Below are 122,803 nucleotides of genomic sequence, written 5' to 3'. Positions count from 1 at the left end.
CACCTTTTATAGTGCCATCTAGATGGCCTGTATCCGTACTCGATGGAGGAGCATTGTTTACCGAAAGATGACTCGCCAAGGTGGTACCGATTGTCAGTCATGAGGGACCGACAGAGAAATTCAATTAAAGGACCTAAAGGCATAACGAACACTCTGTCTCTTGAGTTTATTTTGACCTTAAAATTGTTTGAAAGAAAATGCTCCTTTAGGTACATTTTATAAAAAATATAAAAAGGTACTTTCATTTAAAAATTCACATGATGATCCTTTATTTAAAGCTGGAGCATTCCTAAATATTTAATTAAAAATTAACACAGATTATTTTGAGATTAATGTTCGACTGACAACGCGCAACTCAGAATATAGCAGTTTAGATTATATTTCGCACGTTAACAATGAAAATTCAAAATTCAAATGGCTACAATTTCTTGTTGTTAATTTTATGCAAAATCAATGGGTGTTTTCGTTAAATATAAAATAACAAGGATTATTAATATTAATAATTAATACATTTAATTAGGAATAGAAGAATTATTGCAATAAAATCATTTTTGTATATTTTTGATTTATGATAGTTTTGTTGTTGTTGTTGACGCAGTAAATGTATGCCCACTGGTGTCAACAGAATCTTCGAGAAAATCGAACTTGTATTAAAATAAAGTAATCTTTAGTACTATTCCCGTAAAGTTCATTTTAGTTTGTGACTTTGAGTAAAATTATTTTTTCATATTTTAATGAAAATATAATAAAATACGTCTTAATGATGGTACGAAACACCATAATTTGATAAATGTTTGTGGCGGCTATCATTTTGGTATTCCAAAACGGCACAATACAGCATTTTTGTAATCGTTTTTAATTATTTTCAATTACCGAATTTGACAACCGCAGGACGTAACGTATCAGTCAACGAAACAAGACTGCTAGTACATGCGCGGATAGGCTTGCGAAGCTCCGCACACCCGGGTGTAAGCGGGCCACGCCCCTATGCTACTTCTATTGCTAAAAGCGTTAGCTTTTAGCGATCTCTGTTCTGTGATTTTAACCGACGAACACGATTACTATTTACTACTATGAAACATCGTTTCTTTAGACAGATGTTTTAATCGCATTATATCTTCGATTATCCTCTCCACTGTGTCTTCGGATTTCTAAGTGCAGCCAACTGTGGAGCCATCTTTAAAAGTCGAGCGTTCCAAGGTCACGCGTGTTTAAAACGCCCGATTACATTAAAATGTACTATAGGAGCTATTTAAATATATTTTTTTGTTGGAATTGTTATTAAACAAGCTAATTTTAATTAATAAATGTAATAATGCAGTAAAAACAAGTAATTTTCAATAAAATTTTGAAATCCGAACGCGCGATAGTTGCCCGACTGTCGCACAAAACCCGCTATAATTTAAATTTTTACCTTTATTTCTAGATTGTCTTTGGTTTTTTACTTTTTCTATACATTATTTTACTCTACCAAAGAATAAAACACTCCTAATGTACAAAGATTAAAAAAAAATATGATTTTGAAATCCTCGTCTGTAGACCGCGCTCCTAGAGCGCGGTTTTAAAAACTGTCAGTACTAATCACAGACGTGTTTTGTACAGGTTATGAGTGATTATATGCCATCCTTGTTCTTTTTACTACATGTGAAATAAGTTAGAGTGTGACAAGAATAGGTTAAAACAACAAAAAAAAGGTCAAAATGATATGAGTATGAAATCAATCTTTAGAAGCTTGATCCACACACAGGGCTTTTCAAAATCAATCTTCTCAAGCGTGATACACACACGAGATAGGTACTTTGACAGAAAAGTAACGTCTAGCGATTTAATTAGTCTGAGACATACGCTAATTAAAATATTTTTAGCAGACTCAGAAGTGGATTACAAAAATAAGAAAACCAATGGCGAACAAAGGTTATGATTCACAACATTTGTCAGGACTACTTATTTAACAAATCAAACTAACCAAAATAGGACCCTAGAATACACAATTTTTGGATTTACCTCCCAAAAATCGTTCGTACTCGACTAAAATACTAAAGTATTCTGTACGGCCTTTAAATGATAAATGTTCGTCACTACTCCAGTAATAGATTTAGTTATGAGTCTGTGGTTGTACAGTATCAATAATCTGTGCATGATACTTGTCAATGTCAGTTAAGTGTCAGTTAGTGTCACTGTCAAGCATGGAGTGACTGACAACAGATTTATTCTTGTTTACACCGGGAAAATTATAAATTAGGAATTTAGGAACTTCTAAAGATGTTTTTGAATACAAACACATTACTTTGCATATTGAGTGTATTTGCACTAGTTCAATCTGGTGAAAAAGAATCCATGTGCTCAAGTTCCATAGGGGATAAATGTACAGAAAATCATAATAAATATAGCAAAGGTAGGCAAGTTTTGCTTTTACTACTGTTAATCTGTAAAAACTCAACTGAGAGAAATATCTGTATCCAAACTTTTCTACTTGCATATTTTAGAAGCTAATGATTGGCATTCAAGAATCAAAAATCAAATTCAGCAAGCCTTAGATGAGTACAAACCTTGTATGGCAAAGAACTGTAGTTGTCATAAAGATGTCCTGGAAAAGGATTTGCTACCATTTAAAGGTGGAATCACAAAGGAAATGTTTACACTGGCTCAGTCCAAAGGCACAAAGTACCAGGTAATGTAACATAGTCTATTGTTAGGTGGCTAGGTGGTAACTTGAACCAAGACTTCCTCATTTTGCACAAATATTAATAACATAATATTCTTATGAACAAATTATAATTAATTAGAGGAGCCAATTTTTCTTGCAATGGGCAGTAAATGATTCAGTGCATAAGTGCATGTCAAAGATTCACTCTTCCTAGTGATAAATCCATAAACACAATAAGAGAAAGTTCTTATAAATGCAGGCTCTACAATTTCACTTGTTCTGAGGGACAATATCTTGAAAGGAAAACTGAATACTGACGTGAATTACAAGATTGGTTAATAAAAAGTTAATAATCACAGTAATCAAAATTTCTGTTACAAATTTGACACTATTTTCAGATAATTGATGGCAAATTGTACCGTCAGAAAGATTGTCACTTCCCTGCAAGGTGTGCTGGCATTGAACATTACATCAAATCCTTATCCCCCAAACTACCTAACATGGAGCTAGCTATCAATACAAGAGACTGGCCACAACTTAACAGAGAATGGGGCCATAAGCCAGCACCTGTTTTTTCATTCAGTAAGGTAAATAAATCAATATTTGATTTGTAAAATTTAGTTAGTTTATAATTTTTCATCAAATCAGTAATCTCAATCATACAAAAAATATGACAAATAATGTGTGTTCTGCAAACTAAAAACTTTTTGTGTTTAAGGATACACACCTATAAATTTAGAAGTAAACCATGAAAAAAGGCAATGTTTTGTTAATAATTAAATCCATAGACTGATTTAGTTAAGACAAATAATATTTGGAACAATGAGGTTCTACTGTATGTGCAAAAATGTGTCTAATTTTAGACTAAGGAGTATTATGATATTATGTATCCTGCATGGAGTTTCTGGGAAGGTGGCCCAGCTATAGCACTCTACCCTACAGGCATCGGTCGATGGGATCAACACAGATTATCAATTTCTTCAGCAGGGGACAAGTAAGTGATAGAAAAATTATAATCGTTAGGGATTATGTTATAATAGTAGGGATTATAAGAGTAATAGGACAAGTTCACTTGCGCATGGGTTGCATGCTAAAGCATGTTTATTTTTTTTGGTATTATTGAATAATCTTCGTCAGAGATTTTAAACCACTAATATGCCCTTTAGAATGTGAATTTTCTTTTTATTTCCTGATTATCACCATCCATAATAGATTTTCTTTAACATTATAAGGTGGCCCTGGGACAAAAAGGAAGACAAAGGATTTTTCAGAGGATCAAGGACTAATGAAGAGAGAGATGCTTTAATTTTACTGTCCAGATCAAATCCTGATGTTGTAGATGCAAAATATACAAAGAATCAAGCTTGGAAGTCTGATGCAGTAAGTATAATAAATAAATTTTCATTCAACTGTCATTGTCATGTACATTTAACCAAGTCTTGGTTTTCTTCTATATTTTTTGAAATCATAAAATATTTAAAATGGCTATTTTATGTTATTTTCAGGACACCCTCTTTGCAGATCCAGCTAAAGAAGTATCTTTTGAAGATCATTGTAAATACAAATACTTATTCAACTATAGAGGAGTTGCAGCGAGTTTTCGGTTAAAGCATTTATTTCTATGCAAGTCCTTAGTGTTCCATGTTGGTGAAGACTGGTTAGAATTCTTTTACCCATCACTAAAACCTTGGATACATTATGTTCCGTTGAGCCCAAAGGCAAGTCAAGAAGAAATTATGAAATACATTATGTACTTTAAAGAACATGATTCATTAGCTAAAGAAATAGCTGAGCGTGGGTTTCAGCACATATGGGATCACCTCACAGATAAAGATGTAGAATGCTATTGGAGGCAATTGTTGAAGAAATATTCTAAACTTGTGAAATATGACATTGTCAAAGATTACAATCTTGAAAAAATTTAAATAATTGAGGTCCTAGGTGTGTTGTTAAATAAAAAAACAGTTTGGCTATAAACTAATAACTTTACTTAGCACATATAAAGGAAAATAATTTGTTTACAATTAACACATTAACTACAACTTGTTGGTCTTACAAAGATGCACCATTAAAGCTTTTGGTTCAATTCGGTTAGATCACGAAACAAAAACTGGCACAATTAATAAAGTTTACAATCATTAAAAAACATCTCCTATAACAGAAAGAGGACAGAGATAATTGAGAAAGAATTAGACAATATTGTACAGAAAGAATAATTGCATTTATTAGTTATTTATTGAGATGATTAAATAAATACATGTATTGAATTCCCTTTTAATTAAGTTAAGTGCAAGTGAAGAATTAACAGTATTTAATTGTGTGCTTGATGTATAAGAAGAAAATGACCAGTTTCTATGTGACATATAATTTGATTTCCATTGTTAAGAGCATTTAAGAACCAAACAAGATTGCATATAAACATTAAAGCTTAACAATATAATTGCGACGCGAGATTATTTTTAAAAATTCAAAACATTTATTAAGTAAAATGCAATTTTAAAGATTTTGGATGATGAGATCCATAAACACGAATAATGAAAACTACGCACAGACTACGTGAATCTCAAGTGTTAAAGATGGAACTGAATGTTAAGCCTGAATTATATTTATCTAACATGTTGTGTTGTGACCCATCAGAATGTAATAAATTTCTTACATTTGGTATGGGAGCATTCACATATTTTTTTGCTCCTCAGACTAATTACATAAGAACCAGTATTGCACCCAAATTCACGAACAAAATTGTAATTTTTTGAGGAAATCGAGGTATTATACTAAACTAGAAGTTGTTGACTGTCTTTAACACCATTCAACTATACAAAAAGGTATTTTTCTTAACCAACGACCACGATTACAACTATGAAACATCGATTCTATTGTCAGTTTTTAATCGCATTAGATCATTGATCATGTACTTTAACAGAAAGTACCGTCTAGCGATACTGGATCCTTGTGTAATTAGTCTGAGTCTAGCCACACGTGTCGACGGGACACGCTTACACGACAGATAAATATAATTCCACCATTATGTTCTTAACTGAAGTCGCGGTCGGGGAAGACTGCGGGCGCGACCAGGGTCCACACGTAGAGGCCCACGCAGAGCCACGACGATGTGATCTTGATCCACATGGACGCCACATTCTCCTTCGACAGCTGAGAACTCGGGCTGTTTAACACAAAATATGTCATTAAATACTATTAAATAGATATTTTTTTTTTGTAATTAAAAGTGTTTCATTGTTTTTAGTATAGTTACAGAAAGAGCAAATTCATATTGACAAGATCAGCATAATAGTTCATACAGATTAAATGTTTAATAGTCTGGAATTAGCAAATTGACTAATTAAGTCGAAAGTCATACTCGTAAAAGGAGCCCTAGCACAAACACTTTACAGAACATTCAAGGTACACTTATCCCTCTGCTAAATCAATCTGAGTCATAGGTGTTATACCTCGTGTGCCTGTTATTTTATCAGCAACTATAATAATTATTCTTTAGATTGAACACAACTGCTGTTTGGAAAGTTAAGCATGGCAGTAATACTTCACCGGACGAGCTCAAACACAGAGCTCTACTGGACAGTATAAGTAGCAGATTTTTATATAGGTGTTTTAGCCTCATTAGAAGGCATAATCACTCTGCGGGCGATGGAGAGAGCCTTGTTTGGAGTTTCTCTGCATGATCAAATTAGAAATGAGGATATCCACAGAAGAACTAAAGTCGCCGACATAGCTCAGCGAGTCGCGAAGTTGATGATGTTTGAATATTGATTTGATTTGATGTGGCAATGGGCAGAGCACATAGCTGAAAGAACTGATAGACGTAGGGGGCTCCGAGGTGCTGGAATGGAAACCCTTCACCAGAAAGCGCAGTGTACATCGACCCGCTTGATAGACCGAAGACATCCAGCGGGTTGAAGGGAGCCGCTGGATGCTGGCGGCTTGAGACCGAGGTGTTTGGAAGTCTACACCATACATGTCTAACAGTGGACGTCAATCAGCTGACGTTGATGATGATGACAAAAATGCTTTAGGCTTTTAACAGAATAGTAGATACTTATAATGTTAGGGCGCTTGTAGACTAACTTTGCTGTTTTTTACCGGATTCGCGGTGGTGTATAGTTTATAATGAATGTGTGTACCTACATCCACCGAACATCGTTCCGGTCATATAAACCATACACCACTGTGAATCCGGTCCGATTTCTGGTGAAAAAAAACGGTCTACAAGAGCCCTTTTAGGCTCTATCCCACTATAATATGGCGAACAGAATCGTAAACACTTACTTGTACCAATTGGTGAGTGTCATCATGATATACAGCGTGGCGAGCGCGAACACGACATGGAAGAAGGTCCAGGAGTAAGCCACGTCATCGCCCTCGTTGTCGAACACCTTGGTCTCCTCGCGGCCGGCCTCGCCTCCGTCGCCCTCTATGGAACCATAACCTGCGCTCAGTGAGCGGTACCGACATGCAACCGTTACTTTACATTGCAAGCATGACTGTCACATGGCAACTCAACACATTCTCATATATAGCTTGGCAACTTCGTTCGTAACACTCCCGATGTTGCGCGCGGGGCGGGGGGCGTGTAGCGATGTATGAAAAACCCACGACTGATGCACGTCACTTCCCCGCACGCATGATTTCACACCCGCGCAGTCTTCGCCCGTCGCCCGCATATCATGGGAGTGTTATCAACGAACCCGCGGCTGAAACCTAACTAAAATTGACAGCGCCTTCGAGACACCCACAGTATGTGAATGTGTTGAGGTGCCTTAGGTTTCAAGTAAGCTAACACATAACGCTAAATTTTGTCTTTTTATATGACAGAACAAGTTATTTGTCAGATTTCTATTCTATTATAATACAATAGATTTTGAATGTGTCAATTGCGTAATAAACTAAGAGCCCGTGAACCCCAGACCTTCATCATTTTATAAAAGCTGAAAGTTTGTCAGCTCTTGATCCTACTTGACTTCATGGTAACCCTTTTTGAAGGGTTGCCACGAAGCCAAGTGTCTGGCAAATGGGAATATAATTTCTCATATTATGCCGATAAAAATCTAAAAAAATTATAGATACTTTATACTTAGACAAAGTAAGTTGAAGGTCTGGATCCTTAAAACCTGCTACCTCACAAAACCACCACCGTCCAAACTCCATAATTGGTTACCGTATTTACTTTTGGTAGGAGCATAAGTTTAAGCATAAGCAAACTTACAGCTTTTATGAAATGACGAAGGTCTGGGGTTTACGAGTTCATAGTCTATATGATATGAAGATAAGTGGCATTACCTCAATTTGCTTAGTAGATTAGGCACGTCAACATATTTATAGTGGGTAGTGTATACAGATAAGCTGTTGTTTGTTTTTAGTGTGACGTAATATTTTGCGTTTCATAAACAACACTGTTTGCGAATATTTTATTAAATATCTTTATAACTTTATCAATAAACGTTTAATACAGCGATTGACGCATCCAAAAAGGTAAGACCATAAAATAGGACCATACAATTTAAGCTACTGAAAGTGAAGACGTCGAGCTACTATGACACTATACTATATCATACAGATCAGTAGGCCTAACATGCATCAACAATACAATATCTAGTTATGAGAAGTATTGTCGACTAATGATGGCGAAAAAGACAAAGAAACCCAATTCGAGACACCTCATTTAAATCTTTCACAGGAGGTATGTATATATTTTTGTAAAAGCCAAGACTAAGGTTAACAGTCTTTACGAGTACTGGGAAATTACATTAATTTACAAGATTGAATAATATGTAACCTTATCGGACTCATCAACGAGGGGTGCTGGTTCGATTCCCGCCCCGTTGGTATATTGTCGTACCCACTCCTGATTACAGTCTTTCCCGACTAGTTGGAGGGGAATGGAAATATTGGTCACATTTAGTAAAAAACTGTCTTAATTCCACCTGGTGTGTTCAGCAAGATTCAACAGACAAAATCAAGCCCAAATCCTAAAGCGGTAAGAAGCTAACGATAATGGAATCTAAATGGATCCTAGTCAATAAAGCTTTGACAAAGTGCCTTTGAGTTAATTATAGTTATATTCTATTTCAGGAAGACTTGGCTTTGTTGTACAAACAGGAAAACGCGACTGTTTGAAACTGAAGGAGCGTCAGCAAAGCAAAGATACATGTCCGTAAATATCATATCTATGAGCGGTTGCTAAAGAACTGTTTTAAGCTATTGCATAGCTTTTATCGCGGGCTTTGAGCGCGACGATCGAATCAAAAAATTCCGTAACGAAAATAAACCGAACACCCCCCACTTCGACCGGCACAGCGGTGCGGCGTTGAAAGTCGTGCATCGTCTAATGTCGTTTCAGTTTGGCAGACTTGCACGGTGTTTTGTGTGTGAGTGACTAGACGTATGCGTGTAAACTAGCAGCTAACTGTTCATAACTGATTATATCTCTTTTAGACACAATGCTATACTACAGCCTTTCTTAATGAGTACTGTTTACCAACAAAGAAATTAGAAATGAAGGTAGAAAACGCATGTCATTTCATAACTTTTTTATTTTAAATTTATGTATGGTTTGTTTATAAAATGTTGTATAAATTATATTCACCATATCTACTTGTTCTAAGCTTATTAATAAAATTTATTTTCATTAATTTAAGAAGTTATTTACATTTATAATTAGGTGTGAAATGACTAGTGATTTATACCCTAATTTTTAATTTATTTGTTGGTAAACAGTACTTAGCAAGAAAGGCTGTAGTAAAGGTAGGACAGCGTTCGAGTTCGAACCCGCGACTATAGTTAAACCTTAACGTGTTCAATACATAACTTGATAAAAAATGCTATGCACTAGCTTTACCGCGGCAGTCCCCGAGTGCCACACGTATTTTTTGTAAACGGGTTTCGATGTCACTCGCACGTATCACAAATTTAACAATGCGTGTGAACCGATTTTTGCATGTTACTCGCAAATATCACTGGAAATAACTTAAGGCCAGTATGCTGTGCTGACGTTTCTTTAGTTTCACATAAACATTTGGTACTGTCACCTTGCTAATACGTCCATACCAATTCATCCAAACCCAAAACCATCTACCTGAATTAGAATATAATACAGCAAATCACCGAAAACTATTTTTAATGGAATTGTTTCTAGCAGTTATTTTTACATGAAACGCTTTATTTATACCTGCAAAAATGGAATTTCTAAAAAAAAAAAACGCTTTCGCTTGTCAAAAGTTCGATCTTACAAATGACTCAAAAAAACTATTTTTAAGCCACTAACCAATGTATAACCAGCCTAAACTAATGGGAGACACATAATATAGTACATTCCGCATCCCTCGTGAACATGAACTTGTACCAGTGGTTCTTAACCTTTTTCAATTCTGTCACTATGACTTAGGTTATCTAAATCTTTTATGGGATTTCTATGAACAAGTGTAAAAAATAATTTCGTCTCTACGTCACATATTCAATACTATACAAGTAGTGTCTAAATATTTTGACATACTAGATTAAAATAATCTTGATTTATACAGTATATTTCACTACAAAGAATTTTAATTTCGTCTAGTACATAGAGAACGTTCTTAGTCACTTTTCTATAAATTAGTTATTCACAGAACTTTCTGTAGCTATCAGAAAGTTCTGTGAATACTTAGTAAATACTTGTTTAGAGGTCGGTATCTTAAGTAAGTCAATAGGCACTATTCCAGATGTGCACTTTGATATATCTGGAGACGAGAGAAACCCAAATGTCGACCAATAGCGACAAAATAGAAAATATGGCTATCTCTATGGTTCTGTTGGGAGAAAAGAGGACAACATTTCAACTTAGCCGCTATTCGTCGACAATGTCTTTCTCTTCATGCGATATGTCGTTGACGCATACTAGGCATACAGGCAAGCTTCTTTCAGTATAGGCTGTGGCATTCAAAGCTCTATCATAAAAAATGGTTTATTACCCCTGCAAAACAGCAGTTACAGGGGAAATTACGTCTTAAAGGTTAAAAACCACTGTCATTCACTGTTCTAATGTAGGCATCGTTTACTTTACCTTCGTTAGCAATGAGCCCTCCTTGACCTGCGCCGCGTCGCACCGCACGATACGTTACCGGGGAGTTTATTATGAGTTAGTATTACATATAAATATTTATGTATATTATTTATTTCTTAAATAAATGTGCAAGTAAGTAATTAATCTTACGTAACATATAAGTACATTAACTACTCAGTTATTATAAAACCATAATAATTAATGAAAAAAATACTAAAATGACATAATATTATAATCACGTGAATAGTCGTATCTAATGCAAATCAGATAGAATGTGGCCTCTTTTTCTATGGTTAAAAATATTGAATGTTAAAATTCGTGATTTGTAATTTTTGTCCAGGCTTATGCAGGGGCCAAATACAAGAAAATTATTTTGAAGTAAAAAATGGAAACCTTGAGAGATTTTAAGAATAATAATTTTTTGACATCTCTTTTAATATACTGTGATAAAATCGAATATGCATAATAGGTACGAGTATATATTTACCTCTCTCTTAGTATACTGTGATACAATTTCATATGCATAATAGGTATATATTTACCTCCGCTGCCCTCCTTAGCAAGAATGTGTTCAGACATAGTGATCTTCGACGAAGAGGACGCTGTGCGAATGCTCGAGTACAGGACGCTGAGCACCCAAATCACGAGCCCAATGATAGACTGCTTATCGAATGATGACTGCGGAAAACCATAAAAAAAACAATAAATAAGTATACTCAGAGGCACAATTATCCGCCCACTTTGAAATACGCGTCATGTAAAAGTGGGCGGATAATTGTGCCTCTGAGTATATTAAAATAGACGTGATATAACGTCGGAGTATGCAAGATTAGATCGAACCCATACGGGTTTTGGATCGTGCCGCGTTGCAAGACCTAGCTCATGACTAAGGTCATGAGCTAGGTCTTGCAACTTCAATAAAATATGGGTTCGAAATTAATCCAGCATACTCCGATGTTTTGTCACGTGGGTTTTAGCTGTGTTCCATAACACATTAATAATATGAATAACACTCACGATAGTTTAAATTCTAAAATATTTAAATAGATTTGAGGTAAAAGGTAAAAGCAAAAAACACATATATGTTTTACAACAATTACTAAAACAAAGGGCTATTATTTTATTTATTGTGGTGTTGATTATATAAATGATTTTATTATCTTAAATAACAATTTCACGATATTTGTTTTACCATGAATAGAACTATTTATTTGATAAATTAATAACCCCTTGTAAATAAACTGAGAATTTTTATATATTTTTTTTAATTAAAAAAATGGAAATACACAAACACATAAGGAGATAATATAAAATACTAAAAACGTATACATATCTAGAAAATACAAACATAATCAATTATAAAACTTTAATGATTAAAAAAAGGAGTCAGGACATGATAATATTGATAAAGTGACCATAAAAAGTATATTAATGTGCCTTGTGAAAATAATGTGACGAATACTACCTATAAGGTTCAGTAAACTAATAATAGTCCAGTCAATATTGAAGTAGCCAAAAGAAGGAGGCTAAGTTATTGTAATAATACTTTAAATTGGCATTCTTAATTTCTCTATTTATTTACATAATATCAGATTTGCTTTGATTATACTGTAAATATTCTCAAGTAGATTATAATAATATTCCTAATGAGCTAACTTATCCTAATAACTGTACAAATCATGCCCACGTGGAATGGTGGCAAGTATAAAGAATGTAATTCTCAAGTTGTATTGTGTAAAATTACGTTGAACATATAAAAAAATACAATTTATGGGACAACATTTTACAATAACCATCTTATTCAATCTTATTCCAATGCCAAAATGACTGGACTATAAAGGCACACACAGAAAGCTTTCAGGCGTCAATAAATCGTAAAATAAAATGGTAGTATTATTAAAATCGCGATACAATATACATACCCAATAGAGATCTTCTTTAGACTCCTGGCATAGCAGAGTTAAATATAATATAATAGATATTCTAGTAAAATAATAATGTCACATCATAATAATAAACATATTATAAATTAGAAATAATAAAAGATTAAAAATGAAGGTTCTTTCATACAAATTTTCAGCCCCTATTTCACCCTTATCTTATTTTTGCGACAAAAAGTAGCGTATGTTCAACTCCAATTTACCTCTATAAAAAAGTCATCAAAATTGGTTCAGCTATTTAGTCGTGAAAAAGAAACCTTAACTTTATACACTGACCAATTTTTTTCATCTAATTAATTTTTTTTTCGCTAGCGTGTGAATTTGCTTGAACTCATTTTTAATATAACCAAGCGCTTCCTTATATTGGACACATACATGTCGCGGTGGCTTATAGACGCGGCTACGGGCAAGGTGTATTAGTGTGGATTTGTAGTTTTTATTGTCATAAAGTTACATTTAACTTGATATATACCTGTTTGTCACCAACGAAGCTGGCGTTACATTCTGCAGCGGAGTTGGAGAGTGCTGACCAGGTCAGGTACATCACGTAGAGGGACACTACAGCAGACTGCAGGAGACCTGAGCGAGGCTGGTGCTCTTGCACCGAGGGCAGGATCGAGATGGCACTCGCGATCACCACCAAGATAAGATTGAACGAGATAATGAATTTTGACAAATCACATCCGTCCGACTGAAAATAATGAAACTGAGTTATTTATGTTACCTTATTATTGATAGCCCCTACTAGAATTTTACCTAACATAGATATTTTACATAATATTAAGACTGAATACTATTAGTCTGACATGTCGTGTCTTGACGTATCAGAACAGAATCGGTATCATACATTTTGTATGGCAACATTTACACTTCAGGCGGATTTACATTTGTCTGACGTGACTTGACTTTACGCATCAAAAGAGAATCGGTATCATACATTTTGTATGGCGACATTTACACTTATGTGTTGTGAGATGTCGTGATGGCTTCTGATGCGTCGCGGGCTGTCACTAGTCTTCATATTACATTTATATTTATACATATTTAATTAAATTCCTAGACTTACTGTTAACCTGAGATAAAATTTTTTATGCAGCATTTATATTAATTCATATAAATGAAATTTACTACATTTAAATATTAGGCGACTCTTTAAATTGTAAGAAGGACTGGAAACAAAACAATGTTACCTTAGTATAATAGATGTAGAGCAATACAATGCCAGTGAGTGTAAGCGCATAGCACGACAACATAGCCAACAACAGCGCCGAGTACCAGCCCTTGGACTGTGTCTCTTCATAGTTTGCTGGAAATACAAATTATTTTTGTTACCTTTGAAGCTATCGATGTATTAAGGGTACATCTAATTTTCGTCCGAAATTTCTGTGTCTGAAGACAAAAGTCTTTAAACAGTGTGTTGCCAGTGATGACCTATGGTTCCGAGACTTGGTCGCTTACTATGGGCCTCATGAGAATGCTCAGAGTCACACAGCGGGCGGTGGAACGAGCTATGCCGCGTGTCCCTGCGTGATCGAATCAGAAATGAGGAGATAAACAGAAGAACAAAAGTCACCAACATAGCTCAACAAGTCGCGAAGCTGAAGTGGCAATGGGCGATGGACGTTGGGGTTCCAAGGTGCTAGAATGACGACCCCCCACCAGGTGGACTGACGACATAAAGCGAGTCGCAGGGCATTCACTGGATCAAGATCGTAACGTTTGGAAGTCCCTATAAAAGGCCTATGTCCTGCATTGGACATCCATCCATCCATGGCCTGATATAATGATTTATTTCATAAAAAGTTATCTAAGATTGCTTTATTTGTTGCAATTGTAACTCAGCAATTACTTATAATAATTTAGGGATTAATGTTTTATTGGTCTTGTGTAGACCAACAAAGCACAAATCATACATGCAATGTGACAATGACTGGTGTCAGAGAAATATATTTGGTCAGTTGGTTTTCCATTTGTTGTCCCATTTTGAGGTCATATCTTATGTAAAAATTAAAAGTTACTTACAAACCCATCTTTCCGCCCATGAATGGGCAAAATCAATAATTAATATCAGTTGTATGACAATGAAGCAAAAGCCGCCAATCATTCCAAACACCATCCAAGTTGAAGCAAAAGACCCCTCCGGAATAAAGAAGGCTCCTATGATGCCACCAATCACTATTAGGTACTTTATACCCCAGAACCTAAAACAAAAATAATGACTGAACTAAGAACTTCTCTCTCATTAGATTTGATTTGAAGTTCCAATTACATTTTTGAAGTTGGTCAACTATTACTCTTCAAATATTAATTGGTAGTTAGCTTGTAAATTACAATGAACTATATAGTTTTCCTTGTAATTTAGTTATATACTATCGTGAATTTTTTCACGTATTCACAGGGTGCGGACATAGAAAAATTTGTAGGTCTCTACTGACAGAAAAAAAAAACATACCCATTTTGTATACCAGCTCTGGGGTCCTTTGATGATTTCACACCAATCATAATTAATGCCATTAAGCAGAAGAAGAGGCATGTTGCAAAACAGATTCTGAAAAAAAAATGTTTTAATAAAATTATATTAGTTTCCTGTCTAAAGTCATCTATATCATAAGATTGGGGAAATCCTATTGTACAATTTAATAATTTATAATAAACTAGCTGATATGACAGAGGTCCTTTCTGAACATTTAATTTGAAAAATATTGCGGTGTTAGCATTAGCGTGCTTAAGGTTTATAACTTCATATGTAGGCATTATAAACAAAATATACAAATTGTGGAGAATGCTTCTTAAATAGCTTGTACCTACTTCCCCAGGGTAGGCAGTGTATATTTGCATGTATGATGTGCACCCCACTGGTGTAAGTTACTATGATGTCTAATAAATGTAAAAAATTATAGAAAATAAAATTATGTCAAACTAGTACCCTTAATAAATACATTTATAATAATTATACAAATAAATTGCCCTTTCAAATTCCAATATGGTTGAAAAGAGAAAATAGATTTGAGCCCCTCAGCAAAATTTCTAATGTATATCAAGTTAAATTTGATATACCTACATGTAATATATTTGTAAAAATGGATACTATAATATTGGTGACTGACCTATAAACTGCTAGATAGCCAACAGCTTGATCACAATCAACTTGGAAGCTGCCTGGCATTAGTCCTGTTGAGTTTGCACAAAATGGTACCTAAAATGTAAAAATTAAGTATAATTTACAGTAAGTACACTCAAAGGAGTTTAATAAGAAACATCATTTACATGTTTTTGAATGTTCCATCATGTATAGTATGGTTTTTGCAGTGCTACAGCTAAACCTATTTTATGATATTAAACGTTTTTATCAGTTTTAAAAAATTAGTGTAAAAGAATAACATACCTTCTTCATTTGATCATGTAATCCTGGTGCAAGAGTGATGCAGGCCACCACCATGACCAGAAGCAGCATGACAGTGTACATGATGCGTGTGGAGGTGGAGTTGGCACACGAGGGGCATGCTGAGCAGCACAGCGAGCATGCAGCACTGCCGCAGCAGCATGCCAGCTGGAATATTATTACAATTATAAATAACTAGCTGACGCGGCGCGATTTTACCCAAGTGGTTCCCGTTCATATATACCTCCTAGCCCTCCTCGACAAACGGGCTACCTAGCACTGAAACTTTTCAAATTGGATCAGTAGTTCCTGAGATTAGAGAATGAACACAAACAGCTCTTCAGCTTTATAATATTAGTGTAGATGTTTTTCTACTCCCATTTCATAATGTACTCAATATAAAACCTCAAAGATAATATATCAAAGCTATTCATTCATATATGAGGTTTTGATAATGTTCATTACCACGTGGTTAAACTGTGCTACATGATTTTTTTTTAAATTGTTAAATAGTTCCAAGGCATTGGCTAAAAAATAAAAATACAATATCAAATCAAGAAAGCCATGCTCAACACTAAATTATAAGCCAAATTAGGCATGAGCCTGGATCTACAAGGCAAAACAAAAAATAATTTTATTTTTGTTTTTAATATTTAGATATTAAGTAAAGAAAATATGCCATTATTAATGTATCTACAAGTAGTATTAGTTAAAATTTATTATTTACTTAATATTTTTTTTACTAAATAATTAATTTATTATTTAGTTTATATAATATAAACTCTATATGGATTATGATTATGATGTTTGGATGTCCCTACAAGAGGCCTTTATGCTGCAGTGGACATCCATCTGCTGACATGATGATGATGATAAACTCTAAAAACACTGCTGAGGTTGCTTGGGATGCTGTACTGTTAGAAAACCACGTTATTTGTGAGTATCAAGTTATATTTTGTCCCCATATAATCAAGGGGTCGAAAACAACATGGTGTGAAACCATGGGGAGGCAGCATATCATTGAACTATAACTCTCTTTATTTAACAATAAATAATGTTTGTTTACTTAAATGCAGAGGACATAATATTATGTAGACAATAAATGTCAGCACTCAACTCTGCAGGTATTTTTACAATACTTTGTCTTTCAGATAAAATTAAGGTCATGTTGGATCTTTGTAGGAACAATAATAAAAAACAATAAAGACACTGTATATGCCTTTTGTACATTAGTGACCAAGAAATATTGAAGATTTTTCGCCTACAGGAGATTTGGGTTAAATTATAGTAGGTATACATTAATGTACTGTGGAGACTGGAGACAAAGGTTTATTGATTTGGCTTACCTGAGCTGCGGAACATAGTCCCAGTACAGCACCCATGCCAACTGAGTTTTTAAATGAACACTTTAACTAAAACAAGATTCAAAACTATGCAATATAACCAATACGCATTAGAAGAAACTTCGTAATCAAATTATAATTTTTCAAGATGACTAATTTTATCGACCAAGAAGAAAACAAATTGCACAATTTATAAAAAAAGTTATTACAAATTGACAATGACATGACAGTATAGTGACACTGACAATGACAACTACTGCCAGTGTCAGTGTGCCTAGTTCGGACTACTTTAGTATTTTGGTCGAGTACGAACATTTTTGGGTGGTAAATCCAAAAAATTGTTCGTACACGACTAAAATACTAAAGTAGTCTGTTTTTCCATTTAATCACAGATACAACATAAAAGTGTAGCTTCTAGTCTTTTTAGCGTAATCTTGTTGGAGGGTAGGTAAAAGAAATTATTAATGCAAATAAACGGGGAATTTGAACTTGAACGTTCACTCATCGAATCCAAAGTTCGCAAAATGCTCACGGCGCGAGCTCTAGCGTCGCACGGACAATTTCCGTGCTCCCTGTCGTGATAAAAACATTCACCAGGTTATCACTATAACACCGATTTTAAAGTAAATTATATCGTCATGTAGGTTATAGTTTAGGGACTAAATTTATCTATAAATACATACCGCAAACGGTGTTTAACACTTACAGTTACAGGTATAAGTTAATCACTCCATTAAAATATCACAGATGACGAATGATAACGAACGGGCGACTCACGTTGCGCAGCGTGTGCAAAAGCGTCCGATCCGAGCGGCGACACTCGCCTGTTTAAGTCACCCCTAGGATAACGAGACCATGTACCTGTACGTTTGCGCTAAAACACGGAGTGCGCCAGGGCTGGTTTAGCCTTATAGTGAGTGGGTAGTAAAGGTCCAAGTAACGCTCAAGTCGATAGGAGAACCATCAAACAGTTTCGATTGATAAAAGACTGTATTCTTTATAAGGGTTTTTCATATTAAAGTGATGTGCTATGATAGTGGGTGGGTTTTATAAAAAAGTGTATGATTACTAAACTTGTCGCCGCGCCGGTGCAAATGAGTGCTCTGTGCGGATATTCGTATAGATGAAGTTGATGAGATATGAGATGATGAGAGATGAGAGATGAGTAGTACCTCATTCGCATACTTTATAAGATTTGGCAAGGTCGGGTCTTCTCCGACCCGTGTGACACGGGGCGGGGGTACGGGCCTCGAGGCATTGCCTCATTGCCCGGGCGTGTCGCGGGGGATCTTTCTCCCTCGGTGTTTTCTTTCAACCCCTCCCGGGGTTGAGGCCAATGGGCCTACAGGTTTATTGCTTCATCAGCACCGATGGCCCCGCGCGGATTGCGATTTCTCGCTATCCTGCGTCGGGGCAGCAGCGGGTTTAATTGGAAACGTGTCGAAGTAGAGCAGCCATCCCTGCTTGGATGGCCGTTACTGGTCCTTGGCCTTGTAAGTATGTTGAAACCCTGCCATGAGCGCTTCCACGATCACCCGGACGACGGCTGTCAAGTCCATGGTGGCCGCGGCTTCCTCCTGTTTGGGGGGGGGGGGGAGGCTGATGATGGGGTCTGCGATGAGGTCGTTATGGGCGATGTTGCTGTAGGCTGGCTTCGTTCCTCCTCTCTCTTGGCCGGGGCAGGGGGCTCTAGTGTTCAGGCGCGGCGGTAGATGCCGCTTGTGGCTCAACATGACGATGAAGAGTAAGAACAACCGTCTTTGTTTAAAAAAGTGTGTTATGGAGGGCGCTACTGGTGGCTTGATTAGATCACCTCTATTTTATCCGCTAAGGGATTTTTACCTCTATATTAAAGGATGATGACAGTTTTTTTGTTATGTGTGCGTTTATATTTAAACGAGTAAGCTAAAAATACGTGCGTTTAATAGAAAGAAGCTAAAAATGTATACATTTTCATCTAATTACGATAAAAGATTATTATCTTTATCTTATTTACATAGCAAACTTCCAGGTAATCTTGGTTTTTCGCGTATTAATTATTAATTATTGCCTTCAATTATCCGAATGTCTCCTGTATATAAATATAATTATTATACCCTAAACCTAGTCATCATCTACATTACAAGTTCGGATTCAGTCATTCTGATCGGATTTTGAAATAGGTACCTACCCCTGGATGGAGTTAATTATATTATCTAATATAATATGACTATAGTACTTAAATTATTGTTTAAAAGTGGACATGTTAAAATCTCCATTTTATCCTTTTCCATTGTAAAGTAGGTTGGTAGATATAGGTATTTCAAGAAAAGTCATTTTTTAAATCTAAAGTTTATATTTGTAAATATATATCAATTAATAACATGATAAAATAAATATAAGGTCAAGAATTGTTCCATAATACGATATTGATACATTGGCAAAACTAAATAAAGTTAATTTACATTTTTTTTCGAAACACATTTTATTATATGTTCACAGATTTCCATATAAATTAAGGCTCTAAAATATTAGGTATATAAAGACGGACATTTCTACTTGGTGGAGCGCAAAGTAATTCCATAGGAATCTCATTATTCGTATATTTTTCAAGACATAAATTCATTTTAAAATTAATTGAGGTAAAATTAATTAGGCTATTTGAAGCAATATTATTATGACATTCGTATTTTACTAGGGACTTAGTTAAATCATCGTGTAATGCATATATAATATGAGATTATGAACAGGTAATACCTATTCGTATGCTTCACAATCGAATTATTTAATTAAAATAAATAAAATAGAACAATACCGCACGTTAACAAAGACATTATACATAGAGAGCTTTTCTGTTGTACCACTAACTTCTATAAAATTTGTAGATGTATGTAAGTACTTGAAACATTTACGTACATTAACGTAGGTAGGTATGTGAATTTGAAGATGTTTTACCCCTGTTATTGTTTATTTAATTACAAAAATTATAAGAAACTCTAAACAAATAAATAACTGTACGTTTATGACCTATAATTATATGTGGGTAATTTCGACACGTGTATTTATTTATATTTGGTACGTATTTTTATAAATCTTGTTCATATTTCAACAAATTTGAAAATTTATGGTAATCGGGGGTAAAAGCTAAAAACTATAATTATATAACTTTGAAACACTCCGATCAATAAATCAATAATAATTTGGAACACTTTCTGGACCTTCACATTAGGTACAGTATAAAATAACATCGCCTAAATCTAATACGATTTCTGTAAATATAACACACACTCACATATCAACATTAAATTATAAATAATAATCTAGAAAGATTAATAAATAGAATTATTAATATCACAGTAGATCTCCTGCCAGCTAATTTTTACCACTGAATAGTTTCGTGTTGTATTGGTGGCTTATTTGGTTAAATATTTTTTTTTCGTATAAAACTACGGATTCTTTATCTGAGTGAAAAATAAAAACCTCTAAGTCACTGAGCTGACAGTGTCGGTAAAAACTGCTGTGATATTGACAACTTAGAAGTATATCTAAGTATAGACCTATCTGATCAAAGTAAGTATAAAATAACATCTCAAACAATACCCTTTGATTCATAATATTTTTTACAGTACTTACTTAAAACTAATGGTAACCATGAAACCGATGCGTTCGACGATATGCCATTAATTATTGAGAAAACACGAATATTGCAATGTCAGACATAGGCAGGTACCTACACTTATAATAATAAATATATTAATAGCAATAATAAATCCTGAGCTAATCTGTAATATAAAAATAACCTGCATTGTCGAAATGGGCTGATATTTAAATAAGTCGTGTTTATGTAAAATCAAAACCTAAAGTTGGAATTCGAATACGATTGTTATTTCTCTGAATTTTGGAAAAAAACAATAATGCTCAGTAAAGCCTTGCTAATTCTGTATGGATATTTCCTCCCCATTTTTTATTCTCTACAAGTTAGCCCTTGACTACAATCTCACCTGATGGTAAATGACGATACAATCTAAGATGGAAGCGGGCTAACTTGTTAGGGGTAGGATGAAAATCTACACCCCTTGCGGTTTCTACACGACATTAAACCGGAATGCTAAATCGCTTGGCGGTTTAGTGTTCCGGTACGATGTACGTTCCGTTCCGGTTTAAATATTTGTTCATACAAACAAGCTGATATATTTTTTAAAGACGAATTCTCACTTTGCTTTATAAAATTAAACATCCATACAGAAAAGCCCTAAAGATCAGTATTTGTCTTAAGAATACGTAGATAGATGTACATTTCTGTGTCAAAACTAATGCTTATGGTCCTCACGCCCAATCTATTAACCGTTTACATAATATGTACCTACTCATACCTACTTAAGAATAGGAGACATATTTTCATAAGACTGCCCACATAAAATGTAATTGAATTTTAACATTAATTAAAGGAAAATTTAAATATGCAACTATTCACACGTCTTAGGGAAGCTACACACATAACTGAGGGCCTAGTGGCAGTTTGATACTGTGACTATCGCGTTAACGTAAACACGAATTTCAAAGAAATTGATACAGCGCCATCTAGTAACATTACTGCACAACTGTTTCAATTACATATAAATTCACGTTTACGTTAACGCGATAGTAACAGTATTAAAATATTGAAAACTCCCACTATGCACACTGGGTGGGAATAAGATGCGGCAATGTTGTTTAACGATTGAATCCGCTTAAGTAATTGATATATTCACTCTTTAGAACTAATTATTCATTCAATTGGACCAAATGATTATGTAGATTTGGGTGGGTATTATCCACCTGTGCCGAGTTATGCGTGTAACATCTTTAGTCAGAACCATATTAAAGGGTAAATACAATATACAATTTCATATTTTACAGCAAAATATAAGGAATAATATTTCCATAACTCTATGAGACGTAGGTAGGTATTGTCACGAGCTAAGGCTCTGTTAATGGAAATATATTATAATTAATGGATTCATGTACCCATTTACAATTTAATTTAGATCAGGTTAAAGAATAGGTAAGTAAAACTATACCTAACAGACAATCGGAAGAAAATAATTTTTCTTCCGTATCCGTATACCGTCACCATTCGTTACGGAGAGGGACAAAGAGAGAAAAGGTAGAGACTATCTCTATTTGTCCCCAGTTAGGTATAGTAACTGACAGACAGAACCTCAAGTTGTGGCAACACCAGTTGATATATGCGACCTAGCGAGTAACAGGTAAGTAAGATTTAAAAAAACAATACATGATGTCTAATGTCTATTATTACTTTTTACATGTTATCTAAATACATTAGGTCTCTCGAATTTGAAATATTATCGCCAGCTAGTGGATGTTTTTTTTACATATTTACATGATTTATAATGCATTTAAACGAAATAATATAAACTACTTATATCGGAAACGGAAAATATGACGGTTGGTCGAGTTGTGGTCAAAGGCTGTCGATGATCTTTCAATAAAAAAGTAGGTACATTAAATAAAATCTTTGTTATGTCAATACTATTCTTAAGAACCTCAGTAGAATGATCTTTCACTGTTATCTTACTGATAAATAATAATTAGAATTTTACTAAAAAATAAATTTAGAGATAAACAAAAGTATTCGTTTCTCAATATAATAAGATTTCCATTAACTAAGTACTATGACGTATTATATTCTTTTTTAATACTAGGTAAAATAATTATCTACTTACAATTTAAAATAACGAAACAATATGTTTAATGTGGACTGACGTCATATATTTTTCATCACATAAACATTATAAATCTTACAAATAAATAAACACACTCTTTACCATAAAAAAGAAACCATTAACACGTGATTCAAATGAAACAGATAAAGTTATGAAAAAGACTTAGACGGGACTAGGGCTCGTCTCGGATCTCTCCAACACAAATTCTATAAAAGCCTCAATAGCTCAACGGTAAAAGGTCCGGACTCATCACTGAGAGGTCGAGGTGGTTCGATCCCCACCCATTGGGTATTGTCGTACCCACTCCTAACAGTGTTTTCCGACTAGTTGGAGAGGAAAAGGAATATTGGTCATATTAAAAAAAATATAATATGGCAAATATTCTTTATATAAAACAACGTAATACGTATTGGAGATTCCTGAACGTTCCTGTTGTGGAAATTATTTGTAAAAATTTAAAATATTTGAAATATAATGATGTAGTGAAATGTCACTACCCCTAGAGTTCTGAAGTTCATAAAGATATTAAAAATAAATACCTTGTAATGAATTCAAAGACTTGAAAATAAAAAAAAAACTTAAAATAACAGGTAATCTTACTTGTGTAAAATTATCGATAGAGTTACGTCTGTTTCTCCATATCAGTTTGTATGGGCAGTTACATCAGGACTTTAAGAACGTTTGGGGTAGAAACATATCACTTGTAAGCATTACACATATTCGTTGTTTTCTATAGAGGCAGATTACTTAACATCGAGCTTGAAGCGATCATATTTTGTATGAACGCAAGTATTGGTTTATTATGACAATTTCTGTTTACATATTTTATAAAAATAATCACTTGTAAAGTTATGTTGTATGGGTGTAGAAATAAATTTTCTTAATGCATTGTTTTGTGTTATTTGAAGTCGCGTTTATCAACGCACATCAAAAAATAAATCTATAATTTTGTTGATGTGAGAAAAAATTCTTCTAAATTATGCTTTTTGTACTGATTTGGTAAAGTATCTATTATTTTTTATTATTATGACTTTGGTGTTGAGTGTATACAATATTGAGCAAAATTTTGGCTAAATAAATTAATTAATAGTAAGTATAGTATATAAACAATATACAAATTACTTACATAAAATAAAATTGTCTTTATCTAAAACAGCTAAAAATAAAATTCTTATCTACTTAGAAAAAAGGTAGGTCTAGTGTCTCGACACTAGGTATATAATATACATAAATCTAATAGCTTCAACATAAATTGAGATCTGCACATTGTATGTTTAACCGAGCGAAGTAGCACCAATAGGTGTTGGAAATTATAATTTTACTTTTGGACTTTTCTTCCGAGGAGTTCGGGAAATAGTTTCTCTTGCGCAATGTGAATTTGAAGAGAGACACTACATATAAAAGTTCCGAGAAGATTTGCAGTGTCAAATATTACAGTTTTTAAGGTACTGTACGGTACAGGAAAAATACTTTGAATGCCTCTAGATTCCTTGAATATTAAGAAAAATAAAATTACCTATGCAAAGGTTGGTACCTACAGGCTTTATGATTTCATTGTACTTAGAATTATTAAATACTACAACATGACTTCAACTTAAAATATCACTAATAGCTATGATTTATATCAAATTACATCTAGATCCTTACAATATGGCAGTTGTCAAATTGCTAGCTGAGTTGTTCACTTACGCTAAAAGTGATCATTTGGTTTGATGAGCGCGGAGTTTCATTGCTTCAAATAAAAGTTCTTCATTACGAACAACCATATCATGATGTATCACAACCATTATTGCAATTAATATGTAGGTATTTGGTAATGTTTCCAGGTACACCTTGTTCAATAAAAGATATGTTGTAACATAACGAGAGCTAACACATAGGTGTTTTTATGTAGATATCTACTAACTTGATATAATGTTGAAGATTTGGCAAGAAAATAGTTGCATTCGTTGAAAATTAAAATAAACAAAATTATATTTGTTACGCCATTTTGTATATGCTAAGAATACTCAATAATGTGGTGATATTACGGCAGGAGATGTTTCTGCTTCGGCAGACTTGGCAGTATGAGATCGCATCATATGCGTCATATTATCGTAGCCTAATAATGATATAACCCTTTTGAATTGTAGAATGCTGCAGAGGTTGTAAATACCTCGTCGCTGGCATTTCTACAGCTAGACATACAACACATTTTTAAAATTCATGCACCAGCTTCTACAAAAGAAACACACATCTCTTTGTGTATATTGATTTGGCAGTGAATCATATCTTAATCTCTTGAATTCCAAAGGAGACGACGGAATATGGTAATTAATGGTGTTTGTACTACGTGCATTGCCATGCTGGTTTTGTGAAATTAAAACTCTAAATTCCTTGTTGTAATGTATAGGTAAAACAAATAAATAAATGTGAATTTAAAAAGAGAAATCTATTTTTATGAATGTTTAGCTGTGATACTTTGTTTAAATATAAATTGAATTCATAATTTAAAATTGGCACAGACGAATTATGATTTCTGGAAAACTGCAAGAAAAGAGGTTTTTATAAAATATATAATATTGTGTACCTACTTTAGCTTTACATATTACGTATCGAAGATAATTGCTATTGGACTTCGAAATACCGCGCTGTTTGTATTAAAAAGTATATTAAAACATTCTATTTCACAGTAACATTGTGATATCGTACAAATAATAAATAGAAATCCGTTTAACGATCACATTAAGTAACAGTTACTAAAGCGATATAATTTTATTTTATGTACATATCCAAACATTGCTTTGATTCATTAAAGAGTAGGTAATATATTACTTAATTAAATATAATTTTCAATATAATTATCTATTTACAAAATATAGTTTATATATAATACTTAACAAATAATATTGCAGCTCGCAATCGCCTTTGCTCGTTTAGCTTGTCTTGTTTCCTTCTTTATCACATTTTTCGTCTTCAAGATGGAGATATTTGAGTTGACTGGAATCATACAGTTATTTTAGATATTTTTGTGATGTCGCTCTCATAACATGTGTAGCATAATACTCCTTGGTTATTTTATCTTCTAATGATCCAGGTTCATAACGTCGCCTTCATCAATTCTTTCATTCAATTTTCAGATTCAGATATTCAGAGCTCGTAGCGGGTTCAGCCAAATGATGAGGGTAGTGTGATGTTACTGACACTATTTGTTCCCTTGTGTAGTCATAGCCTTGGCTGGTCAACACTCGTGCATCGGCCATAAGCAATCATCAGTAATTTCCTCACTCACAGGTCGGCACCTCCGGCTTGAGTATTGTCTCCTTGTTCGGATAGATCCAACAATGTATACAATACAGATATGTTCATAAAAATTTAAGTCTAAATTTGTGTAGTCTTTTTGTCGAATCTGAGATAACTTACGGTACTAAGTCATATATTACTACATGTTTTTTATTCATTATTACCTAATAATTCAGTCAAAACATATATAATTAGTGATTAATATCACTGAAGTTTATTGCGACCGGATTGCTTTACCGGGTCGACTTTGTTTTGGCGCGTCGTATGCACCGCAGGCGGATGCGACGTGGAAATATTGTCAGGCGGCTGTAAGTACATACTGTAGTACTAAAGAACTGTTGAAGACGTGGACGGAATTCACTGACTTCATACTGATACATTTTACGAACATCAACAAAGCCCCATATAAATGTATAATCAAATATAATCAAATCATTACCGAAAGTTCGACAGGGACCATTACAGACATTACCTACAGGTAAGCATATGGTACAAAACTAAAATTAAAAAAAAACATATAGCACCCATGAATAATAATTTAGATGAGTAAAAAGGTATCGATGATAATATAGCAAATGAGTGAATTTTACAAAAAAATTGAGCAAACAAAGATATGGGATTGGAATACATCATAAGCAATACTAAATATTTAAATTTTTATCTAGTAGATAAGTCGGCCATTTATTCGTCCTTTAAAAATAACATGTCAAAAATCTTGCTTCAGTATAATTATTGCTCAATATTTACGAGTATCTATAGCTAACAAGAATCGGTAGAAAATAGTGAAAATCTTATAGTCAACGACTAAAATTGTACGAGGGTGCGTATTGCGCACATTGGAACTTAACAATAGTTTCCACGTCACATCGCATTGTCAGTCTAACCTTAAATCTAGTTCCTAAAACTATTATTCACAGTCTCCGACCGAGGCGACACTGTCGTCGTGCGCACGTCGCGTCAGTAAAGGCAAATCTACCGCGCTACAAAAATACGTGGGCAATGTCCATTTCGCAGTCAAAATACGAGCCACATTCAGAGCAAAAAAATATGTCTCCCTTTAACTTTAACCTATATGTATATACTCCGTAAATAAAACCTCATTTATATATTCTCGTCTTAACCTAGTTAATCACGTCCCGCACACGGAATAGTTTTCTAGTCTCGGCCGAGGAATACTTTTGTATCTGGTCTGAGACTTTCAGTCCGAGAGAGGAAAGCTTCACTTTCGGTGGCGAAGCCGTTCACTTAAGAGTTCATCAGAGCACGCGTGGCAGCGAGCGACCGTCGTGTGCGCTAGTCGCCGAAACGCGTGCACGCTTTCTTCCACTTGCATTGTGTACACCAGAGGTCGCGTTGGTCCATCCCGTACACCTTGCGGCACTTCTTGTTGTCTGAGCGGGGGCGGCGGCCCGGGCTGCCGGGCGAGCTGTTGGCTCCGGTGAACTTTATGTGCTTCTGTAATATAAAAACAACAGTTTAGTATTGCTACTCTGCTGCTGTTACTCTCTGTTACTAAGTTACCTATCATATTCCCCTAATTTTATGCAAGGGTTGTTCTGTTTTAATCTGTCCGTTATTCTAGCTAAAATGGTTCGAAAGATTTCATTAAATATTTGGAGGTTGAGAAGATCATTAGTTATTCACGGTAATAGTTATTATTTTCACTTTAATAAATATTTCGATAGTGAACACGCACCGGTGAATGTGAGGTTGACCAGGAATGCGTTATGGGAATGCTGATGGGCCGCGCTGATCCATTTTGCATAGTTGACAACAGCCCTTGTCTGGAATTAAAGAAACATGTTTAGTTAGTTATTATATCCTTATTTTTATCAACGACATTTTACGCCATGAAACCTGAATGCTATTAAATATTTGGTTTCCTTGGTAAGAGATGAAATACACTATTACAGCTACGTCTCTGCGTTATTCTGAGCGAATAGTATTTGCGTATTAGCTCATACTATGTCTCATACCTTGCTGTGCCTAATTGCATCTGTGATTTACTGAATATACATTATACACCAACAATCTACCCTTCAAACCAAACTTCAGAAGGTATTAAGTTTGGCGTGAGAAAAGGCAAAAGAATTTTTATGAAAGGGAGATCTCCACATAGACTTTTAGCTTCTTTGCGAGTATACAATATACATGGAATTTTGGCGTTGTCTCGCAGGAAGCGCTTAGCTGCAATCACGCCTGATGATAAGCGATGATGCAGCCTATGGTGGAACGCGTTTGCCTAGAAGATGCCTATTCACTCTTGATTTGGAGATACCTATATTGTAGGTGGTGGGGAAAACCGATTCTGGAAGATGCACATCTTTGCAGTGCGTACAAGGAAAGAGGAACTAAGCCGATTAATATAAGCCGATTAATATTAGCCGAGGAATATCAACGAAGAAGCGGTGCAGATCTCTGCGATGCATAGCAGTCCTGTGTTGGAGCGGCGAAGGTGGATTAACAACTCGTACCTGTAGGATCCTACTAGCTGCCGCTGGTAGTCAGGGTCCTCGTGCGGCGGGCGGCACATGTCTCGGTGGGACAGGGTGGGCGCCGGCGCCGCCGCAGTTACCTCGCTCTCCGTGTAGTAGAACTCTTCTTCGTGGTCACTCTCGCCTTCTTTCTTTGGCCTAAAACAATAGACAATAGATTATTATATTTTTGAAGTCTTGCTCACGATCACGTATCATGGTATGTGTAGATGTGGTCTTAGATGTACATAACGTGCTTATATCTATAATATAAAAATGAATCGCAAAATGCCGGTAAGCGCATAACTCAACAACGCCTGGACCAATTTGGCCAAATCTTTTTTTAAAATGTTCGTTGAAGTTCAAGGATGGTTTTTACGGCGAGAAAAATTAGAATTATTGCTGGAAAAACCCTAAAAATAGCCCTTTTCTTTTTCCCATACAAATGATTTGTAACTAAAACGTAGTCAATTTGAGCTTTATTGTTATTGTATAAAGTTCATATTAATAATAATTAGAAAACGGGGTAGTGGTAGGGTAGGGGTAGGGTAGGGGTAGGGTAGGGTAGGATAGGGGTAGGGTAGGGGTAGGGTAGGGGTAGGGTAGGGGTAGAGTAGGGGTAGGGTAGGGGTAGTTGAAAGTTTACATCGAGTTTTACGCGGACGAAGTCGCGGGCATCCGCTAGTACATAATATAATAAAATATATTAACGTCTATTTGTTATTTATCTTTGCGCCATCATTTTTATCTAGGCACCATATCACAAAAGGCAAATCTGTTAGAAAACCTAAATCTTTATAATATTCTTACATGGCATTACTACATCTCCGGCTTAGCATCGCCTTAGAAGAATGTCGCCCATAAAAATAGTTTGGTACCTACAAATTCTTCGTCTGAAGTGTACTGAAACTGAATTCAATTTCAGTTCACATAATATAGTTTAAACTTTACACACGCATACCTAATATAAAGTCGATTTGAACTTGAATATAAGTATTTTTTTTTAGAATTAGAGAATTAAAGCCTCTTTACTTTGCAAATATATGTAGTTATATAAATATATTCGTATATGCCAAGGCTGCATATACTCGTAATATACATCCTCAAAATGACGTCACGAGTATGCGTAGCAAGGCCGTCCCAAAATATACTTATCAACATATTATGGGTCCAATCAGTTCGCTGTCGTTGAGTAATGACCATGGTCAACAATTAATTATTATTAAACTAGCGGACGCTCGCGACTTCGTCCGCGTGGAACCCTTTTGTATAGCTCCTGAGTATCCCACAATGCATTATTTTATTATGTATCAAAGGGATTAGGCAGCGTTTTTGGTCAAAACTCCCAGGTGGCTTGATTTTTTCCTTTACACATCTAACTACTATCGTCATACATCAATTTTTTATTTAAACACAAAAGCTTAAATAATTAAATTCTTTCCCTCATGGATTTATTGGTAAAAACTGCTCTGTTTGCGGATTAAAAAGGTTGAGATAATATTTTTATAAATATAAAATTAATTAAAAAAAAATTAAGTTTAGTGCTCTACCGGCTTTATATACCAGGGTTAATACCAATACCCGGACAGTGTTACGTAATAAGCGGACACGACCTTGCGCTTAATGTGCCTGATCAGGGTGTATAGTAGTTGTACCGGACAGCCTTGCCGCGGAGGCTCGTGGCTTCCGGGACTGTAGTGCCTTATACTTTCAACAAATCTTATTGTAATTCAATTAAATCAATTATAACGGCTTTCATTAGATATAGTGATTTTATGATACTGTTTTTGGTTTTATGATGCCCTAAATAATCGATCACTTGAGACGGCGCGTATTGTGAGGAGGTTCCTCACTCTTGAGCCCTGATCACCGGTTACTTGGGCACTCAACTCAAATGTCCCGCAGCGGGAGGGTTGATTTTTTTTTTATAAATTTTTAATAGTGTTTTGTTTTTTTTATTTATATTGACATTGTTAAAAATTAAAAAAAAAAGAATTAATAAATAAATGAGAGATAAAATCGATCACAATTACTAACTACAGTTTGATTATAACATAGCAACCAAACGTAATATATTGCGATATATGTTACCCTGTTATTTTAAGAACTTCAATGTCGTCAGATGTTATATAATTGCACGGGTTACGTGTGGAAAAACAGAATGCATATTAGGGTATGTTGCCCTGATGTCGACCATCGAAACATGGTATCTTGGCAACTTTAAGACGGAACATTTATGATTAAAAAACTATAATTACAATTTATTGCTGTTTTACTTAATTAAAGCGGCTAATAATTTCATCTATACATGTAGTATATTTTTTATGGTAACCCTTGACTGTGATATTAATCTAATGGTAAGTGAGGATGTAGCATACCTAATAATTATGGTAGTAGTATGTAATTCTAGGTATTCATACCTCTAATTGGTTCGTACCGTTTTCTCGTTCGTAGGATCATAGGTACCGGAATGCTAAATTGCTTGACAGTATATCTTACACAGGTAGGAAGTAAGTATTAGCTACGGTTGAAGCCTGCCGCAAGATATTCAATATCCTAAAGTGATATATGTAAGAAATGGGACCCAGAACCGGTAATAAAAAAGGGCATTCCAAACGGTGCCGCTCGTCGGACTCGTGAAAGATAATTAAATATTATTTCCAATTGATGAATTCAAGTGTGTGGTCGGTTATAGGATAAACGACCCTACCTAGATCTTGCATTATCGTTAACATGTATAATAATATCTTGTTGGCAACCGCCAGCGTATGCATCGACTCTGTCCATACGGAGCTCGAAGAAGATTAAAGTTCAAGGTTATCTTACGACGTCGCTGTACTAGTATGGATTCTAACATTAAACAAAATGTTGTTTTTCTAAAATCTATTATCGAAAACATAATTATTTAAATATCAATGAAGAAACTCTAATTTTATAGTTTTTACCAAAACATGAGACATCTTATGTAACTAGTAAAATTATGATAGCAATAAATAATAATTAAATACCCTAAGTGTGTTTGTCTGATGTGTGCCTCGATAGAAGAACAGGACCCCGTGATGTAACCACATCCTCTCCAGGTGCATTCGAATACAATGTTAATCTGTAACAAACATAAAACAATTTTAATATAACATTCCAAGGTTTTAGTTAGCATGTGTCACGTAGAAATAGAAAAGTGATCGATAATGAGTTAGTGAAAAAGTAGAACCTTGAGACGTAGCTGTCAACAATTATTGCATAGCTTTAAGCAAAGGACATTCCTTATCGTGTTTAATATAGAACGAGGCCGTTCCATTTCATTTGTGATATGTTTCACAAGAAGATTTAGTATCGTTGGAGTCACAACGTTAAATTGAGCGAAGTATCGTACGGAAACGACTCTAGGTCGCGGCCTTGCCGATGTCGCAACGCCTCACTCCCTCGTGTGCATTGCTGTTAGTTGCCACACCCGCCGCCTGACGCCATCGCTCGAACGGCCGACCATGCATGTCTTGAACGACTCTTCAAACATCCATTATTTAAATGACAAACAATTTGGAAACCTTTCAGTTTAACAACATTTAAGTAGCCAATTTTATAATCCCAACTGCCGTTAGCGCTCGATAAAAATCTTTAACCTTCTATTAGACATTGGCATTAAAATACGTTGACATTATAAGCAATGTCAACGTAAAGTAGCAAAGTTACTATTACGAAGCGGAAATGTTCAGTTCCCAACATGTGTATGTGTAATGTATATACACACGTGTGCACGAGGCGAGTAATAAAGATAATGGGATGCAATAACTAGAATGATTTCATTTATCGACACGAGGTGAGAGCGAGAAGAGACCGGCACTCTCGGCCAAATTCTCGAGCGACCTTCAGCTCAATGCCACATTACGACGAGCGATCGAATTAATCTTGTTGCATCGCAAACGCTTCATTTATTAATTTAGGAGATGCATTTTGTAATATTTACCAAAAAAGATTATAATGGTGCTATATCGGGCAATGTACCCTATAGATTCACTTTGATTGTAGTTGGCAAAGTTGCACCCCGTTTTACTGATTATATTTTCATGGTGGTCTCGCTAGTTATACTTATTATTATCGGATTTTATGCATTATTTGATTTTAGTTATCTACTTAGTACTTTTAACAGTTGCATTGCAAATAGATTACAGATGTAGTACCGTTCCAAAGATAAATAGGTTGCACGAGTTATGTCAGGGACGGCGCTCGGGGTGCGCGGGCGGAATGGCACCGATGCTACCGCGCGCCGGGGACTGAAGCTATATCAAGTGCATTTAGATCTGGGTCAGGTCAGGGGAGCGGGGGAGGGGCACATCTAGGTCACAGCACCACGGCCAAGGGTGGTGTATGAAGGTTGCTCCGCTCCTTTGTCTCTGTTTCGCTAAAACTTTATTACCCAGCGGGTATTTGCTTTAATTTTTACTGACAGTTACTATGCTGTTGGCAGCACGACATTACACCTTTAACGCAAATTTGTGTTTCAAGCTTTATTAAGATTCAGATGCATAATTACATATACAATTCAAATTTTTTACTGATTGCTTAATGGAACCTCAGAAGACTTGTATGATGGAGCCCGACGACAGAAACAGAAGAGATGGATGCACCAACTCTCTGATGGCGTCTCCTCTGAGACTCGGACTTCTGCTTAGAGTACCGTTCTGGAAGGTATGTGTGTATCTGTCCGGGTACCTATGTCAGCTAATCACAAAGCTAATAGTCAGCAATGAGGATTTACCTAATACAGCAATTGAGGTCAAATTGAACTCTTTCTGTAACAATTTAAAATCAATCACGAGTCATATAGCTGGCAGCCCGTGGCAACAATCACACAATGACGACAGCTCGTGAATCACGGCAGCCACGGGTAGTACGAGAACCGGCATACAAAACATACATCCTCATCTGTTATTTATAAGGGATAAAAAATAAATGATGAAAAATATCCGCATCGACACATTGCTAATAGGATTTCTAGTAAAATTGCAGCCGGATAATATAAATGATCAAAATTTTAATTAAATTTGTTTAATCTGTTTTCCGTTTTGGATCATTTAGAACAATTATAACACAACTATAGTTATTAGGATAAGGTAGCTTAGGTTACTTAAGTTCCCGTTTTCTTTCTCAATAACACACTAGTTAAAAGAATATGTACCCAACATAATTGAAAATGTAAAGGTTGTCTGCATTCACCACTGTTTGTTTGCCAGATATAAACAGGGGAGCAAATGTTATTTACGAGTATATACCCTCATCAGTTATTTAGTCGTCGTATGAAAGCTTATTTTATGCTTAATTTACCTGTAATAAGTTTGATCTTGTTCATGGTTTTTTACATTTTTTATGTAAAATGGATCTGCTAGGCTATTCTGTAACGATATTTTTATAACTCGCAAGTGCGAGTTTCGCATTCACCACTATATCTCTCTGTTTAACACGATACTATAGAATGAGAAAGATAACGGTGAATTCGAAACTCGCACTTGCGAGTTATACAAAACTTCGTTAGAGAATAGCCGTGCTGGTCGCAATTTAATTAGGCAACCTATTTGCAACTGTGAAAATTATGTATCATTTATTTGTTTTCACTAATAAATAACAGATGAGGATATATATTTATAATGCCGGATCTTAGACCATAGTACGAAGATATAGCCCCGCTTACAATGTACGTATATTAGTCGTAATCATGGAGGTATTACACACGCATACTCCAAGCAATGAATGCTCATGCTAATACGCAGAGGTACTATTTGTATCCTTGTAGAAGGTCTTTATATAAAACAAAAATATTATGCGCGGTAATGAATTCTTTACGTTTTATACTTCCCGTCCTCATTCGTTGGATTGTGTTTAATCGATGGATATTTTGCCAAAAACAACAATATATTAACGATTTTTACAAAAAAAATAAAGCATTAGGAATTAAGTCATTTTAAAATACCGATTTCATGTATTTTGAAGACGCAAAGCTATACGAATAGTAGAGATACACATATTTTGTATGTTTACGAGTAAGCATGAGTATTTATAAATTGCAAGTATATCGGAATTAAATTGGACATCTGAGGTCGTATCATAATAATTTTGTGGTTATTTCTGGTTTATATTTCTTAAACATCGTTATTACCCAAGCCTTTTAAATGTAAATGTCAAAGGAAATGCAGTTTACCTTTTCTGAAAGGTTCAGGTAAGACCTTCAGGCTATACTAAAACTTTAACACTTTAAGTAAAGTATAGGTAGACACAAAAATAAAAAGCGTAGGTATAAAATAAATGTTACCTTAAATACATATGAAAATTAGTTTAAATATTTCCATAAACATTTTAGGCAGGCGTTACTTTGCAGAAGCGGGGAAGTAAGGAAAATTAATTAATTTTGCTATTATGCACGATAAAGCAATGAACCCAAGCGAAAACATCACCCGGGCCCATCCCAGCTAGGCTATTCTGTAACGATATTTCTATAACTCGCAACTGCGAGTTGCGAATTCACCTTTATCTCTCTCTGTTTAACACGATACTATAGAATGAGGAAGATAGCGTTGAATTCAAAGCTCGCACTTGCGAGTTATACAAAAGAATAATATTTGCCGTTTGTATCTTTTAAAATAAGACCAATATTTCTAATCCCCTATAATTAGTCGGAAAAGCTAATAGGAATAAGCCAAGCGGGCGGGTTAGGCAACTGAATACTGTCTCAATACTTCAGTTTCATAGTAAAATGAACATACAGGATATTTTCTCTAGTCCGAAAGACATTTTCGCTTGGATTTGTCGGTTTTTCGCGGAGAATATCAAAATAAATGGATTATTAAGCGTATTTTTGCTTATAAACACCAAATCCACTGCTTATTCAACATACATAAGCGGCCTAATACTTTATGTGAATTATTCGCTTTCCCCTCGCAACAGAGGGTGGGAGTGAGGGGCCTTCCCTCGCTGCACTACTGACCTAGTTTAGGCCCTCGATATTAAAGCTAACACAAACTGGGTTCCACCGCTTGGGTTTATGAAACGTTACTAGCCATGCTCATAATCGTTTTCAGAGTATTTTATATTTTTTTCAGGAGCTATGAAAAGTGGAATATTAAACGATATAACGAAACGATTACGATTAATCGATTAATCATAAAAATTCACGATTAATTGTAATCGGCGATTATTATAATAGTGATTTTGCATCGATTAATTATTATTTATTTATGAATTATTTTAATAAAATGGAAATGTTAAAAAGCGTTATTACTTGACTATTGTTTCAATTATAAGTAAAGAATTTATTGTTTTCCATTGTTTGATTGGCTCTACAATGTTTAATTACGAAGAGACTTTGTAGTCACTGCAAAGTCGACATCTCCAAAGATGCTCCGGTTCCATTGGTTTGAGGAAAAACTTACAGGATTTTTTGTCTGGCCTGAATGATATTGTCGCGTGAATCGTTGGTTTTTCGTGGAGAATAGCAAAGTAAATTTATTATTCACTTATAATATATCATAGTTCCGCAAAATGACGCTGGTTTCTGTTAAGCCTGTAAGTAATCAGTTTAGAGATGTGTTTACAGCACAATTATTCGTAGCACTATTTTCCTAGAATCCAGACCACAGAACATGAACGCTAAAGCTATAAGCTTGGCAACTTCGTTCGTAACACTCCTGATGGTTGATGCGGGCCGGGGGGCGTGTAGTGATGAATGAAAAACCCACAACTGATACACCTCACTTCCCCGCTCGCACGATTTCACACCCACGCAAAGACTGCGTCCTCCCGTCGCCCGCATATCATGGGAGTGTCATCAACGGACTTGCCAGACTATAACGATTTAATTCCGTGATCCACACCGTTGGTAAGTCAGATATCACGTCAAAGCACATTTGATCACACATCCATAGACACAGTTTCGTAAAAATATCCGACTACCTTTTACAAGTAGATATATCCAATGCACTGATATGAGTTCTTATACTTTAACAGATAGGTAATCCAATCTACGTTGTTTTTTTTTTCATAAAATCTCCTAATTAAAACTATTTGTTTTAAAACTGTCGGAAACTTTTTTGTTTCATAATTCAAGTTACATAAGCGTGTGATAAAATTAACTCCGTCGCAACATTTGAATTTGTCTCTAGTCTTTCTGCAAGTTGCAGTCATGCACTTATAAATACTTTTATCTCATAATGGCCGTCCCTGGCCGGTGGCATAGTGTGCTGTAGCGACAGCTTACACGTGCCGCCGTATCTATGTGTGCACTGTGCAGTTTAGTGCAGTTGGATGTAGTACAGATACGGGTGGAAGCTACTCGTATAATGTTTGCTAGTGACGTTTCGCTCGTGGCAGTTAGCCGAAGAACAAACACGAGGCAAAGACTGGCCCACACTATGGCTATCTAGTAATTAAAAGCTGTTTAGATCAGTGGTTCCGAACTATTTCAATTCTGTCACGCCTATGAATTAAGGAAATTGATTTTCACCCACCTAGTGTTAAATATAAGTACTAAAGAACTGTTGACTATACTAAATAGTATAGTCAACACTAAAAGTGCATACTTACAGTTTTAACCTACTTAAAAATTAATCGGAACCTAATAGTATTAAGTTGTTATTGTTTGATTTTTAGTTTAGAGGGTACGTTTTTAGGTTTTGAAGTTGGTTGTTTTTTGTACTTATTTACAAAAAGGGATTTATTAAATCTATAATATATTGGTCTAATCGATCCTTTTGTTCAATTGCGTTATCCCTAGATTAGGATCCATGGTTTTAAACGACTACAACTCCCGATTTTGAAGAATAAATTGCCGTAATTTTGTCCTACATGAAAATAATCGCGAAAGTTTATATTAGTTTCGTTGCTAATTTATTTGAATTATGTATTTACGACAAGACATCTATGGTTAAATATTTGAGTAAGTCAACCCTAACAAGCGTTGCTAAGCAGAAAGTTGCGGAATAGGCTAGGCACGTGTAATGCTCAGGGGGGGGGGGACTGAAACGTCAAAAGGTCGTGGCGACGGGGTGGTTGGCAACGGGTTCTTCGTGTGTTCGTTGTGTATAGGTATTAGTATAGGCTGCATTTTGTACGAAACTTCAACGTTCTCTTTTTAACAAACTTCTGAATATGAGGAGTTTTTCTATTCAATTTGTGCATGTATTAACTAACCAATTTCGATGTTTTTTTATAATGGCTAGCTATAGGATGGTTTTTTACTAAATAAATTAATAATGATAAGTTTTCAGTAATTATTCGAAAAGGTAGATCTTTAACAAGGATCTTTAACTGAGAAGTCTCAAGTAATTATATTAGGTAATTCCAGACAACTTTCCAAGATTAATTTTTCGACTTTACCACCAGTTATTTTTGATGGATCAGTATTGCCTTATAGTGAAACAGTAAAGAATCTTGGTATTATCATGGACAACAATCTTTCCTGGAGACCACAAGTTGCACAAATTAGTAAAAAGATTTTTCAAGCTGTTGGATCCTTAAGAAGATGGAAAAATTTCTTACCTGTTAAGACTAAAACTTTATTGGCCAATGCTCTCCTCCTTCCTATCATAGATTACGCCGATGTTTGTTATCTGGATTTGACTGAGGACCTTCTAAATAAACTCGAACGCTTGCAAAACTTGGCAATAAGATACATATTTGGTCTCAGGAAATTTGATCATATTACAGAATACCGTAGGAAGCTCAAGTGGTTACCTATAAGGCTTCGGCGTAATCTACATATTCTTTCTCTTCTTTACGCTATCCTTTTTCATTACTGGACACCATCCTACTTAAAAGAGCGTTTTAACTTCCTGGGCCCTCGCACTTCTAGGAACACACTACGATCTTGTAGGCAAAACGTTTTAGGTAAGATTAGGTGTAACACTCGAACATATTCAGAGTCTTTTACTATAAAAGCAGCTACACTTTGGAATGCACTCCCAGATCATATTAGACGGTCAAAATCCCTGACTATTTTTAAAAATCGTGTAAGGAAACACTATCTATCATTGTAATATATATGTGTTTATTATATGTATGTAGGTATGTATGTATGTATGTATGTATGTATGTATGTATGTATGTATGTATGTATATATGTATGTATGTATGTATGTTTGTATGTATGTATATTGTATGTATGTATGTATGTATCTATGTAGATGTAGGTGTATGTTATGTATATTTCATGTTTTGCTGTTTTTATCATTATTGTGTACAATTGTACAAAGTATATATTTTTATAATATGGAAATATTTAGTTATAGTGTTTTTATTTATTTATTATATTAGTTATTATTATTTAGTGAATATTACTTATAATTTATTGTATTGCCATTTCCCATATGACAGGATGTTTAGATTATTTATGATTAGGTTGCCTGGAAGAGATCACTATTAGTGATAAGGTCGCCTTTTGCCCAAAAATGTATGTGTTCTATTGTTATTTTCTGTTTTGTGCAATAAAGTTGTTATAAAATATAAATAAAAAAAAGGATCTTTTGTATTAAGATCTATGCATTCTAGATGTTAGGTTAGTTAGATGTAAAGTTATCACTGATTAATATATATTTTTTAAATCATCAAAGTTGATGAGTTAATTTTTTGTGTAAATTCAATAATTATTATATAGCTTAAATTAGTTTGACATTATTTTATTTAAAAATTACTTAATGTTATATGTAAACTTATATTAACTGAGAATGAATATAATCTAAGGTGTATTTGTTTCTATGACCGAGATAAAAAAATATAACGGCATCTTCCATCGGCGTAGTTACTGAGTTCTGTATAGATAAACAACTCGGTGTTATTGTAAATTGTATTATATTGTGTGGTATGAAGGTTTATATTAGGTTTTCAAGCTTGCATGTAACGCAACCCGGCATTTAATGCCGGTTTGTTATTGCGCCGTCTCTTTCTTCGGCGAAACGAGATGATTATTGATTTGTTTTCATTGCATCTCTGTTTCTCGCGTTGATGCGCATAAGTCTGTTTCGCCCATGTGACCTTCTCCATATTTACTTCAATGCAAGTCGGCTAGATAAGTTGTTTTGGTGGCATCGCGCTCTAACTTTACAGGGAACCAGGAAAACGCCATCGTTTCAAAAGCAATGAACGTGGCGATATACTAAGAATAAGAATATAATAATATAAAATAAACTATATAGGTACATAAACCTACGGATGTTGGTTATGCAAAATGCTTGATGTAAACAAATGGAATATCTGTCTTCAACATTGTCGCAGCTACATTTACGAGATAAGACATTGTTACAAATAAAAATAGTCAATGTAGTCATTACGCGTAGTAACATTGTCAAATTGTCCATCTTGAGCTTTTAGAGTGTGACTCCACATTATTCGAAGGTAACAAAATATAAGGCTGACTTTACCAAGTCCAGTGCGACGCAGGGTTACAAACGTAAGCGCACTTTTTGATCCTATTACTTATACTACTAAACTTTCAGGACTTTTTAACCGTTTGTTGACGTGACATCGTCTTATAATTCGATGACTGCACATTCGAAAAAAGGTGACGTCATGCGTCGTTCCGTCGCTCTAGGGTTGCCAACTTTATTTACAAGAAATTAAGTATATTCTGGTCTATGAAGCTTACTAAACAGTATTTTAGGAAAACGAAAATTTTTTTTGAAAAATGCAACCATTCCATCAGTATTTTCTTATGACGTTGTCACGTTCAACTATCGTCAGTAAGCCGACTTTACAGACAAACGTTTTTTTTAATATAAAAAATATCCTTACTCCATAGCACACACAGGAATGAAGCTGTTATAATTTTGTACAACTAAGTCACACGCCCACATAATAATGAGGTAGATAGGACGGTATAACACAAAAGGGGTGTATGATAAATAGGAGCAAAGCAATGCAAGTTCGGTCTCACGTGGCAGCGCGCGCCCATACTTAAACAAAACAAGCTTTGTCAACGAAACTGTACCTAAGTTTACAAACAAATCCTTTTATGCTCCGATTTGTTTAATATAGGAAGAATCAATAGAGACGTTTCCGTAATAAACAAATGACTTGCATGGTTTTAACAATCCCGCATTTCCTTTTGAGATTTCCATCTTAGATAGGCAATAATTTATACTACGATAAACAAGGCAAGTACCTAATCAGTTCTTAAGGAAACAAAGAAAACTTGACAATAATAATACCGGCATAATAAATGTACGTATTGTTAGATACCGGTTATAAATACAAAGTTAAAGCAAGAGCTAAACTAACCATTGCATTGTAGAAATGTGTATTAATTTCCTGCAAAGTTTTTTAAACAAGGTAACAAATTCTCTTCATAAGTTCATTTCTGAGAACGAGATGAGGCAAATGAACCGGGTCTCTTGCACGCTATGCTGTATTCTTCATGTGTATATTGCTTGTAACGTCAGAGGTAGAAAAAACGAGAGCCGAGGGTTCACCCTCCGTCCCCGCGGGGCGAGGGGGGTGTTTGGTCCACAGCACCTGTAGGACTCGGTGAATATGCTCTTTGTTATTTATTTTTATGACTATGCAGGTCTCATGATAGGAATAACATCTGTGGCGAAGAATTCTCACTCAACACTGTTTAAATTATAGTTACGAATAGTTTTAATCAATTCATAGAGACACTAAGGGTCGTTTTCACCATTTCCGGTTATGTGTCTAATAGCTTATTCACAAGTTTTGTATATTATATTAGTTGTCATATTACTAAATTGAGATTCTATGTAACAAATGTTATCCGGTGCCTACTGACAACCCTTCGTGGATATCATACAGTGTGTAGGTACATTTCTTAATTAATTTGATGTTAATTTTAGTAGGTTGTCAATAAAGAGCAAATTAGTAAATAGGCCAGCTGGCCCAAGTATTTATACTATCTTTATTTAACAGCTCTCAGTCTATAAATATATTTAAAGTAGTAATGAACCAAAACATTCGCGTGTTTGGCAAAAATAGATAGTAACCAACAAGCCAACTATTTACGATAATAAAAATATCTACTAGGAAATATTTAAATACATATAAAGTACCTATTAAAAGTACATCATAAATATACGAGTATACACATTAGATATTTAATGACCGACCTCAGAAATATTGTCCATGTAAATATAAATTAGTAGAGTTTCCCTTTCACCATATTAAATGACACATAAGTATCAAAAATTAAAAAGCCTTCATTGTCTTTTTAAATATGTAGGTAGTTGGTAAAGTTCAGTCAACAAAGCTGTGTCATGGCGTCATGGGGTAGGCTACGTAGAGGCTCGGTTCAGTGACCTGCGCCCGGATCCCCTAGTTACGGACTACGGGGTGCAAGGAGTATTCGATGTGCATTGCTTTCTTTGGTTTATAACTGCATTCCATTTTTATTGCATATCACATTGGCCGATTACTGAAATCTAATCTGTTATCCTTTGTGAAAGCCTTTACAGTCATTATCAAGTTTAATATACTAAAAGGTAGGTAATTAATGCTATATTTTGTTATCTTACTTATTTATACTAATGTTATAAAGAGGTATTTGTGATGTTGTTGTTGAAGGTAATTTTTGGATCTACTGAACTGATTTTGAAAATTCCTTTACCAACAGAAAGCCATGTTATTTGTGAATGTCACAGGCTATACTTTATCCCCATATTCCCAGGGAAATGGGAATTACGCAGGTGAAACCGCGTCTGCTATTTGTACTTATTTAAAAATACGGTAGATTAGTATTAAATTGGTGGTTTTCTTTAAGCACATTAAGTTGTTGATAGTAGTATAATTATCATAACAATTGACATGCCTAAGCCACTAAGCATAATAATGATTGGTAGGTATAAATTTTGATTTTACATTTTTATGTGCTTGAGTTCCGCACCCCTGTCTTCTAAAGTATCTACAGAGTCCTTTCATGTTAGTGAAACCTCCAGAGTCTTCTCATGTTAAATTGTATAATATACTAGTAAATGCTGATGATGATGTTTATGTTTTGTTCATTATCTAAAATTGGTACTTATTTATGGTATCGAGTAGAGGAATTAAATTTAAAAAAAAATATAGATTTACAAATAAGATAGGTTCTACAGATATTAATTTGATAATAAAATGTATATTGTAAAAGAAAAATAAAATAAAATAACTTATGGTGTTTAGCTACCAATAATTTCGTTGGACATCGTGACAATAGTCTTCATTATGAGTCAGGGACTCAGGCATTTGGTTTATTGAGGTGGTGTCCGTGAGGACTCCGTAATGATGAATCAGCCTAGCGGGGCAGCCGCCAATCGCAGTAGAGACGCCTCGCTGGTCACCGACCTCGACTGGTTCTGACTTGTTACAGTTTCACTTTTTCTTGGACCGACGCACGCAGAACTGCCTCCGATATCCCCGCGATACTGAACCGTAATTAGGTACGTACCTATCTCAGACGAATTATATAGGGACCTGCCTCGCAAGAAGTTACCCTTCTGAGAAAGTATAAGATGAACGATCTAACGCGAAAACTGTTTCTAGAGGATCGATGTTTCATTGCTTTAATCGTTTTCGTAGTGTTAAGAGCTCCCTAAAATGCCGGTTTATGTAATTGAGTGAAATACAAAACTACAATAATTTCTAGGTTACCTAATTATGTATTTATTATACACAATTATATATTATATACACAATTATATTTTGGTGTGAAATATTTTCAATGTGTGAATATACCTCATCCCCCTTAATAAAAGACAGACAAAGTACAAGTCCATGTGTATTTGGTGTGAGGTACCTACCCATATAGAATTAAATTAACCATCGTTAAACTTAAAATAACCGCAATCTGGTTCAATGTGAAATGATTAGCCCAACAACTCTCGCGACGATATTTGGCCGCACTTCAAGACATAAAACTACGCAATTTATTGGTGACTTGTATCCGTGGAATCCGATGTTACAGATCTGGTGTCGCATAAAATTTATTTGACTTGTAAAATGGAAAGTTCGTTGAACCCGTAGGACCACTCATTATCGCGTCTGATGAACCCGAGGCATTGTTCCCGCCTGTAATATTCGCCGCCGCATATACTTACCTATGTAGGTAGCCACTTAATATTGTTTTTGAATAAATTAATAACTAAATCTATTCAGAACTTTATCGAATTCATTAGCTATACGAGTATATTTCATCGCGCCTGGTTCTTATCGCCGATGTGTTTATTATTTTGTCCGCGCACCGCGCTATAAATCTTGAGAAGAAAATTTCGCAGTTTGAAAACCTGGTTTACCCAGAAGATGTACACGTAACTGCTTAAATTTTGATCAAATCTTGTTGCACAAACCTAGTTTCTTACGTTACAAAACCTGCACTTCTAAGACGGATGGAAAGAAAATAAACATTTTTAGACGATCTAAATAACACAACATAGGATGCTTAGTTATAAATAGAAATCACTGTAATCGTTAAAATAGGTAGCAACTAACAACGGCCTTTTATCTACGACTCAAAGGAATCTTAATTGACTAGAGAAAAATAGAGTTCAAATGATGTCACGGTAACCGTAACCCGTAATTGTTGCGCCCCACCGTAGCCGTAGGCGCGAAGTATTAAAGTTCTCGATTCGGAATCAGTTGAAGTGAGTAGCGAGTGATCCTTCGAGATGTAAAGTGTAAACATTTGAACTGTCAAGAACGGGCAGTGCCCCGGCGCCGGTGTCAATGCCCCGTCGATGCCGGTTAAAAAACGCATTGGCTCCACCTATCCGCCGGCTGTTCCATGAGACGTGCGTTTATGTTGAGAAAAATAGAGCTGCCGATCTATCTGCAGTGTCCGCGCTTTGTTGCACATCGCATCGCTCCTTAGCTGAATGCCGTTTTATTAACAAGATTCTTTGTATGTAAATCGACACAACTAATCAATCCTGCTTTTACTATTTCCTATATAAGTAGCTGCATCGCATTCTTTCTAAATGTTTTGACTGTAAATAGATACACGTGTTACAAAGTTTATCTTTATTGTCCATACTTAGTTATATTAAGGTTACGTTATATCGCTAAAGGATTATCAAAGTCAACAATGAGTAGGTATATTAATTATTTAATTACACCCAATGCCGTGTCGCACGCGAGCTGAACACTTCCTCTGCTCTTATTAATTGTGCAAACCGACATTAATAATTTTGCCTTGCGCGATCAATGTCGACGAAGTCAATGTTGCCGAAACAAGATTCTCTTTTCATCGAACTCTGGTCATTGGCTGTGGCAACGGTGTTCAGTGACCGCCACAAGGTCGTCGGGACAGGGTGCGTGAACTCACCACCCACACGCACGCCATGTGCTCAAATTCACAAACCTAATCAAACCATCGGACCTTACGCTTGGTGGAATATGCACATCGGAGGTTCGTTTACCACGAAAACGATAATGTACCGACTACCTACGTATAAGCCGATATGCACAGGGTTATTAGAACGAGGGAGTCGTGTGGTGTGTCGGGCGATGACCTGAAGAGCGAGACAGAGCGACAACAAAACTGAAGTTCGCGCGTTCCAACTGTGACACTATCTTTCGATTGACGCCATAAACAACAAAAAATGTGTTTTCCCTGAATTTTCACATTCACATTCATAACAGTCGTTTTACGGTTGATAAATTTGCAATTAGTTAGCATTTTATCTATGGAATTTATTTGTGTTCGGTAATTATTTATAAAAGCTTCTTTGTCATTTATAATTTGCTCGAATAATGCCCACATTTATTTCAATATGTAAAATATAAAACTTATATGTTTGTTGCCTTTATTAGAATTAAAGTAGGTTAGTTGTTGGGCATCTACCTACATAGGTATATCAGTGCGCGTCGCTCCAACACAAAGGACTTGGTTAGGCTAATGCAATCGCCGTATCTAGGTCGTTCGTATGGATGTAACCTATTTTCGTCATTGCATAACACGATCCCACAGTACTTGAATAAGCTATTACAGCTGCCGTTCCAGTTACTCATTCGATCAATAATTATCCGAACAAGTCGATTTCTGTCACTAGGCACGGATTTCATAGTGCAACGTCTATTAACAATGACATCATAATTACACTTTATGATGCAAGTAATTGGACTCGCATTGACGCAAATTGCGCGTTACGTATTTTTATGTATTGTTTTATAGCAATAATTGACTGCATAAGCCAGTGACCAATCCGATGCTCCGAGTAATTGGCAAACCATCTTCCATAAACAGTGCAACACTTTGCAATGCATTAAGCAGGGTGGTAGTAGAAGATACTTCATTGAACAAGCTCAATTATAGAATCCTAATATAGTAGAGCTCAGACCAATTATCTTCTATAGGACCTGCCTCGCTAGAGGTTACCTCTCTGTCAAAACTATTTGATCATAATCAAACGTCAAACAAACTGCGTCTTTTTATTCGATGTTTTATTGTGTTTAAATTACACGTGTGTGTATAACGATTTAAAATTTATAGTTGCTGTAATGTAGGGATACATGATATATTTATTGAAAATATTTGTTGCTGTTAAATATTTTCGATGTGTGAGTTTACCTCGTCCCTCTAAAAACCGACAGACAATTTTGTTGGTGTATTTGAGTACGATACAAGTCCAGTAGAAAGTAATTATGAGTAGTAGGTAGAGTCACAAGCACAGTCAGTAAAGTTTTGGCAACGGTGAAATATGTTGCCACTGTACGAAATTATAATGATTTGTTGATATAATTATTAGAATAAATAAAAATATAGGTACTTGTGATAGTAATATTTGTCTTATTACTAGTAAATATTAAAAACTACTGAAAATCAGTGCTGCATACTTTTTTTATTGAAAGTATGCGGCAAAATGCTGAGTTGGGGCCTTTTTCTAGGTTATGCCACATATTACAGGACATTCTTTAGTGCTCCACTGTTTGAATGGACAGTTAAGCCATAATATGTTATAATTTAGATTTAATGTGATATGTGGCATTACTCAAAAATAAATATCTTTTCTTCCTTTCTTTCTTTCTTTCTTAAAAAGATGGAGAGTATCTTATGCTACACTCATAAGGAAGACAATAATACACGCTTGTTAGGTATAATTTGATATGTAATACTACAAGATATATTACCTACTACTGTTGTCAAAGGTTAAAAAACGCGATGACCCGAACATGAAATGTTAAGGAAAATCCTTTTGTTTACCCAACCCAGTAGATAAAATTATTGATTAATATTATTCCAGTTTTTGTATGCAGAGGCGCATCAAGTGCGGCCTACAATGGCGACCTACATTGATATAATATCGTTCACTTTTCGCGTCCTGTTTTATTGGGTTATAGTTTGAACTGAATATTATAGATTCAGTAGGTACAAAGGTTAGTGTTGCCAGACGTCATCTGCAACTACGTTTTATTGTGCAATAATCATACTGATAAATTATGATGACCCATTTTAATTAGCTTTCGAATGTATACTAATATTATAAAGAGGTAAAGTTTGTGGTGTTGTAGAGGTGATATAAAGACAAAGCAGCTATTGCACTATCCATAATAGTTGTAATACCATTTTAGACGTACTTACCTGATACTACTATTTAGGTCAGTTTGTTTTGCTTTGTTTCATGTAGGTAAGGAAGGAAACCTACAAAGACTGACCCTGGATTTTGATTTAGTCATTCATTCCAAGTTCCAACTTAGGTAGTTGTTTTACGTAATGGCTTTTGAATACGTCTAATACTTCATCTTTTGCACTATTTTCCAAAATAAGTGTAATACCGTTATGGACGTAACTGATACTTTAGCTCTGTTTTGCTTTGTTTCACCTACGGAAGGAAACTACAAAGACCTGGTTTTCAATTCCATTCAGTCATCCGTTTCTATAACACCTACCTATTTGTTTTACGATAGGACGTAACTGATGTAAACAACTATTACTGCCTATAAACAAAACAATACAAACAATGCGTAATAGGTACTGCGCGTACAAATACTTTGAGGAAGTCGTTATCGTCCAACAAGCCAGAACCAGTGCGAGTACCTGTTACAAAAAAAAAATTGTATGCCCAGAAGTGTAGTTGCTATACGAGGTTTAAATGTTTACAATTGACGTAGCCCGTTACAATACGGCGGTCAACACTACCAATGGAGGTCAAAGTATAATAAAAAATGTTGTAACCAGGCAGCGGGTGCTCAGGCAGGCAAAACGTGGAGGGCGTTCCATAGGTGAGTCCGTCCGCGCGACCAGTTCCGCGCTTGCCATTTACACTACCAGGTCTAAGAGCCAGCATTCGAAACATATACCCTCATCTGTTATTTATTAGGGGAAATAAATGATATAAAATATTCACAATGACACTTTATATATTCGTCAATTCTGTTATTTAGTCGTATAATATATATGTTAAATGAAAGTTAATTTTATGCTTAGGTTATTTAACTGTATTAAGTTGCCTTTGATCTAGTTCATGGAGTCCTAAAATGTTTAAATATTCCTAGAAACACCTTGTCTCGTCAAGTTTTAAGAAGAGCCAATTGTGACCATAGTTTCATAATGGATATCCGAAAAATGTAATTTTCTCTCTAAGAATTTCCTAGGTTAGTCCTAGAAAGTAAGATATCTGGAAAACGTCAAGAAGTCAAAGAAGAAAGTGGATATATGATGTCAAAGAGTAGACCAAGTTAACCTATAGGTAGTTACAGAGGTCAAAAATTTTGCACAAGACCGGAAGAGTTTTCTACACATGACCGCCAAACTTCAGCCGGAAAAAGGTATGATAAGGTATATGTGATGATTGTGGGTTCCTAGATTTTATATGTAAAATGTTCTGACCACAATTTAACTTAGCAATGTGCAATGTGTGACTGTGTATTTCTCATCACTAATAAATAATAGATGAGGGTATATATTTCTAATGCCGGATCTTAGACCATTGCCATTTACACTCCTAACTGTTTGAACGGGGAGTGATCTGTGCGCTTCTAGTACCGCAATGTCTTCCGCGTTTTAAATATAGACCGCGAAGGCCGCGGTTCTGATCGTTCGTGTTGAAATACGCTAGCAACACAACGCAATACTGTATGAACCTTGAAACTAAGCTGAGAGACAAAAACACATTTTTTTCTGTGCGATTGTAATGTAACGGAGTTTTTGGGTGGTGACGAAACCGTTTCTGGTAAAAACTATCGCTTAAGATTAGATGCGCCTCACGACTGGCCGATTGACTTTGGGCACCTATTGGAACAATGGCTACAGTTATAAAATCTTGACCTTGTAAATAGCAAAATTAGAATAGGAAATGTAGGTACAAACGACAAGCTAAATAACATTTTATGACAAATATATACTGTATTTGTATTTAAGATTTGTAGTGTAAGCTTGGGTTTATAGTTATCTAGAAGTTGATATAAAATAAAAAAGATATTTATTTCGCTAAGCATACTTCTACTACTTCTGTTGATAGACAATAGGGACAACATAAAATAGAACAAATACTAATTCATACTAATATTATAAATCTTATGTGTTCGCCTAAGCTTCTGAACTGATGATCAATAGTGATGAAATAGTGGCTGATTTACAAGCAGTCTAAGTATGCTGAAGCCTAAGGCAAGGCAAATTTGGGCCAAAAATTTTCGTCTTATAGAAATAAAAAAAAAACAAATGCATAGAGAATACAATGTTTTCGTGACACTCTAACGTCTGTATTGTTACTAAACAGCATCTGTTCGTATGTGAGAAATTACTAAACCCTTTGTACAATAAACATTACAAGGTACTCTGTACCTACTTATAGCCTGCTGGCGTCAAATTTGTAAATCCGCCACTGCTCGTAAGCATAGTAAATATTAGCTAGATTCACGGAAGGCTACATATTTGTGGTGTTTTGAATAGTCACGAGTGGCTGGCGTGCATACAGCATCAGCTCACGTGAGCGGAGCTAGCGAGCGCCCTTGCCTGCCACCGACGTTATCATTTGTTTATCTACTTAGATAAATAATTGTAGATAGAACACGTCGTTATCCGTAACGTATAAATTATAGACTATTTCTACACTATTTCATTGTCTAATTTAAAACTGGGGAAATTTTGTTTTTCATATTTTAAATTTTCATCATCACCACATGCTCCCGATCGAATTTTTTTTTCGACCATGGCGACCAATCTCATGTTGAGATTAACCATATACACAGGAGATAATATAGTGCACAAGTGTGTGCGTAAGCGCAGCGTATTCTTATCTCTCTATTCTTACTGTCATAGTCCGTTGTGACGGCAGACGGACACGAGCTATAATAGTTATTCTAGAATCACTACAGAGCCAGAAACTTCTTCAGGAGACCCATCTCGTAGCTCCAAGGCGGGTTAACTGAGTTAATACTACTGGAAAACTACTGCAGCTTAATGTAATATATGTTGCTATACGGTATTGTAGCCACAGATTTACATGTAGCTAAGTATCGAAAGTTCATCCATAGAAGACGAGTTACAAGAAATTACTTGCTCCAATCGATTAATCGATTTTATTACGATATCGTAAAATCTAAACGTGGCGATTATAATGATTTTGTTTACTTGCGGATATCATATTATGTAACTCTCGTGTTGTTATGATGATGTAGCAAAAAAAAATATGTCGTCTAGATAAGTAAATCCGTAAATACTCATTACATTCCACCAGCTAGCATTGAAGTAGCGTGATGGGGATGGTAACTTCAAATCTATTTTTCTTATTCTATAGTATAGACTATAGGCTGATAGATAAATCCAAAGATAGGTAAATCCCACGGTTTACTGATGATAATAATCAGCTTTTTGGCGCTACGCATTTTTGGTGCGTTATTTAAGGTACCTAGGCGCGTTGAGTGAGGATGGCTGCCGAGGAGAATTTCTTAGGTAGGTAGTTAATTTTTAAGTCCTCTCTTTAACCTATAAATTAGGGTTAGCATGTTTCTCCTTCATGATTCCTTTTAATAATAATTAAACATTTTCCTTTGTGTTTGTGAGATTTTTTGTGTTTATTTTAAGTGAGTTATTTCGCAGAAGCGGTGCCGTGCTAATTTGCCGTATTAATTTTTATCTACGTTCGGCCCTGAGTGGACGCGGAAGTCATTCGCAGTCTCTCCCGATAACAATTGGCTTATATTATCAACTCACGGCGATAACACGGCCTTCGACGTAACACGCACATACGCGTCAACAACTCATCATCCTAATATTAACGAGTGTGTTGTTTGTAATAAGATCTTCTTGATTTGAAATGACCGGGCATTTTTTAAAACATATTCTTCAACTGAACTTTAGCCACAACTCTCTTAAGCGCCTTGTAAACATTCAAATATTTTGTCTAATCAAACGTTTTGGTTAAACAATTTGATAAGTTATTGTTTATCAAACATAACTTGAAGAATATTTCAAGTTTGACAAACAAGTTTGTCAACCACGTTTTATTGTTTCTTTAATGTTGCAAGTATGTGCACAATCACTTGCTTAGTAAAATTCTCTACTGTTAAATCAAATAAATAATAATAATTTAATTAAATCAATCAATCAATTCAATGTTTGCAATTCTTCAATCGTAAGTTAATCCACACTATAGAGTATGTAGAGACACTCAAATACAAATACATACCTACCAACAACAGACAAAACACCAATAACTTATTTGGTTCAACACCAAGTCCTTATTATCAACAAGTTAATTACTCGATCAATAAAACAGTTTTGCAACAAAATATTTACACCAGTAATTAGCATTGCTTACATTTCTACTTATTTTTTGTAATTGTCAATTATTGAAGTAATGTAATCAATTAACAATACTACCATTACTTTGATTGTACGTTTATATTTTCTTTAAGTTAATTTAGTAAATCAATGGAGTATTTATTTATTAAAACTAAGTTATATTATGATTTGAATTCTATGGTATAGGGAAGGTTTCATAAACATGCATTTAATACGCGCTTTCTGTTTCTATGTATCATTCGAAATTAAGTAGTTTTTTATCACGAGGCATTGTCGTTAGTAGTATTATTACGTAGAAATTAACTTCCCGTTTAGTTTGAGAGTTAGGTAATTATTATTTTTAAAAACCTACCTTGTTATGTGTTATCCTGACGTTAAGTGATTTTCCAGAGATATAGGATGACAGCACAATATCTAAGAAAGAATATGGTGCTTTCAATCTATACCTTTGTTTGTGTTTCTATAACGTAATGCTTGCTACGTACTTATATTTTTGTCTGTAGGATGCTTAGATTCTTATTAATGGTCTAAGGCAGGATGGTACCTAGCATGAACGAAGACCTCACTGCAGTCACAAGTTATAACAACAGTTGAAAATCATTCTAAATCCAACCAAGAAAATAGATCCCTATTGTCTTATTTGACCGCTATTCTAATTAAATGTCATTTAAATGTTAACCATTTGTCTTTTGTTTTATTTTAGAACACTAACGTGTATGTTCTTTGTTCCTGTTTGCTGTTATTATTAACTATGAGAGCCTGAAAACCAGTTCCAGTGAGTGAGACATTATTCATGCTGGAGAATTAGATGTCATAATTAGGTTTCACAAAAAGCGGTAACAACTTCAGGGCATAAAAGACAAACGTGAAATACTTAACAATAAATACTTAAAAAACATTATTTTCTAAAGAGAAACGTATATTGTTTGACTGTGTATTGTTATGAATACTTTTTATTTTGCAATAAACGACTTCTGTGACTCGAAACTTACACAAAAGAAACGTCAAACGGTTACCATTTTTAGACCCACGTAGCAGCGTACATCGTCAAGAGTAAGCTTAGGTAGGTGACACAAAATTGACTTCGGTCCTTAAAACTCTGACTCATTTATATACTAGCACGCAGTCACGGGCGTTAGGTAGTTTAACAATGAAAATGCAGTTGGTGACGACCTCGCTCTGTAGTTTCCGCGTGCAAATCAGCGATTACGTTAGACTGTATAATCGCATTATAGCGATTACTACGTTCATTTATTTGCCTAGGCAACTGAACCAGTAGGTAATTTTATTATGTACTTAAGATGTTACACTTCAGTACATAATAAAAGTATTAATCAATTCACTCTTGACTAGAAGATGTAGTTTAAGTATTCATGATTTTTCAGTGCGAATTACATACATGGAATTAAACGTATTATCCTTTGTGCAATGGAAATTAACTGTGGCGACGATGTCTTTTTGTACCTACTACAGGGAAGGAATGCATCAAATTACTTTCTAACTTTTCTATCTCCTAAAGCATTTCAAGCCTTTATACGTACGCACGTATTCCATGGAATATGGATAGGGTGCGGGTGCCGGGTCCTTCGAGTTGCAGAGAAAAACTTCGAGCAGAGTCCATGACTAGTGTAGGGTTAAGGAGCTCCTTCATAATATTAGTGTTAAATTATAAGTATTATATTAGTATTATTGCGATAATATAACAAAGAAGTAACTAATGATATATATAGGTAATTTAATGTAATAATAATGTAAATCTATACTAAAGCTGAAGAGTTTGTTTTCTTTATTTGATTGAACGCGCTAATCTCAGGAACTACTGGTCCGATTGATCCGTCCGATGAAAAATTCTTTCAGTGTTAGATAGCCCATTTTTCGAGGAAGGATATAGGCTATATATTATCTCCGTTTTCCTACGGGATCGGAGACCACGAGTAAAACCGCGCGGCGTCAGCTAGTATTAATAATAAAAACACATCAATTCAACAACTTCAACGTTTTGTTCGTGTTACGTGTTCTTTACACGTGCCGCGTAGTTAGTGCTTTCTTTACACTCGTAGTTGCAGGCGTCACTCCGCCTCGTGGTTTTCCTTATCGCCAATTCGCAGATAGGTACGATATTTCCGTGTAAACACACGTCTACGCAAGGTAAGCCTCTTAATGAGCGTAATACCCACATTAAAAGTAAAGGCCGTTTTCTTAGTTACGGAATTGCATCGAATTCATGCAAGTTTGTAAATAAAATCTTTTATTAAAAGGTTTTCATTATGTTAAGCACATCTATACTAATATTATAAAGCTGAAGAGTTTGTTCGCTTGTTTGCTTGAACGCGCTAGTCTCAGGAACTATTGGTCTGATTTGAAAAATTCTTTCAATGTTAGGTAGCCCATTTATTATATTATTTTATATATTATCCACGTATTCCTACAACAACGGTAACCATACGGGTAAAACATCAGTCAGTCAAGGTCAGCTAGTGACATGTAAAATGCTAAAGCTAACGCTTGTGAAGCACTCGAAAAGATTGGTATTCATTTGCGTGTTTTTTTGCAATTTTTAATAGTATAATAAATACCAGGGAGAAGATAGCTGTGTACAAGGAACTTTGTTAGTATTTTGATCACATCAGTATTTTCCGATTACAAAAAATAATTTCTTCTATAACTAGCGCATTATCAACTAAGTCGTGAGGTCATGATTTATTTGTCCTAACCCGTTCGCTAGTCCGCTGTGGAGCAGAGTGGTGGGTCTATAAGGTGCAAATGCCTTGTCCTTTAAATAGGGAGGCCTGACCTTGTAATTTGTAGTATGCCATATAAATTGGCCATTTTATCAGACGACTTAATTGATAACGCGCTTACTATAAACACAAATTAAGTTAATGAAGAAATGTGTCGAATACATCCTCTTCAATCCAAAGTCAATATGGTAACTATAGATTAAAGAGATTCTAGAGATTTAAACCATGCGAATCGAACAATCCCTGCCTAAATCGCAAAAAAACCAGAAGGGGTTACCTTCTCAAACAAATATATCGTAACTCTAGTAGCTACAGTTATTTTTAACTGTCAGTCTTTTCTTTGTTAATCTATTGCGATTTTTTAAAACCGGTCCACAAATAACGGAATTATAATACCATACATAAAAAAACAGCGGAATATAGAACCTCCTCCTTTTTGGAAGTTGGAAAACAGCCGAATATAGAACCTCCTCCTTTTTGGAAGTCGATTAAAAAGGATAAATGAAGGCAGTCCATGATTATGCAACACTGCGAGCAGGCCACGCGTGCGCTGATGCAACGTGCCTGGCTATTGTTATGATAGACGTCAACACGCGGGGGGCGGTGCTACCGGCATCTTTGTTATCGCTATCACCATAGCATGCGGCTCTGATAACAAGTGTACACGCAAAAAATAGGCCGTTTCGTGTTGTGTAAACTATTTTTTTTAGATTAAGGGCTAAGGCCAGTTAATTTTGATAAAACATTAGTTTTTATGCGCACAAAGAAATATTTCAAAGGAGACCGGCCATTATGTCCGTCTAGCATGTTATGGAAATAAATGTGGAAAAATCCTTTGTATAATAATTAATCAAATTTACCAAAAATAATTTGGATTCACAGTTGTTAATAATATAATATAATATAATTAAAAAAATATTTTTTTAATTGTGTGTATAATTCACTTGCTTGCTCATATATTGATTAAGCAAATGTAAATCAAACTGAAATTAAGCCAATGTAAAACTGATATTATTATATATTATTTAACACTAATTTGGACATTGTAATGGTTGATTCACCCAATCAGGGATCAGTGATGTATGATTAAATTGTCGGTATCCTTTGGATGAAGATATTTGAAACATTGATTCAGTATCCAAAAAACGCTTAAGAAAATAGTCATATATAAGAAAATAGTTACTTAAAGCCTTAGCAATTTTCGATTTTACACGATACAAAATATCTAAATACCTAGTTACATGCCTGTTATCTGGTTACGATACGTATAATATTATTCCTTATGGTTTAATAATTCCTTCGCACTCTAGAACTTGTTGCAACTGGCCTTGATAAAATGCAATTGGCTGGCTCGTGTAAATAAAAGTGCAGTTTCATTATGTCCGATGTAGTTTATAGGAACCACTAATGCAAGTATAATGACAGTGAGTAATAACTGGCATGAGATTTTGCCGGCAATTCATTCTCGGAACGGAAAATAAAGCGACGAGGGAGGCTCACGTCACGACTATTTCGGAAACAAAGGCCTCAGGTAATTTCTAAGTTGCCCAATAAACGCATTTGCTGCTTCACTGTAAATATTAAGGTGGTTGCCCGTGGTAACTGAAAGGGGGTTTTATATACCCTAGAGGAGCCACAGAAAGAAAGTTATGCCTTAGTCACCCCTAGGGGAAATTACAAAGAGTTCCAGTGGCATTTTGCGAAAAATTATAACTAAGGTGGAGTTTTATGCGCTTTGTATTGTAACGAGATTGCGAGATTTAGAATGACCAATGTCGTTCTTTTAGATTGAGACGAGTATGTTGACTATTAAGGATAGTTTTCAATAACTAGTCTATCTCTGATTTATGTCATTACAACGCTCAACAAGACTATGTACTGTACATGGGCGTAGCTACTGCCGTGTCAATTATACAGGGCCTCGGACTGCAGGGGCCCCTTACTTGTGAAAGCTAAAATTAGTAAAATGTAATCCACAATCTGCTTTGTTTAGAAGCAACTTGATGAATCCCGTATATGTTTCTTCAAACATCTTCCTGTTTTAAGAATCTTCATATGGGCCCCCCAACTAATTCTGATAGAGGGCCCCTCCAAGGCAGGCTAAGCCACTGGTACTGTAGAACTCTAAAATGGTATTACTGACATATCTCAAGGTTGCAACCGACAGAAGCTAGATAGACAATTGAAAATTTAAAAAAAAATATTTTTATGCAAAACTAAGATAAATGCACATGTCTAGATCGCATGCAGAAAGCTTACAAGGCCTTGCTTGGCTATAATAGCTGCGTCCTTACCCAAGGTCTGCCAGCTGGCGTCACTCCTACACACGTTAACAAAAGATTTTGCATCTATTCATATAGATGCGTACTTGTTAAGACAAATGTCGAAGGTAATTCTTAATATATGCTAAGGTGACCGCGGATATGTAAATAAATTACGGTAGGTAGGTGTGTACATAATACCTAGGCGGGTAAGTGCTTCGGATTTGCAAGTTATGTAACGATTACGGAATTTTCCTGAGTTTGAAATAATTCAATTTATGTTGAGTTTAGTTGTGTCGTGACATTTCATTGTATCTTCAGATACAGTGTTTTGTGGTAATATCCATAAATGCGTTCCTCGCACGTTGTTACATAAACTTCAATTTAAATATTTTTTAAAACTCAAATAAACCCTGAGAAATGCTTAAATAGTATACACTAGCAATAACCAAATAGTAGGGGAGTATAAAAACAAAGAACTAAATATTTATGTTTTGTAGATACAGTGTTTTGTAATGTAATAATAGTCAAGTAGTTTAGTAGTCTATGATAAATAAACGTAAAGTCAAATAAACTCTGAGAAATGCTTAAATAGTAGGTATACACTGTTTCTAGTAAATAGTAGGAGAGTAAAATCAGAGAACTGCAAATTTTCAAACATTTATGTTTTGTTGATACAGTGTTTTGTCATGTAATAATAGTCAAGTAGTTTAGTAGTCTAAGATGACGTCACGTGTAAACAAAATATGTTGTTTTCCGTTGGTCGTGTTTGTTAGACGACGCTGAGTGTAACAATGCACGATGAATGTTAATCGGTGACTTTTTTTTGGGGCAAAGCGAGGGCGGAGCGTAAGTGGTGCAAGGGAACTGGTTCCGTCCATGTGTGGAGCCGGGAGGTCGCCGACCCTGGGGCCGATAATCCGTGCTGACACCGGGGAAAGATTATACTAATGCTGCACAATCGTCGTTCGTCATTTTGCAAATGACGCCGTCTTAAATTACGTACCACGGCACGTTAGACTGCACTTGCACAGTAAACCAATACCTGTTAGTTGTCCGATACAAATTACATAGGAACTACATTCTGCCTGTTTTGTTTTAGGTTATATACATAATAGTATGTCTACTAGTAATATTGTATAGCTAAGTAGGTGAAATAAATATAGGTAAGTCTTCTATAGATATATTATCTATTTATTGTTATCTGCTACAAAACTGGCTTTATAGATATGTGTCTGTCGGAGATCTATTTTAGGTCCACTTGTTCGGAAAGGTCTGAACACAACAGTAGCTGTAATTTTCGTTATTTTCTTTCCGTCTGTGTGGTGTCTCACGTATTTGGTTAGGTATTGCTTCAAGCTGGAAACTTCACTTGAAAAAGTCACTGACATCGCTCAGCGAGTCGCGAAGCTGAAGTGACAATGGGCAGATCACACAGTCCGAAGAGCCGATGGACGTTGGGGTTCCATGGTGCTGGAATGGCAACCCCGCACCGGAAAGCGTAGTGTTGGTCGATCCCCCACTAGTTGCAGGGAGCTGCTGGATGATCGCGGCTCGAGACCTATTTGTTTGGAGGTCCATGCAAGAGGCCTATGTCCAGCAGTGGACGTCCATTGGCTGTTAATGATGATGATGATTATGATGATATAATTAACTTTTTATGCTAAAAAGTAAATTTAATAACGTAACCCACGATTGAAAATATCAATACAATCCGTTTGCGTACTTTAGAGTCTCAACTAATTATAGTGTAATCGTATTGACATCAATATGCATTTTTAATACAACGCTGACGCATTTCTAAGTTGGTAGCAATTTCCGTTTGCGACAGTTAATCAGAACTGTTGCCAAGTGTACTCATGTGACTCCACCGGCGACGCCGAGTCTGGGACAAGTCATTGTTGCACAAATAATAGTCCACGAGTATTGGTCGCGATTTGCGTAGGACTCACCACAGGCATACAGCGATGTTTTGTAATGCCGTGCACGACTTGGCGATTTATTAAGTACGTACAACATCTCATTGTTCGAGTTTCATATGACATTTGTGGGTAAGATTAACGTGGAAGCTTACTTTTAGTTTATTCAGCACATGTGTATGGTACTTGATATTTTTCTATACAGTATCATAGTGAAACGCTGGATTGGTTTATGGTACGTGTTTTCGTACTCTGCTAAGATTAATTTTGTAATATCTGTGTCATCGTTATTTGTTTATGGTGTGATCTACGAGTATCTTCACAGATCAGAGTGAATAAATTCAACTATCGTTTTAATCTGTAAGGAGGATACACCTTCAAGAGAAATTGACTTACAGTATTCAAATGCAAAATTCTTTGATAGAGCTCTTTATTTCTTTCTCCCTTCTAGTACAAAAATTCTCATTTATTTATAAAGTACTTTTATTTTCCTGCATCACAATCTACACTATTATTCTTTAATTAGACGTTATTTAAAAACCACATGCTTACCTAATTTTGTATAGTTTGAAATTAAATGCATGTACTTCTGTGCATATTATTAACACCTAAAACCAGATTTACTGTATTTTAATACTAACGAGAATATAAGGCAAGTTTTTATTAAATCCATGTTCAATGTCCTAGAAGGTCACACTTCCAAAAGCAACAAGTATCATTTATCAAACTGTCAATATCGTATTATAATGGTCGTGTTAATGTTCAGTTATTAATCTAATGTTAACATTCAACGAGTTGGAACTGACCTTTGGGACTACAAGTGCTTCTGTCAAAATAAAGAAACAGCTTGGCATTTCTACACTGTGGCATTGCAAAATTTTTGATAGCCATCATTCCAAGACATGATTTATGTATAAAGAAGTTTTTGAACACGACAACATTTTCCCTTTCACTGGCACTAAGCGAATGTTTCACGTTCTTCGCTAATCTAAACACTAGCTTTGTGTACGCGTAATAACGTATTTCTGTGTAACCTACTACCACAATTGTTTATATTAATAATAAGTGTATATTTATATTAATATATAATAAAACAAGTGTAATTTCTTATAGTGTCATTTTACGTGCATTTGCAATTTTTTTTTTCATAATAGACTTGCGCTTGACTACAATCATGCCTGGTCTAAAGCAATGATGAGGTCTAGGTTGGAGCGCGCTTGCCTAGAAACTGCCAATTCACTCTTGTCTTGAAGGTGTCTTAAAGGTTAATTTGTACTAGGTCACATGTATTACCTAATGTACATCGAGAGGAAACCTGCATATCTGAGAAATTTCTCATTTCTCTAGGTGTGTGAAGTTTGTCAATCCGCATTGGGCCTGCGAGGTGGACTGTTGGCCTAACCCCTCTTATTCTGTGAGGAGAATCGAGCTCAACAGTGAGCCGAATATGGGTTGCTAATTATGATGATGATATTAATATTATAAAGAGGTAAAATTAGTATTGTAGCGGTTAATCTCTGGAACTACTGAACCGATGTTGAAAATTCTTTTACCACTAGAAAGCCACGTTTCAGAACTCGCGGGCGATATACCTAAGTACAACGAAAATAAATGAAAACCATAAAATGTAAAAGAATTTAAATAATACATGTATAATTAGAATTTTTTAGCTTAATAAGATTTAAGTATAATGAAGAGCACGAGTATTAATGCAAGTGCACTAATTTTGTACGTCAACAACTTATTATCAATGTCAGATCTGATGTGAAGATATTTAAATTAAATTTATCCGTTTAAACACAACAAAATAATCTAAATTATTCCTAAGTATTTCCAAAGATTTTATCATGACGAAGTTAAACATCGTGAACTTTGAAAACGCTGGCGTGTCTTGTAATCGTGAGTATAAAATTACGCTATGCCAATTTTCATTCTCGTCACAGCTAGTACGTCTATTATTTAGTGTGAATACTTGTTACGTAAGGCATAGTAGTCGAAAAGAGCGTCTGCGGTCCACCCACGACGTGTTGGCCGTCAGCACAAGGTTGAGCGCGCGCGTGGGCCAAGACAACCGCACGCCAAACAACAGGACGTTCTTAGGCACCGTTCACATTGGCGCAGTCGATGCGAAGCACCGTGACACGTGTAAATACAGTTATAGTATATTGAACTCTATCTCGATTTTAATACGTACATTGTACGTACGCGCCTTTTCGCGTTAACACACGCGCTATTTTTTATTTTGCCCTCGCTCGACTCACACGCTTTAGAGTAGCCACACGTATTTATGTTTAATTGAAACGAAGTACATTAATAAATTGCAGTACAGTTCAATTTAATAAATTATAATGAAATCTCATGTCAAGCCGTTTGTTGTCGCACTCCGATATGGCTCGACCGATTTTTTTCGAGTATATTTGATAGGTATGAGAATAAATAGGTTGTTTTTTTCATTCTCCCACCCCAAACTCTAATTTTAATCACAATTTTGATATTGTTTTGTGATAGAAGAAATGTATATGGCCGAACAGCGTTTGCCGGGTCAGCTAGTATATTAAAACGTCTTAAACTTAGCGCTGCTTTGCTTCGGCTCTGCGCCAATGTGAATGGAACCTTACAAACGAATGCCTAACTGCGTATGAATGAGAATGACGCCAAGTGGTACACAAGGTGTAATTTCGAGATAAGGAAATTAAATTACTAACACAGTTTTAACACGTAAGTGAATACGACATGTATTCACTTACGTGTTAAAACTGAAACGAATTAAGAAAACTGCTGGACGTTATCGCGATTGATTTGCGTTTTTTAATTCAGCCGTTAAGCCGTAAATGTTGGAAATTTTATTGCGTTGCCATAATTTAGATTTTTATGTAAATGAATAAAGGTGTAGTAACATATTTAGAAAAACACATGCAATCTAAATGTTAAAATGTGCAAGGTGCTTTACAAGCTGGCGATGTTATCTATCTGGATAGCTAGGTTTATTTGAACTAATTACTCGTAGTATGTAGGCAACAATTCAAATACTCATATTGACCATAATTAATTTAAAAATCTTCATGTCAGTGGAAAAGGACTGATGCATTTTATTAAATCGGATTATATCGTAGACAAAATTGTTTCCTATTAATATTTGTTCAAATGAAAGTACAAATATTTTCCAACGAGACTAACCCGGATCACCGGTTAACGCGTAAAACCTCTAAGCATGAAAAGGTTATGAGTGGGTAAATAACGCAAGCGCACCCATAAATGTTCTTTGTTTGAATAAGCCGGTGCGTCAGCCGCGTGTGCAGTTACGCAATCGTGTGAAAGAAATGTATCCGCCACTAGACAATGCCCATGACTTTTACAAGTACTCTCGATGTCCGAGGATGACGTCATCATCCACATTCAACATACAGGTCTCCACACAGTAAGATTAATTATAGACCATAGATTAATCATATTATTCTCTTGATTTGTTCTTAGATCTACTTTAACTAGATCATTATAGAGATCTGTTTAGACTCAATCAACTAAATCATTATGTCATAATTTCTAATATAGGTCATCGAATTTCATAACTCTATAAATACTTATCTAATTTTACACATTTAGCGCCAGATGGGCAAAAATACCGATAAACCGATATGAAGGTAGAGTCGTTAGAATTTGTTTTTATCATAAAAGTTTATTTTCTTTTTGATTCGCAGAAAGAATTTTTTTTCAAGCGGCTTAGTTATCGTTTACTTCATAATAAACACCAATTCTTCTAATTATATCACAACATTATAAATCCAACAAACAAAGACCACAGACGTCACAAAAGAAATGCTTTGCGGTTAAACAATATTCATAATGTTTAAAAGTTCTTTGTTTTGTCAAAGTACTCTATTCTCGAATAAAAGATGTATGTCGACATGTAACAGTAAAAGAAATGCTTTGTTTTGGTGTCAACCATACGTTACGTGGGGTAGAAACGTGGCCTATATTTTAAACATCACAATGAGTTAATTATTCAACAGTTGTAACAACTCTACAATAATCCCCATTGAGTTGCCTAGCTAACGAGTGAATTAATTTCAAGGATACAATTGTTTCTCGTGGCATTGGATGTTGGTATGCATGATATAGCGATATGTAATAAATATGGTGGTTACGTGGAAAAATAAATCTGTACCTACAACCTATATACTGTAAAATATCAAGGAATATTGTTTTTATAGAGATAGTGGGTGAATAAAATAAAAGCTAAGTTACTTTTTTAAATATCAAAAAAGGATGTGGTTCTTTCGACGAGTACTTATATTTTGATAGGGAAGTAATTATTATAGATAAATTGTTTATGTATGTAATTCACGTAAATGGGTAGTATCAAAATCCTACTAGGAGTAATCCTACTAATGTTTGCTGCTCTTTAACGTTGCAACTACTGAACCGATTTGGTTGAAATTTGGAATGGAAATAGATTTTACTCTGGATTAATGCACAGGAAAAACTGCGACTACGTTCGCGTGGAATTCAATTTTTCACCAATCGCACGGGAACTATGATTTTTTTCGGGATGAAAAAAAATTAATTTAGTCTTTTTTTGTAGACTAAAATCTATTTCTATTACAAATTTCAGCCAAATTACTTCAGTAGCCGCAGCGTAAAGGAGGAACAAACATACTTACACACACAAACTTTCGCCTTTATAATATTAGTGTGATTTGCAGGGGATCGTTTGTTTGATAATTTTGAATCGTTATCGGATTTATAAAGAAGAAATGAATAAGAGCGTAGCTGTTATAAAACGTAACGTAACTATGATTGCAATACATACTCGCACCTATAGTAATGGTATACAACATTAGAAAGTTCAGCTATCTCAGACTTTATTTGAATAGCAAAGTGAAACATGTAATAAGCTAATAGGCATACATTCAAAAAGACACAAAATAAATTATACATTCTCATAATTGACATAAAATAAGTCTTTCTTCTTGTGATCTATGATTGTCATCATCGATTTAAAGTTTAAACGAAGTTTCTCCACATTTTTTTAATATGAGAGAGCAGTGAGAAGTTGTAGAACATGTCTCTTATTTCTTGTATGCTCGTAATATAGGTAGACGTATAGTACATTATCATCACCATCATCATCATTAACAAACCATATACGGCTTACTGTTAAGCACAAGTCTCCTCTCAGAATGAGACGGGTTAGACTAATAGTCCACCACGCCGGCCCAAAGCGGATTGACTTCACACACGTAGAGAATTAAGAAAATTCTCAGATGTGCAGGTTTCCTCACGATGTTTTATAAAGTAAACTACGAGCATATAGTACAAAATATGCTCTGTTAAAATAAAATTAAGAAAATCTATAGTACAATTTAAGCAATGCAAATTAAGATCGTCGGTTTGTTTATCTGTTAAACAATTAATAATAATTGTATCAGGTGTGATGTACGGTGCACCAGACGAATAGAAAAGTACGTATCGGGTGTTGTTGATTACTCAGTCGTAAACGTATTTATGACAAGTTTACAATGGAATTACATAATGAGCGACCACATTACTGTGCCTTGACATTGTACGATACACTGAACTGCGCACGTGTATCGTAAATCATATAATATATTCTCGTTACTTGCAACTAGCACTTACGTAAATATATGAACCTTGTGTAGCCAGCTGTAGTATTTATCTGCCAATGTCAGATATCGGTTTTTTCTTAACCATCGCGGGAATGTCATTGTTTTGGGCAATATTTATTTATCGACAGATGTCGTCTCTCTTCTCGTACTACGATTATTATTGTATTTTATAAATGCGTAATACGTTGTAGTAGTTCTTAAACAAACAAAGTTAATAAAGGTCATACTGTTACAAAGCCTGTGTAATAATTTAAAACTATCTACAGAGACAATTTTTTTTATTATGTAATAATTTTGAATTACTGTCGGGTTGTGTTGATTTATGGTGCTGTGTAGCATTTTTAACGCTACGCCCGCTGACGCTGGGTTTTAACGCGTCGCTTTTTTAACTCTCGTGTGAGGCCTAACTCCTCATTCACACGGGAGTTTTTTTAACGGACGTTGAAAAAGCGTTCAAATATGGTATGAATTTAAATGAATAAGCAACACTGCTCTAAAAAGCGTCGTGTTTTGAAAACGCTGTCTTGCGAACATACACTTGGAGATGCATTTGTTGTATTTGAATGCTTTTTAAACGTCCGTTAAAAAAAACTCTCGTGCGAATGAGGCCTAAGTATACGAGTATCTGTAAGTATTATTTACTTAGCAGCACAATAACACATGAGCAAAGAAATCGCTTGTAAATACGCTGAGGATAGGAAACTGCCGCTATTAAATACTTATCAAGAGCTACTTCATGCCTTTCCGTTCCACTTTTTTGTCAATTTACATTTTAAATAGAATTGTTTAAAAATGAAAGTGAAACAAATGTCTGTATACTTATGTATTATATATGTATGTACTTACATATAAATATACACAATAGATATCGAGACAAGGTGGACTGAGGATATCAAGCAAGTTGCAGGGAGCCGCTGGATGCTGGCTGCTCTAGACCGTTTTGTATGGAAGTTCATGCAAGAAGACTAAAGAAATCTATGTCCAGCAGTGGACATCCATCGGCTGATGATGATGATGATGATTACAAGATCAGAGACTTTGGAGCATAGACCACGCAATTCCAATGAGGGTTTACGGGTTCAAAAACTTTCGGATATATAATGATATCACTATCATCAGCTTAATATGTTCTCCATGGTACGGGGGTGTAGGTGTTGCCTACATTTCTTGAGAAAAATATAGTATTTTTCAAATATTGCTATAAAAAATATTGTACGCTCATAGAAAATATAGTATGTAGGTATTTTATGGTATAAACGAAAAAAAATTCATTAATTATTATAATTATTTATAAGAACCATATTTATTTGCATTTTTTTTTGTCAAATATTATATATTATATTATATTACGATTGGCAACCCTAGTAACACCGCCATCTTTAATCCAGGTTAATTAGAAATAAACAAACAGTATTAGTATGAAGTCCTCTTCAACCTAGAACATCAAGAGCACAAGCCATAATATAACGCAACCACTAGACTAAGGCAAAGGCATGAATTAAATAATACAAAAATGTGTTAGGTTGTTTAACAATATTAAAGGAAATAGGTATGTATACATTAAAATGTTTTTATCTGTATGCAAATATGTTATTTAGTTTAGATGCCGACTCGAGGAACTGTTTTGCGAAACCAGGAATAGGAATTGCCTAGTCGTGATATAATGGCCTCTAACGACGTCGAACAGGTGTCTTACTCGGTGAAAGTTATGTACAGGTTAGCTATATGAAACGTTTTGTTAAAGTCTCGAATAAGGCAGTCATTATCATTATGATACAGCGAGATTGTACGGACAAAAGATTGACTTGCAACTGCACGTTTGAATCACTTTTGTGCGTCACGTTACGTTTCCTTTTTAGCGCAGTGAAATAACATTAATTATATAAGTAGCATATCATAAAATTATATCTATAGATATTTTACATATTTACGGGAGTTTGGCTTTAGTCGTACGGCCAAGCGCTTTGTTTTGTGACTGATACTGAGGGAGCGACAGGGAAGCAGAAACATGTTTAAAAATCATCATCATCACCTTCATCATCATCTCAAAACCAAAAAAAAACCGGTGTCTGTAAATGGTTTGTAAGCAACGATTTTCTGGTAAACGGCTTTTAAAAAAACATTTACTTAGTTGAGGTTACTACATCATTGAGGAGTTCCTTAAAGATAAAGGCGCTTGGAGGACATTGGATCAGCTTCCACCTTCACTCAGGAAGTAACTATAAGAAATTGTAATATTGTCTTCAATTGTAAATTATAATAATGTATGATTTTTTTTAAAAGAGCAACTGTTGGGTTTCTTGCCGGTTACTTCTCAGCAAAACCAGCCTTCCGAACCGGTGGTAGAATCTTTACAAACGTGTCAAAAATGCTTGTAAACCGAGCCTACTTGAAATAAATGAATTATGAATTCAATGACATACTCTTCTCATTCGTCAATCTAAATATTAATATGCTATGCTAAAGTTCCTAAACCGTCTTCCGAAAGTAGAATAACTACACTATGAAACAATTCTGTCAAATAATTTGCACAATCTTATTAGTACATATAACTTAGTGTGGAATAACTTGTAAAACATGCTACTTATCATCTATATAATTTACTTAAGCACAGTTGGTTACGATATGAAAGCGAGCATGATCTGTGTCACGGTCTAATTGGGACCGGTGGCGGTATAATACACGTTCGACAACACGTAGTCATTTTGTCTCGAAGGATCATTACTTTACACGCACTTTATGTCTTTTCGTTACGTTTGATTATTAACTGTTATAATACTTCCAGAAATAAAGAAGTTTCATATATTTCATATGTCACAGTCTATTTAGATACTAGAACGGGTATCCAAAGCTGCTCTGCTCTTTAGGATCTTACCTTTGGCTAGACATGCAGAATAACACGAGCAGAGACGGGGGAGTGTTATTTAACTGTCAAGGTCGTCCTTAATCCTACACCCATCGGTCACAAGTCCGGGATTCTGCTCAGAGTTTTTTTCGCTGCCACACGAAGGACCTGGCACCCGCACGGTGAATCCATGGAATGAAATCATTCAGTTTTTTCTTCTTCCAAAAGATTCGTCTAATGAACGTAAGGTTGTTTGTTTTATGAACTGATTTGATTTTTTTTCCTAGTCCACTACAAAGAAATACTAAACTTCTAATGAAACACGGATTTTCATTCATTCAGTTTTGGTTCCTTCTAAAAAATCATTAGCCATAGTTCTAATCTTCTAATTATGAACGTAAGATTTTCAAGAACTGATATCCTCTTTTTTCTCTCTATATACAAATAGTTGAACTAGTAGACTTCTAGTTTCTTCGCTTTCGTTATAGTAGTATAAGTTATAAGTTATAGTTTTAAACACTGATTTCATTACTAATTTTTAAACTAAACAAAGGAAAGCAAAAGTGAAACTTACCCTCTTTTTGGTGGGTGGTTTATCTTCGTAGTCCATAGCAATGCCTTCGTCGCTGAATGATGAAGAGACAGGAGGTGGTGATGGAGTACCCGACCGCCATGATGAGCCAGAACTGCTGCTTGCACCAGGAGACACTGATGACCTGTCACCCCATGCACCTGAACAAAGAGAGATTACTTAAGCTGTAGAGATATAAAAAATATACTGGTTTTAAGATTTAATTCGGATTAACACCGGGTAGCGTTAAGGCACACGATGTTAAACATTTGTTTTAAAATATATCGTATTTTTTAGGTGGGGTTATATATCGATGTTACAGATGATCTCTTCTCAGCAGAACCAGATTTCCAAACCGGTGATAGGGTCTCTACAAATAGTCAAAATTGTCATTCCAAAAACGTATGTATGTCTTGAATAAAAAGAATTTCAATTTCATTTGATTTGATCATTGACAGAGACTTGTCGCTCTCAGGAAGGTTTTTTTTCTGATTGTGTAAGTGCATCACCTGAAGCAGAAGCAGAATCGATGGGCGGAACGACTCTCTAAGGGCGTCTCCTCTGACTGCGGCTTAGAAGTCCGTTCTGGAATAGTTTTTTGGCCTGCGTGTATCAGTCCGGCCGCCCCCGAGATCGTAAATTTAAAAGCCCACGGCTGGGTGACGTCAGATACCGGGGACAACCTCGGGAAGGACACGTTGTTTTGGTGATCGACAGTGACAGCGTCATCTGCTAGTAGCCATAACTGAACTGTGCAGTTCTGCACCCTGTGATCGGATCGGATGAATGTGTGTTCAAGGCAGAAGGATAATATAAAAGTAATTACTTATGATTCTCATTTGTATCTACAGCGTTTGATTGTTGTAGTTTTTACTGTACTGTCAAAGAATTCTACGAATCATTATTGTAGGTAGACACTCTTAACACGTCAGTTCCGGCAGTGAGTCAAACGACTCGAGTGGATGCTCCCGATGTGCTGGTGTTTTATAAAATTGTTGACTTAGTCAGGACTTAACAATGTTATCCACTCGTAAGTATATGGGTATATGTAAATTGTGCAATAATATGTTTCATCGTCATCAACCCATATACGGCTCGCTGCTGAGCTCGAGTCTCCTCTCAGAATGAGAGGGGTTAGGCCAATAGTCTACCTAGTTTACCACGCTGGCTCAATGCGGATTGGCAGACTTTACACACGCAGAGAAGGTCTCCTCACGATGTTTTTCCTTCACCGTTTGAGACACGTGATAGCCGTGATAGCCAGTGGATGACCTCTACCTCCGATCCCGGAGGGTGTGGGTTCGAATCCGGTTCGGGGCATGCACCTCAAACTTTTCATTTGTGTGCATTTCAAAAAATTAAATAATATGTTTACATGTACCTACATAAATATAGTTTGATTGAATTAAAATTGTAATGCGATCGTTTGGGATAAGAACTGATCTACTGGGGCAATTTGAAACGTGAATAAGTATATATCTTGGAGCCATAATAAGCGTTAAACAAAAAAAAGATCTTTCATGTATACACTCCAGAATTAGTTAAAATGGTTTACTAAATTTAGGAATTTTTTTGAGAATTTTGTCAACTTTATTTAGTAGTATTTGCTTTTCACATCAATGGTAGAGTCACACATGACTTTAAGCTTGCTTGAAATAAACGACTTGGAATTTGATAATTTGAATATAGGGTACATACATACAACGAATGCTCAAAACAATGCTCTAAGTTCTCCAAGCTCCATTTTTACTCGAATTCAGCCTTCCAATCATTCCAAACAAGCAAGTGCGTAGCACAAATAAAATTACACGGCGATAAATTACGAAACGGAACTGTAGCAGCTACTTTCACTTGCAAGAACAGCTACGTTCGCCGCACATGCATGCCGGCGTCAGACCTGTGCTGAAGATGATCGTTAATTTTTATGGGGAGCCATTAGTTAGGGAGTGGCTTTGTACCGAATTGTGTAATGTTAAGATGAGTTGCAATCAAAAGTTATTTTGATCTCAGTTTCTGTTATATTTCCAAAGCCCTCTATGAGACGATTATATTAGCATTCCATGGATTCACCGTGCGGGTGCCGGGTCCATCGCGTGGCAGAGAGAACAACTCCGAGCAGAGTCCTGAACTTGTGACTACAGGATGTAGGGTTAAGGAATTCCTATACCTACACAGGGTGTCCCGTAAATAGGACGATATACTCTTTACTGACATCAAGGCCAAAGCTATCTAAATATACATGGTGTCCCGTAAATAGTACGATATACTCTTTACTGACATCAAGGCCCTAAGATATCTAAATATACAGGATGTCCTGTACATAGTACGATATACTCTGCAGGTTGTTAGCTGATCAAGGCCTAACAAAATAATGAAACATTTAGAACTATTTAAAAATAATTTTCAAATAGAAAATCAACATTTATGTAATTTTCTAACACAGAACGACTATGTTGCATTGGGACGGAATTAGTATTTTAGTAGAAAAATCAATTTAACTTTAAACCGTTTTCTTAAATTTTTCTTTTTCGGTTTTCATAATATCTCAAAATACCGCTTTACGTACAAAATTGAAATTCAGGCAGGAATTCTGGAAGGTTCATAGTTAGTAGACGTCCGCTAAGAACGAATTTTTGGAAACGGTGCATGCGCCGGACCGTATTCGAACCAACGACCTCCGGATCGAAGGTGGAGGTCATAACAACTGAGCTATCACGTCACTCTCATCATCATTATTAACCCATATCCGGCTCACTGCTGAGCTCGAGTCTCCTTTCAGAATGAGAGGGGTTAGTTAGGCCAATAGTCCACCACGCTGGCCCAATGCGGATTGGCAGATTTCACAAGCAGTGAATTAAGAAAATTCTCTGGTATGCAGGTTTCCTCAAGATGTTTTCCTTCACCGCTTGAGACACGTGATATTTAATTTCTTAAAATGCACACAACTGAAAAGTTGGAGGTGCATGCCCCGGACCGGATTCGAACCCACACCCTCCGAAATCGGAGGCAGGGTTCATATCCACTAGGCTATCACGGCTCTGTCACTCTCATAACCACTGGGATATCATAAATAATGAGGTAACTAAGGTATTTCAGATTTCAGTGTATGTTTTTATCGTAACAAAGGGTCCGGATAATTGAGGTTACTGAAATCATGTTGTACCCACCCATGTAAACTAGATCGCATTTGGTTGGAGCTCATAACAGTAGAGTTAGTCGGAATACCTGTCTAGACGAAGTCTAGACTTGTGTCTAGACGTTATCAACATTTTGTACAATCTAAACTCTGAATGGTTAAATTATGCAATATAAATAAAATACACTGCACACTTTTGCTTAACATGAAAGATTTCTATTCCCATTGGCATCCTACGCGTTACCAACGAAAGCAGAACCCAACAGAACATGTAATATAGCAAGCTCACAAACGGTACAAGTTATATAATCTCTAACCATCGCTAAGCGTAATACAAACAGCGTAGCGTGGTTTTGCTTACGTAATAGTGATGGTCATGAAAGTTAATATTTTTCTATTTCTATTTAAAAAGAACAAATTTGAATGACTAAATATTGATAAAAAATTTATTATTATTAAATTATGTATTACGAATGTATTATGTAAGAAGACTACGAGTATTAACTAGTGTTATTATGTGGCTAATGTTGTCGAACCTAATTATAATGCAGTATAAAGATTTACTATCAAAATACGAACATAAAAATCACGCTAATCCATTCTATAATAGAGATGGTCGTGTTATAATAGAGATGGTCGTGTTAAAATTAGAAAAACTTTCGCACAGCGTAGGTGTAGGCATAAAATACGATTAAATTCTTGAAAGAAAAAATAGATATTACTTTTAACTCCTATCAGCACAAAATATGAATCGCTGAATAAGATGTTAATGTCTTTAATGATTTTATAGTAAGATTCATCATCATTAGGCATTATGCATCCGCAGATGGACATAGGCCTCTTTTAAAATGGTCCCCTATATTTGACGTCATCTGGACGTGGGATATCTAGCCTACGATCTCAGTGGCGCCCGGATGGATAAATTTAGGCCAAAACACCCTTCTAGAATGGCCCTAAGCTGAGGTTCGAGTTTCAGAGGATACGCCCTTAGATAGTCGTTCTGCCCCATCGGCGGCGGTGACACTGCTAAGGTCCTATTAATAAGCCTTTTACACAATCAGTAAAAAAAGCCTCTTTTAAGAAACGCCTATTTATTATTATTATAATAATTATTATTTTACAAATCCACACTTTATGACACTGCTTTAAAGATATTATAGGCTTATTAGTTAAAAATTCAATAGCGTGTCCGTGTCATTCGTTGGATGGGTCTTGGAAAGCTGAAGGTAGTGACCATGAATTAGCCTCAATTAGAATGTTAATACTCACTGGGTCGAGGTGAATTTGGTGAACAGCTGAGTGACATAAGGACGAGTGCTGCGTTGCATTCGTTCATTTGATCATCTCTCTCCCCGTAGCCCAGGTCGCAAGAACTACTTGGACCTCGTTTACGTGATCTGTGAACAAAGACACGAATAATAAAGTCTTAAGATGACCACGCAAAGAAGTTATTATGATTATTATAAGATCGTATGGGATGAAACTTTGCTAAAATATCGTAATATAAATTAAAGTAAATATAGATTCCGCTTTAGAGAAATACACATATTTGTTTTCCAAGCCATCGTTTGATACAAGTGATGAAATAACGGGTAGCCGAGTTTACTTGATCATTATACTCATATTTTTTAAAACAATTAAAACACAAAAGGTACTTACAACTTAACTATTAAAATATGCATACATTAAAATAAATTCACTAAATCCATAAAATTGAAATAAATTGAAACGATTACTTAAAAATTGCCGCCCTTGGTAGTTTACTTATTTCTTTGAAATATAAGCAATAGCCTCAAAAAAATCAAAGCTTTCGTTCTAATTGGATTAAAAAACTTAAAATATTTTAAACGATGATTGAATTGATAAAAACACATCCCTGGACGTAAATCTTTTCACCATATACCTATCAATGACGGTATTAGTACTTAATACCGACGGTGTTAAGATCGATCTTTTAGAAATGATGACACAAATAATTTCTAAAAGATCGACATTCAACTTCAGGGACTATGACACAAATTACTCGGAAACAACTATTAATAAACTGTACGCGTATGTCGAGCTAAAACGCAATGCAGTGGGTATTTGAGATAAATATAACATTAATTATAAGATATAAACTAAAATCCAAAATAAAAACTAACTAAAAACCTATTCGTATAAATTTTGGTATGATTAAATCTTTTGCGGGCATACAATGAACTTAAATAACACTTGACCTCTTTGGCTATTACTCTATTTTCTCTGTCTGGAGAAGCAATTACAGATATTAATAGGCGAAGGTTGTATAAGAACGGGGATCATGGCACTGAGCGACTAGACACGAGACGGGGTGATCACCCTTAGCAAAGCCTACCAAATACATATTGTTATAGGGCAGTAACTTGGACGATACGCGCCAACAAGTACTTAGTTATACATAACTAGCAGATGCCCGCGACTTCGTCCGCCCTTAGACCTTTATACCGCCCCCCTTGCAAAATCCGTCGACGTCTACAGACTATAAACTACCTCTCTGCCAAATTTCATCTTTATACCTCAAGCGGTTTTCGAGATTTTGTAATGAGTGACCTTTCACATTTATATACTAAGATAATAACATACAATATATAGATATAATCTATACTAATATTATAAAGAGGTAAAATTTGTGAATTTATTAGATTGTAGGGTTAATCTCTGAATAAAACATAGACTATGACACTCGCAAATAATGTGGCTTTCTATTGGTATAAGAATTTTTAAAATGGTTCAGTAACCATTTTAAAAATTCTAAATACCAATAGAAAGCCACGTTATTTGCGAGTGTCATAGTCTATGTTTTATCCCCGTATTCCCTCAGGAACGGAAACTACGCGGGTGAAACCATGAGTCTGTTAGTCACGAATAATAATCTGATGGCCGTATATTACGTTACATTATATTACATCAATGCAGCAAATTGTACTCTCTCGGTGTTCAATTTAAACGCAAGTTAGAAAGTTAGTACGTACGTATAACGCAGGAGCTAATAATCATATGAGATTTGATTGCAAACATATATCTACCATCATTATCAACCCATATTTAAGAAATTAAACATAACGTATCTCAAACGGTGAAGGAAAAACATCGTGAGGAAACCTGCATAACTGAGAATTTTCTTAATTCTCTACGTGTGTGAAGTCTGCCAATCCGCATTTGGCCAGCGTGGTGGTGAACTAAAGCCTAACCCCTCTCATTCTGAGAGGCGACTTGACAATTCTGAGAAAATATGGGTTGTCAATGATGATAACCGACCTACTGACTGATGATACCTACCTATAAAGAGTAAAACGCTTAAAACAGTACAATGTATGTGATGTTATTTAATAAACATTAGTTATTTTACGAACACTCGAAAATAAATCGTAGTTTTGTTAACTTATCGCATGCACACACGTGTTGATAACCTACACAAGTATATCGCCGTTTTTATAAAGATGACTGATAACGCTTACAAATTGTGCATAATTAACCTTCATAATGGTCTAAATATAGACATAATAATACAAACTATTACTATAACATGTTTTAATTAATTGTTCACTAATGACATAACTCCGTAACTTCCATATTTGTATTATAAATTCGAAAGTTTGTTTGTTATCGATTAAAAAAATACTAATGGAAACATTATTAGAAGTAACATGGGTGAAAACGCGGTGCGTCCGCTAGTTAAACAATAGAAGTTTTTAATAAAAATATTCAACCGACTTCAAAATCACAAAAATAAATTAAAAAGCGAAAAATAACATCGTATGTGCTACCTTCTGATCACTTTGAAGGCGGATTTGTTTTTAGTGTGTCCTAGCATTGTATACGGTAGCGCCACGGTACGGGAAAAATCATTATAATCCTTTTACCGATTTTCATGAAAATTAAACGGGAGAAATCTGGAACTATACTTATTCAAAGAAAAAAAGTAGTTTCAAGATTGGTTAAGAAGTGACGAAGTTATGAGACATTAAAAAAAATTAATACGCGTATTACGCGTCGAATCGAGAACGAATGTAACTCTATACGAGTATACATTAGACACGAATTCATAACACGGAACAACCTTAAAATCTTTAAATTTAGTGATAGAACACGAAAAAATAACATTAACTAGTGTATTTTGCATTACACGCATCATAAAACTCATGTTAGAAGTTAATTTCAGAGTGTAAAAGTAAAATCGTACATTTCACTGTTGTCAGTTTATGTATATTTATGTGTAACATAAACGTAAATCATAGTAAACACAACACTATGAATGTATGAATGTTACACAATATTTTGCTATTCAAAAATGGTTGTCAACAAACGAAACTATGACGTCAATATTAATTTGTATATCGACATATGAAGACGTATCGTCAAACGATTTAGCGTTACGGTACGATGTCGTGTAGAATCCGAAAGGGGTGTGGACTTTCATCCTCCTCCTAGCAAGTTAGCTCGCTTCCATCTTAGATCATCACTTACCATCAGGTGAGATTGTAGTCAAGGGCTAAGTTGTAAAGAATAATAATAAATTTTAAGCTTCATTCGTCATCAACCCATATTCGGTTCACTGCTGAGCTCGAGTCTCCTCTCAGAATGAGAGGGGTAAGGCCAATATTCCACCACGCTGGCCCAATGCGGATTGGCAGACTTCACACACTCAGAGAATTAAGATAATTCTCTGGTATGCAGGTTTCGTCACGATGTTTTTCTTCACCGATTGAGACACGTGATATTTAATTTCTTAAAATGCGCACAACTGAAAAGTTGGAGGTGCATGCTCCGGACCGGATTCGAACCCACACACATAAATAGGAGGCAGAGGTCATATCCACTGGGCTATCACGGCTCTCTTAAGCTTCATTACAATTCGATAATAAGTCACAAGTAATTACATTTGTGGGGAACTTTTTCAAGTGACATTCAGCTCAATGACACTCGACAAGATTTCATTAAGTGCCAAAAAATATGACTTTGACGTAATGTCTCGCAGGTTGTTCGTCGAGGGTGATTCGAAGTTCATAGTTCCAAAGATCCGAGATAAACGACCTGGAGGCTGTAGACGTTCTAGGAGCAACAGGCGCCGCGTGAACTACGTTCATTGACTTGGGGATCGCTGACCGAAAAAACGTATCGCCAATAAATTATTGCAAGAACCAGTTTGTTCTTTATAGAAGGAAAAAGTTGAATTGTACACTTATAACGTATTTTAAATACATTTTAAATGAGGTAAAATTTATGAGTTTAAGATTAGTTTCATTCAATCAAATTCTAATCTGTACTAATATTATAAAGAGGTAAAGTTTGTGGTGTTGTAGGGGGGTAATCTCTGGATCTACTGAACTGGTTTTAAAAATTCTTTTAGCATTAAAAAGCCACGTTATTTGTGAGTGTCATTAGCTATAATTTATCCCCGTACTCACACGAGATCGGGAAATACGCGGGTGAAACCGCGGTACGTCGACTAGTACATTCTATAAAAGGTAAAATTTATGAGTTTAGAATAATTTCATTAAATCGTTTTAAAACGAATTAATCAATCTAATTATAAATCATTAACGATCTATTTATTTTTATATGAAAATTAATGTTTCTTTGTTACAATTAAATATTAAATTTAATTGTTTATACAATTGATAGCGATGAAATTTTTAATGCTATATCATCGACGGATGTTTCGAATTAGGTAATTCATAAAAACCTTCGGAAATATTGAGTAGGAATATTTATTCTGTGGCCGTGGCTATGACCTAAGTAAGCACCCCAGATACGAGGTGTGTTCACCCCGAGTGGCTACGACCTTCTGCAGGGTCGCTATCCGATTCGAAACAGATGATCGCGAGTCACCTTAACAATATTGCGAGTAAATAATTATTCACCAAAGTCACCTACAGCGGTTGTAACTCGTAACGAGGCGCTAATTACTTTACTAGCCGACGTCCCGCGGTTTCATTCGCGTAGTTCCCGTTTCCGTCAGAATACAGGGATAAAATATAGCCTATGACACTCATAGATAACGTGGCTTTCTAGTGGTAAAAGAATTTTCTAAATCTGTTCAACAGATCCAGAAATTACCCCCTACAACTTTACCTCTTTATAATATTAGTATAGAGATTTTACAAAGCTGTGACACGTTTTAGGAAGTGAAATGCATAATATTATCGGTGCGTACTTTGATTATTTGTGAATGTTAGACACAAGTTTAATGTTCAATGACATTATCGAACGATAAAAATTATTTTGATCCATCGAAAATCATTCGATAAGCTAAGCGGGGGCAAACTAAGGTTACGCAATAAAGATAATTGTAAAGGAGGTGGCCCATTGGTTTTAATAAAATCAAAACATACTTTGCCAAATGAATTATTTAAAATAGACTAAATATTTAAATTGAATAAAAATAAACAAGACGTAATAAAGATTATTATTAGCATTTTTAGAAGGTCATATTTATGAAGAAATCTCATATAATGAAAATAAGTTTTATTCCTTTCGTTTTAAGTTTCAAGACTGTTTAAGACATCTGCTTTATTTAATATGCAATAGTAAATGAATTTTAATTTGTATGTTTTATATTCGTAGACATATATTTTACGATTGTTTTGGCTCGAATGCCTCTTTAATATTATCGGATGATCTCCTTTAGATAATAATTATTAAAAAAAAATGTCTGAACGTTATCAACACTGCCACTGGTTTTACGCAGTGTGCTTATTTGGTGGCAATAATTGGATCTCGCCGGCCGGCGCGCCGCACGCCCGCGTAAAAATAGCAAAGACACGTAATTTCCTCTAATACGCTGACGTAACGTGCAACGTATCTCTCGCTCATCGTGTTTGATGTTTTCAAGGCGGCTCAATGGATATTCGCTCTTATTTTTGTTTGAATCTGAGCAGTGAACTTATCATCGCAGATCACGCTACGTCAAACAGAACGCGGAATTGCAAGATTTCGTAATGTAAATAATTGCTAATGTACATTCATTGACTGGTCAAATGGTGAACGGCAGCTACTTTGTAATGTTTAACGTTCGTAAAATATTACAAAGTAAATTGGAATGATGACTAGGTTTGAATATATTCGATAATAAGGTCAATATTAACTAGTTGACACATATAAAACCAACATTGTCGGGATGTTTATAGAATAAAAAATCATTTAATGTAATTAGATGAAAATTCTTACTTACATTCAATATGACATTTTTTATTATGAGAACTATAATCATAAACGTACAAATAACAAAGATATTTGTAATTTTGTTTGAAAGCCCATACGAATCTAACGACCTTACGAAGCGATATTTAATGTTTTAATTCGTGATAATTATTTAATATGGGGCGTTTTTAGCGATACATGGCAGCGCAGCAAATCCCAGTTGCTCAGAAAGTTTTCATCGCAGATACCCTTATCTGTATATTGTATGTGTATTTCTTTCTGAGTTATTACTTAGTTTTACAAAATTGCTTTACTAGACATACTTTTAATATTAATTCAATTTAAAAAACGTCATCAGCCCTATTGTTTCAGTAGCATGTCTACTTTTATTTAGCTGCGCCGCGGTGGGTTGCCAGCCGGTCGGCATCGGCGCAGTTAGCTTATTCCGCCGTGAGCCCGTAACACAGCCACCGACAGAGATTTTACACTATTAGATATGATACTAGCTCGTCGAAACTGAGGCGAACAAAAGTGGTTAATTGCCAAAAAAAGCAAATAATACCTAAATATTGTCTAATATCGAGTTGTGTGTTCAGGAAGTGTATAAATTATATAAATAAAATAAGTAAATACAAAATTGTGCATGTGGGCGCTCAGTGGAGTAACTAAATTCGGATCGCCGCGATTTCACGGCCGCGTGGCGCTGTGAGTAGTGACCCTGCTTTCTGTATCCACGGCCGTGGGTTCGATTCCCACAACTGGAAAATATTTGTGTGATGAGCATGAGTGTTTTCCAGTGTCTGTGTGTATTTATACATTATATAAGTATTTATATGTAGTATATAATTGTATATTAATATTACAATATCAACTATCTTAACACCCATAACACAAGCTACTCTGTATGCTTACTTTGGGGCTAGATAGTGATGTGTATTGTTTAAGTATATTTATTTATTTATTTTTTATCGCTTTTTACGGTTATTTTGTAGGCACGTAACATATCTAATAGTATGAAATCGTTGGGCACCGGCGTATAGATTATAGTAGCCACGTAACATTGAGAACGACCTTGTTGCCTGTTGCCGTGCCGCCAACTACTAATACTAACTATTTACGATAGTTAATATTTACATGCGACTTCGCCCGCTTTCAATAATGACCTAATTCACTGTCCCGCTTAACTGTTTATGTTTTTAGGTTGTTAAGACTAAATATGAGTAAGTTATATTGCATTTAAACTTACGTTACGTATAACCGTACTAATATTAATAAACGCGAAAGTTTGTATGGATGTTTGGATGTTTGTTACTCTTTAACGCCGCTACTACTGAAGCGATTTGGCTAAAATTTGGAATGGAAATGTTTTTAAACACGTATTTTACTCTGGATTAACACGTAGGCTACTTTTTATCCTGAAAAAATCCATGGTTTCCCGAGATTTGCAAAAACTGATGATTTTAATGATATGAATGTTTGTTACTCTTTCACGCCTCGACTACTTAACCGAATTAGCTGAAATTTGATATTGAGATATAATATAGCATGGATTAACACATAGGCTACTTTTTATCCCAGAAAAATCCATGGTTCCCGGGGGATTTGTGAAATACTAAATTGCACGCAAACGAAGTCGCGGGCGTCCGTTAGTATATCTATATTTGTACATAACAAAATGATATGCACTTTATCTTTGTGTACATTTTTATATTGCACAATCGATTTTTTGGAAAATTCTGGGTCGGTTTAAACAGTTTAACAGAATGCATGTATTATATGTGTCTACGTTTTTCTTTATTCCTCTTTGCTTTAAGGTTAACATTACCAAAATATGCAGAGTACTCAATTTAAATGACTTCCTCCTTCATTGCCACGCTGAATAAATAAACTTCGTAATTCGTAGTTCGATTGAATAAATGGCAATGGAAACCATTTTAGCAAGGCGAAACAATGGAGTAATGTTAGTTTAGTAGGCTCTATTGTATGGTTAACATAGGCAATAGTTAATTATAAATAATCTGTTTTATAGTAGCAATGGCTGCCCATTGCCTACTTGTAGATTTTTTTTACACGGGCTTGTTCTTTATTACATATTTTGAAATTGCACGATTTAATGTGCTACCTGTTTTATCAAGTTACAAGTTTTATTTGAATTCATTCAGTAGTTTCAGCGTGATGCCCCGTCAACAAAATCACGGACAGAAAGACAGACAGACAGACAAGAAATCGAAAAAAAATATTGTCGACTTCAGTATCGATTATATAATGCCCTCCAATTAAATTTTTCAAAATATCTTTAATGTGTAGAATTTGACCTGTTACATTTTTATTAGATAAGTATAGGTAGATTTAACTATATACTTACAAAATTATAATACTTATATAATTTTAATTGTTAATTGTAAAAAAACGCCAATTTTGTTTGGGCACATTTACGCAAAGAATGCTGAAATTTTCTTGCGAGAGTAAAAAATTAGTTTCGCTTAAGCGTTGACATGCAAGTGGCAGTTGATGTAGGTCGCGAAGTCATTTTTTACGGGTACAAAAAGTGCGATTGAACCAGCGCAATACATTGTCGGCGAGCCCCACTCCACTGTATCTGGTGAGGTCATCGTTGTTATTCGCCGATCACTTTAGATATTTGGCAGGTTTGCCGAACAATGCACGTTTTTTACTTATTCCTCTAGCTGTTTTAATTTATCTGTGGAACGATTTGCTAAGCGGTTTTTGTTACTTAGGCGTAACGATTTTTCTTCAAACTCTAACAATTCGTAGAAGGTTGAGCATTTCTTAAATAATCCGTCGCATGCTAACGGTTAAGGTGACCTTTGGTGGTATAATCCCTGCCTTGGACTCGATTGAATGTCACTTGCTTTTTCTGTATTTTTTATTTACGTCACTTTGTTTATGAGGTCAAAATAATGCATTTTTCATTTGAGAGAACCAGAAATAATAAGTTAGCGCTTATCAAGAAAATTAAAATGCAAATTAGTCTGTTCTTTGTTGCACGGTTGTCTTTAATCATATTTTACAAATTGCAAGATGAATTTCGTCTTTAGATCGTCGTATTCGGGGAATAATTACATGCTTGTGTAGGTACCTACGTCGAACTGTTTTTTGTTCCCCGTCGGTGGAATAACCTGCAGGTAGGTCGATGGAAAGTCAGCGAACAGTTTTATTCGGATGACTAATCGTTCATATGTCCTTCACAAAGCTAATTGCTACGAGATACTTTTGTATTGTGTTAACTGCTTTGTAACATGTAACTTTACGTAAGCTCGTGTTCATATTTACGATTACCTGGGCCTGTAGCTATGTGGCAGGTCGATGCTCTTTCTACAAACGCTAACGCTTCGAAAACTGTAAATATGTAAGGGAATGACAGATCCGATAGATAACTTGATCACGTGATCTGTCGATATAAAATGTCATTCCGATGCGTTTTTTTAATTTTCAAAGCGTTTGGCCCGTTTGGCTACAGGCCCTGAAGTTGTTTGTTTGCGTTATCAGATTAGAGATTTTGTGAATTAACTTCTTTTCCTGATTTTTCCTATTAATTATATGAACGTTTGGTATCTAACAAAACGAAGAAAGAAAGAAGTAGGCTTAAGATGACACTTACGATTGTTTATTATTTTTAAACAACCGTTTAATAAGATATCAAAACAAGAACAGATTTGGAAATTACAACTTTAGCGTAACGAATAACCGATGGCATAAAGTAGGTCAACAAACAAACTTTTCCTCATTACAATATTTAGTCGGTTTGAGACCAAACGGCATGATTATAATATTGTTATTCCATAGGACGTGTAACTTAACATAGAGACGCATTTTGCATAATGTAAAAGTGCACATTTTTTGTGGCACTTTCTCTAGGACGGGCTCGCACCTGCTAAATGAGATAACGGCTGTAGCACCAACGAAAGCAAAGGTGTCCAATGAGAAAGTTCCTCCAGTGAGGAAAGAGAGGGGACCTTCTATCTCTATCGGTGTTGCGCAAACATATGCAAAATCACAGTCCACACTATCTGTTTCTCAACATACCATTGGTATCTACTATCTAGTAACATTCCTCGGAACAGTTGGTTATTGTAGATCGAGCTTGTCTTTGGTCTTGGTTCTGTTACCTTAGTGATGGGTTTGGAGTTTCTATAAAAAACTATTATGAGAACATATTTAAACTACTGCATTTGCTTATGTAAATAAGCATGATATAAAGCACACCAGTTTAAATAGATCAATAGCTGTTATTTTCTTCTGTCAGTTAGACTTTTTATAAAAGACTCTTTGCTATGCCTATAAACAATATAACGGTAAATAAATTATATTTCACAAACATTAATAAGAATTAATATCATATCAAAAATGATTGAGGACAAATCGCATTTTCAATTTAAATTAAACGGCAGCGGCGATTCCACAAAGCTTCAAGTGATTTAAAATTAATGTCAAGTAGCAATAAAATAAAGTAGTTCCGATTTGATCGCTACTAAGAAATGACAGTAAACTTTGTCTGTGACGGCAAAGAGTATTGTCTTTGTCATTATTTATTTAATTATTACGTTAGTATGCAGCTATTCGCGTAGCGGTGTACCTCGCCCATGACACTCAAATATCTCATTACCATACAACACTTTGTGTCATAGATATATAACTACCAGATGTAGCATTAAAGTGCCTTTGGATTCTAGAGCATGACAGGCTTATGTCACTCGGCTTTAATTAAAAAGGGACACAAGATTTTTTTTTGTCACTTTCAATATGGCCGATTTTTTCTGTTTGGCAAACGCGAGTTTTTGATTGATGCTTGACAAACCAAACACGTATCCAAGTAGATCATTAATTTTTATTAAATTGAGTATTATATGATACAAATTTGCTGTTACGACATTAATTTATAAGTTATCGTGCTATGGTGGGGTGTTGTATTTTAGGCTGTAAAAGCCGCAGCGAACGGAAAATCGAAGGAATTACATTTCATAAGTAAGTAGGCATAAACTTCATTGTTTGATGGTAAACAGCCTAGATTTGTTGGATTTTGTAGCAAATTGCATGTGTTAAGCGTTTATTACAGTATCTTCAATGGTAATATTTCGTATTTCGAAATGTTTTAAAACCTAACCTTTCTTTTATATACTTCAAATGATGACATGTCCCACCTATTAAACTGCCACTATTTTATAAAAGAATTAAGAAAATTTCGCTAATACGCTGTAAGTATTTATTATTATAGTAAAGATTACACTGTTTACCAGGAGTCTAGTAAATAAATTTTATATAATACTAGAGGACGCCCGCGGATACTCCCATGTAGTTCCCGTTCCCGTAGGAGTTTTGGAATAGCGTATGTGTTATTCCTAGTTATATCTATTTGTATTCCAAATTTCGTCAAAAACTGTTTAGTAGTATTTGCTGAAAGATTAACAAACACCCTCACAAACTTTCACATTTATAATATTATGAAAGATCAGCTGAAATTTTAAAAGCCTGTGCTACCTACTATAGGTAAGAATTTTAGTCTAGGACTGGTATCATATTATTATGTTAACACTGAAAACATAATTAAATAATACAAAGCTAAGTTTCTGGTGACTGGAGTAATTATTTGTTTTATTATCTGGAAGAAAATATAAAAAACTTAACCATAAATGGATAATTTCCCGAAGCCAGTAAGGTGTAAACTCTTCAATCATTTACCGATTTACCAGTCAAGAAAGGCATGAGCTGACAAACTTTCAGCATTTATGAAAAGACATTTCTGGTTATCCAAGATTCGTAAATCTCTAAAAGTAAGATTTATGACTTTGAATATCAAATTCAGTCTTATTTTTATTAAAGTCAAACAGAATTTATTCTGCGTATAAGTGTGGTTATGTGGTCACAGTCAAGACTTCTGAACATCTCATGATTATATTGCATAAAATTATTTGCTGTGCATTGTAGGTATATAGATCAATAATAATTTTGTATTTTTATCATTAGCTTTCCACATGATGACGCTGAAAAAAGGAAGTGGATAGAAGTTACTGGTCGAGTCAATTGGCAACCTACTAAATACTCAAAAATTTGCTCAGAACATTTTTCACTAGATAGTTTTGTTAAAACAAAAAAAGCTACTCACTTAAAACCTTTTTCTTTTCCAAATAAGCTTGTTCATGTAAGTATATTTTATACATTACTTTTATATTTTATTTAAATGTAGAAAACTTGTGACCTGTTTAGCACAAAAAGTACCCTGCTTAAGAACTTATGCAAGGGTGAATGATGTCCCCCACTATGGTGGATGGATGGATGACATTAAGCAGGAGCCAATGAATCAGGGACTGACAATGAGCCTTTGGAAGTCCATATAATGGGAATTATGATGATGTTGATTTTTATCAAGTTATTTATTGGTTTTTTATTGTACCAGGTAGTTCGAACAGAGCTGATGAATGAGACAATTCAAAATAGAAATATTACTGAGAGTAATCTACAGTATAACATTACACAAAATAACCAGGTAAGTAAACAGAAGCAATCAACAATATTAATTTCTTACTAAACTATAACAACAAACTTTTTTACCTTAATAGTTACAGTTGTATTAAATATACCCAATCTTAATATTTTCAGTGTTTACTAGTATTCTAATCTAATAGGCCTAGGTTTGTCATAGAAGTAGGTGTATACATTTTCATATTGTGGTTTTAATGCTATTTAAATATTATTAGTTTTTGTTGAACAGTGTAACCCATACTTTGCTATTCAATTATTTAGCAGTTACAGTATTTATTACATAATAAAATTATTCAATTCATATAAATTGAATAATTTTAAATTAATTTTATAAATTAATATTGTGAATGATTATTATTGATCAATGGTTAAAAAGAGCAACTGCTGAGTTTCTTGCTGGCTCTGCTCAGTAGGATTTATCTACTAAGGGGTATTTTTATTCCCCGTATATGAAGTCCCGGACATCTGTTAGACACAAATAAAGTTAATATGAAAAAAAATCTTGTGCTATTCTTTGATAATACTACTGTATAGATTATTTCATTTATACCACCTCAAGATAAATACAATAATTAATGATTTACATCATAATACAAAATGTTATATATACAATCAGAAACCTGACTTTACTACTACTATATTGCAGGAGGACACACATATATTGCAGCAGCCCATTTGCTCCCAAAATATTATAGAATGTGGCACTTCTATGACTTCACAAAGTAAGGATACAACTTTACAAAACAAACAGGCTAAAAGACCATATGAAGTAAGTAAATATTAACAAAAAACGATATGTGCTTTGCACAGAACCATATTAACGTTTTTTCTATTTTGCAGAACATTGGGCCCATTACAGTTTCTCAGAACATTTTACAAGATATACAAAATATACCATGTAAAAGGTTACGCTTGGTAAGTAAATATTAGTGATTAGTATTATAATATAATTTCTTCTCTGTTATTCATAAGTAAATAATAAATCAGAGGCACGACAGTGCCCACGCCAAGTTGAGAAAACGCACTGCCGTTCCACGTTTTCTCGAAATAATGTAGTATAAAGAGGAAAGAATTGTTTGTGTGTTTGTATGTAATGAATAGGCTCCGAAATTGCGAAACCGATTAGAAAAATTCTTTCACTGTTGCGAAGCTCCACAATCCTTGAGTGGTATAGGGCTATATTATATTTTAAAAAAAAAAACCCTTCCTAATGCAACCCCTTGGTTTGCATTATTGGAGTTTTAGGAAGTGTACAAAAATTACCTTTAATATTGTTTACATCGCATGCGCTGCAAAAACTATTGATGTTAGAAAAAATAATTTACCACAACTTTGTAGAACAAATAATTTTCTTCAAAAAAATGTTGCGATACCTAACCTAACTATTATAGTCATGATACATTAAGTATTCTTTTATTAAAAAAAAATGGAAATGAAAATAAACTACTTCAGATTCTAGATTGCTTCAATACCTAGGACATTTCAAAGATATCAAAAGTTTAAAAAAGTAAATATTGGAAAAACGGTAGGTGTAGGCTGGGAGTAGAATACCGAACGGATAAAGCGATTTCAATTAAGTATTTTTTGTATCAAAGCGACTTAAGGGCGAGTGGTCTTAGATATATTTGATGAAAATCGGTTGAGCCGTTTAAAAGTTATTCAGGTTAAAAGCGGGGAATAACAACCGAGTATCTACAAATATACTCGAGTGGGGCCTCAAATGAAAACGCGCTAAAAGAGAATATCGATGACTAGATTGAGAGTGTAATTAATAATTTCGTGACAATCGGGGGTTTTCAAAATTTTTAATTTTATATTACGTTGAGATTAATATACTTATTTCTCTTGTTTCAGGCTAGTGATGACACAGCTGTAGTTAAACGACTGTTGGCCAGAGAAAAGGCTAAATCTTCACAAAGATTAAAAAAAATACGCGCTTTACGGGAATATAAACGAAGATCCACAAAGAAAGTAGCTCACTTACAAAATATAATCGCAGACTTGAAAAGCAGAATATCTGATGAAGAACTAGAACTTCTTAAAACTATAGATACAAAAGATGAAAATTTTTTGAAATATATCCCCAACAAAAAGGGCTTCCCAAGAAAATATTCTGAATCTTTAAGAAAATTTGCTCTCTCTTTACATTTTTTAAGTCCTAAAGCTTATAATTACGTAAGAGATAAATTTAAGACGTCTCTGCCTCATCCGAAAACATTGTATAGATGGTGTACGTCAATTAATTGTGAACCAGGTTTCACAGACGAATCTTTTAAAGCAATCAAATTAATTTCTCAAAAATCACAAAGAAAGATATTGTGTAGCATTTGTCTCGATGAAATGTCAATCCGTCAACATCTTCAATGGGATGGTAAGCAGGCTGTAGGCTATATTAACATAGCGGAAAATTTTGACTCTGATAACTTGCCACTTGCAAAAGATGCCTTAGTATTTATGGTGACAGCTGTCAACGATTACTGGAAATTGCCAGTGGGCTATTTTCTCACTGCAGGTGTTAATGGTACGCAGAGAAGCGTATTATTGCGTAATTGTATTAACTTGCTTTTAGAATGTAATGTAGAAATAATTTCGGTAACTTTTGATGGTTGTCCTGCAAATTTTGCCATGGCAAAAATTTTGGGTGCACGTATTGATAACGATAATATAAAATCAGAAATTTGTGTTGCAGGACAATCCATAGTAGTTATACCAGATGCCTGTCACATGTTAAAACTTGTACGAAATACTTTAGCAGATAAAAAAAAAATTATTAATTATAATAACGAAACAATATCGTGGGAGTATATCGAAAAATTAAATATTTTACAAGAAAATGAAGGCCTACACTTAGCTAATAAATTAAGACGTCGTCATGTTGAACACAAGAAACAAATTATGAAGGTGCATCTTGCAGCTCAAACTTTTAGCAAATCTGTAGCTGATGCACTTACATTTTGCATGAACGATTTAAATATGGATGATTTTCATAATTCGGGTGCAACTATAGAGTTCATAAATTATTTTAATGACATATTTGACATATTCAACAGCCGGAGATTAACCACATACAGTTTTAAGCAACCTCTTTCAAAAAATAACTTTAATTTAATAAATAGTAAATTGAGTAATTTTGAGGCATTTGTAAAATCTTTAAAGTTTTCTGACGGGGAAATGGTTTTAAAATCAGGGAGAAAAACTGGCTTTCTAGGTTTTTTGATTTGCATCAAGTCAATCAGAGTTATTTATAATAAGTACATTAATATTCAAAATGCCCCTCTTCAGTACATATGTACATATAAAATGAGTCAAGATCACTTGGAAATTTTTTTCAGCGCTATTAGATCAAAGGGGGGTTTTAACAATAATCCGACTGCTTTGCAGTTTAAATCAGCGTATAGGCGTCTTTTGATCCATGGGGAAATAAAAAAATTAGCATCTGGAAATTGTATTCCCTTGGAATCTATAAATATATTAAAATTGAATAAGAACTCATTATGTAGAAAGTTTAATTCAAGAAAAGAAATATTACTATCTATGGAGGCTGATAATTTAGATGAGGATGATTTAAAAATTTTGGATGTACCCGATACTCATGACTATATTGGAAATAATCAAATGACAGAGTACACTAGAGAAGTAACAATATATATAGCTGGTTATATTATTATGAAAATGTTTCGATTAATTAAGTGTACAGAATGTCTGACAGCATTGACATCGAACTACAAATTTAGCAGCTTCATTTCAAGAAAAGATGTTGGTGGATTGCATTATCCATCAGAAGATGTTATAAAAGTTTGCTTATACGCCGAAAAAATATTAAGAAACGCAGTAAACACCCATGGCCTTTCTTACTTTTCAACAAAAAATTGTATGCCAAATTTAATTTGCACAATTTTTAACCATTTTATATCGACGAATCTATTCGATAATTTAAAAGAGCACATAAAACAACAAAATCCTTTAGATAATCATATAACCTTACTTATTAAAGCTATTTGTTTAAGATATTTAGAGGTGAGAATTCATTTTTTAATGAAAAATATTCAAGCGCAAGAAAAAATCAGAACTTATTACAACAAAATAATTTTATTTAAAGGACAATAAAAATTTTTAGATTGAAGGTATTTGAAGTTTTATTTAAAAATAACATAAATGCATGAAATATTGTATTATGTAACTTGAATCAATAATTATAAAAATAATTGTAATGCTAACTAAGGCTTTATTACTTTACTACCTTTATGTGTTCAATTTATTCTACAATCTGTAATGTAAAACAGTTCTTACTATAAATACAGTCTCAAAATAAGTACAGGTACAAAATAATAGCGTTAATAAATTTAAGAGTCCGAGCCCAACAATCTCTTTCAAAATTATTATTGTTGCTCTTGGTGATTAATTGATGGCATATAATATGTATTATGAGTAGACATACTAAACTTTATTAAGTTTATAATAGTACGATTATAAAGCATTTATGGCTGACGCTCCTGACCATCCTAATAAGTTATTAATCAAATAACTTATAACAAACGCTAATCCTCTCCTCTTTTCCTTATATTCTGGTTTAATATCAGTAACGAAATATAATTACAAACATTATAATTTAATGGGTTTTATCCTTGAAATAAAAGTTTTTTTTCTTAACAATAACAATGTTTTTAATACTGGTAAAAAATAGCATTTAATTCAGGGTATCTCCATTTAAAGTTTCAGACAAATCGGGTCAATTATTGTGACAAGGAGTCACACACACAACGAGTGTAACCTCTATGCTTTATTCGTAAATCTTAATGATGGAGCCTATGTTGGTCAGACGGTCAGACCGTTGTCATTTCATTATCTATTAGTTTGAAAGTTCTACCCACCGTCGTCTTAAACTAGGCTGGGACCCTTAAACAAAAGAATTTAGGCCAAGAAATTGAAAAAAAAAATATTAATTAGTAGGTACATTAGGAATAGGCGCAGTCATCGACATAATGGCGTAGTATATGCCTTGTAAATAGCTTCTGATAAGATTACTGATTTGTGAAATAAAATTAATGTGCCCGACAACAATGTTCTGAGAATAAATGTGTGATAGGAATTATCAGTCATTCGGGGGGCCCTGATACTCGGACCCCGTGGGCCCGTATGGTGTAGACGGATGATGGACGTAATAAGGAATATATTTATTACTTGGTCCTACCTATAGTAGGATCGATAACGTCGTTAGTTAAAAAAAAGCAAGCAAGGGAAGCTTAGAGGTTCCTGAACTCTGTTTTCTCATAGACCACTTTCAAGGAGATGATTCAGGTTCACATTTTTGGGCCTTTATTGAAAGTGTCGGCCAATTAAAAGAAAATGGTACTTAACGTCAGAACTACCGACTTGCAACAAAAGTTAACATGGCAGCAAAGTTGTAGGCGTGCACCGAGCCACAGGTTTGAAGATTCATAATTTTCATACAATTTATTGATTTTACCCGCCGACAATAATAATAATCAGTCGTAATAGCCCAAGAGCCCACGACAGCCAGACCTTCGTTATTTTATAAAAGTTGAAAGTTTCTCTGTAGATGTCTCCTATACAGGTAAGAACGACCAGCGACTATAAAGTTTGGGTTGTGGTTACCTGGGCAGGTAACAGGTAGTAAAGGTGTATAAAATAGTACTTGAAATTCGTTAAAGTATAAAGCTCAATTTTTTTATATTTTCTTCGGGATAACTTTAAAAATCTCGTCATCCATTGCCAGACACTTATGACAGTTGCTACCCCCTGCCAGACACCCCTAAACTTTAATAAATTATAATTATACTTTCGTTATAGTATAAAAGCTAAATTTTATATATGTTACTTGGGGACTTATAAAAAGATGTTACCTCAATAGCCGGACAGTTTTCGTGGTTTTTACATCTTGCCAGACACATCGAAAGTCCACTATAGGTGCGAGCGCGAATGCTTAGTCGATTACTATTTTTTAAGATATCTAATAAAAAATAATTTTATTACGTTCATAGCCATGTTGTATAAAGTAAAAAATTTTTGTTTAATATCATAAAAATATAAAAAAAAGTATAATTACAAGTAAAAAAAGATAATTAAACTTATTTATTAGTTTAAACATTGTCGTCGATGTTTTCATTTTCTTCATCACTACTACTCCAGTCGATGGCAGAATCGTCCTCAACATCACCTTCTTCTTCAGTGTATGAAAAAAAATATTAAGCAAGTTTATACAATTATAAATAATTCAAAAATTATGTATCATAATTTGTCATAATAATTATATACCTGATTGAGTTTTGAGTGAATCACTAACATAACTCGGCAGTTGATCCCCTTCAAACCATTTGAACTGGTATTTGTCATCTTTTAATACCCAGCCATTATTTTCTGGTTGATATGTGGTTGGATTTTTTAAATGAGCATTATTCCAAATTGTACATATATAATTTGCTCGCAGAAATTGCTGCAGTAGTTCGCTTTTGCAAGGTGGTAGGTTGCTAGCGTCAAAATTTCGCAACTTCTTTCGGTCAAAAGCTTCGTTTACATCGAAGACTGTGTACGAGTCGATGAATATTTGAAGTCTAGCGGCATCAACATCAATTACATTAGGGACATTATAGACATTGCATATAAATCTCTGAATAATATAAAAGATATTTTGTTGATGATTTAAATTTTTAATTAATTCGTTGTTGCCGAAGTTCTTGAAAGCTTCCTGGTACTCTGGATCTTTTTTTAATATCTTATATGGTTTTAATTTTCCTTTTCTGAAGAGCGCAGGATTAAAATCACAACCTGTGATGGCATGAAATCCAGGTACGCTCTGACAAGTTAACAGTCCCAACTCTGCATGTATTTTGGTTAGGTCCACACACCTTAAATTATTTCCAGTGCCTATAAGCATCCAAACAACCGAATCATTTTTAAGGTGATGCATGTTACCAAGCATTATAGCCGCAATATCGGTATCAGCACTTCTTATTACTATTTCTGCTGGATAGTTGATGTTACATGCATGATATACTATCTTTGTATCTGCTTCCTCGTGTGCTGAGCATGACAACTCTTGCAATTATCAACAGTAAAAGAATGAAGAACGCACTCGACTAAGCGCTATATCTCACTCGCACCTACTTGAACAGTTGGTACCCCGCGCTCGCACATATAGTGGACTTTCGATGTGTCTGGCAAGATGTAAAAACCACGAAAACTGTCCGGCTATTGAGGTAACATCTTTTTATAAGTCCCCAAGTAACATATATAAAATTTAGCTTTTATACTATAACGAAAGTATAATTATAATTTATTAAAGTTTAGGGGTGTCTGGCAGGGGGTAGCAACTGTCATAAGTGTCTGGCAATGGATGACGAGATTTTTAAAGTTATCCCGAAGAAAATATAAAAAAATTGAGCTTTATACTTTAACGAATTTCAAGTACTATTTTATACACCTTTACTACCTGTTACCTGCCCAGGTAACCACAACCCAAACTTTATAGTCGCTGGTCGTTCTTACCTGTATAGGAGACATCTACAGAGAAACTTTCAACTTTTATAAAATAACGAAGGTCTGGCTGTCGTGGGCTCTTGCTCTATAAGGATAACCCAGAAGCAATAATTGATATGGCACCAGCATTTTCAGATTGCTTTGAACCCAAATCCTTCAACAAAATAAACTATAAATGGATCATTCTAACTATACGCACCGTTTTCTGTGTTAGTTGACACTTAAAAAAATAATAATAAAATGTTTGAAAATGATCAATTATATTTCGTTGCGTGTCAACATGTAAAATGCCTTACTTAGCAGGTATATGGAATATTATGCAAGTAATACATTGATTACTCGCATTGATAGGTAAAGTCAAGCCAATATTTTAGTTCTATATTATGAAACCAGATAAATTTTCGTGAACCTCCGCTTACAAAAAAATACGTTCCGGGGTCCACTTTGGAAATCATGGACTTGCAGCCTAGCTTGATTACTAAGTTCGAAATTACTTACCTTTATTACTATTTCCGGTAACAATATAATTGGTCAAACTGATCCTAATATTTTATTATTATAGCATTTTATTGTTTGTAGATTACCCCAAAAACATGTAAATAAATATGTATGGCAACATTTTGTTATGTAATTTATGAGTGCAAGTGTAGTGTACATAATAATACAATACACGCGCACACATTTAACTTTATATAAGGCTGTCTCACGTGCGGCCACGCTACGGCTACGTCTAGTTGTTCTAAGTCTATGCTTTGTGTTAATTAAGGGAATACCATATTTGACATTGAAAGTTAGTTCAAACGTCCCACAAATATTGATCCAAGTTTGAACACCGCTGTATACCTTGGAGGATTGTCCTAGCTAATTCTGTGTGTGAAATGGTGGAACTAATATTAATACAAATATCAATGATACGCATAACAGTTTATTAAAACATGATTATTAATATTATTAATGACATTTCTAAATAAAATTATGTCTATTTTGACACTAGTAAGTGTAAAAATAAGATAAGCATACATAGGATATTTTGGCTTCGATAAGACTATCTTATAAAGTAATGTCAGGCGTAGGACGTCAAGTAGATGGATACATACTAACTGTGTAATAGACTAAGACTTACTGTGTAATGCAGTCTGAAATTTAAATAGAAACGGAGACTATAGGGCGAGATAAGTTGAAACTTGAAAGTACGTGGAGCTTGCAACATCAAAATGCCGGTTGTACTGCCGCCCTACTAGCCGACTAAGCATGCTAACCTGTCGGGGACGTTGAGACATAGTCTGAATTCTAAACATTGTCTGAAGTTGAACTATAAATTTTTAAGGAACTAACTCTGTATCGATAGAAACTAATATAAGAATGCTTACAAGTAGTGTAATCGTTATTTCAACACTAGTTGTTCGTGAATATCGCTGTATGCGGCACTTCTCTAGTGTGTCGTTTCGTTCCATTTTCAAACTAGGTCACTGTGTCATGGCGGCCGCGCCAAGTATCAAGCGAACGCAGCGCCATCCACGAAATTCGTTGATTCGAATTTTAAATTCAATTCAGCAACTTCTAACTGTATCGTCCGCTACATTTCACTTGCATAGAGATTGTTGTGTGTGTTAACTGTTGAATCAGTCAAAGTATCGAAGGAAATCGAAACTTGAGCTTTCACTTCTCCGTGGCACACTAGTGATTGCAAAAGTTCCAATCACGACTGGAATTTATATACCTAACGTCTAAATTACAACGATGCATACTATGTAAATTACATAAACATTAAATAATAAACTCGTCGTAATAGATCTTAAACCGAACGTGTAATACCTAAACGGTGGTTATAGCGGTATATTTAATAAAATAAATTAACTTTTAAACGTTATTTTCACAGTTCATTTGCTTGCAAATTGTCTTTAATAATAATGAATTACAGTAACTGGGGCATTTGTGAAGTTAAGTAAAAGAATATTGTCTAATTTGCATTCATAGTAACTACTGTGAGTAAATTCTCTGATAATATGTAATTATTCTTTGTGAGTTTTCGGCTTTTTGTTGTGAAATTTGAATCGAGAGTAGCTCGCCTCTCACTGGCGTCATGATGAAAAGTGAAACTGCGGTGCGGCGATCGTCACGTTTGCGGCAGCCATTTATTGCTGTTTGTTCCGGTTCCACAGCACTACATTATAAGTTACGATATTAAGAAACTCGCTATCTCCCACCTACTTGCAGATCTCACCGTTTGGGGTACGCAGGCTTAATTTCCTATACAATTAGTGTTTTACGATTTCAATCTGATGGTGGAATTTTATAATAGTTCTCATTGTGGCATTGTCTGTCCCTCTTTGTGGCGCGGCGGGGAGGGGAGACGGCTGCAGAATGTAGGCAAGTGTGACAAGGACACGCCCGTACTCGCTAACACTTCCATCCAGTTTCTAATGTGCTCGCTAAGAATTTCGCAACGGCCCGCGCGCCGCTCAACCGATGCACGATCGCTAACGATTACACCTACAAGCCAACCTACCACAATACAGTACACTATACTGGTACGTGTGAAACATTGTAACAGCGAGGTCACGATTTAGCACAATTGATATAATCAACCGATCAATGTACCTCAAACTGTTGGCTATATTCAAATTGTACGCGCAAACAGGAAACTCGTAAGAATAGAAAAACAGAATAATCGTAAGCTGTATGAAATTTGCCTGATAAGGGTTTATTTTAAGGTTAAATTGTTTGCAATAGACGCGACCTTCCTCGTTAACGAGGTGAGCTGCAAATTCAAGGCGAAATTACATTGATATTTTTATTATTTCCTAGATCTGGTTGGTACAAGTAAATAGTTACTTATGTAGGAAAATTTATGTTCTATGCAATTAGTGATAACCCGAGATTAATTTATTACAGCGTCTTGCATTGATTGCACAACCTTCTGTATTACGCAATCGATAAACGTCCTAACTTCCTTGGCATAATGAAAACTTGATAGTGTGGAATATTTACGATCTCAACTCCTATAATTTAGTGCCTACAAGGTACGAAATTGTAAATTGTAATTGTGTGGCTTGGATATGTAAATCGAGAACGCTTTAAAAATATATCAATTGTAAGTGAAAGGCAAAGGCATAATGATGGAAAATAACGAGTTATTGCATAACTTCTTAAAGGATAGACAAAAATGATATGATTAATAATCCGAATGAAATATGTAAGTAGAGCGTTATGTATATATTTTTAAATTAAGCTAAATAAAATGTGAGTATTTAATTCGCTGGCAAATTCTTTCAAACATTCAAATCTTTATTAACTTCCATCGCCCCTATTCAATTTTAATGAAAATATTAACCATTCTAATATCATAAATTCGAAAGTAAGGCTGTTTATTCCTTTTATTTTTATCACAGCTAAACGACTGAACCAATTTGGTATAGAGATAAATTGTACCTTGGAGCAAAAGAGACTAATTTTTATCGCGAAAAATCCATGGTTCCTGCAGGATCAGTAAAAACAGGAATTCACGCTATCGTTCTAGTCGTCGGCGTCCGCTAGTATTCAACGTACAAAAAAATTGTAGCCCCTCTTCTATTATATGTGTGACTTTTAGTATAAGTGTGTATAAATAAAGATATTTACCCTTGCATATGATGTGCAGGCACTTCGATAGTGGCGGAGGCGCGGCGTCGATCGCCGGCCATGTCGGCCAGCCTTGCGAAATCAGTATCTACATCCGCAAGCCGCGCCGACTTTCGAGACTCCAGCAGTCTTATCTCATCTAATCTCTTCCTTAGCTCTATGGGCACCTATAACAAAAGAAACGATTTCTAAAAAAAAAAAACGTTTATACAAACGTTCATTGTCAATGAACAAGAACAAAGACATCGCTATCACTATAGTATGCGCATTATCATCTGAGTCGTCCGGTCATAAAAGTCAAAAAAGATAGGAATGTGCAGCGCGCCTACCTGCGCACCCTAATTATCGATAAACGGCTACCTGCGCACGTGCTAATGATGAGTCAATAATGATTTGGACGATTCTGATTGGTCGGTTTCTAATGTAATTGCATTGCGTATTTTTTTTGCTATAAATGTGTTTACTGCAATTAAATAAATACATTCATGTGTTACTCGTTGCGCACTATGGATACTAATATATAATAAATTTGGCAGAAGACGAAGATTCTGATGATGAAGACTCAGATGAAGATTAATTTTATTTAGTTAATAATTATATAATATGAAATATGTATTATATTAAATCAAATATTGTTAATTTTTTTAATTTTGTGAACAAGATACGATAATAAACTTTACTTATCGATAATATGTCTTTCATTGTTACACCCTTCACTAGACGGCTCCATAAGACCCATAAGTGCAAGCGAGATAGATATAGAGAAATGATTTATGGCCCTAAGACTCAGTTGTTAATGCTATTAGTATATCATCTTGTTGCTAAAATATTCGGATAGCGGTAGTTATTTCAATTATTTTCGCTTTTAAGGTCAATTTAGACGGGTATTTAAGTTATTTCAACAAGTGTTATGTAGTCGTCATACATGTTACGTAATGCAGTGGAACAAAAAGCAGCATATACGAGATCAATATGGCGACCTTCGTGCGGCTCGTGTCGGCCTGACGTCATGACCTAGAACTGTTTGCAGTGGATCGAGATGCATTCCGCGTCATTAACACTACTCAGACTTACTAACAAGCTACACGACCAAATTACTGAACATACACACATATTTGTGTATGCATATATCTAAATCAAACACTTTTTGTTTGCAACTAATTGTTTTTTTAGAATATCAGTGTAATTAGAACTAAATGGGGTTTTTTCCCCAGAAAAGCTTTGGGGTTTGGTTGAACGTTGGTTTACAGGGTAGAGTGATTTGCAACTTTTTCTTTTCGTAACCTAGTAGAAACTGCTTTTCTTTACAGCCTAGCGGTTTCAAAGTAAGACTTGTATGACACATGTATATTTTCTGTAGGTAATTACTTAATTGGTTATATCAGGTACGTGCCGTATAAAACGAGGTTACTCGTTTCATTTTCCAAACGATAGTATATTAGAGTAATGAAGAGTCTAATTAACCTTGTTTATGAAATCTTTAAATAATACAGCTACCTGACAGGTATATTTACTTTACCTATTGCTTGCATTCTTTAGAGTTATTTTATTTTACAAAATTTCCCAATTCTTTACTTAGTTTGTACCTATGTTTGTCTGGAAAGATTCCCGAGTGTTTTGAAAATGGATGTATTTATAGATAGATTTTGAGGTGCCTTTTTCAACTTTGCCTTTGCCTTTTATTTATATATTTTTCAAATTTACATCTTGCCACCTTATATTTGTGGCTCTCGCGGCATCACTTTGGAAAAATAGCGCCTAAAACTAATTTTGTCGACATCCTATTTACCCATTTTCAGAACTACCTGAAAACATTCCAGGTAACCAGTATCAAGCGGGTTGCAGGGAGCCGGTGGATGCTGGCGGCTCGAGACCGTTTTGTTTGAAAGTCCATGCAAGAGGCCTATGTCCAGCTGTGGACGTCCATCGGCCGATAATGATGAACCATATGTAGGTAGCCCCAACTAACTGGATTACCTATTTATGAAATGACGAATGTCTGGTTGTCGCTTGCTAGTTTATTATTATAAAACAACGTAGCTTACTGTAAGCACAAAATGGCCAATGCTAAATCTATGGAGGACAAACCTCTTGCGGTGAACGTGCACCGCACATCATGGACTTTCACTTTTTGGTGATTTGGTATACGGACGTGGCTCCAGCGGTCCCTCGCTATACCGGAACAATGAAAGTTGTTTTAATGAGTTGAATTATGTATGCGAGGTACTTAGTTTTAAGACACTGAGAAACAAGGCCGATATGACGTGACGTCAAAATGTTATGCGTTCCGAAAAAAAGTGCAATTGTGATGCCTAATTATAGTTGTCTAAGATCCGGTGTTAGAAATATATACCCTCATCTGTTATTTATTAGTGATGAGAAGTAAATGATAGATAATATTCAGAGAACCATGGCAAATAGTTTGCGTGGTTAAATTGTAGCCAAACACATTTTTGATTTAAAACTATGAATTAGATCAAAGGCAACTAAAACAGTTAAATTAAACACACAATAAGCTTTCATTTGACATATTACACGACAAAATTACTGATGAGAGTATATAAATAATCAACTGTGTATATCTGGAAACCCCACAATTGCAGTGTGAAAGCAGGCAATATTTAATGCAATTCTTTTGGGTATATTCTTTTACGTGTACGATTTTTTTAATTAAACAATGAGGGAAGTAGATTAAATAAATTTAATTAAAAAAATAATCATTAACTCCGGCCGTAATTTAATTAGGCAACTTATTTGCAATGTGTAAATATGAATATTTTCCATCATTTATTTTCATATACCAAATAAATAACAGATGAGGGTATATATTTCTTATGCCGGATCTTGTACTATAACTTTATAAGCTTAGAAAGCTGTTTATAATTGTGTATTATAATGTAGATATGTTAGATACATTATAGGTATTGATTGCATTTATAATTGGCGTAGCAACTATCAGTCTAAGTGGAGCAGATCAATGCCAATCATTTATAAGCAGTGAACGTGCGCGGGCGCGGCTGCAGTTCCGCTCATCGTCTCCCCCCTCCCCCTCCCCTCACCAGACCACCGCGTTATGTAAAAAAGTGACAACTGTTGCACAATTGCTCGATCCGATGGCGAAACTTGGCCACCTATAAATGCCAGTGAAAGTCACCGAGTGACTTTGACATGATAACTGATAATAGTGACGTTGGAACTGTTATAGATCCGATACACATTCAACATCCGAACCGGGAAGTGTGGTGCATATGCATTTAATTGTCTTTTAATATAGCTCATTTGTAGAAGCCGGTTTTTATAACGACATAAGTTGTATAAGCAATCTTGCTCTACGGAATAAATTATTTCGTTCAAACTCGATTGCAATTTGTAGACTGCAAAAGAGTTTTTGTTGTTTCTTTTTTCTCCAAGGCTTCTTAGAAGGCTTGTGGGACGAGATGGTACGTAATCTTCGAATAAATGCTGTAAGACATAAACAGACAATACTCTGCTTAGTAGTTTAGTTATACGTAACTATTCTGTACAAGTTATCAATGTGATATGAAAAAATACTAAATGTAGACTAAAGGTTTATATTTTGGCCATATCTTCGCTTCAGCTGAACGCGAAATTATATGAAACATCAACTTATACGATTTTAGATACGCCTGCACAGAATACATACATGCCTTAAAATTGATTTAAAGATTCCTTAGTACAGTTTATACTATTCCAATAACAATAGATAATAATAGTCACGTTTATAATATGGATAATAAAGTTTAATCAAAGATAATGATTTGATGCGTGTTGACTTTCAAATGTTACTTCCGCATAGTTTAGTGAGCGCGCAAGTAATTTATTTCTTATGTTCGAGTATTTACATATATGTAGGTACATTTAAGTAATTTGTAGGTATTTTTGTAAGAGTTAAGGTTCGTCTACAGTTTTCCGGAGTAACAAACAGTAGTTTTTTTTGTTATTATCACTTAACCAGTGCTTGCCCTTGGATTATTCCTTTACTTATATATTTAAGTTAATGTTGTTCGCTATCTTTTAACATCTTCACAATATATTCATGGAATATAGTATATCAAACATTTTAAATATAAAAAGTATCAGTTTTAATACATGAAAATTATTTTCGTAGAAAGTTGAAACCCGTTTATATGTATATCCATATCATATTATTTGAGATAAATTTACAGAAACTAATCCTATGGATAGCTTCAGCGCTTTATATATTCTGTGGGTAATCAATATAGTAATATATTAATTTACTAGTATTCATATATTTCATTAAAGTAACAAAACTAAAACTTAAACTTTTTTATTACTACAAGTGCGTTATCTAAACCTACATCTAACTAAACCTGATTCGAAGATGCGTTGAGTATTGATGTACGAGTACGGGTCTATTCCTCAAGAGGTAATAGATAACATCTCGCTGGAATTATCTATCAAAGTAGTAGAATTTCCAGTAAGTTGAGCATTATTGGAATCTGGATTGCGAAAGCTGCCACGGCGCAATTGCTTGCCGATGTTGCTTCGCCAAATAGATTAGCATTCATTTGAATTACCGTTTTACCTTCAAATCTTCATTTTCACTTCATGCAAAATTTAAAATAAAACATTATCTGTATCTTTATTTGAATCTTTGACCAAACAAAGTACAGGAACAATATTATACAAATTAATTTATATTAAACATTTTCATTTGCATTAAATATTTTATAACAATGTCTCAACATATTGTATTGTAGGTATCATATACAGCGAGGTTGATTATCTTATTGCGTATTTAAAAATAAAATCACCTTGTCAAGTTTAGTTGCAAACAAAGAAAATGTAGGAATGCGTATAATCATTCGAGCGAGATACGTACAATAATACTGAAGCGAAAGTTATCGCAAGTGGCATTGACTGTACTATGTATATATGTCTAATAGCTATCGAGTCATTGGCTGCTATATGACGTACCTACTTGCGTTGACGGCGTCGGTTTACGTATGCCGATTGTACTTATTGCAACTATTCTGCATTGAAATTATTGATAAAGGACTTTTTAAATAGCCTTGCGCTTGGTAATTAAGTCTGGTAGAACGGGGTTTAGGTTAGGACGTTAGGTTCATCATTAACAACCTATATTCGGCTCACTGTTGAGCACAAATCTCCTCTCAGCCTTAGTCTACCCCGCTGGCCAAATGCGGATTGGCAGACTTCACCACACACAGAGAACTAAGAACATTCTCAGGTATGCAGGTTTCCTCATGATGTTTTTCCTTTGCCGTTACGTTGGATGAATATGCGTATTTATGATTTTGTTTTTGAAGGTTACTTATAGGATTTAGAATACTTTAAATTCGTCAATTACTTCTTTTTGTTCTCTACCTACTTTGTGTAGAGTTACATAATTTGATAACCCGAGGAAAAACGAAACGAATATATTTTATGATCTCCAATCTGGATTTTAATATTTTAGCCGATTTCAAAAAAGGAGGAGGTCCTTTATACGGTCGTAAATAGCTTTTTGTATAAAATATTTAATATTAATTTTATTTCATGTTCAATTCAAATTTAATTTTTGCTTTACTTTTGCGATGAGGATTTTTAATTATATATTCATTAATGTGCGATTAACTTTAAATATAACACAAGCGCTGCCCGCGTGCGATTTTTTTTTATTTACCCGTGCCGCCTTTGCATCGTTTATTTATTGCATCTACGAGTTATGATTGTTTCTATTCGTTATTTACTCTCACATTGTTACTGTTCTTTGAACCATGTTTTTATGATGTAGAATTAACATAGAAAGACTCTTTATTAATTACAATATAATTTCAATTAAGTTCTTCAAATAATTTTACGCACTTCTATGCTTAAGTAACGTTGTCTATTCTCATTTGATATATAGTTTGTAGCTTGTGGTCGTTCGACTACATTGTTAAAGATATTCTCATGATATCTATAAATTTTGCTTAGGATGGAGGCTTAGGCAATAAAGATACGTGCATTGATGATTGTAATGTATCGTTACCATTGATTTAATGTCTATATTAACAGTTGTATTTCATCGTCAATTTACATTATTATATATTTTTTTTATTATTTACAACTTAGCCCTTAACTACAATCTCACCTGTCACCTCATGGTAAGTAATGATGTAACCTAAGATGGAAGCGGGCTAACTTGTTACCTTACCATACCTTATCAGCCGATAGACTTCCACTGCTGGACATAGGCCTCTTGCATGGGCCTCCAAGCTCAACGGCCTCGAGCTGCTAGCTGCTGCTGGTGAAAGTATTTTCAAAATCGGTTTAGTAGACTCAGAGATTACCGCCTACAACAAACTCACAATCTTTACCTCTTTATAATATTAATTTAGATTAAAGGAAACTTTCACCTTCAACAGTAGAGCGATGATAAAAATATCAACTCAAAATTCAATACCTACTATGTTTACATGAATACAAAGTTCAATAACACTCAACAATATCGCCGATGAAAAGAATATGAACATTTAAATACACTTTGAATTGTAATAAATAAGGCCTTCGACCGCTACGTGATGCTTTACAAAAGTGAAATCTATTTGCTTTTACATAAGCGACGGCTAAAATGAATGTAATGAATGTAGGTGGCACACCATTTTTCGATAATAGCATCTATATTACCTGACCAAAAATAAACAAATATTGAAAGTTCCTCTATGTAATGTTTTCAAGTATATACTAATTAAGACTTAAGTAATGGTTAGCTTTTAGAGCTATATAGGTTCAATATTCAAGTCCGAACGGTGACTTTAATAGAGAATATTGTTCAGTTTATTGCCGGCTCTTCTCAGCAGAACCTGCCTTCTGAACCGGTGGTAGAGTCTTTCAAAAGTGCTTGTAAACTAAGCTTAGGTACTTGAAATATAACGAATTTTGACATAGATTTTTTCATTTTGAGTTTCATGCAATGTACATTTGCAGCTTACTGTTGGAAATTCAGCGTTTTTACTACATATATTCAACAGAGCTTCAGCCGCAGGTCCAGCCCTTAAAAACAGATTGTGATAAGAACCACCCGGTGGAACCGTGCTTGACGAGTCTTCACACAAAGCTAGGTCCGGGGTGTAATTTTTGGCCGGTTGTGTCCGTATGTTTGTGTGTGTGCGTGCACATGTGCACTACAATACTCGTAACTCCTCCGTACAAGCATAGTCCTAAGATGCGAGTGACCGTCACGGCTGAAATTCGGTCGAAAGGACATTGTTCGTATAGCAGGACAATGTACCTATAATTTATTGCTTTAAGGCACAACGAACAATGGACGATCATAGCTAAAACGACTGATACCATAATTTTGCAATGTCCCGGCAGCTGAACGATAACGAAGGCGATATGTTATCGTTGCATATCGGGACAAAACAAATGCAATTTTAAATCAAATTGCATATTAAGATAGCTATGTTTAACATTATAGACTAAGAGCCCGTGAACTCCAGACCTTCGTCATTTTATAAAAGCTGAAAGTTTGTCAGCTCATGCTCCTACCATAAGTAAGTAAGCCAATTATGCAGTTAGTAGTACCTACCTAGGCTACCGTACTTACTTTTGGTAGAGAATAAGCTGACCAACTTTCTTTTAGCTTTTATAAAATGACGAAGGTCTGAGGTTCACGGGCTCTCCGTCTATAAGGCTCGTGTTCTAGAGATAAGAATAGGCGATGCCGTGATAGATGGGTGTCGTTGTTCACTAAATATTCAGTAAGCCTGCAGTTGGGTGTCACGTTGGTACGCATGCATAAGCAATTCGATGGTGGTGCTCGCTCGTGCACTATTAAATAGGTCAATAGCTTCACCTTCGAATTATAGAAATAACAACCTTACCACCACTTTTGTGGGCACGCTTTTGTAATAAAAATATATATTTTTTATAATTTGCAAATCGTACATGACTTGAACATTACACCTATTAGGTGTTCGTGACTTTTTTGTGGTTCATATAAAACAATAGAAAAAGACTAAACAAAGTTTATATAGCTAGTCGCACAGAATAAAGATCATACAGAATGAGTCTTTACAAGCAGCGTGGTGAAGCCAATAAAACCCATAAATAAAGTTACGCGTCTCCTTGATATCCGAATATTACAAACATTTTTCATAATTTGTATTTCAAAATGTAACACTAACAACAATTACGTAAATTGATCAATCAATAATTACCACCTTATTTCTTTAGTTTTGTGAACAGTTTTTGAAATATTTAAAAATATAAGACGCCATTTTTTTTTTAATAATATTGAAAGTTACTGATTCGACGCTTTGTGTTGTACTGACTCGAGAATGTATTCGTTTTTGAATTTTGTATTTGGATTTGGATTGGGTGCTACGACGCCGTCGTGTTCCGTACGCTGTATCTGCCTATAATTGATTAATCTGTGCCTAGTTGTTGAAAAAAAATCTAAAATGTTCACTATATTAGGTATAGTTAAGTAAGTATTGTTTAACAGTTGTCCAGAAATTTAAATTTATGAAACATAATTTATTGGTACGATAATTATTCAACCATTATAACAATAAATTGTTTGAAACGAGTGACAAATAATGTATTAACAGGAACAATGACACTATACAGGTCGTGACGTTAACTGTGAACTCACTCATAATATGTGTACAGAACTAAAGGGCTCACGAGCCATGAATAAGCTAACATTTTCAAAACGAAGGCGTGTCGCTTTCGTATCACTTCATAAATCATAAGCAACGGTAAGTAAGTAAGTACGGTAATTTATCTAGTTATTTCGTCATTACTCTTCACTTACCTGGTTAGTTCTTTTAATTGTTTATAGTACTTAGATAATATGATATACAAAGTCTTAGGGTGGACTTTTTTGATGTCTAAATTGACTTTGATTAGGTACTTATTTATTGGTTAAATGTTGATATTTTTATTATATATTATATATTTGTTGATATATGTGTTTTCACAGGCCGTGTCGAAGCACTAAGCATAAAGATTTAGGTGCTATTGAAATCGGATGTGTACGGTTATGCCGGGCAAGCGATTGGCACGGAGCGGGCGGCCTTGTATGATTAGTGAATACAAAACGCCGGTTGCAAGGCGGATACAGCGCGGGCAGGCACGCAAAACACTACCCCACCGAACTGCAAACGCAACCTTGCGCCGAAACTCCGTGACCCACATTCCGCTTATGTCCAAATGCATGCATTTTATTACACCCATTCTCCTTGAATGTTATTCGGTTTCTTCATTGCAGAAAACTCCTGTTTTTTTTTTTATTCTTTACAAGTTAGCCCTTAACTACAATCTCACCTGATTGTGAGTGATGATGCAGTCTAAGATGGAAGCGGGCTAACTCATTAGGAGGAGGATAAAAATCCACACCCCCTTTTCGGTTTCTACACTCGCTATCGATTTCTATAATCGCTTGGCGGTACGTCTTTGCCGGTAGGGTGGTAACGGCCGAAGCCTCCCACCAGCCAGACCTGGACAAATTAAGAAAGTCTTAATCTGCCCAGCCGGGGATCGAATCCAGCACCTCCGTCTTGTAAATCCACCGCGCATACCACTGCGCCAAAGGCCGTCAAAGTTTGTAAATAATAAGCCGTGAGCTCAATACGCTTACAAGGAAAATATGTGACGGAATTCCCGTACGTCGCAATACAGATTTTCCCATAATTGTGAAGTGTTAACGTCCAGTATCCTTTAGTACATTGTGCGGCGTCATTCGTGGCCTAGGTCGCTAGCGGCCCGTTCTATTGAATAACCAGGACGAAGTTAGGTGACCTAGTTGGCGCGGCAACAGGCTGCAGGTCGCGTTCCTATCAGGCCCCGGCCCCACTATATCTTTGTGCTCCACTTTCGGAACTAGGATTTTTGTACGAAACATTTTTACTCCTTTAATTTTAAGAATTGAAGAAATTGGAGGTTGAATGGTAGATCACACAAAGTAAGTATCTAAACGAAAATATTTATTAATTAATTTCATTCTAATTAAATAATAGTTAGTTAGGTTCTGTAAAGTCATTTGACCATGTAGGTCAACGGCAGCCGTCAGGAAATCATTATTGCGTCGCGCTTGACAATGATGATGCAAGACTAGCACGCTTTATTTATCACGAGGCCTAGGTTATTGGTCTAAACAATTGAAGGTTTCAATTGATAGTCGTGACGTCATATCGCAAGTCACCGTAATTTCAGGATCGACGTCACCGCACGTCGGAGAGAGCTCGTAGGCGCGACGCGACGTGACGTCACGGGCGCTATTCAGCGCTCTCTTGGGGCGTGGGCGGACGCCGTAGTAGGTGCGATTCCTAGACGGATCGTACGTAAATAAAATCGGATAAAGCAGTTGTAATTACGTAATTGTACGAGAAATCTGCGCAAGGACGCGAAGCTCGTTTCGACAGCACCCAACGTGATGCCATAATCGCATCATTTACGTGCGACGCTTAGAAAAGTGAGCGTTTCACCTTGAGATGCCTAAGAGTAGCCGCCTCTCTGAGTTGCAACGTCAAAATTGCTTTGTAAACGTTCAGGAGGCCGGGTATCTAGCACGCAGGCGTCATGACCCAGCCTGACCCAAAAACGGACCGGGCCCATCGCGCTCCAACTCACCAGTTGATAACGGATACCGGGAACCTGTTCATATGGACGCAATATATCTACTTATACGCATTGCCAATAGCACCGTTATCTCGGTGACCTGTAGCGTCGTCGCCATCTTTGTGCCATAAACTAACATCACCGTTTACCAAGTCAATATAATGGTAGATAAGTAAAATGGGCCTTGAGAAATCATTCACGATTAGGCAACGAACGAACCTCGTTAGGGTTTGATTTAATTTAAAAAATATTATTCATGTATACTTAACTGTATCGTTAAATAAATGCTTAAAAGGTTTAAATTCTAATCTGGCAAAGGTTCGTGGCACGAAAAAGGAAAACTCGAGTGGAGGTCGGATTTCGAATGCGGGCATGTGCGTCGCCGGTTCAATATCACCGTATCTGGGGCAGTGGGTCACCGTGCCAGAGGCCCGCGCACTGCGTCTCGCGCAAACACTAATTATTACTCGATCTTCACTTACATAAAGAGTTGTAGGTGCAATCGACGCCTAACAACACTCGCATCACTTCGCTTAGTCTCGCGTCACTATGGGTGGAAGTCACCCCAAAGCGAATTGAATAGTGATCGGTTGACCTTTGCCTTCGACATCTAATTGTCATTGTTTCCACCATGCGAGGCCATTATTTCCAAACTCCGCGTTTATATATTTTTACTAAGACAGCCCACGCGCTAACGGTACCTACACACGTATGTTATTGTTAAATCAAATCCTCGTATCCGAAAACGTGTTATTTTGCGTCGCTGACTCAATCTACGTTGTGTGAAGCCAAAGACCAGATGAAACCAGTTACCGAATTCAATGACTGCTCTACCTCGCTCGTCCTATTTGTAGATTTAACACCGTTTGTCGTGGTATTTTAATCTTTAATTTAAATTTTTTTGTTAGAAAAATCCGTACCTCAAAATGGAAAATATTAGTCATCCTTATTTTGTTTTACGTCTCATTATGAAATACACCAAAGATATTACAATATCATAAAATCTTTGGTGTAGTTATACATTGAAAAATAACCTTTTACATGTAACCTCTGGCGGTAAATAGAAAGAAAATTAGTAATTATAAAAATAATTGTTGACGTTGACGTTGATTTTATGAGACATACCAATTACATACTATCTTTACGTAAAGTCATAAATTTTTTAACACAACGAATTCTGAACGTGGCTCTACATTGTAGATACAAAACTGTCTCTAGGCGCGACTCCTACTCGCAATTGGCCGTCTTTTAATTTATCCGAGTGTTCAGATAACAGTAGCGGTGCACGAATCATGAAACTATTTCAAGGCAAACACAATCAGGTCACCCACAAAGGGCTGGCCTTGCCTGTGCTCTATGCCGCTCGCGGTGCGGGATGACAACTCCGAAGATCAAAATATACTTATCTACTTTAGTTACAACTATAAAAAATGTTGTGAAGCTCAAAACACATTTTGGGTGACAGGATTTGAATTATTTATTTGTATTCCAACATGCCTATATTATATATTTCGTAGGATTTTTTTTTAATACTTTACAAGTTAGCCCTTGATTACAATCTCAGCTGATGATGCAATCTAAGATGGAAGCGGGCTAACTTGTTAGGAGGAGGATGAAAACACATCGTACCGGAACGCTAAATCGCTTGGCGATACGTCTTTGTCGGTACTAAAGTATTTGAAATATAAATGCATAAATATTAAAATTACTGAGAAACGAGTTTGTTTCTTGTTCTAGAGTCCTTTGTTTAGAATAATTTATTAATTGTGTGTATCTAGACTTAACGTTAAACACCTAAAAAATATTTTTTTTCTCAGTAACTTTGACTTCTGAGTTAAGTTATATTGGAAATTGAAAATCTAGCTTTATATAAATTTGAAAGGAATAGTGAAATAAGTTATATATCGGTAGGTTGCCACCTACATACAACTTAGTCCTTGAAGAGTAGCTAAGCCTAAACCTACTCGTATAAACGATTACACCGTTTTATTTGTCATTATAGGTACCATAATAGGCTATAGATTTTTAACTTACACAATCCCAATTTAGATAGCCACTAAAAAGTTAACTTATAGCCCCTTTTCAATCCTGGCGCGCTTAACAAAAGAGCTCTTTTTTTCAATGTTTAATTGGCAGAAATATGGTTAAAATTCTAGTCTACTACTATTATGAACTCTAGGATAGTCAAAAAACAACATAATAGAAACTATCGTCATTTTCGCAACGGTCGCCTGACATCATTAAATGGTCAATCATCTCGGTGTTTCGGCGCTGAATGTAGGTCGAATACATTAGCTGAACTATTTTATAAGTGAACTCTTTGTTACTTGCCAGTGTCGTAATTGTGCTTGACAACTGTTATTTAAGTTGTTAATTTATTACTAGCATTTGTCTACGGCTTCATTTTGGGTGTTAAAACCTACATTAAAACAGATGTTTATGATTTACAGTTGTTTTCAATAATACATCATATATATTAGTCAACTAAAAATCACATTTATTATTAACAGACATAATAAAGATATTGCTTATTAACTAATCCACCGATTACAGATTCTAGTAGCTTATCGGTTTTTTAACTAAAGAATACCCTCATGGTTTTACGATTTAGATGTACCAAATAGGTACAATATTACGAGTACATTGACGATTCGAAATAAGAAAATTATACAAACGTTGTTTCGTATTGGCGAAAATAAAAAAAAATATTGTAATAATAATCGTATCGGATTGAAATGGAAGTTTTTTAGGATTGAAGTGTCTGACTTAACCTTCTCATAACTCTGGGGAAAAGGAATTCATTGGTATGCCCCTAGTTTGATGAAACAGATAAAACTTGCAATTACAAGGATCAACCAAATCTATAGTTTATTTCGATCGTATCCTGCTTAAGTCCTAGTTTAAGTGTCCAAAGCTTACTATCATGCAGTTGACAGCCCGTTGATAACTTGTACCGGCAAATCGGGTAACAATATTATCTTATCAACCTTGATTTATTTAGAAACAGTGTCAGTAGGCGCCTATTGCTACGTAACTTGCTTGAAGTTACGAAATGTATTGAAAAATGCGACTCAAACACGTTCAAGAGGCAGACATGATTTTATGATTACGTTTCATATAAGTGTTGTTCTAATTACTTATTGTCTTAGTCAAAATACTTGGAGTTTAGGTTTTTTTTACCTATGACCATGATTTCATTATCATCAAGATCATGTTGGTACAAAATAAAGTACTACATTCAAGTTAATATTAACATAGTTAATAGTCAAAATCTGCAGGATTAAACAAGCTGCCAACTAAAAATAAATACTTCAAGATTTGCATTAATTTCAACATCACTTTTTGTACCTGTATCTGTGATTGATATTTGTGTTATAAAAGCAAACGTAAATACCTAGGCCACTAGGAAAGTTTTGAGATTTGGTTACTAAACTTTAGCATTTTTTTAAATGATTTCTATCTGCCATACGCCATTCTAAACGCCGAAAGCAATCATCAAATTCTTTTTTTAAATAATATTTAGACACATAAACTTTAGATAGCTTTACCAAATCTCAAAAATTTCCTAGTGCCCTACGTATTTAATACATTTTCCCTTACAACTTTAGTTAACTTTATACGTTGTGTATTTCCGTGTAAAAGCATGGTGAGCGTTGGGACGCGCTGTTTTCTCTTCCCATGGTTTCTTCGGTCGATCGAAGCTCGCCGGTTCCGCCGCGCATTAGCGTCAACAAAAACATCACTTACCTAGTACTGGAAATCATCGAAGGAGAAAACTTGTGTAGCGTCACTAAACATACTTGTAATATGACTTGTATTATTTTGTCCACGATTTGTAGCTTTAACATTAAACTACTTGATAGATTTAGGTGTTACTTGGCAGAACTTCATATTGCGCGTTATTCGTTCGTCATCAACCCATATTCAGCTCACTGCTGAGCTCGAGTCTTCTCTCAGAATGAGAGGGGTAAGGCCAATAGTCCACCACGCTGGCCCAATGCGGATTGGCAGACTTCACACACGCAGAGAATTAAGATAATTCTCTGGTATGCAGGTTTCTTCACGATGTTTTCCTTCACAGTTTGAGACACGTGATATTTAATTTCTTAAAATGCACACAACTGAAAAGTTGGAGGTGCATGCCCAGGACCGGATTCGAAGCCAGAGGTCATATCCACTGGGGTATCACGACTCTAATTACTCTCACTTGCAAAGATACGCAACTGAATAATGCGTAATCATATATCCTGAAGTTGCTCCAGTTTCAGAATGGAATAGGTAGCGAGATTTATGTGTCAAATAATTCAATCAAAACTAGGTATCATCCCGCTATTGTAAGATAAAAAATATAGTTGTATTAAAGAATAGTATTACTAGAATTTTAAAGTTTTTAATAAAAGCGTACCTACTCCTATTTTCTTTCGCCTCATATTCATAATGGAAGGAATACGTAATATTTTTAAAAATATTATCTTTGCAACACTGTATACGAGAAGTTTAAAGTGAAATTGATATTTTACACGCAAATTTTGCACGCAACACTAACTATTATAAGCGTGCCTTCACAGTGGAAAAAATGCGATGGAAAAATGATGCGTTTTACTTGCATTACTATTCATTTCTGAAGCAATCCTTTCGCTTGAAGTGAAACATACAATAATTTGTAATACCTGTACTCGTATGAGTACGCTTGTACGCCTTGGAATTTTGTGTGGTGAAAGCAATTTTTCAATTTGATTGTTGTACAAATCTAGTTGAACGTGCTTTTTGGTGCGTTTAATATTTATTTCTTAGATTTATTGTACTCTTTTCATTTTGAAGAATGTGACAATGTAATTGCTCGATGTCAGTGAATTAAGAAATAGTTGTAAATTATTTTTTGATCGTTTCATTATAAGGCTTGGATTAACCAACAACATTTGTGTCGCCAACATCCTAGAGAAGTTTGCCCATTTTTAAAGTATTTTTTTAAAATTATAATATCATATTTTAATATCAACGGATAATTTTCTATAATATGAAGACAACATTAGTTTCTAACCGACTTCAAAAAAGGAAGTCGTTCTAATCTTTATATTTTTGTTTTTGCTAAAAAAAAATTTGGTTTGGCAGGTAATATTTTAAAAACCAAACACCTCAAATTATAAATCCCCTAATATATTACTACTTCAATTTACTCGCGATGTTTCGAAGCAAGGTAATTGTTTATATGAATAGTGAATACATACACAATATATGAAGAAGCTCATATAAAAAGTTGTTCCGGCACGCGGTCCAGTAAAAGTTAATCCCCTTCCCCGCTAATGAGTTTTACTGTTATTACGGAGATAATTTAAAAAGTACCGCAACTCATATTGTGTAAAAGTGAATGACGCTCAACTGAAACTGTGCAGGTGTGCACTTTCACGCTCAGTGCTCTACACCACTTGGACCAATCGCACTACTCTTATGCGGCCTTAGTACTAGAAAGGCCAATGCCAAAAGCAACCTACAAAAATTAAACTTCTCGGCATTGAAGTTATAACCCGTAAATTATCGTTCATTTATTAAAGTGCCAAAGCCATTGTCCTAGAGCTTTCATAAAAAAATTTTAAAGTCAAAGTTAATACCGAACTTTAGCAAAAAAACTACCAAATATACGTAATGCTTTAGTTAGTTTAGTTACTGTACAGAAAAGCAGCCTTCTGATTAGTAGCCTTCAATTAATTATTCTTATTGCTATCGCCATGACATAGTGGAATTTAGAATAGAAATTCATGCCTTAGAATACAATAAGGAACTTAAGCCTCATCCTAATAACTATACAAATCATGCCCACGTGGCAAGAATACTGCCTGCATTTCTGCGCTGGACAGCCAGGCTGATCCTTTGCGCAAAGAATTATAATTTCTCATCATTCATATTGTCACAGAATTTTTGTAAGGTGTGATAATATGACCTACCACAATATTGATATTCCGTATCGAGTTTCCAAATAGAGAGGCAATTTCGCTTCATGACGTGTGTGATTCGTGATTGCATTCGCAAGTGTTTCGTCGCTGGGTATTAGCGCTTCGCTGTCCCACTTAGCGGAACGAGTCGACGTCCGACGATGATGTCGGCCTCCGCCCGACAGCTCCGACACCGGCTAACGGTCCGTCGGCGCCGCACGTGAAAATAATTCTTGACGCGATTTTGTAACCAACACCGTTATGTTGTTCCGGGCATGCCGGTGACCTTATTTCTCAGCGGCGAACTCTTTATTTTTATATCTCAATGCTACACAACTATGCGTTCGGTTCGTTTTAAAATTATGCGTGCCGAGGACGATTAAATTAATTTCAAACTTATCTTTTATGATTTGAAACAAAAACATCGGTTTGTTTACGTGTAGCGAATCGTGAGTCAGAGCATGAGCTGATTCCGCGTAGCGTGTAGTGGATTTGCCAAGTGAAATGATGTAAATAACATTGTGACGAGCGAGCATGCGGGGAAATAACCACGTCACTTTGATAATAATTGGTGTTTATCCTTCGTACTGGTCACGCGGTGACGCTCGATGTAATTTCCAAGGTGGCCGCCGTGAACTATACCCACATGTGACGCAAAACAAAATTAAATTAATTCCATTTGGATTTATTTTTGAAGCTAATCCATGAATAAAATATCGCACTACTATTTGGATATCCATTTTATATTTAGTTAAAATAAGAAATAAAATTCAGTAACAACAAATACAAAGATAGACTTAAAAATCATTCAAATCACCTGAATAACATACGCTTGTAAAGACGGCAAATTCTTGATCGAAAGCTCCTTATGGCATAAAATATATGGAACTTCTTCCGCTGTGAAGGTTGATTCTAAACGCCAAATTACCCTACAACTCTGCTGATAGTTTATCGACTGATAGCTTATTAACACTAGAAACGGAAAAAATACCAGCAAATAACTTCGTTTTATATTTACGTATAATAACTCGCGGAAATTAATAAATTAAAATGTATTTAGATTCGTATTAGATTCTAAATGATGTTAAGAAGCAATTATGGCAATGACGTAATATTTAATTATTTATACGAGTATGTACCTAATCTTTCCCATGTGGTACACAACTACACAATATGTTTATCACGCTCGAGCGTAAACACAGATTGACTGCGCAATTATGATTTATCACTATGTTTGCTATTTAGTTTAGATAACAATATTCATTTTAACCCCATTTATTTCCTTAAGTGGTTAACAATTAAATACAAAGTTATTTAAAACTGTTTTAAGGAGGTTAATTTAGTATCTTTGTTGTTGAGTAAACGGCCTTTAACAAATATATAATAAATGGTCCAAGATCCGGCATCAGAAATATATAACCTAATCTGTTATTTATTGTTACTAAGAAATAAATGAAAGATAATATTCACAGTGACAATAGGTTGATTACATAAATACAAACAAAATCTAGGAAACCATGAACTAGATCAAAGGCAATTAATACAGGTAAATTAAGCATAAAATAAGCTGTCATTTGACATATTAGACGACTAAATAACTGATGATGATAAATAAGTTTAATCCGGCCACAATTTTACTAGGCGTAAATCGTTTATTTCATATCACATTAATATTATAAAGGCGAAAGTTCGTGTGTAAGTGTGTATGTTTGTTTTTTTTTGTGCTGCAGCTACTGAAGCGATTTGACTGAAATTTGGAATAGAAATGGATTTTACTCTGCATTGACATAGGCTACTTTTTTCTTGGAAAAATTCATGGTTCACGCGGGATTTGTGAAAAACTGAATTCCACGCGGGCGTCCGCTAGTCACAAATAAATAGGTAACAGATGAGGGTATATATTTCTTATGCCGGATCTTGTACTAAAATGAGGCTTGTTATCGAAAATGTTATGCTTGTGCGCGACGAATGGGCGCCCGCGTCACGACGATATCGCGACGTCACCACGTCGACGCGCAAGGCCGACGCGTGCGCGGTTCTTCCTTGTGGCACTAAACAATACGTTTTTTTTATTCAAAACATACCTATTGAATTAACAGCTTCTAATTTACGCCAAGATTGTAAAATAGTAATCGTTTGTAGTAAACGCGTAGAGCTTCTACGGTTACGGTTGTACGGGACCAGTGCTTCCGATTTATACGATTTCCTTGACATTTTCTTAAAAAAATTCTTGATATTCAACTTATTGATGTACAAATATGTAACCTTTTATTGGTCCTTTTCGTTTCAGTTCATATGTTTTTGGATAAGCTCCTAAAGATAAAGTTGTTTTACTATTATGTAGAAAAGGAATTTAGTTACACCTAGGAAAGGAATTAATGTAGAGCATTGCGACGATGACACTAATAATAACTTATTGTATGCGTTATAACCAAACCTAAAATAAAATAAATATTGAACTTTTTAAACTTTGTGGAGACCCTTGGACCATGGAGTTGTAGTGCCAATTCACCGAGTCATTTCACCGCGGTTCCTCGATTGGTGACAGAAGGGCTGGCTCATTTTTTGCGCAAAGGATCAGCCTGGCTGTCCAGCGCGGAAATGTAGCCAGTGTTCTTGCCACCATTCCACGTGGGCATCATTTGTATAGTTATTATGATATGTTAACTTAAGTTCCTTATTGTATTCTTTCTCAATAATAAAAAAACAACTTTGTAAATAAATTATTACATTTTATAAAATCAAGTTCAATAAACAACACCATTATTTTACGTTTTGGCATTTCGTTATTTATATTATGGGCACAAAAAGAACCAGTCGGATGGGTCGATCGATCACATTGCTTACGAAACTGGTAGTTTTTGTACACATTAAAATGCCGCGGTCAATTGTATAATTATCTTGTAATGATTGGAAAAGAAATAAAGCCGTGTGGTCGGGGTAATTAGCGATAAGGTGCCGATTGCGGTGATGCCTGGTGCGTGAACGCCGGCCGGTCAGGCTGGTACCGTTTGAAAACGATTAGCTAACTATTGAAATTAATTGAGTAGGTAAATACGTAGGTACTTAGAGCTACTCTATATATTTGTACTGGATACAGTGGTAGCTAGTGTTCCTAAATTACTGTTTAGCCCTGATGTTGAGGACTCGGAGGCTTTTTTAGGGCTCGGCGAATGGAAAGCCTTTTTGAAAAGGCTCGAGTCTAAAAAAGGGCTCTTTTTTAGACTCGAGTCCTATTTCAGTTTTTATAGTTTTGTAGTTGTAGTTTAGACCAGTTGATATGACCTCCGCCTTTGATTCAGTTATGTGACTTTTAAGAAATTTAATATCCCGAATCTCAAACGGTGAAAAAAAGAAGATCAGAGGAAGTGAGGAAACCGCATATCTGAGAAATTTCTTCTTTATCCACGCGTTTCCTTACGTCGATATTATTATGTAAACAAAATAATAATAGGTTCTATAGTATCGATTTATTTTAATAAATAAAATCGTGCCAAAAATCAGAGTAAACATACATATTGTTTACCTTTTTCCTGTTTAAATTATTGTATAAAGGTGGGTGTTTACACTGTAAACAACAAAACGATACGTTTATAAATTTTTATTTACAATGAGGTAAACGTCTTTTACCTTACGTATTACGTAACATTTATTTTCTGATCAAAATGTATCGCCATGGAACGTCACGTGAGAGAAATCGAAATTCCAATTTAGTAAGTAGTGTTAACGGTACGTCGGCCGAATTTAGCGCGTTCGTGATACGGGTTTATCTGACCATCAGCGCTAAGCCGAGACGTGCACTGCTTAGTGTGAATGATACTAATCATTACCACTGCTGTGGTGAATACAACTACGTTTTGGTTGTATTAACAACTCCGTTAACATTTTTTTTTTTTCTGTCTGAGTAGGTGCCGATAGCTCCCTGCGGAACCACTACGGCGTCACCGGGGGGGTTGGGCGAGCGCAGAAGCATCGCCTGATGTGACCCGAAGGCTGAAAGAAAGATAGAGGACGGAACGGCTCTCTAAGGGCGTCTCCTATGAGACTCTCCGTTAACAGTGGCGTAGCTAGGCGTAGGCCAAGTGATAGCCTAATGACTTGCGAGGCCTTTCTTTCTTGACGACTAAAAAAATATTTATAGTCTTACAAAATGAAAAGGGTCACACAACTAAATAGAACAGACCAATAGGATAGTTATTTTAGAAAAAAGAATAGGGTCTACCTGATGCGACTTTGTTTACGTCTTATATTACTATTATTAAATACTACACTGGCACTATTTGTTAAAATAGTGACAGTGTAGTAGTATGTTAGTAGGTATGCTCTTGAAATAGATATTTGTTGGTCTTTAAAATCAATATGCCGTTATTTTTAAAGGTTTTGTGGATATTGGTCAAAAATAATGATAATTGTTAAATGTGTCGGATAAAATCAGGTCACATGGGTGTTTTCATGGAAAATGCTAGCTAATTCATTTGAGATATAACAAAAAAAATCCATGATGGGATATTCCGCTTTTATAGAAATTACATGCGTTGGCTAGTCTATACTAATATTATAAAGAGGTATTGTTTATGAGTAAACTCTGGATTTTGAATTTTCGTTTACCATTAGAAAGCTTTGTTATTTGCGAGTGTCATAGGCTTTATTTTATCCCCGTATTCTTATGGGAACGGGAACTACGGGGGAGAAACTGCGGTGCGTCGCTAGTTTAAAATAAATAGCTGTGTGCTTATCCTAATGACAATTATGACGCACGATTTGCTCTCTTGTAAATAAGCGTGCAGTAAAACTTGCATGCACATCTATGGTCTGGTTGACATCGATAATTGCAGGTTTCGAACGATGGACGTATTTTTCTCGAAGGAAGGTCTCACATAGAAATTTCCACAAACTGTGGGTTTTTTATTCTATGATAACTATACTATACTATGGTAACTCCTGAATAAGATCTCACTTAATGTTAAGTGACGATGCTGTCTAAGATGGAAGCGGGCTTATTTTTATTTGTAAGAGGTACAAGTTCAGTGATAGCCTAGAAGGAGCAGTGATAGCCTAGTGGATATGACCTCTGCCTCCGATTCCGGAGGGTGTGGGTTCGAATCCGGTCCCGGGCATGCACCTCCAACTTTTCAGTTGTGTGCATTTTAAGAAATTAAATATCACGTGTCTCAATCGGTGAAGGAAAACATCGTGAGGAAACCTGCATACCAGAGAATTATCTTCATTCTCTGCGTGTGTGAAGTCTGCCAATCCGCATTGGGCCAGCGTGGTGGACTATTGGCCTAACCCCTCTCATTCTGAGAGGAGACTCGAGCTCAGCAGTGAGCCGAATATGGGTTGATGACGACGACAAGTTCATTCTACCCACACTTCTGAAAGTTTCTACGTGGTATTGTAACGCTATATCGCTTGGAAGGACGTCTTTGCCGGTAGAGTAACTACTACGGTCCTTGCTACGGTGTGTCACAGTTGAAATTGTTTAGGGCACCAATTTACCTTAATCCGGCACTGTCGATACGTACCACCAGACCAGAACTGAGCCAATTTAAAAACGGACCCAGCTCGTAATCGAACCTAGGACCTCTCTGTTGAGAACCACAACACTACCCAACTGCGGCAGAGAGGTCGTCAAAACGGTCTTGTGCCCATTGTGGTCGAGTCTATGGTCGGTATATAAATAACAAATATTATCTTTTGTGGCTTTTAAAATTACTATTCACAAGTGGAATGACCGGTGATTGTAACTTGAACAAGTGCGGTACACGTTTGATAAGATGCGTATTATTGCGTATGTAAGAATACATTTAGCCATCCGCGCAATAACTGGTCGGTGGCGACTAGAATATTGAAGCCGGCCGGCACGATAAGTGGCGACTGCAATGTAGCGATAGGCTATAGTAGAGGAGCCGAAGATCAGAATGTTGGATTTACTTGAGCGTAGCAGATCACAAGGGAGAATAATTTGCACGTTGTTTAGTACCTCCATCGAGAATGAGCCCTTAATATTGGTGGGTACGCTTAGGGCAACCAAAAAAAAATTAAATTAAAAATACTCAACCTGCACGTCAGTTATGGATATGACGACTAGAATACTGAAGCCGGCCGGCACGATACGTGGCGAGTGCAATGTAGCGATAGGATAGTAGAGGAGCCAAAGAGGAGAATTTTGGATTTACTCGGGCGTAGCCGATAAACTGGGAGTATACCTTGCACGTTGTTGAGTACCTCCACCAAGTATGAGCCCTTAATATTGGTGGGTATGTTTAGGGCAACCAGAAAAAAACTAAATTCATAATACTCAATTAGCAGCCAGATACGGTTAATTAATGAGATTAGTTATAACTAAAAAGTGTGCATTTAGAAAATCCAACGATTTTACCGTAAGAAAATAGGAGGGTTCCAAAGTTAAAAAAATAAAACCCTTGTATTTTTGTTCTTGAGCCACGAGCTAATAAAAGTTGTATTTAAAGACTGTAGTCTTTTTGCCACTGCTAAAAGCTAAAAAAATATATATAACAACCAATTATTATATGTTCTATCATCTAATCCTCTAATTTACTATATCTAATCAGTCACTATGAAACTTTATTAACTGCTAATTTAGGATCCCAGCTCCTATACTACTAGCTACCTACGTGCTAGGCAGCTAATGCGTAGAACTAGTAGGTAGCTATTTGTTGCATCGCGCTGTGGAAAGGCGAGCGACAGGGGCTCGCTCGTAACTCGTGCATTCATTGGTGCAAAAAATTTATGTAGCCTTCGTGTATTGTGTATTGCATATTACATACCTACTCGCATTAGTGGGTTTGCATTATGATTATTATCTACACTTCTGAAGGTAGGCTCCTCCTTTTCAGTAAACGGGGATATTTGAGGGGTATAAATAATTTGAACAATGACTTCGTCTACGCCGTAGAATCTACGCCGCACGCGTTGACCTATACTCTGTCCAAGCTGCATTTATTGTAGAAATATGTTTATGCGCATGATTCTGCAATATTGTTAGGAATAATTTATAATTTCAGTTTCAGAAATATTATGACTATCACTTAAAAGTATTTAAAAATGCAGCCTGTATAGCTGTGGAATGCACTTCAAAGATCCAAATTGAGGACTCGTTTAGAATCTGCAAGCTCCCATTTTGTAATTTTTTTACAAATAGTGCTTACTCTAGTTAACATTATACACACCACTGTTGTATAGTGTAGTGCTTATATAGTCCAGGTATCGGGCGACTTATAATGGGGAAGCCCATACTCGCAACCTTTCCCGTGCGCTGCCGGGTATCGGGCACGGAGCACGACTCCGCCCCACGTGCAAGGGTCAATAGCTCGTATGCACGCGCCCGCGCACTTCTCTTCCCAAGCATCTAACAAAAAGCTTTGTCTGTCCAAATGCAGTGACGTCAATCCACAACATGTTTGTCATAATTTTTCATTAATAAAAAACCATTCGATTTTTGAAACTTCAAAAAATTAATGAGGCTCTACGTCTACATTAGAGCTTGATTTGCGTTGATGTCTTTTGTTAAAGAATCTGTTGGTCCGAAAGCCTTGTACAGTTTTTTTGGTTGTAATGGCTGCGTCGAAGCAATTGACCGTTCGGGTTACACCTAGATGGGAGGGTACGTACCTCGGCGGCTGGCGCGTGCACCTGTACGCGGAGCTCGTCGGAGTCGTGGTCGTGGTCGAGCACGTCGGCGCGCACCTCGCGCCCATTGTACGTGAGGAAGACGCGCTGGCCCGCCCGCAGCCGCACGCCGGCCAGCCCGCGGAAGCCGGGCCCGATCAGCTCTGCGTCGCGGTACTCCCGCGTCAGCTTGCCGCCGTCAAACCGCACCGTGTAACGGGTGTTCGGTGTTAAATTTATACAATTGTTGTTCTCCGGGAAAGGAGCCGGCGTTTTCACCGCCTGGATCATCCCCGAGTAGTACAGTCCGTCGTCGCCGAGAGCCGCTACGCGCGTCCCTATGATAGAGCGCTTCGCTAAACGTTTACCGGTAGACATGATGGCTTCAGTTCGAATCACCTCCGATATCAAGCACACTACACTGTTCTGATTCTGACACTGTCCGGTCCACTCACCTTCCTTTCACGAGTTCACTTCGAATTTTCAAATCGCCCGGCGTACGCGTTTCGCGGGGTATCCGTAACAAAATTTCGGGCAATCGCGAAAATTTCGATCCGACTCCGTACGCTGAACGCGATTCGGCCCCTCAATAGGCCAAGGTTGGTCGCTGGTCTCGCGCGGAAACATAATACGAGGGCAAGGTCCTCGAAGATCGGGACAAAGAAAAACCCTTTCGCGGCAGTAAACTTTGCGCGCAAGTTCGCTGCGGACGACCTCAATAGACACGGTTCAAACGAGAACTGGCGTGCGTTCGGCGCGACACCGGCCGGCCGGCGAGCGGGAGCGGCGACCGTTCGTCTCGCTTCTTTGTTTTGATACTCAGCTGTTCGCGCGAGCGAGAGGCAGCGGGCGCCGAGCGGCGGCGCGAAGGAGAGCGCGGCGCTCGGGCGCGCTCGGGCGAGCGGCCTGCGCTCGCTCGTGCAGGCTCGCTATTTTCAGCGGGCGGCGGCCGCCCACGGGCGCGGGGCGACATTGAGGCGCGCCGGCTTCGCACGTGGAGCCGAGTGCTAACGGGATTGCACAACCGCTCGCCGCGCTCGGCCGTCGCCGGCAGCGGCACTCTTGCCGGCTAATGTGACACAGTTTCTATTCGGATTTGGGGTCGATTCAAATGTCAAGCAGATGCACCCTACTTATGCAACTATTAACGTAGCCTCGTTACATCTACGCACAAATTGAATAATTGGAACACGGTGCGATGTCTAAGCTTGACGTAATGATCATTAGGGCAACCATTACCACTTGTTGATCTATTATTTCTGTCACAACTCATTACTCCATTTTAAATCTTTGTATACTATATCTGTACTTTATATTTGTAATATAGTTACTTCATCATACTCATGTAGCTAAAGATAGCTACAAAACAACCTCGCCCTTTCAAAAGAGAGTTACCTATAATAGACCGCTATACATGTAATACAGTCACCAAGCTGTTTTAAAAGTAAAACACAATGATTATCTATTAATAAATCATTTTAATAAAAATGTAATTTTACCTAAAAACATACTTACTTAAACTTACCATAACCCTGTTATTCATATTTTCTCTGTCAGCAGGTAAATAATAATATGCAAATACACTGTATGCAATGAAAGTGTAGGATGGTAACGAAAGCGAAAGACAATTTAACAGCAAGGCGCTAAGCTGTTCTCATGATTGACACGCTCTGTCCAAGCGCTATTAAAATATTAGTAAGTTTTGTGTTTGTGCGAAATATTTGTTGGATAAAATTATTACACAATTTTTTAGCATTCTCCGTCTACTTTGCTCGCGTCTACGAAACTTTTTCCGGTCCCTCTATAACAGTGCTTTTGTTCTCTGAGTTTTCTTTCCTGAATTTTCGACTACGTGTATGGGTAACCAGATAATAATGTTATATTTCAGCTCTGTAGTAGGTCATTAAGATATCCCTTCTTGTTTATTTACAAACACACTAATTAAAATAATAAAATTTATCTAAATTATAAATCGATATAAGTGCAGTAATTTCTTACAAATAAACACGGCATGGAATAAAGAAGAAAAGTAAATAAAAGATAACTTAAATATCACAAATTAAAAACGTATGTATTAAACACACATATAAACTTAAAAAGAAAAGAAATTAAATAAGATGAGCACATTATTCACAAGAGTGCCAAACATAGATGATTTTTTCCGAAAACTATATACCTATTGATTCTGATTAAATATTTACTTTAGTTTACTTTAAATATCACGTGTCCCAAACGGTGAAGGAAAACATCGTGAGGAAACCTGCATACCAGATAATTTTCTTAATTCTCTGCGTGTGTAAAGTCTACCAATCCGCATTGGGCCAGCGTGCTGGACTATTAGTCTAACCCCTCTCCTTCTGAGAGCCGAATATGGGATCAGAAGCAAAGGGTTAACGTACTCCCACGAGTCATATAAATGTAACGCCACCAACTTCGCAATTACGGATTAAAATTTTTTTCTGATGAAACAAAAGCCCTCTGTATTTCATAGCCCGACCCAGGACTCGAACCCAGGACCTCGTGATCCGAAGCCACACAGGCTAACCACTGGACTAACGAAGCAGTTATCGTTAGTAGATATGGAAAACTCATTATGGTAACTTTATGAAAATACTCAATACAGTGTACACCTTGTTACATTGATAATAATGCTTAATTTATTTTGCAGAATTGTAGGTCGTAGATTACTACGCGATGAAAATTTTAGTTCGCCTGCGACGTTTTAATAATTTTTGCTTCTTTAACTACTTGTTCATTTATTTTAGAACCCAGATAAATCTCTGTTGGTACTTGTAGACCATTTATAGTAACATCAATATCAAAATTGTAGCTTCTATTTTGATTTTGATGTTTCACTGCTCACTTAAGTAATATAGAGTCAACATCTCTTAAAGATGCTCTCGTTTCGAAGAGTCTATCTCTACGAGTACATGGATATATTTTCTCTGAAAGGGGAGAAAAGTCTCTAGGAGATAGAGGTTTTTGTCACCTCTCGGTGTTTCGCAAAATACACTTGAAAAAACAATTATTAACTATTTTCCACGCCTTGGTTACTTATGAACTTTTCCAATTAAAAAAAGAGAGCCTAAGACTCTAAGACTAGACTAGACTAAGACTAAGATGTCGTAAGTATGTAGGTACCTAACCTAACTAACATTGCAATGTAACTAATTGTATACAATTAAATTGCTATCGTTACTACTAACCCAGTTTTCACTTAGCAAATGTAGA

The 122,803-nt window shown here is 35.5% G+C and overlaps 3 protein-coding genes across 8 annotated transcripts; 1 reads left to right on the top strand and 2 right to left on the bottom strand.

Moving 5' to 3' along the window:
- The first annotated feature begins 2,178 nt into the window (after positions 1-2,178).
- Positions 2,179-4,909, top strand: LOC112051421 (O-glucosyltransferase rumi homolog). Its single transcript, XM_024090051.2, has 6 exons — positions 2,179-2,395; positions 2,487-2,671; positions 3,046-3,234; positions 3,511-3,641; positions 3,880-4,027; positions 4,153-4,909. The coding sequence occupies exons 1-6, from the start codon at positions 2,263-2,265 to the stop codon at positions 4,570-4,572; spliced, it is 1,206 nt and encodes a 401-aa protein (XP_023945819.2). The 5' UTR covers positions 2,179-2,262; the 3' UTR covers positions 4,573-4,909.
- Positions 4,613-17,566, bottom strand: LOC112051419 (probable serine incorporator). 6 transcript variants are annotated; one of them, XM_052881391.1, is made up of 12 exons: positions 17,372-17,562; positions 16,029-16,193; positions 15,751-15,839; positions 15,096-15,191; positions 14,666-14,844; positions 13,834-13,949; positions 13,116-13,334; positions 12,626-12,649; positions 11,246-11,381; positions 10,704-10,730; positions 6,935-7,079; positions 4,613-5,813 (listed from the first exon to the last, which is right to left on the bottom strand). In XM_052881391.1, exons 1-12 carry the CDS (start codon positions 17,405-17,407, stop codon positions 5,681-5,683), a joined length of 1,365 nt encoding a protein of 454 aa, XP_052737351.1. In that variant the 5' UTR covers positions 17,408-17,562; the 3' UTR covers positions 4,613-5,680. The 6 variants fall into 6 exon arrangements, with proteins under 6 accessions (XP_052737351.1, XP_052737352.1, XP_052737354.1 ...); XM_052881392.1 differs by lacking the exon at positions 10,704-10,730 and having other exon boundaries at positions 6,935-7,094; XM_052881394.1 differs by lacking the exon at positions 10,704-10,730.
- A 2,382-nt stretch (positions 17,567-19,948) lies between these two features.
- LOC112051424 (zinc finger protein 704) lies at positions 19,949-120,306 on the bottom strand. The gene is made up of 8 exons (XM_052881397.1): positions 119,576-120,306; positions 95,418-95,584; positions 71,904-72,031; positions 67,502-67,659; positions 31,838-31,932; positions 28,830-28,988; positions 28,052-28,139; positions 19,949-27,810 (listed from the first exon to the last, which is right to left on the bottom strand). Exons 1-8 carry the CDS (start codon positions 119,948-119,950, stop codon positions 27,649-27,651), a joined length of 1,332 nt encoding a protein of 443 aa, XP_052737357.1. The 5' UTR covers positions 119,951-120,306; the 3' UTR covers positions 19,949-27,648.
- Positions 120,307-122,803: the final 2,497 nt, after the last annotated feature.

Source organism: Bicyclus anynana, chromosome 4, assembly GCF_947172395.1.
Source record: "Bicyclus anynana chromosome 4, ilBicAnyn1.1, whole genome shotgun sequence".
NCBI classification, from domain to species: domain Eukaryota; kingdom Metazoa; phylum Arthropoda; class Insecta; order Lepidoptera; family Nymphalidae; genus Bicyclus; species Bicyclus anynana.
The sequence above is the reverse complement of the archived record's forward strand: the minus strand, read 5'-3'. Positions and strand labels throughout refer to the sequence as shown.

Coding starts and splice junctions, on each gene's coding strand:
- LOC112051419 (XM_052881391.1), bottom strand. CDS start 17,407: ATGGGTGCTGTACTGGGACTATGTTCCGCAGCTCAG. Junction 10,731..11,245: donor TGCTAAGGAGGGCAGCGGAG/GTAAATATATAC, acceptor GACGCGGCGCAG/GTCAAGGAGGGCTCATTGCT. Junction 5,814..6,934: donor ACACTCACCAATTGGTACAA/GTAAGTGTTTAC, acceptor TGTGTTAAACAG/CCCGAGTTCTCAGCTGTCGA.
- LOC112051421 (XM_024090051.2), top strand. CDS start 2,263: ATGTTTTTGAATACAAACACATTACTTTGCATATTGAGTGTATTTGCA. Junction 2,396..2,486: donor TCATAATAAATATAGCAAAG/GTAGGCAAGTTT, acceptor TGCATATTTTAG/AAGCTAATGATTGGCATTCA. Junction 3,642..3,879: donor ATTTCTTCAGCAGGGGACAA/GTAAGTGATAGA, acceptor TAACATTATAAG/GTGGCCCTGGGACAAAAAGG.
- LOC112051424 (XM_052881397.1), bottom strand. CDS start 119,950: ATGTCTACCGGTAAACGTTTAGCGAAGCGCTCTATCATAGGGACGCGC. Junction 28,989..31,837: donor ATCAGACAAACACACTTAGG/GTATTTAATTAT, acceptor CTATTGTTTTAG/GCCAAAGAAAGAAGGCGAGA. Junction 28,140..28,829: donor CAGCTAGTAGGATCCTACAG/GTACGAGTTGTT, acceptor CTTTAATTCCAG/ACAAGGGCTGTTGTCAACTA.